Source organism: Dermochelys coriacea, chromosome 3 (assembly GCF_009764565.3).
Source record: "Dermochelys coriacea isolate rDerCor1 chromosome 3, rDerCor1.pri.v4, whole genome shotgun sequence".
In the NCBI taxonomy this organism is placed as follows: Eukaryota; Metazoa; Chordata; order Testudines; family Dermochelyidae; genus Dermochelys; species Dermochelys coriacea.
Genome location: NC_050070.1, coordinates 131,916,103 through 132,037,998, shown reverse-complemented (window position 1 = coordinate 132,037,998; position 121,896 = coordinate 131,916,103). Strand labels below are relative to the sequence as shown.

At 43.9% G+C, this 121,896-nt stretch overlaps 1 protein-coding gene and 1 long non-coding RNA gene across 2 annotated transcripts; one reads left to right on the top strand and one right to left on the bottom strand.

Annotated features, from left to right (window-relative positions):
• The first annotated feature begins 823 nt into the window (after nt 1-823).
• Nucleotides 824-57,796, top strand: LOC119853585. The gene is made up of 5 exons (XR_005292137.2): nt 824-1,355; nt 51,870-52,012; nt 52,697-52,897; nt 54,472-54,559; nt 57,682-57,796. It is a non-coding gene; the product is annotated as an uncharacterized LOC119853585 (long non-coding RNA).
• PGBD5 (piggyBac transposable element derived 5) lies at nt 16,213-105,675 on the bottom strand. Its single transcript, XM_038396811.2, has 7 exons — nt 105,063-105,675; nt 55,314-55,741; nt 49,114-49,248; nt 36,389-36,569; nt 29,200-29,397; nt 20,370-20,475; nt 16,213-16,910 (listed from the first exon to the last, which is right to left on the bottom strand). The coding sequence occupies exons 1-7, from the start codon at nt 105,661-105,663 to the stop codon at nt 16,715-16,717; spliced, it is 1,845 nt and encodes a 614-aa protein (XP_038252739.1). The 5' UTR covers nt 105,664-105,675; the 3' UTR covers nt 16,213-16,714.
• Nucleotides 105,676-121,896: the final 16,221 nt, after the last annotated feature.

Here is a 121,896-nt window from a genome sequence, read left to right as displayed (position 1 = left end):
AATTGGCGGCTCCTTCACGGAGCCGTGAGCACGGGCGTGTACTTGGCACGGTTCACTTCAATCCCAGACACCTGCCCCTTTTGCGGCATGAGGGATACCCTGGCACATGTCTACCTGGAGTGTGCCAGGCTGCAGCCCCTATTCCGGCTCCTCACCAATATTTTATTACGTTTTTGGTTGCACTTCTCCCCTCACCTTCTCATTTATGCACTCCCTATCCGTGGCCCTACAAAGTCATAGGATCTCCTGGTCAACCTCCTCCTGGCCCTAGCTAAAATGGCCATCTACAAAACCAGAGTGAGGAGGTTGGCCGATGGAGTCTCCTGTGACTGTGGGGCCTATTTCCGATCCTCAGTCCGTTCACGTATCCGGGCAGAGTTCCTCTGGGCGGCGTCCTCTGACTCCCTTGATGCCTTTGAGGAGCAGTGGGCGCTGTCCAGGTTTCTCTGCTCAGTGTCCCCGTCCGGTTCCCTTCGTTTGACCCTTTGACCGCACTCCTATCCCTGTTATTTTATTAGTTGTCCCCCGGAATTTTTTGGGCATCTAGGTCCTGTGGATCCCCCTTTTAGGCTGGGGGGGATCCTTTAGCAGTGGACGGGCTTCGCCCGCCCACTTCCCGGATCCCAATAAGACACACACACAGCTACACTTTCACCTTTCCCCTTCGTTCTAGTATGAAACTTTTCACAGTAATGTCTGGCTTTGGTGTGTAGTGCTTGTGAGGGGTGTTCACCCACAGCCCGAGTGAAGGCCAATTAACTGCATAAACTACACCTGGAGGGAAGCCAGGGCTCAATAATGCTTAATTAAGGATGAAGCTCACCTGGGCTGGCATAGGCAGGGCTTCTGTAAGGCTAGGAAGAGAAGGGGGCCATAGGGGGAGAGTGTCTGCAGTCATCCCCTGCCAGGAGGGAGGTTTGTTAGAGATTACAGGGCCTGCTAAGAAGCCAAAGGGAGAAATAGCCACAGGGAGTGGAGAAAGTTCAGATGGGTAGTATACCCAGAGGTTTGAAAGAGGAAGCTGTAGAGAAGTAACAACCAGGAAGTAACAACCAGGCCTGGGTGTAAGTAGCCCATAGTTGTAGCGTATAGGTCCCTGGACTGGATCCTGGTGTAGAGGGTAGAGCTACTGGGGAAGTAGTAGAGCCTTGGACATAAAACACAGGCCTGCCTGGAACAGCAGCTTGTCCAGAAAGACCTTGACAGACCCCTGTAAGGGGATAATTAAAGTGATCTGGCAAGAGGGACCACCCAGAGTTCTGGAGGATGCAATTGAAGACAACAAGTGACTGTAGAAGGGGCGTTGAACCATGGCGAGCTAATTCCCAGATGGGCTGCTTGGAGGTGCGCAAGTAGTGAGTAGTAAACCCCGTTACCTTGCTCAGTTAAGATCTTTTGCAGTTTTTCTGAACTTTTATCTCCTGGTTTCTGAGACTGCAACAAACTCCTTAAGAGGGAGTAAGTTTTACTGGTGCTGGTGAAAACTGCTTTCTGTTTGTCCTTATCTATCATTTAACTTGCAAGGGAATGATGGCCCTATCTTTCAGTGTATTGCTGTTAATCCTCATTTTCTGATTAAATGTCTCAATTGTCCCATAAATTGCCATTGTTATCTGTTTCTTCCTCACCACATTTGTCAGGGGACCACTCTCTGTGTACATGAAACACACTTCATCTCCAGTACTGCAGGCTGGGAACAGGCTACTTTATTCAACCACATAAGGAGCTTAGAGAGGGAAAACGCACACTAGCTAAAGTGGTAGTAAAGGAGGAGTGGAGCATGGCTCTCATCTATAATACTCTGCATAACCCAGTTAACCCCGGGAGGTTCACTTTCGTACGTGGGACTGAAGGCTTAACAGTCAGGTGTGTGCAGATATCAAAAACAAGGAGAGATGATGGCTGGGCCTGAGTCTGTTGTTTGGTGTTGCTCCTAGGCTCTTGCTTGGGTGGAGTATGGCCTTGGGCCTCTCCCTCGCGTTCACAGATTGCAGCTAGAGAGCTGCGCTGGAGCTAGCGTAAGCTTCCCCATTCCAGAAAATAAAGTAATGGCTGCCAAGTGGGCGAACTCCCTTCCATGGGGATTCGGGATCTTGGAGTCAGTAGACATACTGGTTCCAGGCAGTACTGCTCAAGTCCACCTCCTCCCCCACCCCCCGGAGCAAATCTGGCTCTAAGTGTCACAACTGGGCCCTAAATTCAAAGGCTCAAGTCTGTCGGTGTAGACCAGGGCTCTCAAACATACGGCCCGCAGGGTTCTTCCCTGCGGCCCGCCAAGCTCCCCAGCACGCCACGTCCCCGGCCTACCTCCAGGCCAGGGGTGGGCAAACTACGGCCCTGGGCCAGATCTGGGCTGCGGATTTGCCAATCCCGCGGTGCTGAGGGCCCTATGCCGCTCCGGGAAGCAGTGGGCACTGCTTCCCTGCGGCCCTGGGGGGAGGGGGAACAGAGAACTCTGTGAGCTGTTCTTGCCTGTGGTTACCACCCCTGAAGCTCCTATTGTCCAGGAATGGGGACACATGGCCAATGGGAGCTTCGGGGAAGGTACCCGCAGGCAAGAAAAGCTCATGAAGTTCTTTGCTCCCCCTTCCCGCAGGCATGGGGTGCCCGCCGCTGAGCGGAGCGGAGCAGCACGGGGCCAGGGCAGGCAGGGAGCCTACCCTGGCTCCGGTGTGCGCCCCTGCCGCCCAGAGCCGCTTAAGGTAAGCGGCACCGGACTGGAACCTGAACCCCTCCTGCACCCCAATTCCCTGCCCTGAGCCCCCTGCTGCACTCCAAAGGCAGGGGTGGGGTGGGGTGGGGTGGGGGGCGGGGGGGGGGGCTGATGCGGCCCTCAGGCCAACGTATGAGTCCTCATATGGCCCTCCTGGTGATTTGAGTTTGAGACTCCTGGCGTAGACGTCCTTTGCACTGTGCATTCATGTTCCCCAGCCTCACTCTCAGGAGCTGCCGGAGGAGCCGGTTCTGCAGCCAAGGCCTTTGTACTGAGAGAGCCCAGCTGCTGATCCTGGAGGGGTCGCTTCAGGAAGCAACAACAGAAACATTTAGCGCTGGCTGGGGTCTAACAATAGAAGTGGCAGCTTCTCCGCTCCTCATAATTAGATCCCATTGGACCATTCAAGTCTTTGGAGAGACTGCCTCGGCTTGTCTGTCACCCATCTGATCAGAGAAGGCAGAAGCATGCTGTGCAGCATAAATGCTACTTTTAAAATTGGTCTAGTGCACAAAACCTTGAAATTGGCTGTAGTCATCCCAATTAAAAGAGAATCCTCATAAATATTGATGACTTATTAAAGCTGCCTGGCTGCTGTTTACTTTATCAACCTCAGCCAACATTGTGAATATAGATATTCAGCAACTTGTATGACAGCCAACTGAAATATATATTTCAGAAGCATTGTAATAGCTTCTCCAGCACTGCATTGCATTGAGCCTGGTTAAAGCTATGAATGATCTTCTTCTGATTAAACTAACTGGTTATATTTTACTTTGCTGATTTGATTGTTAGACTTGATTTGCAGCATTTAATACTGATCATTTCTCAGTCTCGCTGCAGACCATAGATTGTTACAGGGGCAGATTTAAGGGTCATTGAATGGTTAGCAAACATGCCGTATGGGGTCCAACAGACTGAGGTAGAACATCCAAGCCTTCAAAGACAGGTTGATTTTTTTTTTTTTTTTCTCAATGTATGTCCTTGTTACTCCTGCATTCAGTGACAGTTTCATCTTCTAGGCCGGGGTTCTGACAACATAATTTTTGGTGGCCTCAGAGTGTGGCCACCAACTCTTGCTGGTGAACGCTCTGAGAATTTTTCCTAAAATACTTAATTAACTTTAGGAAAAACAAATAAATACACACGTGTGTCCACATCATTGTAATTTATTTATATAGAGTTTTTTGCAGACTCTAATAATAATAGTAGTAGTAGTAAATAATAATAATAATAAATGTACAGTTGTCTCTCTTCTTTACTGGACCTAAACAGAATAGAAACAAAAATAAGGTCCTTTGCATGTTTTGATTGCTAGTTAGTAAATCTGCTACAGTGAAAAATTATATTCATACATTTGTTTTTAATATCACTTTTCACAGTGGATTTACTCAGCTGTGGCAAGCTGGGGGACAAATTAAGCCCTGGATGAGGAGGTGGGTAAGGAGGCAGAGGCGCCAGGGGCAATGGGACTCTGGAGAAGGCAGCAGAGGTCGAGGTGATGGCAGGGGGTGAGGCCAGGGATGGCAGGGGGTGAGGCCCAAAACCCTGCAGCTGGGGGACAGAGCCTGCCACCGCATGGCCAGAGTCTGCCACCCACCACCCCAGGGCTGAAGTCCGAAGGGAAGGTGGGAAACTCTCGCTGGTTGCCTGTTCCTATGGTGTTTGTGGCTCTGGAAGGGGATAGGAGCTTAAACTGCAGCAAGAAAGATTTAGGCTAGACATGAGGAAAAGCTTCCTCTCTGTGAGGGTAGTTAAGCACTGGAACAAATTGCCTAGGGAGGTCATGCAATCTCCATCACTGCTCAAGTATGTGAGATAATAGCAACCAAGATAGACTGGCCCAGAAGAAAATGGCCATGCTACCACTGCAGCTAATGGCTATTCCCCTTTAGCACATTAAATGGCCCTACAATTTTCTACTCCAAAATGTGAGTTCTGTCTCATTGTGAAAGCCACTGTGTGTGGTGCAGACAGAAGACACTAGGTGTTAAAGGAGGAACAAGGACCCATTTCTGATGGGTGATGGAGTGAACAGACCCACACTCTCTTGTTTGGACCTCAGAGACATGTCCCTTGCCATCACAACAGTGGTTCAGAAGTGTAAATCTAATGACCTGTACGTTGACATGAATCCTGTGACCAAGGGGTGTTTGGCTGATATCAAAGCATAGGCCTCTGACACCTCCATAGCTCAACAATTTAGGGGTGCTGAGCCTGGAACCTCACAGAGGCCTGCAACTTTAGTTTTCCCTCAGCATGTTTAAGGTGTGGTGTAGGGGTGGTTGGAAAAAACTAGGTTTTTTTTGTTTTTGTTTTTATAGAAAATGGGCTTCTGATTTAAATGCACACTTTTATGAAAAGAGTTTAACTTCTGTAGAAAACGTTGACTTTGTTTTCACTATTAAAATACCTAAAAACCAAACACTTTTTTGATGCAGAAATGCTGCCATGGTGTCTCATGGCATCATTCTTCTCTATGGAGCGTTTTCCCCTGCTGGACTACATCCCTCATGAAGTCTCTTTGCCAGGAGCTCCCATAATTCACCATGGTGGCTCAGCAAGAGGAGAAATGCATCATGCGAAAAATAGGAGAGGCTCTCTGGCTAGACTATAGAGGAGAATGGGGGTATAAGGCACCATGATGGCATTTCCTAATTGAAATTTTCAGTTCTCAGCTAGAAGTTTTTGCTGTTCCCCTGACCCCCTCCCCCAACGTCCCGAGAAGTCAAACTTCTGTGGGAAACTTTGATGAAAATTAAACTTTTCCAATGTTTTGAATTTTCCCATGCGGGGAGGTTGGGGGAGTGCAGAATTCTGATCAGCTTTACTGCTAAGCTAGTGACCTCACAGAGAGGCATGAACCTTCACATCAGCCCAACAAGGCAGAGGTGAGGAGCTAGTGACCTTACATAAGTTCTGAGGGATGAATTGCAGCCTGTTACTGTACTTTGTATGGGATACTTCCTTACAGTAGTAAGGCAATCGGGAGTAAGGGGACAAAATAAAATCTTTCTTCATGGATTAGAATTCCATATAGATGTAGGAGGTCAGGATTTGGCCCTTGTCCACAGCCTAATCACCATCTCCATGCATTTTTCTTCCTGAGTTGTCTCCTCCACTGGGGGAGAATCAGGGTTTCCACTCTTTGTGGGATGGCCTGTGGATCTCAGACAGCGGGATACTTGGGCTGTCTGTATGGAAGCTCTGTGCCATTGGTGCTTCCTTACTGCCAACTTTCTGGTACCCGAAGACATGCTGACACAGGGCTCATGCAGTCAGTGGTTGCCCTTGGTGCTCCTCTTAAAGGAAAGTTGTGGTAGCTAGTGTTCAACGATAATACAGATGAGCTAGTATTTTTCAGTGAAAAAAATCTGGGGGGGGGGAATGAGGAGACAATGTGGGTCCCTCTGTTCCCCTTGTTTCCTTCTCAGGTCCTTGGATGTCAGGGAAAGTCCTTAGGACAGCTGGAAAATGAGGCTGTGGAGATGGCCAAGTCCCCTTTACATGGAAGAGGGGTGCGATCTTTGTAGGCCTCTAGGGAATGATTAGGCTGTCTATTACTCATCTCTTTCTCAGGTAAAGATCCCATGGAGTTCAGTGAGTTTTGCCTGAGCAAAGACTGAATAAGGATGTCAGGCTTTGGATCATAATAATTTTAAAGTGAGAGCATGGAGTACAGCTGGTGGGATTCTGTTGATCCCCTTTCAAATAGGAGACAGGAAATGCTACCAATTGTTTCCATCTCTTCCCTCCCCCCCACCATTAAAGAATGAGGCACAAAGAGGCAGCCAGTAATATTTTGACTGTATTTCAAAGTTGCTGATTGTAAACAAACTGTTGAAGAAATAAAATCACATGACAAGATTTCAGAGTGAGACTATAAATCCAATTTGTTGTTGCCACACTTCACATTTTGGACCTCAGAATTTAGCTCATGGTGTACAAAATTCGTAAAAACTTATTGCAAGCGTGCCTTTGTGTAGAACAAAAACCATTGTCACAAAAATAGTTTCCCGCCACACTGAGAAATGCAGCCGTGGGCCTTACCATGCATAGGGGCCACACATGTTGTCTGAAAGATGTCTATTATAAAATTGCTCTGAGAAGTTTCAAACCAAAGAGAACAAACCACGCTGTATGTTTAATCAACGGTCTTTACAGTTTCAATAGAACTCTAGTTTTGGGAGAAAATGGAAGTTTGCAACTAAAATGCAATCGTTTTGTGAGCACAGCCTGACAACAGTGGTGTACCAACTGCACTTACAGAACTATTGACTATCCTTGTGTTCTGTACAGTCACTTCATTTGATGGAATGTAAGTTGCACAGGTTAAAAAAAAAAAATACCAATAAGGAATTATAGCTTGAATGACTTCCTTGAAGAATCTCTATTGTTCCCATTACTACAATGTTGTCATTCTTAATTCTCATCTACAAACTATCCTAAGAGACTCAGTGGTGTTGTGACTCTGAGACCTATAACCACTCTGCCTTTCTAGTCCAAACAGAGGCATAGAGTGCCACCCCCGATGGCTTTGTTGTAGCTGGAGCAGCTGGATGCCTGGCTTTTCTATTTAAATATGGGAGTGATAATGGGGTTGGGAAAGGGCCACAATATAAAACAGAAGGGCAGGTCGTAGAGCTGAATAGCTGGGATCTCTCTGCCCTCCTAGCCTCTAATCCTTTCATCTGATCTCTTCCAAATGAAGCAATGTGCTGCTTGTATTACTTTTCATATAATTCTTTCTGGATTCTATTGATGATTTCCCTATGGGGGAGTCAGACTCATCCCAGGTGTAACTCCATCATTGACATCAGTAGCCCTACAACAGGCAATGAGTTGGGCCTAACACTTTTTTTTTTCCTTTAATAGCCAGCATTTCTTCTCACTCTAATAATGTATTTTTATCTCTGTATTTCCCCCTACCAGATTCAAAGTTAGCTGGTAAATTGGAGAGTATGACCCAAGAATAACTAAACCAAGTTGTAAAATTAATTCCAACTGAATAATCAAGTCACGTGCAACTTGTTTACCATCAAATAAGTAACGTCCCTCAGTGTTGTGGTGAGGTATTAACTGCTCTTTAATCACTTTTTGCACATACTTGGACACAGATTAATTGGAGGACAACACCACAAAGTTAATTTGACAGCAAGTGGGTTGGGATTTGGGATAGATGACCCCATTGTGACTGTCTCGACTCCAAGACAAATCAAGCTCCAACTTGACTGTCTCGAGGCTTTTTGTTCTTTGCCTTTTGAGACCCGTGAACACAAGACAAAATGATCGGCATAAATCTGTTTGTTCAGGAGGAGTCTGAACACTCACATGTGGAGATAGATGCAGGAGAAATGTTGAACCTCTGAGCCCCCTGAGTCTCTTGGAATGCTCTCCATTCATCTGCCCATGGCCTCACGCTGGCCTTGTCTGTCCCTCTGTCCTTGTAGGACTGAGTGTGGCTCCTTCTAAAGCACCTGGCATGGCCAGGACATGACACGCGTTTGAGTGTCACTAGGCACCCTTCCACCACCTGCTAATCCAGGAAGCTTGGAACCCCAACACTGATCTCTCGGTTCCTTGTTCCCTTCACCAGTTACCGTGTCCTCCTTTAGACCAGCAAGTTCCAGGAGTTAATTTCTTACCTCTGCAATCAGGTTGTCCATCCCAATCCTGTACCTTTTAACAAAGGGCCATGTTCGCAGTACCACTAAATGATTACTTCTGCAGAATGATGTTTACATTGTGACATTTTGACACTACACATTGTATGAACCACCTTGACATCTAATACAAGTAGTTATTACTCCATAAGAGTGCTATTGATATATTACCTTTTTGATCTTGTTACGATAGTTTCCTTAGAGCTGCTGAGGACTACATGGGGGTACAACAGACTGTCAAGATTCCATCTGGCAGCAGTCACAGTTATGGGAAATATTGCTGCCTCAAAAAATGCATTGGTGGATGTGATACTTCTGATATCTCTTGTCTTGAGAAGCACTGTTGGGGCTAGGCAGGCAGTACCTTCCCAGTGACTGTGGTAAGTACAGTCTTTGCCAATTTTTTTAAAAAGATCAAAGTAAAACAGGGTATCATTTGCAAAGTAATATAATAAAAACATAGATGGTCAACTCTGTCTGACCTCTCACCTTCCAGAATTAGCTACTGCTCTAGAGAGGCGTATATCAAGAACTGGTAGGATGATTTAATGTGATCCAAGGGCATATAACAGCTGAAATGAAGAAAAGTCTATCTTTATTTTCTTATCAGGAAAAGCTTCCTAATGGGAGCTCATACAGACCAGTTTCCCAAGCAACGAGGAGAAAACCCTAATGACTGGAACATTTTAAAATTAGATCAGCTAAAGTGCACCAATTCTACACTGTTCCCCAAGGAATAGATGATCTAACAGGGCCTTTCCTCTAGGTTTTTAATGATCCCATGAACAAAAACCAGAGGGGGTTAAGGGTAGCCTTACATCCTAACCTGGACAAGGAGAAATGTAGTAAGAAGAACTGTAAATAGGATTACATCTGAGCAGATGATGGATGGATATTTGCAAAGATCCCTATTCAAAGGCAGGCCAAATATACACACATTTTAAGCTACAATAAAGCTGCTTTGCTCTGTAAATGTTGTTGGCTCTTTGGAGCTCAGACTTGGATGAGCTTTTGGCTGCATGGGAATTCCATAGCAGAGAAGGATGGGAGATTTATTTAACCTAGACTTTTTATTTTTTACTAGAGATAATTGTTAGTAACTGTTTCTATTATTGGCTGGGTTGCACTACATTGTAAGTTGTTCACTGGACTACAGACCCTCTTTCTCTCCCTGCTCTGGGCTCCCCCAGTCAAGTCAGTAGGTCTCATCCAAAGTTCATTGAATTCAATGGGAATCTTTCCAGTGACTGCAGTGGGCTTTGGCTGAGATTCACAATGCATTGTGAGAAATGAAATGAAATGAGTAAGGTGACTGAGTCATGTGGTCTTTACTCCAGAGGGGAAGGCCGGTTTTGTTAAGTTCCTTTCATTTATTTTTCTAGTTTAGAAAAATACATCTAGTTTGACCTCTGGGCCTATGAATAAAAACTATAAATCTCTTTAAAAATCACATGCAGTCCTAAGGACTGGGAGTTGGGAGAATCACCTCCACTTCCCAGCTTTACCACAGACTTTCTTTTGTGACTGTGGGTAAATCACTTACCCTGTCTGTGTCTGTTTTCCCCATCTGTAAATGGGGAGTGTTGATACTTCCTGCCCCCTTCACAGGGGTTCAGTGAGGGCTAATTAATGTTCATATTCTAAAGCACTTCAAGATCCTTAAATGGAAGGCATTACAGAAGTGCAAAATATTACAGTGCAATGTATTCCTGAAACCACCACTAAAATCAGCTCCTGACGTGACACATCTAAAGGAAGCATAAAATTGCCCTAAGAGAGGCAACCTGCCAACTCAAGAAAGCACCCATTAGGTAGCTGTTAGAAGAACAAACCTCTGTCCTAAAAGGAGCAAAGTAAGGGTTGCTGGAGGTCAGGAATGAAAAATGCTGGTTTTGAGTCAGTGCCTTTGTGTAACCGTGGAAACAGAGAAATGTCTTTCTGTCCTTTGTGAGATGTATAAGAAACTAAAAAATGATATCGCGGAATCAATTATTTAGTGATACTGAGAAATCTGGGTTCTTAAAATATCTGTTAATGGAAAAAGAGAGAGAGACCAGGATTAAGAGAGATGCTTAGACAGAACGTAGCCAGAACCACTGAGCAAAAAGAAAAACAGGAGAGATGTCTTTAAATCTTTCCCTTTCTTTTCAAGTGCACAAATGGGCTGAGATAAAAAGCAATTGGGTCAGAGTTCCAGTGAGCCCTTAAAATAGTTTTCCATGGTGGCGCAAGCTATAATACGACACTATTTGACACTGGCTTTTAGCTTCAGTGAACGTTATATAAATGTTGCACACTGTAATGAACCTTTAGTCAAATACTTGTCTTGACAGGACATGAAAACTCCTTGGAAGAGGTGCTATGCATAGAATGCTGTCCGCATATCACACTGTCTGCCTTCAATTCTTTGAAGCAGTCTGCATGCTGCAGTGAACAAAGAATTTCGAATGCTAGGAATTGAACACTGAATGAAAACAAATTTAACAGAAGAGGGACAACTTTCCCTCCCCTCATCTGCTCCACTTTCAATGTCCATTTCTGAGAGGTAGAGAGAAGCTGATCTCAAGTAGTTTGCATTTCCCTCAGTTTTTAATTAATGCTGAGCTTTAAGGTCTTTTCCCAGAATGGGTATGGTTAAGTATCCTCAAGCCAATCTCATGGTACAAGCCATCACACAAACCATGTTTACACAATGTCATTGGCATCCCATGCTCGTACAAGGTTGTCATCAACAGTGTTCCTGCACTGACACTTAGCCCTTTGCTTTTATTGATTTCTGAAACTAAGGAACAGCCATGTATTTCTGTGGTCGGGTGCGGGAAATTGCAAAATCTAATATACGGCAACACTATGAGGTCTGAACTGCTGTGGACCCTAAATTGTTTTAACCAAGAAAAGGTTTTTGTAATATTTAAAGAGAAACAGTGAGATGCTTGTTAACAACAACAAAACCAAACCCCACAATATTCCCCATCCTTCCTCCTCACAGATAAATATAATGGGAAAGATGATGTGGATCACAGTCATTTTATTGGCATAGGCTAAGTTTTACTTTGGTGAATTTTGCTTGTAGGCTGTAAAACCTAGCTTTTAGTCATTTTATACAGGGTTGCGTTTTTTTTTTTTTTGCTTTATTCTTTTATTGAATGTCTAGGCATCTTAAGGAAGCCAGTTCAAGGTCATGGGAGATGCTTAGGGGAGGGAGTGGGGGCTGCAACTCATTGCAAAGCAGTACTTTGCTTCTGTCTCAGTTTCCCTCCTTTACGCAGGAGGGGGAAAAAATGTAATTCCCTATAATAATCAGCTAGCCACCGTGTAATCGGCCTGTCAACACCAAATCAAGGGAGAACTACTCAGGAGCCAATCCCTGAGGTAAAACTAGTACCTGGTAAAATTTTAGCTCATGCAATCTGTATGGTGAGCAGAACAAGCCTGTGGAAAACTATTTTCCAACTATTTATTTATTTATTTTTAAAAGGCAGTTTCTGTAGTAGATGGGCCTGATCCACTGAAGTCACTGGAAAGACTGATGGTTTTGCATCAGACCCTGTGTTAGGCCCAAGCACTGAGAGAATAGGTGCAATGCATCTAGTTAGTCTGGGGCTTACTACTATAAAGTGCTGAGGACCTCCTGTGAGGTGCAGAAAGCTCTTAGCTACCACTGATATCAGTGAGAGTTGGCAAGCTCAGATCCTTATGGGAGATACTCGGCAAGTTGCAGATGACACTAAACTAGGAGGAGAGGTAGATACGCTGGAGGGTAGGGATAGGATACAGAGGGACCTAGACAAATTAGAGGATTGGGCCAAAAGAAATCTGATGAGGTTCAACAAGGACGAGTGCAGAGTCCTGCACTTAGGATGGAAGAATCCCATGCACCGCTACAGACTAGGGACCGAATGGCTCGGCAGCAGTTCTGCAGAAAAGGACCTAGGGGTTACAGTGGACGAGAAGCTAGATATGAGTCAACAGTGTGCCATTGTTGCCCAGAAGGCCAATGGCATTTTGGGATGTATAAATAGGGGCATTGCCAGCAGATCGAGGGACATGATCGTTCCCCTCTATTTGACATTGGTGAGGCCTCATCTGGAGTACTGTGTCCAGGTTTGGGCCCCATGCTACAAGAAGGATGTGGAAAAATTGGAAAACGTCCAGCAGAAGGCAACAAAAATGATTAGGGAACTGACTTATGAGGAGAGGCTGAGGGAACTGGGATTGTTTAGTCTGCAGAAGAGAAGAATGAGGGGGGATTTGATAGCTGTTTTCAACTACCTGGAAGGGGGTTCAAGAGAGGATGGATATAGAATGTTTTCAGTGGCAGCAGATGACAGAACAAGGAGTAATGGTCTCAAGTTGCAGTGGGGGAGGTTTAGGTTGGATATTAGGAAAAACTTTTTCACTAGGAGGGTGGTGAAACACTGGAATGCGTTACCTAGGGAGGTGGAGGAATCTTCTTCCTTAGAAGTTTTTAATGTCAGGCTTGACCATCCCAGCCAGGGCTTTATTTAGTTGGGGATTGGTCTTGCTTTGAGCAGGGGGTTGGACTAGATGACCTCCTGAGGTCCCTTCCAACCCAGATATTCTATGTTGGAGGATTGAGCCCACCCTTTCTGAGCAATGTTCTTGCACTGCAGACAAAGGAAGGAAGGTTGCTATGATCAGACGGTTGCTATGGGGAAGCTGTCTGTTTATGAAAGCTCCAACCAGATCTCATCCCCATATTCTTTTTTTTGGTAATTCTAGCTATGTAACTAGCACCAACTCTTCAGAATAAATTTTGAAGTTAGAGGGCACAATGAGCATGTCAACTACTCTTTACATGATAGTTTAGCCAACCACGTTTGAAAAATATTGGCCTAAAGTCAGGCATCATGACGAGGGTCTAGATTTTTAGTGGTTGAGAGTGGTGGGTTCTGAGCACTTCTGAAAATGTATTTCTGTGCCGTGCTTTAGACAGTCTATTTGAATATTTTGGCCTTTGAGATAGGTGGTAGTTACTAGCACTCTATCAATCTATTTCTGCCAACTGCGGTGTAGTATTGGGTAAACCGACTACTTCAATTTCTATTGGGCTGAGCCCAGTTTCCCTGCAAACAAAACAGGTCTTGAAATCTCTTTGGGGGTCTACAACCAACAGTACCACATGATGGTGCTCTGATGTGATAACACTAGAAAGCAAATTCATGCTGTGAAACAGATGTTTTTGCCGCTATGTGATGAAAGTGTTAAAACCAATGCACTTTGAATGGCCATATGTAAAGCCAATGTTGTAATGTAAATGTAGGGTTGTGCTGACAATGAATAGGGAATAAAGTGGCACCACTGGGCATGGCCTGTTATACCAAAAAACTTTTACTACTGTTAGACTGAAATATAGAGGCAGTGCCAGCCTGGATCAAAACCAAGGTCCATTTAGTCCAGTAGCCTGTCCCTAGTAGTAGACGATACCAGATGTCTCAGAGCAAGGTATAAGAACCCCATAGTAAGAAAATATGGGATAATCTAGTTTCCATTAAGATTTGATCCTAATCCTTAATTAGAGATTGGTGTAAAGCCTGAGCATGAGGTTCTATGTCTCTTCCAATACTTTTTTTTTGTTTGCATTAACTCTTCTACCTCTATATCGTTGTCTTATCCCTGAGTGTCCAATTGCTCCTTTGTTCCATTTTATTGCACAGAAAATGCATTATCTTGTTATGATGCCCCTATACAACACATGAACTAATTGGTCCAGTGTGGCTCTAGGCCTAATAATGGAGAGGAATGTTCTGCTAAAAACTTTTGGATGGAGGTGACTCTCCATGCAGATCTTCCTCCTACACAGAACTGGGTATGTTTCTGTCTTCCCAGAGGGCTGAGAGTGGATTTAGAGATCACCGTGAGGAGGGGGAGGATAATGGGGGGACATGCATTTTCCCCTTTGAGCCCCATAGGGCTTCCATGCAAAAAGAGGAATGCCTTTTTGTAAGGTCCCCACACCCGTTAGAAACCCCTTTCATGATGGGGTGGGAGAGGAGCATGTGTGAGAAATATCCTGACAGCATTGATCTACTGGACTTGCATAGCCTGGTAGTTGGAAAGGGGGAAGAATCGATAAGGTCTCAGAGGCTAGGCACACATCTGGTGAGGTCTGGGTGCCAAGCATCCTGCTGTGTTTGAGGGTTGGGTGGGGAAAAAGCAAACTCCACTATGCAGTGGAAGAATTTGGCAGAAACAGTTTTCACCCTCCAGCCCAAGAGAATGATCTTGTCCATATTTGGGCTTCTAAATTGTATCACCCCGCCCCTGCTAGAGCCTTCCTAACCATTTATTGCTTCTTATAACCTTGCTGGCAATTATGGGGCACAAGCAAGATAACAGTTTCAAAATTCTTCTATGTCTCTCAGAATGCCAGGGGGAAATAAGTGTTTTTTCCAATTGACATTTATCTTTTCCCCATTTATGCCCCATGGACAGTGAATTTAGGCTGCTCAAACCCACATTCCCTTTATGGCCAGTTTCACTGAAAGGGTCTCCTATACTAGGAGGAGGCAGTTGTGTTCTGGGACACAAATAGTGGAAAATTTTAAAAACAAACCCTTCTGAACTAATGAAAACCTCTCTGGTCAAGTAAAGTTTGTGTGAAACTCTTCCCTTCCCTCCCCTCCCCTCCCCCCCCCCAAACAAAATCCAAATTTTGGAACTACTACTTGTGCCCCATAAAAAACGAGCAGTGACTAGCACGTAAAACTCCCATCGAAGTCAATGAGAGCTTTTCTATTGCCTTCAGTGGGAGTTGGCCCAAACCATCCACAAAGAAGTTGCATATTATTTGTACCCTGTAAATTAGTGCATTCCCATATGTTCTACCATACTAAAGTTTTAACTGTAGTATGTCTCCTAGTTTACTGGGTTGTGGGTTTAATCGATCAATTATAATGTGATGAAGGAAGAGCAGTATTTTACTCCAGTGCTGGGGTTTTGCCTCCTGCTATCAGACCTCTGTCTCCTTTTGCTTTCCCCACTGAAGCGCCCTGGTGGCAGGGAACCCAGTATTGCTTGGCTGAATGTTTTCAGCACAGTCTTGTCAATACTGGGCATTGGCACCAGATTGCACTAATTCTTAACGGTTCTAACTTCCAGAGAGTCACTCAGAACTAGGAAAGCATTTGGGTTTTGTTCTGCTTCAGTGATGGCAATGTCTGGTTGGTTGCACCTGAACAGGTTTTTTTTGACACTATTTTTCTAAACATATAATTTGCAAAACTACAGCTACTGTGACACATCTCAAATTCTAAGAAGGATTTCTACAGAACACCAATAGCAGTGCATTTTGCGTTTTCACTGTTAGGTGAACTACTTTTTCTTGCCAAATGTGTGTTAATAGGAAATGAAGATCTAAGATGAAAAATGTCTTGATATTTAAAAAAAAAAGGGGGGGGGAATGAAAAATATCCATAGAAATTTAAGTAAAACAGTCCTTAAGGTAGATCTTAAGCAACACTTAGAAGAACCTGAAGCTACAACTGAAATCAAGGAAAATCTAGTTGTTTTAGTTGTTACGCTCTGAGATGTTTCACCCTGCACGCAATATGGAAGCTGTGGTGGCAGGCAGTATGATCATTTATTTGTTAAACTTTATGCATCAATTCAGCTTTCCCTGTGATTTTTAAAATTTCACTCCAACTTTTTTTAAGTTTGCCAGTATGATTAATTTTCCCCTAAACTCTTTATTCCTGTACTGCAATCTGATTGCCTTAACACTTTTTTTTTTTTTTTTAAAAAAAAAAAAGCTCTTAACTGTTACTCAGTCTTGGCTGTCTTTGCTTTTTACAGGTCAATCTGTCAATATATGTGTGAAGAACATATAAATCTATGTTGTTTCTCTTTAACCATGTCATGATTCCTTACGAGGTGTCAGACACTGTCATCCATGACACATTGCTTGTCCCACAGTTAAAGAACTCCAGACAAGGCAGAGTTTTTGTAATGCCCACCTAGGACCACTGAGCTACATCCCTTTGTGGCAAGCTCGTGGTAAGCCTTACAAGATGACCCTGTTCAACAGATATGGGAGACAAATGGCTACTAACATAAATCTTTTTGGATGGACAGGTACTCGCAGAGCATTCACAGATGCAGTTGTGTGTTGACTTTTCCTGTGGCTCTCTCTGTAGGACACTCAACAGCCAGCTTCTACTTTTAACAACGCCTCCACCCCTCTACTGGCATCACTGTCATTTTTCTATAGGGAGCGGCATTGGTGATGTCATGACATTCCCTGCTTTGACATTCCAGAGCTGTGGTCTCCTCTTCTGCTCCCCCTCCACCTCAGTCCTAAGCCACAAGGAATAATGCATCAATGAGAAGGTGAGGTGTCCTCCAAGCCCAGCAGCTCCTTTATAAGTCTCTCACCAAACTGTGCCCGGCTGTACCTTTTCACGTGATAGGCATCTGACATTTTGTACAGGATGTAGGCATTGTTTATGGCAATGCTGATGGTAAACCAGAACACTTGTTGCCAGGTCTTGTTTGGTTTATGAGAAATGAAATACCTATGAAAGGGGGAGAGAGGGAAAAGATAATCAACATTCAAACCCTTCTACATGTGTCCTGCTGGGAGGCAAGAAAAGTGACCTCAGACATTCTACAGGCCCAGGAGCTCTCATTGGGATGGTACACCAGCTGTTCATTGTTACTGTCTTAAGGGACATGTACAACAATATGTTTGATAACTCTTTGTGGTAGTAGAGTTATGAGAGAGTCGACAGTTCTCCCTTTTTGGTGCAATGTTTGGTTGTCTATCTTGCATTTTTCTGCCCCCATCAGAAAATCCTAACTCCAGGGTTGCCAATAGATCACATCATTTGGGCAAAAATGCACAATGGAAAAGGCCTGTTTTGGTCACCTAGCAGTGCAGGATTGGTCACTTCAGTACCTTCAGTCTCCATCCAGTTTTCAGTGTGCCAAGTGGTGGAGCTTCCGCCACTTCCCTTGGCAACCTATGCTATAGCCAAAGTTTCCTGACAGTGAGATATATTTTCCTGAGATTTAGCCTAAATTTTCCCTCAGTTAACTTCATACCATCAATCCTACTTCATCCCCTTGTACCACCCCAAATAAACATATTCTGATGTTCACATCCTTCACATACTTGTAGACTTGTGACTCCCCCCCATTATTCATTGCCTTACCAATTTGTATTAACGAATCCGGTTAATCTCTGTCCCAATGATTATTTCTCTTCTCTAAACTTCCTCCAGTTGCTCAATATCTTTCTGGCAAATGCCCAAAATGGAGTCCACTATTGCAGTAATATACAATATAATAGTTTGCTCCTCTCTCCCAAACAGATTCCCCAAATAGTGCTCAGCAGGCAGCTCTTCCCCTTACAGTACTCCACAATGAGGCATTTGGTCTAGATCCTCAAAGATATTTAGGTGCCGAACTCCCACTGAAATCAGTGGGAGTTAAGCACCTCAGTATCTACTGTACTAACTCCCAGAGAAAGTGGGTAATGCTCTAAGAGCCGTGTTCTGGTTACAGTTTTCAAAACTGCTTCAGGTTCAGCACCAGATCACAACCAGGTCCATCTGCTAAAACAGCAAAAGCCAGAGATCCAGATTTGCTGTATAGCACCAGCTGCTGTGAGCCTGGGGAAAGCTTATGGCTTAGTAAGCATTCTTTTCTTTGTTGAACCAAACCATGATGCAATTTGAATTTATCCAGAACCCATTTCCTTTGTTTTAAAAATGGCACATTTTACTGACTTCCTGTCTATTGAGAATCTTCATGTGTATTTGGAAGCAACAGACCTTAGAGACAGGAGAGGGCCCATTCAGTCACCTTGCACATTGTCGTCTTTCTGCAGAACTGTTTCCTTATCCCTTATATTACTGAGACCTAATGCTAGGCTGGCGGTTGTATACAGGGATTAGGGGTGAGCTCCACAAAGGGACTTGGGTATTGCAACATTGAACACTATGGCATCTAACTTCTGGGCACCTAGAAAATCAGTGGAACAAACTGTGATCCTCAAAACTGAGTTAGGTGCCTAGGCTCCCTATAAAAGGAATGGGGAGAGACCAGTGCCTAAGAATGTGATCCACAAAGCCAGCATGCTAGGTGGGGAATGGCCTAAGCTAGCCTTTGGGAGATGCCAATGGCAGGGATGTGTGCTAAGCCTCAGACAGAGGAGGGAATTGAATGTGGGGGTCTGATCTCCCAGGGGCATACTCTAACTTCTGGACTAAAAGTTACAAGCTCACCGCCTCTTTCTTTGGCCGGATTTTGAATGGGACCCAATCCAGCATACGTGCTCAGAGGCTACCTATCTAATCAGGTCTCTCACATGACTTAGATGGCTGAACGCTTGTCTTTCCCTGGTTTGTGACTTGCCCTAGGGCTTAGGCAGATGCCTAGAGGGAGGTACCGGCCTGCATGCCCAGAGGCAGAAACTTAGGTGCCAATTGAGTTTAGGCATCTACAAGGTTCAGTGGAAGTTTTGTGGATTGCAGTGGACCCAAGACTGGGACTCAACCTGCGACTTAAGCACCTAACGCCTTTCATGGATCCCACCCCATGTATAGATGTAATAAAATATAGCTCATAAAATGGCTGCCATAACTGTGCTTCACTGAATTCTATCTGCCAAAATACACCTGTGATCCAGTGTATGATCAGAAAGGAAATACATAAAAATGTCTATTTAGGGTCATCATCCAAGCTGAGCAAAAAGCACTAAGCAAACCACCTAAATCATGAAAAGTTTATTTTTAAAGAAGTCTCACATAGTCATGCAGCCTTAGCAAAATGGTCATGTAAATTTGCCAAGTGAGGCAGAAAACCTACTCGCGTACTCTTGTCATTAGGATTATCAGAGCAAAAAAGATAATTTTGCTAACCCACAGGAAAATAGCTACTTGTCCATGGCAAGAAAGCTTGTGTACAGCTGATTAAGGTGCTGTTAGTAGCACAGGTAATGAACAGGGTTTTTTAATGACCTTTTAGGCAAATAATATCCCTTAAAAATCAAGGATACCAAAACAACCCCAGACAGGCAAGGAGGAAATTAAGAATCTGTGAAAGGACCTGCCCAGCTCCAGGGAATGTGCAGAGGCTGCTAATTATGGAGAGTCCTGCAGCTGATGCTCACTAAGCGTAGAGATAGAGAAGGCAGCTCTAGCAAAGAAACAGAATCTCTCTTGCTCTTGTAGTTATGACCTGCATCAAAGCTGCTGTAACTAATTCCTGGTGCCTGGGAGCAGCTGGATTATAGCACGGTGAAGCTGGTGACTGACAGGTTACTGAAAGGCAGTAGAAACACCTGGTAGTCTTAGGCTATGTCTACACTACCACTTATATCGCACACGGGTGTGACTATTCCACCCACTGGGCAACACAAGTTACACTGACTTAAGCGCTAGTGTGTGTCCCACCAACATAGCTTCTGCTGCTTGTGGAGGTGGTTTTATTATGCCAACAGGAGAACTCTCTCCCGTGAGCACTGAGTGTTCACTAGACATGCTGGTTTGGCCCTAAACCCAAACTTTAGCCTAAACCTAATGTGGATCCACTACCACCTTGGTTTTTCTTTCTCAAACGGCTCTCTAGCTATGTCATTTAAATACTCCAAGGATGCAATTCTCATGGTGTTTTGCCTGACAAATGGACGGACAGGAGTATTGCGGTGCTGTTTTGGATCTGGTTCAGCTTTGCTGAATTACGCAAGATGTGAAGCGGGGAAGAAAAGATATTCTGAGTTTGATCAGAACTGTTGTTCATATCTAACTCCTACACCAATTCCCAAGATAATGGTCAGCAGTGCAGCTTGCTCCCCTTAGGAAAATCATATGCAAAGATATAGAGCCTGCTTTCACTTGCTTTGAAGTCTGAGAGTTTTGCCATTGAATTTAATGAGAGCAGGATTGTGCTCCTAGTCTTTCCTCAAAATCCAAAAAAGGTTCAAATGTTCCAGTAACGGGATTCACCCACACACCATCCCACCCACTTACTTGCTGTATTTGTCGTCATATTTGCAGATATAGCTAAGATGAGCAGCAAAAGCTTCTACTGCCAACGGGCATGGGATCTCGCCACTTTTTCTCTTAATTATAACTCCTGCATCAATTAAAAAAAACAAAACACAGCCATTGAGTCTTAACTGTTGTGTTAGCATCAGTGTTACCCACTATAATACACTGTCTGAAAAGGGGATTTGAGATCAACTACTTAGTGGTGCCAGCACTAGAAAGACTCCATTAATCATTAGAACTTCTATGCCGAACATAAACCTTGTTGATCCTGAATTTGCTTTCCTTCCCCCACCCTTCTTCAGTCCAACTGGCACCTGGAAGATCGTATCATATACCTTGCTAGTAGTGTGCATGCCAAAGCAGCTGTGTGGAAGATGCAAGAGAGGTTGGTTTAAAAAAAAATGCTCATAACATAAACTTGAACTCTTTCCTGAGCTCCAACTATGGGCCCTTCATGTGGGGAACTTGTTGGTCAGACTTCATGTGATGATGTTTGCTTCTTGATGCACCATTATCTTGCTGACATGCTAAATCCGAACTTGCAAAAGTTCAGCTTTCATTCACTGGGACAGAATGCTGTGCGTTTGGATTCTGGTGTGTACAGTTTGTCTAGCCCTTCTTCATGGACTGTGACACTGGCAGGTACTGAAGAGCAGTGGTTACCATGGGATGTGATGATCACCTCTGTTGCACGTGTAAGCCTTAAGGTAGCAGGGTCTACAGGGAGCAATGCCAGCAAAACAGCTGGTGCCAGACACAGCTGCAAACTGTCTTAGGCTGGTGTTATATGCTGCAGACACCACCTGCCTCACCATGATTCATCCTTAGGGTGAGACACTTCCCCTCTTCCCAGCTGTACTGCCTCCACACTATCTTTGCTACTGTATTTGTATCCAGATCTCTCTCACTCCTGCAAGGAAACTGATGAGACCAGTGGTCTGGAGAAGAGAGAGGTTCATGAAGCATAGTTAGAAGTCCAGTCCAGGCCTGCCTGGTGTGATGGGGTGAAGACTCAGAAGCATTTGTAATTAATTTTCAGATGTCGTGTATGAAATTTCTGCTGGAGGCACTTGTCTATGCTCTGTTACCACCCCGTGCCCAAGGAAATGGAACTTGTGCACATTTTGTAAATAAACCATACTAAGAAAATACTGGACTCCACGTCACTGAGTTCTGCTTCAAACAGGGATGCTGACATACCTGTTGCTGCTCAGCAAAGGGGCAATACAATTTGCCAGGCAGCAGTAGATTTGGGGGCCTCAAAGGTCATTTTCCTGTTTGGAGCAGAAATCTGGCACAGTCTAGTATTTTCTCTATATACATTTAGGGTGGGATCCACGGAGGGACTAGGGTGTTGCAATCCTCAGCATCATGGCACCTAGAAAAAAATCAGAGGAACACCACCATGCTCCACAAAGCTGAGGTAGGCACCTATCTCTCCCCATTCATTACACAGGGAGTCTAGGCACCTAAGAATGTGATCCACAAAAGTCAGCATGCTAGGTGGAGTGCAGCCTAAGCTAGCTAATGGGAGATGCCAATGAGGCATTGGAGATAGGGGCCTCTATATGGACTGCAAGGAGCTACCTAGCTCTGCTTCAGGATCCATGAACGGTAACCAGCCACCTCAAGTCAGGCAGCTTAGGCAGCTAACTAATTTCTTGTGAGAATGAGGTAGGCGCCTGCCTCACTCCACACACAACACCCAGTGGTGGTAGTGCCACCAACTACCCCATAATTTTTAGCCCAATGGTTAGAGCAGAGATGTGAGGAAAACCCAGGTTCAATTCCCCACTCCCTGCCAGAGGAGGAGAGAGGATTTGAACAGGGGTTTCCTGCCTCTCAGGAGCATTTGTTAACTACTGGCCTATTTGAACACGGGGCTCCCCCAATCTCAAGCTGTTCAGGCTGTTTCACTATGACTAAAGAATGATTAGAGCGAGGGGACGGGGCCTGGGGTCTCCTGCCTCCCAGGTGGATTCCTTAACCACTAGACTATACAACTATTCCCCCTCTTATGTTCTCTCTCTGGCCCAATGAGCGTTCTGCTCTGGATAAATACTTAAATAGTCATGGGGCCAGAGAGCGAGAGCCTGGGTGTGAGTGAGAATGACTCTGTAGCCCTTTGGTTAGGGTACCCATCTGGGAGGTGGGGCTTCAAAGCCTGAGCCATAACTTCAAGCACTATCTACACAGCTATTACTACAGTGCTATCATGAGCTTCATTAGCACGGTCACTCTGGGCTGGGAAGCTCACTGCTGTGGGCTGCATAGACATAACCCCAGCGACTCCAGGGACTAATGTCATCAGGCAGCTTTTTGCAGTTTTCACTCTGGCCGGACTAGCTATGTTGACTGGCTGTTTGTTCCATCTCCCTCTCTCCCAGTCATGTCGCCCTCACACCACCTTGCCTCCATGCTCCCCTTCTTCCTGCCTTCTCCCTGTCTTTGTTTAAATGTATCCCCTCCTACCTAAAACCCTCCCAAGGACCCACTTTTAAATCAAGATAGGATGTTTTTCTAAATGCTCTGCTCTAGGAATGATTGTGAGGATGGTCTCTGGCCTGTGCTAGACAGGAAGTCAGACCGGATGATCACAATGCTCCCTTCTGGCCTTGGAATCTATGAATCACTCCTTGGGGGGGAAAACTGTGGCACTAACATGCTGTTTTCAAACCATCATTCTGTTCCCTTTGCAGGTGTTTTCTATTCTTTTCCCTTAGGCTTTGTCTGTCTGGTGTATTTAAACTGTAAAATGTTCAAAGCGGGGACGGTCTCTCTCACTCTGTACAGTGCCTAGCTCTATGGAACCCTGTTCTTCACTGTGTCCTAGGCACTATCCTAATTCCTCCTGGAAGGCAGCTCAGCTTGGCTGAAGTTACTGAGACACCTAGGATTAAGGTGCCTTGCGCTTGGTCCCACTTTTAGTCACTGTCTCAGTTTGGATGAGATGCCAGAATCCTCCTGGCTCTCTGGTCTTTCCGGAATCTTCTAAACCATTAAATTACTTCATAAGAAATCCAGACCAAAATTGTTACTCATGATTTGATTACAGGCTTGAGAATTAAATTCCTTTGGCTAGAAGGCCAGTTCCCTCCATTATCTTTGACAAGTCCCTTATGACACCCTCCTTGGCAGGCCCTGTTTTGAATGCAAGACTCACAGCACGTACTAGGTGTCATATTTGACTGATCCATATGACTATTTATTTAAAGTCTTTGAGTGACAGATTTTAATGAGTCCCAAATGTTGTCAGAGCAGAGTATGAGGCATAATAAGTGTAAATATAACATGGGGGGACAAGGGGCAAAAAATCCTTAAAGCTGATGAAACCAATATTTCTTATTGTCCTCAACGTACCCAGTAAGGGTGTTTTTAATTTTCTTTGATGGAATAGTCCTTAAAGATCTGGCTGACTGTGTGAAGACAAGATTGTCTTTCCCCTAGTAGGTCTGGAAAGTAAAAGATCTGTTTAGTGCAGGTGTTTTTGGTGAAACTTTTTTGGCTTTTAGAATTTCCTTTGATTCACCTTCCTCCATTCACTTTCTCTAAAAATATGTGATTACAGCTACATGGGCACCATGTACTCAGTCTTATTTTCCATTATAGACTGTTTAAGTGTTTCTATTTCTGGAATGTGAATAGGTTTATCTTCTAGCATAGGGGTGGGCAAACTTTTTGGGCTGAGGGCCACATCTGGGTGGGGAAATTGTATGCAGGGCTGGGGCAGAGGGTTGGGATGTGGGAGGGGTGCGGTGTACAGGAATGGGCTCAAGGCAAGGGATTGGGGCAGAGAAGAGGTGTGGGGTGCAGGAGGGGGCTCAGCAGGGGATTGGGGTGCAGAGGGGTGTGGAGTGCAGCAGGGGGCTCAGGGCCAGGAGTTGGGGTGCAGGACGGATCAGGGCAGGGGCACGGGGTACAGGAGGGGTGTGAGGTGCAGCAGAGGGCTCAGGGCAGGGAATTGGAGGGCGGGGTGCAGGAGGGATTCGGGCTCTGGCCCGGCACCGCTTACCTAAAGTGGCTCCGGGGTGGCAGCCTGCCCTAGCCCCATGCAGCGCTGCTCTGGGAAGCAGCTGGTACCACATCCCTGCATAGCCCCTGGGTGGGGGGAGCACAGGGCTCTGTGCGCTGCCCTTGCTGTACTGCCAGGTACCTCCCCCGAAGCTCCTATTGGCTGCGGTTCCCGGCCAATGGGAGCTGCGGGGGGCGGTGCCTGGATGCAAGGACAACGCATGCAGTCCTCTGCCCTGCTGGACCCCAGTGTCGGCCGCTTCTGAGAGCAGCACGGGGCCTGCAGCACCACAGGGGACAATCCCACGGGCTGGATCCAAAGTCCTGAGGGGCTGGATCCGGCCTGCAGGCCGTAATTTGCCCTCCCCTGTTCTAGCACTTCGCAGGCTTGGTTCAAGCCATTGGTAGGAGGGGGCCTAGCAAAGTTCCCCAGAAGGACGCTGGGGTGGCACAAATTGCTCAAAACTTAGGTAATGACTTGGGAATTCCTCTGGTCAACAATGCTCCAGTAGATAGCGCTGGCTGGGAGGTGGCATGGCCAGGATACATGATGATGTGCTCATTCAGCAGACCCCCATAAGGTGTCTTTGCTAACAGGGCTCCTATGTAGCCCTTCCCCTGGTGGAGCTCCCAGGGAAGTACTGTGTTGAAACCCTGCTTGTTCTTTCCTGGGTTGTAGAGAGAGGTGGGCAGTGCTGCTAACTCTTGTGATTTTTTTTTTTTTTTTAAATCGCAACTCTTATGATAGTGCGTGTGGTGGTTTTCCCTTAATGCTCCAGCTCCTGGCATCATGTGATTGTGAGAATCTCAGCTTTTATTGGAAGGGGGGGGGGGGAAAAGTGAGCCACGGTTACAGAGAAGCTTGAAAATGTGACCCAAGCGCATGCTAAAGCTTCAGCCACCAGAAGGCAAATAAAACCACACCAAATGTTGGTTTTTTTTGTTTTTAAATTATGACTTTAAGCCAGTCCCTGACTCGTGATTTTGAACAGTAGGGTTGGTAATACTAGGAGCAGCTTTCATCTTCTGTGGTGTGCAAGGGCTGCTATTGGGGTGTGTGCTGTACAGATATCTTCTAATAAATCCTTAAAGTCCCATGATGTAAGGCAATGTGTAGACCTGAATTTCCATAGTTTTTAAAAGGTCTGAAGTATAATTCTACTGCAATGCCTTCCCTCATCAGACCCATCAGTGAATTCTCGTAAAGGGCATTTGGAAGTTTAGGGCCAAAATCCTCAACTAGTGTAAACTGCTGAAGTCATTCAGTTTGTTTTATAATAAATTATTCTGCTTCCCTCCAGACTTCCAGGTTCTGGCCCTTTTATGAGTTAAACATTTCAGAGAACTAATTCAACGTAACTAGCGAGAGCTGCTCCTCCGCACAGCACCCTCTGGGCCCAGACCTGAGCAGGGAAGAGCCTACTCTGGGGGCACTAGTACCCATGCAGTGACTTATTCCTTCTCTGCCCACTCCTATTTGTGTGGCATTTGGGGAAAAAAGGGAAGACACTGCAAGAGGGAGCCAGCCAAAGACTCATGCCAGCAGGAGAAGCTGTTAGAAGGAGCCTCACAGTGAGTGCTGGATTGATCACGTCACTGGGCTACTTCCACAGTTTTGATGCTGGTCGTTCTCTACCCTGCACTGATTGGCTGTTTGCCCCAACCCCTCCCGCCCCCTCCCATGGTCTGGTCACTTCAGCCTCACTCCATCTGCCTTCCATGTTCCTCAATTTCATCTCCCCTGCCCCTTCCCCCTCTCTTCAATGACTCCTCTCTTTATCTATCTGTTTAGTTAACCCCCAAATACCTAAACACCACCCAAAGTTACACCCATAATCAACACCTCTCCCCCCACACAAATTGTGGCACTAACGTGCCATTTGCACCCCATCACTCTGTTCCCTCTGTTTTGTGTTCTATCCCTTTCCCCTGCCGTTTGTCTGTCTGGTTTATTTAGGTTGTATGCTCTCCAGAGCTGGGACTGTTTAGTACTAGTACATAGGCATGACCATAATACAGACAGTAAATTTTTAAACTTCTCCCCTTAAATTACTTGTTTAAGAAAACAGAATTTTGTTTTGTTTCTTAATGTGGAGACGACACTTAATGTTTGATAGCAGAATACGCAAGTTACTTATTTGTGCAGTACTATAAACAAAGGGCTTTCAGTCTTTAGCATTCATGAGGATGTATTATGACAAATTGGTTCAAAACTTTCATAATTCACATGCTACATCTAAAAATGGGATTCATAGATTGGTTTTGATGAGCACTTTTCTGCAATGCCTCTCCACAGACTTGAGTGGAGTTTGTAGTCAGGACTCGGGTGAGATTCCCTTTCTCTGCTTTTATTTTATGTAAAGTAAGTAACTAGGTCATTACTTGTTGCCTCCACCTTTACTGAAATTCTCATCTATGCCTTAACTCGCTCTTGTCCTCTCTATAGCAACTTCCTTCTCACGTCCCCCTGGGTGTAGTAAGCTGCTTCCCACTTTTACAGGCAAAACGCTGTGACGCCATGGCTCCATTCTCGGACTGTTCCACTGGCCCCCATTCACCTCACGCTTCAGCTCAAAGCTGCCTTCCATTTGATTATTCCAGTCTACGTCGCTGACTTGTCTCTCCCTCCTTCCTTCCCCACTCAATCCACGTGCTCACCAATGGCTTTGCTATAGTCTTGCCACGCTTTGTGTGAAAGACTTCTCTTCTGTGCTCGTGACATTGGGAAGAGACTTCTTGGGCCACATCCTTAGTTGGCATAAACTGGCATTGCTCCGTTCACCTCAACTGAGAGATGCCAATTTACACCACCTGGCAATCTGACCCTCTACCAGTCTCAGTAAGTCTCTCTCCTTTTTCAAATCTCAACTGAAGCCTTTATCTTTTCTCCCTAGCCTATATCTCACATTGTTTTCTCTCAATCTGCTACAATTCGTTTAATGTTCTTTTTATCAAGAACCCCTGTGAAGCATTTTGGTGAATATGTACTTCAAAGATCTTGCATACCATACAGGCTAAACTTTGTAAACCATGATCATGTTCTGTAAATGAAACTACATGAATTTATACCAGCTGAGGTTCTGGCCTCATCTATGTACCAATGTGAGACTTTACACTGAGATGGGTTCTAAACATGTGCAGATTTTCACACCCATGCATAAAATTTGTTGCCTGTGTCTGCTCTGCTTCTGTTAAAGGGACATTCAACCAGTTTATTTGTAAAGGTGGTGGTGACTGTTAAGCTTTATAAATAGATTTTTCTTTTCTGAAACTTGTTTTTTGTAATTGTAGCCAAAGACAGCAACTTTATGCTAGTGCATGAGAACCAGGTGATGCTCATTGACTTCAGTTTAATTACTCCAGTTGCATTGTCCAAATATGCAAGACCATAAATTAGCTTGTTGAACTTAATTCAATTTACATGTAAGGTCTTGTTAGAAAGGCTCTAATTCTGTACTGAGGATGTCTTGGAGTCTGATTCTGTAAATATACAGTAACTTTATTTAATTCTATGGGTTTCAATCAAGCTACTCATGTAACTTCTTTCTCATGTGTGGTTTTAGAATCGGGCCCTAAGACGCCAACCCTTTCAAGTTATCTGCTTCTCTTTTTAGTTAAATAAATGTTCTCTTGTGACATATAATAGCATTCAAAGTAGTTACCAGTTCCCTAGCTCATTGTATAAAGGTTAGGATGTGTGATGAGTTCTGATAAATGAACCCCCAATTCCTGTGAGATTTAGCCATATGGTGTGGTTATGCAACACTTGACTACTGTGACTGGCACCTGAATACCTTAAATTCTGTGCAAGTTTTTGAGAATGCGGATTAAGCACCAAGTTTCCTTTGTAAGCAGTAGCACCTTAAATTTGTAAATATTTAACATTCTTCAATTATAATTTGCTTTTTGTATTTTACTCACTTTGGGCAATAGAACTACAAGAGACTCTAAATGGACGAACCACTTTTTTTTTTTTTTTTTTAAATGTCCTTTCATGTTGGGTTTTGTAAATATTTTTTCAAAACCTACACTATGCCTAAAAATCTTTGAGTCCCTTAAAAAAACCCTCCTATAGTAAGATCAATTTCAGCTGAGTCTTCAAGAAACTACTCACAATCTAAACCATTCCCAAATATATCTTTGGCTGTTCTGGTGGTGTGTTTTTTTTTTTTTTTTTTTTTTAAAGCAGCTGCACCATCAGTTGAGTATGCAATGGGAAGACTCTTGACAAAAAACATTTGTATGTGACGAATGGCTTTTAAATCCATAGGAGAAACTAATTGTAGAATCTGGTCAAAGAGTTTTAATACTTGGTATGGTTCTTATTGGTCCAAAATTTTTTATGCATTTAGGAGTTACTCTTTACAAAGACTTATCATGAAATTATCCCATCAGACACCTTGTTACATATAGTATTTTAACCTCCGTTACAACTCTCTACACCAGCACAGGTCAGCTGGGATATGTATAACACCAAAAAGGAACAGCTCTCTACTGTGCCAGCTAAAGGAGTAACTATTGGCTGGTAGCATTAGTAAGCTTTTTTTAACCTTTATGCAGAGAAGACATCAGTTGACATACAGAAAACTTTTAGCCACTGCTAATTAACTAGATTAACTAGTACTTTATGGACAAGAGCAAACACAATGGAAATAAACTGTAGCATTAATGATCATCTAGGATAATTATCAAGCTTCTTGTCTGGGGTTATCAAACTTACTACGTGTCGTATCTTGCCTTGTCACTTATTTTGCAAAAACTTGGTCACAGTACTGTAGTGATACTGCTGACTGCTCACCTTGTTGAACTGGAGAATAGGCATTAGTGAGAAAACGAAAATGCCCTTTGTTGTACCAGCAGATCAGGGACATGTTTCCCTTCATCTTTATTCTGTACTGCCCTCTGGACTGAGGAGCATCTGGGTTATGCAGCATTGATGGAGGTAGGCCTGTGCAGTCACTTTTCCTGGAACTCAGCAACCCGCAGCAATAAATTTCTGCACATGAAAGAGAATAAATTCTCATCGGCACACAATCCTAGAGGTTTAGACAGAAATGACAGTGGGGCTGTCTGACCTATTTGATTGGAGGAAGAACTGGTCCTAAAACTAAGCCAGTAGATGTATAGGTTGGCCAACGGCCGAGGATTTCCCTGTGATATCCAGGACCATTCTTTCTTTTCAGGCTCCAGGAAGAAATGCATTCAATATACAAGTCCAGAGAGCTAGTTCTCCAGGTGATTAATATGATGCACAGGGGTTTAATTAAAATGAAACTAAAAGGGAGAATATAGGCTGAGTGGCTGAACTTCCCAACAGTGAGATCTATTAGGTTGTGAAATCTCCTCCCAGGGAGGAGGTCACATTGCTTGGGGCATTTAGCATTAGACTGGACAAAGTAGTGGAGGCCGTGCTCTCTTCCATGTTTAACTATGCTGACAAATTGGAAAAAAGGCTTTGGCCTCCTTGAGTTGTCAGAAATGACCCCCATGGTGCTTTTAATCCTAGTGCCTATGGCTGAAAGCTTCTGGTGCTAGCAGATGACAACTCTACCTACAACTTCCTAGCAGTACAATCTTGTCAATTCTACCCTCCTTCAACCATGACAAAGGGACTAATGAGTAAATTCATATGTTGTGAAACCCAGACACGTCTTACTCTAGCAATCAATGCAGCCATGTCAGAATAACCAAATCATTTAACGCACATTAATAACACTGCCTGACTTGTGTTGCATATCTGATGATAAAAATATCAGACTGTTAAATCTTCCTTTCATCTGATTAATTTAAAGAGCATATAGAAATAGAATTTCTTGCTATCAGAAGAGAGAAACTCTGCACAGGAAATCTAGTCAAAGAAATCCCCAAATCAAACAGTTGATCAACTGGATTAAAGGATCAAATCCAGCTTTGGTCAAATCTTTCAGTATTGAGATGCTCTATATTCTGAAGCAATGTCCTCTTCCTGATGTGAGCTTTACAAAATCCAGGAAATCTTAAATCCAAAACTCCTCACTGTCTCTCTAGGCTTTGTTTTGACTATATGGAGGGAATCAGAGTACACACATCTGTGTGCATATTATACTTGGACTGATCCACTTAGGTTTGTGTATTCCACTTAAACTACAGCAGCCCAAAGCTGCTATTTCAGGTAAAACAAAGTTGTTCTGTCAACTGAGAACGCTGACCTAAATTTTAGAGTCTAAAATCTACTTATTGAACTATCATCCTTCAGCAAATAAAGAATATTAAAAATCAAACCACTTGATCAAGGGGAATAGAGGTTGTTACATACTATACATGCATCCGATGAAGTGAGCTGTAGCTCACAAAAGCTTATGCTCAAATAAATTTGTTAGTCTCTAAGGTGCCACAAGTACTCCTTTTCTTTTTGCGGATACAGACTACTCTGAAATCTGTCTTCTGCCTTTGTTGTTCTGGTATTCTGTACATTCTTTGGAGCAGGGGCAGTCTTTCGTGGGGGGGGGGGTGTTCTGTTTGTATAGCACCTAGTGCGGTGTGGTCCTGGACCTTCACTAGGGCTCATAGGTGCTATGGTAATACAAAATAACTAACAGTGCTCATGAATTGACTGAAAGAGCAGCAAACAATTGGCAACTGGTTCTTGAGATTTCCCAAACAGTGCTTTATAAAACCAGAAAAACACAGGCTGGGAGACCACAGAAATATAATTTTTTTAAAAAATTACAGCTGTATTACATTTTTACATAAAAATATAATTGTTCCTGTTGCCCCAATAGTAAGAATGGAGCAGTGGCTCTTCGATTAGAAGACATGAGCTTTTTAAATGTCAGAATGGAAAACCAACACATCAACTTAGCTATTTGATTTTAGGGGAGGAGCCGTCTAACGGATCCTGTGTGGCCAGTTCTGATCTCTCAACCACTGGACTTTCAAATAATAGAAATGGCTAGAAGGGATTTGAAAAGAGAGATCTCTGCACTGAGGTGGGACGAGTATACATAGCATATACATAAAATATGTGCTAAAAATCCTCTTGCTACCCACCAGCTCTGAAACTTTCTTTAACAAATCTGTGACCACCTAGGATTTTAGTTGTCACTATGTGCCATTGAGAATGTCACTGCAGCAGCAGGATTAGAACTCTGATCCTCTTGCTCCAAAAGCACAATCCCTTTACCTAGAGAAGAATTTCCTTTAGCTGTTACAATATAGGGTCTATGACTCACTGAATGGCCATTTTAATGCCCTTCAGCAGAGGGCAGTACTACACAGCAGTTCTAGCTAGTACATTACTGTTCTTAGGATTGCTGAGGTCTGAGGGAGGTAATTAAGTGTAGCCTTTTCTTAAGCTCACATAAGCTTGCAAAAGACTCAAGCAGCTGTTTTGCTCTTTTCACAAGATAATGGGAACCATCTTGCACATCTCTCAGGAAAAAATAATGAAGCACCTCCTTACATAATACAAAGTGGTGACAAATATGGTAGCTGCAGATTTACTATCACCACTTGCAGAGGATGGCGTATGTAATTTGTGAAGGTTTTTAAAAGCTGTAATTAAAACAACCAGTTGCTATGGTAATGGCAGCAATAAAAATTAAGCCCATCTGGCACAACGGTGTGGTCCAAAATTAATTAAATGCTTAACATGTTTTATTAAAGCCCAGAAGAAAATGAAGTTTTACAGAATTCAAAAGAAGTCTGATTGAATGGGCCCTAGTCCTGCTCTCATAAGTTGGGCCCTACCAATTTCACAGCTGTGAAAAAACATGTCACAGATTGTGAAATAAGGCTTTCCCTGTGAAATCTGACCTCCTGCTTGCTGCAAGTCCCCGCCGGGCCGGGTCAGGACAGGACTTGTCCTTCCCCTGCATGGCCGCTCTCGGGGGTAAATCAGACCCACCTCCAAGTGCCTCCCCTTGCTACAGGGCAGCAGCTCTGGAGGCTCCTGCAGCTGGAGGCGGCTTGTGGAGGTAGATCTGATCTTCCCCTGCTGCTGCAAGCGCCCGAGTCAGGAGCCTCCTAACTGCAAGTCTCCGCTGGTCTGGGGAGGGATGGCACTTGTCCTTCCCCTGCAGGGCTGCTGTGGGGAAGAAATGGGGCAGATCAGACCCACCACTAGGTAACTTTTGGGTTTGGACTGCCACGGTTACAACGTTGTGAAATTTCAGATGTAAATAGCTGAAAACTTGAAATTGATCAATTTAAAAACACTCTGTCAAATTGATCAAAATGGACTGTGAATTTGGTAGGGCCCTACTCATAAGTCAATGGTAAGAGGGCTTTATCAGGGATGTTGGAACAATTTTTATAGTGGGGGTGCTGAAAGCCATTGAACCCAACTGTAAACTCCAACTATGATGGAAACCACTTCAAGCCAGGGGTGTGTGGCAACACCCTCAGCACCCCTAGTTCCAGCACTTATGGACTTCATTCATACAGGGCCCATTCCAACTGTCATTTCTATTTCAAACTAAAAAAGCAGCCCACAAAGTCTGTGCTTAGGTGGGGAATCTCAAGCAGCTCAGTGGTTCAGCTCACAAACAGAGGCATCTAAACTTCATGAGTGAGCTTGAATCTCACCAGGACAGGCTCTCGTATAACATTTCTGGTATTTCTACTTCCAGTCACACCTGAAACACCTCGCAGAATTGCATTTCCTGTGCCATTTCAGTGCCTGGTTCCTTTTCTACTTGGAAACCAGAAAATTATATATCTACCTTTATGCCCATGGAGCATAAACTAGACTACATCGAGTTTGGTTAAAGAAACAGTCAGAGAGGATGTTCTTATTTTTCAGAAGATGCCCATGGTCGAAACCTAATGAATTCTTGGGAACTGAGTGTTGCAGACATCCTTTTATATTCCCAGAAACACTTTGTGGTGATTACTAATTTCAGAATAGTAATATTGTAGTTGTGAAACAGAGAGAGGGGAGGTAATTTTATAGTGAAGGCTCCACAAAAGCCTTGACCAAAGATTTCCAAAAGTGAACAGTGTTTTCTTGATTGATTTTGGTGCCTACACTTTGGATTCCAATGGAAGGGACTCTTAAAGGCCCTGACTTTGAGGACAGGAGACTAGCACTTTCAGAAAAATCAGGCCCTTTTAAGGTGTCAATTCAGGCACCCAACTACTAAGGCGCCTAATAACTAGTGTGTTTTTGTTTGTTTTTTTTTGTTTTGGTTTAAAAAGTCTTGGTTCAAATCTTTCCCCACTGCCCATATTAAAGATTCTATCCATCCATCTTTGCAATGCGTTCATAGTTGTTTTCTGTGAAATTCCTTTGACTCAAATTTTTGTGAATTTTTTTTCTCCACCTCTATTCATTCAGCTCTAGCCCAGAACTCTAATTTCCCTAGAACAACAAAAGTTAACCCAATATGTTAGGAATGTGTCTTAATTTTGCAAGGTTGCTCTCATCCTCTATAGCAAAGCAGGTTCCTCAGGTTTTCTCATGAGGCTCTCATCCTCAGTTGCATTATATTCTTGTGTGGCTTTAATTCCCCAACTAAGCATTACTACTGGCTAACAGAGCACTGATCAACCTGATGCCGCTGTTCGGCCTGAATGCATGAAATTGGGACACACCAGGAGAATTGTTTTCTATGGGAGATGCTAGGCCTTCCACTGGCAAATCTCTGCTTTGCTCCAAATTCACAGCTAATGCTGCGGGTAACAGCAAGTGCGGACTATAGTACGTTACCTCTGGCTCTGTGGGTAGGGTCGGAATACACAATCTCCTCCAGGGCTCTTGATTGACTTCACCACTGTTGTGACATATCAAAGCTCTGATTTCCCTGTGTCCCATAAGCCTTCCAATTCAATATGCCATGCCAAGCCAGTGAGCTCGCCTTTATCGCCCAAAACATAAAAGCCAAATAACCCAATGTTCCCTGTTTAACACAAACAGTGTGTTAATATTTCCACTGCAACCTGCTTTGTAGGGAGTACCCAAGCTACTTACCAAAAAGCTAGTAAATCTGCTCAGAGTCTCCCAAAATTAATTTCCCAATTCAATACCCACTATCATTTCTGCTAGTGAAAGGAATGCAGAGGAAGCAGTTGTCATGGAGCCACATAACAAAATATGAACCAGAAACTGAAAACGCTGCATAGGTTTTCATTTTTGATTAGATAATGTACCTAACTTTGAATCTCTAGAAGGCATTTAGTGTGTCCACTACCTGTTAACAGTTTGTAATCTGAGTTCTCTTCAGTGCAATGCCCGTGAGTAGTTAACTATTGTAGGTAATCTGAGTTACCTGTGAGAGAGAGATACTGTGATGGTTCAGGTTTCAGAGTAGCAGCCATGTTAGTCTGTATTCACAAAAAGAAAAGGAGTACTTGTGGCACCTTAGAGACTAACAAATTTATTAGAGCATAAGCTTTGAGCTGTAGCTCATGAAAGCTTATGCTCTAATAAATTTGTTAGTCTCTAAGGTGCCACAAGTACTCCTTTTCTTTTTGTGATGGTTCAGTAGCCAGGATTCTTCTCTACTGTGATTCCAGAGACACAATGGAGAATATTATCCCCTTCTCTCTCTCTCTCACAAATCTGTCAGCACAAAGGATCATTTTCCTAAAGTCTCAGCTTTAGGTCTAAGGATCTAGTAATCCCTTATTTCAACTGAAATGGCTTAAGTGTTTATCTACAAAGGAAATTCTTCTTGATGCTAGAAATTCAAATCTTGTTTACAATGGAAGACCCTGGTGACTGGAGAACTAGTGGAAAAAGTTGCATCACTGGAGAAGAATTTGAGCTGACCAGTTCATGGGGGAGTGGATGTTCGCTAACTGTTTAAAAATCTTTGGGTCTGATTTTTCAGCGTGGGAACATCTACAACTGCAGTCAATGGGAGCTATGAATGCTCAGCACATCTGAAATTCAGATCACTTGTACAACAGCTACTTAACACCACGGATTAATGGGCATTTGGGTCTAACTCTAGTCTATACGTATGTCTGTATTGGTACATGGGCAAACCCTTCTAGTGTAGGTGCAGCTTGTATGGGCAAAGACTGCTTTGCTAGCAACTCTCTACCATAGGGCTTTTACATTTAAAAAAAAATTGCTCCCCAATTGATTATTATACTGGCAAAAGTTTCTGGGGTAGACCTTGCCTTAATTAAAGGCTCAGCATATCCCCCCCTCCCCCACACCCCTTTCACAAGTAAGAACTTCCACACCTATAGAAGACCCCCAAGAAGTCCTCCAGGAAAAAAACCCAAGAATAACCAGGGTCTAAATTGCTAAGAGAAAAGGAGTATGTAAATGATGTAATGACCCATGACTTTGGGAGTGGATGGATCATTACATAAAGTAAAACTATTTCCCCATGTTGTTTCTCCCCCCCACCCCACCCTCACTGTTCCTCAGATGTTCTTGTTAACTGCTGGAAATGGCCCACCTTGATTATCACCACAAAAGGTTTTCCTCCTCTTTTCCCCCCCCCCCCCCTCCTGCTGGTAATAGCTCATCTTAAGTGATCACTCTTCTTATAGTGTGTATGATAAAACCCATTGTTTCATGTTCTCTGTGTGTGTATATAAATCTCCCCACTGTATTTTCCACCGAATGCATCTGATGAAGTGAGCTGTAGCTCACGAAAGCTTATGCTCAAATAAATTTGTTAGGCTCTAAGGTGCCACAAGTACTTCTTTTTTTTTTGCGAATATAGACTAATATGGCTGCTACTCTGAAACCTTAAATTGCTAAGGTAAAAGAGAAAAATCAGAGCGCTCTATTCTCCTCCCCACTTTTTTTTTTTAAAGTAGCCTTCTTTCTACATGATGAAGACTCAAAGGAAAGCTCAAAATCATCTTAAATAACCTCTGCAGGTCCCCTTGTAATGAACAGACTAAGTTACCCTGAGGATTTCTCATGGCTACACGAGGAGATAAAGCCTCAATCAAAAACACTTCTGGGTTATTTGCTGACTTCTGGCAGCAGGATAGTCACGAGCCTTTCAGCATGAGCATTCAGTGGATCAGCTGTCACAAACCTTGCTTCTCAAATTCTTCAAAAAGGTTCAGGCTGGTAATGCTAGGGCCAGTGAAGATGATGTAGTTTTTTCCTGATGCATTCTGACAAAGGCTCTTGGCCACCATACTGTGGAGTTGGGACTTGTTCTTCAAAGCATCCAGTCCGTCAGCACAGCCTCCTTCTTTTAGATGGACATAAATCTTTAATGAGCAAGTAGAAACAAGAAGACAAGGCAATGTGGTTAAAATGAGTCAGGCAGGAGCAATGCAGTTGCCAAACCCCTTGCTTGGCTTTCACTGGAAATGAGTTGAAAAATTAAGGCAGTAGATACCTGTTTAAAAATGTAACCCTTAATAACCTTTTCTGCTGGGGCGGCTATTGGGAAATACAGATCTATGCCTAAGATTAAGGGCTGCTTGAGGTTGCTGTTGCTATTATGTAGCTGGAAAAGCATTTGTCTGGCAGCAATAAACCATGACTCCTAAAGAAAACTCTATGTTGTGTTGAACCTACATAGACTTCATTGTTGTCAGTAAAGGGAGAACTTGGGACCTTCTGCTCCGAAAACACAGGCCTCTACCAGATGACCAGAAGGAATCTGTCTGCTGACTTTACTGTAATGGCGTTCAGCTGTATATTCTCTGGCAGCAGACACTAAAGGGCAACATGACCACGCTGATGCCAGCATGACACTTTCTCCGGTACAAGCCCTTGCATACCAACCCTACATTCTACCTGGAATCTTCAGGGATCACTCTAAGCCCTGGTCTATACTGGGAGGAAGGGAGGGGTGGATCTAAGTTGTGCAACTTCAGCTACATGAATAATGTAGCTGACGTCAACGTATTTAGATCGACTTACCATGGTGTCTTCACCGCAGTGAGTCGACTGCTGCCGCTCCCCCGTTGACTCCACCTGTGCCTCTTGCAGCAGTGGAGTACAGGAGTTGACGGGAGAGTGCTTGGGGATTGATTTGTCGCATCTAGTCTAGACGCGATAAATCGACCCCTGCTGGATCGATTGCTGCCCGCCGATCCAGTGGGTAGTGTAGACATACCCTAACTCTCAGCATTTTTGTCCAGATCATGACTGGGAGACAACCCATCAAAACAGATTGAACAAGGGAAAAAGGGTGCATTAAACTGGCTTTAACAGTCTTAAGCATCTGGCTCCTTTCTAGTTGGCTGCAATCCTTACGGATACTGTATTACTGCCATAGCATCTTAAAGCTAACAGCTACCATTGTCCAGGCAATGTTCCTTCTGTCCTTCATAATACTCGGTCACCATCCACACAAGGCCATTTAAGTGGATATGCAATGGCAGGAATGGTTTGCCTCTGGTTAAATGAGATGCTGATGACCTTAATCCGATTTGCAAGTGGACAAGTATGTATAGCACAACTAGCCTGCTTGTTGAGAGGTGGAGGATTGAAATGGCATAGAGGCCAGACCAGTGCCTCACTCTGCAGATGGACACTCTGGGAATGATTGACACGTTAGTTGGGCACTAGGGGAAAACTAACAATGGATGTAAGCTATCAGGCAGCAGCAGAGACAAAAAAAAAAATTTCAAATACTATACAGTGCCTGTATTGCATCTTTAAAGATAGGCACATCTGGGCTGCAGGTCCCCACCCTCAGCGCCTACTCCCCCATGGCCCGAGGCAGCCACTTACAGATAGGAGGCTCCCTGCCCTGGGCTGGGAGGGGGACAAACTTGCAAGCTCAGAGCTGGGGAAAGAAACTTCCTGAACTGCTACTGAAACCTGGCCTGGAGTGTAAACTGCTGGAGCTGGAGCCCAAGCTCCTGCCTGCGTGTTACACTCTGGAGGAGCAGCTCAGTTTTAAAGGGCCACAGCCTGTAGCACGTGCCCACTGACACTGCAGTACCCCAGGGTGCCTCACTCATCACTCTTGCAGCCAGGGAGCTAGAATCAGCTGCCTGTCCCCACCCTCACTCGCCAGGCAGCCCTGCAGAGCTGTGAGCCCCTGCTCTGAGCAGTTCACCCCAAGGAGCACCCTACAGCGTCTTGTTCAGAGTTATGAACAACCTCCATTCCTGAGGTGTCCGTAACTCTGAGGCCCTACAGTAAACAGGAGCCTTCGGTCTTGAAAGCTGTCACACCAGCACTTCCACAACTGCTAAACTTATATGGGCCATTTAGTTAATTCAAAAAAGCATATCCGGCAGAAATCAGTCCCCAGCAGACTCTGCTCAGCAGTGGAAAGTGCAGGAAAGATAGACGCTTCAAAGGTGGTGGTGGTGAAACCAGGTGTGGCTAAATTCAATGGGCTATTCATTTGTATCTGAGGTTGCAGGAAGCGATAATTTGTAAAAATTCTCAATAGAGTGTGTGGGGAAGAGGCAGCATGGACCCCACAGCCAGCAGGGAAAAGGATCTTTAGCTGGGGATATATTTCAGAAGACTATAACAAGAAAGGGAATGAACCTCTAGGTTACCTTTCACCCAAGGAGCCATGGCAAACCGGTACCTTTGACTCTGTGGGGATTCTGGCTAAGAGGTAATCGGCTATTGCTGGAAAGGAAAGATTGATGAGGAAGCTACTTTTACAAAGTCTGTAGCTTGTTGAGTTAGGTCTCAGTCATTAGAAAGTATATTTTTACTATTGTTTGTTTGTAGCCATTTCTATCTTCTATTTGGTATCACTTAACCTGTCCTTTTGTTAATACACTTGTTTTATTTTAAACCAAGTCAGTGCTATGTTTGAAGGAAGGGGTGTGTATACCCTGGTTAAGTTAATAAACTGTAATGTACTGACTCTTTAAAAGAGCAGCAAACTTAATATCTTCTGCAAATGTACAGTGGCAGGGGCTGTGCATTTAAAGATACATCTCTGAACAGTTCAGAGGCTGGAATTCACGGATTGTTATCTGCTAGTGAGGTTTGGTCAGGAAAGCCTTGGAGTTTTTTGGAGAGAAAGACAGACTAGTGTGGCAGGGAGCTGACACACACAGTCTAATCACCAGCAAAGCTCACTCTTGCTGAGGCAGAGAGGTAACACAGCAGAATGTTACACCCGTGCATTCCCATGGGAAACTACATTATCTTTGTGTGTCAAGCTATTTCCAGAAGCAAGTCTAGCCTAAAGCATAGGCACTCTTACAAAGACCATGGAAGTGATATTTCTCAGGTCTTTGGAAAACTCATTTTACTGGGTGTCATTTTTCAGTAGCTATGGATCAGTTGCCTTGAAATTAATCACTGCAGTTTTTCATAGCACAGTCTGCTGCAGAGACTAGTCCAACAGACATCTCCATCTTGAGGAGCAGCCACCGGCTGTTAAGTGTCTATTTCTGCGGCCATTGTACCTCCAGCTGCTGGAAGGGAGAACGAGCTTTCTCTAGTCTTCCTTCTCCCACCCAGAGTCTCCTGAGATTTGTTTGGGAAGTTGGTAGGCTCCATTTTTTCCTTTCTCCTAGTCTCTGCTATTTTATATCCTCTTCCCTCATGAAAAGCTCTGGTGCCTGCCTTAGTAAGCTGAGTAAACCTGGCATGACTCTTCTCAGTGAAACTGCTGCCCATGTGGTTGTGAATAGCATCAATAAAACTAAGAACCACATTACTTTCACTTTGCTGTTGCTCAGGAAAACCATGAGCAGCAGCAGACACACTGGAACTGGGTGAAGTCTCAGGAAAAAAGCACTGTCTTGATTCATGTTTTTTTGAACGTTATTTTCCCAGTCCTGAGCTAGAAACAATTAAAATTTAAATTCTGCAGAAATTGCCTCGGAAAACTTCCCTCCCACTTGACAGTGGTGAGTGGATTATTTTTTAAACCCTAGCTTAATTAACATTTGGAATACACTTTGAGATCCTCAGCTGAAGATGCTATAGAACTGCAAGCAGTGTTAATGACCAAGGCTAACTGAAACTGAGAGAATCTTTTGGGAGGCTATGGAAAAAAGTTGCTGGAGCATTCTCTGATTGAAACTGCCCAACTTCATGGCTTTTTTTCTGATCTAAGACTGAGCTTGAGAATATATTAATGAGACTTCTTGCATTTGTGCATTCTAACTGCCAGTTATTTAAAAAAAAATGATGCTAACAAGGCACTGCTTTAAAAAAAAATATCTAACAAACCTCTAAACAGAATTTAAATATGATAAACTTTTTTTAGCTGCCTGATCAACAAATGGACAGATAGTTAACTCTCCTGTAACTTGGACCTTTGAAATATAAATTTACCCCATGTTTTTTTCCCCTCCCTCTTTCAAAGTAAAGCTGGTAAATCAATTATAGCTTAATGAGAGAGAAGCTTGTTCTAGGAGATATTTTTGTGTGATAGTGAAGTGATACAAATTCTTCAGTATACCTTCCCAATTTCCCTTAATACAGATTTTTTTTTTAAGAGTACTGGAAATAGTTTGTTTTTTAATATTATGAAGAGTTTGAGCCAATTGTATAGAGCAGAGGTAGAATCGGGACTGGACAGCAGCATTTAACATAACCTTTTATGGTTGTAGAAAAATCCCACATACAACTAATGTGAGATGCTGTAAGAATTGAAGAAATATCAAGGCAGGGGAGGCAACAAGATCTAGTGGGTGAGGCACTGGCCGCAGGAGGGGTGTGTCTCAGTAGACCTGTGTTCTAGTCACAACTCTATTGACCTGCTGCATGATTTTTAGGCAAGTCACTTCACTTCTATGCTTGTTTTTTGTTTTGTCTACTTAGATTGTAAGCTCTTCAGGGCAAGAATTGTCTCTTATCCTAACACGGTGGAGCACTCCAATACAAATAATTAATAGTAATAGGTTAGTAATATAGAAAGGAAACCCATCTGGGTTGGATGACTCTGGGCTAGAGGTAAACAATTTTTTCTCTCTTAATCTTTGACATTTTCTCAGACTCATTTCTCCCATGATAAGCAGTTAAAAATGGGAGCTCAAATACAGAACCAACACAAGGGATTACATGACTTAATATATCCGGAGTCAGTGAAATTTCAGATGGCCATTAATGAAAATGAAACGCACTGTTTTGCTAGTGAATATTCTGCCAGTGAGTGAAATGAAATAGGAAACCAACAAAGTCTGGAAAAAAAACAAAAACAAAACAGATGGCTCATAGCAAACTCAGGGAACAAATTTAATCCCATAGAACTTGAGTGCATATGGACTCAGAATAGACTATTAATCAGCATATTGTGGAATAGCATAGCCCTCGGATGCCAGAGCAATATGCTGATCTAGTACAAAAACCAATATCCCCTTCCCCTGCCACCTCCCAAAAAAAAAAAAAAAAAAAAAAACCCCAAAAAAACAAACCAACCACATTCTGGAAATGCTGGGCTCACCAGATGAGAGGTTTATTGGAAAACACATTACAGTTTGAGAGACATTTCACATGGTGGCAAGAGAATGGGAATTCAGTCACCAGGGGCGTGTCTATATTTGAAATGCTAGAGGAGCACAGCTTCAGATGTCCATATTGAAGCACTACAGTGGCCCACTACCTACACTGATGGGAGGCGTTCTCCCTTTGGCTAGGTAATCTACCCCCGCCCCGAGAGGTGGTAGCTAGGTCGGTGGAAGAATTCCTCTGTGGATTTTTCACACCCCTCAGTGATGTAGCTGAGTCAACAACTTTTTCCATGTAGACCAGGCCTCAGAAATTCCCAAGCAAATATGTTTGACTGAGAAAATAATGCAGACTGTTAAAAGGCTACTGGGGAAAAGAAGACCGTGAGAGATGAGATGAGATGTCACCACCATTGCTTTAGGGTCTTGGAATAGACATTAGCACTATAGGTCAATAATGCTCCCCAGCACTTGTGCTGATGATTTTACCTTGTGGAAAATCATTCATGCAAAGGATACACAGGGTCTCACTAGAAGCTGGGGAGCAAAAATATACAGCCAGGACAAAGAGCTACATTATGACAGATCTGTAAAGTTCCCTAAAAGCTAAATATAAGTGATTCGGTTGATATACAAAGCTCCGAGGGCAAATGTAAAGCTACTGTGAGGCTACAAATTCCACGTTTGTACAAAATTGAAACACCCCAGGGTACAAGTCTCAGATGAAATACATGACACCTGAAAAGAGCAAGGGAAGAAGTAATGAAGAGGAGACAAGATTGACTGTCATGGGCTGCTCACTAGCTCCCAGTATGCACCTCCACACCCCGCCCCCGTGAGAGTACAGAGCAGGACTCTACAGGTACGTATGGAAGCCTGGCTCAGTAATAGTTTCTACAAGAGACACTGCAACTGTCAACAGTAGCTGTTTCCCAAACACACACACACACATCACGGTCCCCCGAACACATGCTGGTTGTATGGAGAGGTTTCAGTGGAGAGAGGAAGGAGTATGGTGACCTGGGGAGGCAGCATGATCCAGTGAATAAAACACAAGCCTGGGAATAGGAAGACCTGGCTTCTGGCCCTCATCCTGCCTCTGCCTCACTGTATGATCTTGAGCAAGCCACTTAACTTCAGTGCCTCAGTTTCCCCATCTGTAAAATGGGGATAATAAAAACATTTCTCTGCATTGAAGCATTGAAACATTTGTCTGCATAAAGTACTTAGAGATCTACAGAAAAAAGTGCTATATGAGAGCTAAATGTTACTTTTTCCCCCTCCCCTCCTTTAAGTAGTTGCTGACCAAGTTCAGCTGGCATTTGTACTTAGTCATCCCCTTTGAGACGTCTAGCAAAAGGAAAGACAGAGCCTGAAGTGTCCTAGCATGATGAAAAACTTCAACAGCTCTGTTTTGAATCCTTTAGTAGCAGGGCTGTAACTAGGGTGGCCTGAGCGGGGCAGCTACCAGGATGCAGAGCACTGGGGGTGTAAAAATAGGGCAGTGCACAGGATCAGCAGCCCAGTGGTCTCAGCCTCCACCCTTGCAGGAACAGGCCCAGTGGTGTCTGGCCAGAACCCAGGGTGCTCAGGGCTTCCCTCCCTGCTGGATCATGGGGCAAGTGACCACAACCGGAGCAGGTTCCCCAGCACTAAGACCCTGGTGGGATGGCAGGCAGGATGCTGAGTGCCAGCTTGGCTCCTACGAGCATGCTCATTGCTCAGTAACATCTACTAAAGCTGCTGCCCTTGCTGGGAATTAAAGTTTAAAGCGAGGCAAACTGGGGGGGAATGAGCAGGTCTGACCAGGAAGTGGAAACTGACTGTGTGGGGGGTGGTTGGGGGGGGTGTCAAACAGCAGGAGGCAGGGACAGGAGAGGGACTGAGGAGCAAAATTTTGGGTAGGAGCTGGGCTTCAGGCCAGGGTTGAGGTGGTGGCAGAGAGGGTAACAGTTAGCCCAGTGGGATGAGTCACCTGGCCTGTTTGCAAAAATGCGGGGCTGGGGGGGGAGACGGAATGGTTTTCGTGCTTAGGAGGAAGTGTTCGGAGAGGAAAAAATAAGAATTCCTGGGTTGCTTGCAATTTACAGCTAGGAGAAGCCACAGTAGAAACACAGAAGTAAACATTGCACAAGTAAAACATGCCTTTTTAGTCAATAGTCAGTAAGGATAAAACATGTCCTGCTCCCTGCTTTAGCTGCATTTTCCTGTTTCTGTGACCTACCCTTACTTGTTGCTGCCCCAGCCTCAGTCAATCCTTGTTAGAGAGAGCAGAATAAGGAGCCTCCCTCTGATCCATCATTATAATGCTCCAATAACTAGCCAGCCAGGTGCACTCACACATTGGGGAACTGACACCTTCATGGCACACTGGCCCTGGACGCTGAACACAATTGGGCTTTTCTTTTAAAAGGTCTCTAATTTTGGGCTAGGAACAATTTTCAGTTGTGTCCAAACAGACAATAATACAGGCCATTTACTGTACAGGTGAAGAGAGCAATAGGGAAATCTGCATTGGCTGCAGATCTGGATTGGGACTGCTGGTGAGATATGCACTGGCGAAGCATGCATCTGATGAAGTGGGTTCTAATCTATGAAAGGTTATGCCCAAATAAATTTGTTAGTCTCTAAGGTGCCACAAGGACGACTCCGTTATTTTAGCATGTCTACTGTGATCTGTGCTTGTCGCATTCTGGGTTGTGACCCAGCTAGTCTGTTCCTGGCACTCTTTACAGATTGGGGCCATCACCTCAGTGATATGTCCATTCAATCACTGTAACCATGGCATTGGCTCTCTCTCTCTCTCTCATGCTGAAGCACAGCATAATCTGATTTCACAATCACCTCAGCAATATATGTTCCTCTCTCTCCACGCTTAGGTGTGAGAGGATACTATAGGGATGTTAAACGATTGTGTGAAAAGTAATGTGGCAACTAAAAGTATCATATTGTAGCTTTTATTGTCTACATACTATATTGATATGCAAAAATAAATGCATTATCATTACTCTAATATTCTAACTCATTATCTAAAAAAAACCCCATAGAGGGTACAAATATGCTTGCGCCACTTGCCCAGGGTGCTAAAATGCCTAGTTACAGCTCTGGTAGTTCCAACAGTCTGCAGTGAGCATATGGGGGTGTAGTTAGCACTATTAAGTGACCTATTAATCACTTACTTAACAGATCTGTGTAAATGTAAAGCATTCCAGAGTGTTGGTGAAGGAGAAATCAAGAGAGAGTGAAATCAAAAGGCACGTCTAGGGTTTTGATTTAAACAGTGTCAGCAAATGCTCTCGGAAAGAAGAAAACCCTTCCACCACAGGACTGTAGCCAGAAAACTGCACTTAAAGTCTTTGGCTTAAAAAGCACCTCAACAGCAATAAATACATAGGGAAATGTATTGGAAAAACAGCCTGCTGGCTCTGCTTGTAGGACAGACAGCAGGCCCAAGTTCAAACCCAACCTCGGTGTTACTTCTGTAAATTTGGCATTCCCTAGAGGAGGCAAATCCAATCTGCAATGCCTGTAATAGTGCTGCTAATAATTCACACTACAAGTGCTTTCCACCTGCGCTCTCCATGCACTTTACAAACATTCATTTATCTGCAGCAACTGTGAGGGAAAAGTCAACAATGTAAGAAACTAACTAGTGTGTGTGCACGCACCAATCTGAACTACTTATCTCTGTCTCATCAGCCGTGTATGGCGATAGATTCTCCTGTAGTTTTAGCTTTTGGTGCAGAAGAACCTGCAATGCAGGGCTTCAGTTATCCTGAAGGAAGTTGCCCTGGAATGCGGTACAGGGCAGCCAGGATATCCTATATGGCCTTAAATATTCCATAATGTAATCCTGGTTTTACAGATGGAGAAACTAGGCATCTCACTTAAACTCTTTGCCTTAAAGTGACAGCGTAACCAAGCATAAACCCAGAGCTCCTTTTCCCACACTTTAACTGAGAGACCCAACTTTCCGAAGTGAGCTGTAGCTCACGAAAGCTTATGCTCTAATAAATCTGTTAGTCTCTAAGCTGCCACTAGTACTCCTTTTCTTTGCAGCTAGCTATCAAATGAGTTAATTTTGTAAAGAACAGAACTGTTCTGCCTCACTTACCTAAATAGGCTATATGTATTGATACTAATGATGGGAGAATGTTAAAAGGATCATCCGATTGGAGGCTGTGAAGTGGTTGCAATTCTGTATGGCCACTGCATGTTTAAAGCAAAGAGTAGCCCTTTTCCCAGTACAGCAACTCTAATGGAAGAAAATACAAGAGCACTAAACATTGCTTTTAGCACTTGATATATAATATTTATAACATGGAATGAAAAATAGGAATAGGGAAGTAGAAAATGAGAGAGAAATTTTAAACCTCCAGAAAGCTTTAATTTGAGTTATTTTGTCCAAACTGGGTTTGCCTATGCTTAGCTCATATTCTTACTTGTTTTAGCTGAATGGCTGAGCTACACAAGGAAGACATTAGTAACTGAGAGGTGGTGTTTTGCTTAGGAAGTTCTGAGGCAGACATGATACAAAATGGAAATTCATCCGAAAGCAAGGACCTGAATTGCCAGCTCTGGAATCAAGTTATTCATAGCACAGGGGAGAGAGCTGGGCCAATACTGTAACATATAAATGAATGTGCTTTGAGTGTCTTTAAGCACCTTTTTATGTTCCATTAAGTTTCTAATGAATTAGTTTGCTGGCAGGAATATTACCCTGACAGCAAACTATGAAAGCATATTGTAGAATATTCATAGAGAATGAATGTTGAACCTGTAAATTTGAATATTTGTTTACATTAAAATCTGATTCAGAGTTCTGCTCATCCAATCAGGGAGCAGACCAAAACCACATGATCATTCTGAACAGCTCAAATTTCAAATACTGAATGCAGCAACAAACTCATCGGTGAGCTACACACCAAGAATTGTTCACAGAAATGATTCAGTGAATAACTTCAAAAAACAAATGTAAGCAAGTTGACCTATTTGTAGCTCGGTCCTCTTCTGCTTACAGTGGCCCAATTAGTTGAATTACATTAAATTTCCTCAAAAAGAAAAGGAGTACTTGTGGCACTTAGTACTTGTGACTAACAGTTAGTCTCTAAGGTGCCACAAGTACTCCTTTTCTTTTTGCGGCTACAGACTAACACGGCTGCTACTCTGAAACCTGTCATTAAATTTCCTGTATACAATATGTATAGTGCCAAATTCTGCCCACAGGCGACCATTGTTCCCACTGAGATCATTGTACATGTATGTGTCAGAGTGGAATTTGGCCCCTTGGTGTTACAGGATTTTTTGCTGTATTTGCCTGCATGTGGGAGCTTCTTTTTTGAGAACACGCAGGAGGAAGCTTGGTCACCCATTATCTATCAACATGCTTTTATGTTGGCAGACTTGCAGGATGGGCATGGTGATGTGGTGGGAGGGAGACATGGAACTTTCCTCTTATCTGGATCTATGATCTCTTTATATGAAACTCAGCTAAAAACCTTTTTTTTTTTTTTTTTTTGGGGTACATTAAGCAAATTACTGTTTTACTCCTTCACAGAACAGCAGGCAGTCGCCAAATAAGTGTTTGGCTTCTGCAAGGCCTCTGTGAATGTGTTGGAGAGCTGGGTGATAGTGCTGACCTTGGTACTTAAAGTCTGTAGTTGATACTGTAATTGACAAAATCCTGTACGTTTTTTGTTTTGGAATGAATGTTCATGCTTCTCAATGTTCACTCTCACCCATTCCTAAGGGCTCTCTCACCCAGCCATTTTAATATGATGATGATGAATGAGTCACATAATGGAAAGGACCTAAAGGCCATTAAGGAGATGCTGGTTGTTATTTGGATGCAAGTCAGGCATGAGTGTCAACTTCATAATTGTAAGAGAGCATCTGGGTCTGATCCTGTGAGGTGCCGAGTGTCCTCTGCTTCCACTGACTCATCCATTTAAAGAGTGCATTAATGGAGAAGATTGCGGGATAAAATCTAATTACAGCTCAGCGTATCAAATCTGTGGCATGGCTGCTGTCTTATCAGGCTTTTTGGATAGATCTGTGAACTTTATTCTTCTGTCTCTGTCCCTATTATCCTTCAATAATACCCAGCATGTACGAGAAGGAGAGTTCTCCTTGGAGACTAAATACACTACTGCTGTACTGCATGTTGCCTTCCAAAAGCCAGTGAGTGGAAACTTCCAAGGTTGCTACACAATGTAAGCAGCCCTGGGCACGGCATCGCGCAGCTGCTGACACAGGGTGCAGGAGCATCGTGGGAGTTGTAGTTCCATGTGTGAAGGGCCATTCCCTCTCTCTTCTATGGGGCCCCTCAGAGCCTGGGAACACAGGCAAGAGGCAACCCCCCCATCCGCTCTCACACATACACACTTCCCCTGCTTGAGTCCTCCCACTCGCAGCTTCTCTGCCACCTAGTCTCTCCCCAGACCTGCCTTCGGAGCTTGGCCACCTTTCAGCCATGCCAATCAGGGCAGCGGTGGTGGGTGGTTGGACGGGACAGGGAGTCCTTGCTGGGGCTGCTGTGACAGAGAGAGCTGCTACTGACAAAGCTGACAGGTGGAAGTATATGATTCTAGTCTTCTCCCCATTCCTTTGCCAGTCTATTGCACCACTGAAAATGCAGACCTTTATTTCCAGCTACCCTGTTTTACAGAATAAAATTCTTTCTTGGAGAGCTATCCAAATAGCCTACACCATTGGTGATGTGGGCCAGAGTTTTCAAAAGTGCTCAGCACTCACAATTGGGGCCATTCTCCCTTCCCCCATCATCTAGGCATCAAAATAAGTGGCTCTTCTGAAAAATCTAGCTCAAAATGTTTTATAAAACATACCCAACCAGAAGACTTAAAGTTTACTTGCACTAAAGCTCTTATATCGTCATCTTCAGGTAACGTCAGATTTTCTTTTTTGGAGGGCTAGGAGGGGGAACCTAATATATTGGTCACAGAATGCAGGCCATCAGGATGCTACACTTCGACTAATTCTATTGCATATATGGTAACAACTTGAGCTGTCTGATATATGCAGTATTATGCTTGGAGGAAAAAATTTGTCTTCTTTTCCACTATTGCTTTGGCTTTTTTTTTTTTTTTTTTTTTAATTTTTATAATGCATTTAAGGCTGGTAGCCAGTTGGATAGCTCCAGAAACAGAAACCCTCTATTTAGCCACAGAATGGGTATAGCATGGGCAGTGGCCCTACAAGCTTCCTTTGATGGTATTAGAAACAGTACTAATCCATCTGGAGGTACCATCTGCAGGGGTCAGAGAGGCCTGGTTCAGTCTCCAGAGCCCATTTAATCCTCAGCCTCTGCTAAGACTGCCAGCAAAGCTGGCAATTCTGATGAGTCTTGTGCACACACCTGTCTACTAGAAATTGCACTGAGACCAACCAATGTAGAACCTACCTGACAGATGAAACCAGTAGATGAGCACTGCCGAACCCACAGGCTGAATTTCCGCTTTTTCCTTTTGCGTAGCTCCCGCTCTGTGCATGTGGCAATGAAAACTGGGTCCTCATCGATCAGCGGTTCATGTAGCACCTATGATCAAAATAAGTACATTAAAGTACTGTTATTTCTAAACAAAGTAAAGTTTCCTGAGGCAACGCTATCTCTCTGTGTCATTATTGCACTTGCCACCCCATAAGAGAGAGAAATGCTACATTTGCTCAGTTCTCTCATCTAGCAGAAGCACCATGGCCTATTGCCACAAGACAAAATGCTCTCTTGAGCATGGAGGACTATGTGAAAGAAGTGAAGTGCTTAGGAGTCTATCCCTGAGTCTATCCACCCTAATTTTAATTGTCCCCAATGCTGACATTGGACTGCATTCATGTCTTCCTCGTCACAATATTATTTGCCTCTCCAGGTGATTTATAATGTGAGACTATCCCATGAGAATTTCAAACACATGCTTATTCATAAAAAAATGTTTGTTTTATTTTGCAGAGTGTTTTTCATGCCAATTATATCCTACAGTATTTTGCAGGTTTACGTGACATAGTTATTGAGCAAGGAATAACAAACAGCAGAGGGGGAGAGAAATTAGAGGTACTCAAGGGAGATAAAGATGCTTTCTGAAGCTACATGAGAAGAGATGGAGATGAAGGGATTTTGTTCTCGATTCCAGGAGCTGCAGAGGAGAAGGCTCTTGCACCAGTAGCGGTGAGATTCTGTGAAAGGACACACAGGAAGCTAGGGCTAGATGAGCTGAGAGAGCAGGAACAGGAATATAAAGAGGTACATTCTATGACGCAGACTGGAGCAAGTTCAGGGAGTGTTTAAAAAATGGGGCAATCTTGTACCAGCAATATAGCGTGAATGGGGAGCCAGTAGAAGTATTTGAGGATGTGGATTATATAGTTTGTGCTGCTTTAAGTGTGCATGAATAGCAGCAGCAGCAGCAGCATTTTGCGCGTGCTGGGATGTGGGAACACCGTAAAAACGAAGGCACAATAGTCATGCTGAGTGGAGAAGACGACATGAAGGTGGGACACTATGCACGTTTTCAAAAAAGATTTGCACTGGTTGCAAATGGCTTCTATTAAACAAGACCATAGAAGTTTCCATTCTGGAACAAGATAACTGATCTATCTGACAGGGGCTAGTCCTGGAGGCCTCAGAGAAAGGTGGAACAAGCCTGACAGTCAACCTTAATTCCAGCACTTCCTACCTCAAATGTTTGACTCGGCAATCTTGATATTTTTTAACATAATATTTTGTGTGGAATTCTTTACAAAGGTGGAGTTCCTTTAATGGTCCAGGAGTTGCTTGTAGAGGAGTGTTCCTATCACTCCTATTGCCTTGTGGGCTGCCACTGTGGGTATGCACAGTTGTGTAGTGTGAGGACATAAACACAAAGCCATGCTATAAGCAGTAACTATAGAAATCCATGACTGGGAAGTCCCTCTTTGATTAAGCACACCCTGGAATACATTCTGGTCCTCTCTGGTACCTGTGGAGGATCAGGAACTCTATAACCACTCCACATCTCCCTTTCCTGATGATAAAAAAATAAATCAAACAAATTATCAACTGTGTGGGTCTTGTATATATTTTGAATTGTGTGTGTGCGCACAAAAGAAACTTAAACTTAACAGGTGTATTCATCTGTATGCATCTAATTATAAAAACAAAACAAAACAGGGCACTTTCTTGCAATTTCACTGCTGCATTAAACCTGGGGTGTGTGTGGAGATGTGGCACACCCCTGGGTAAAGCCACCTCACAGGTAGCCATTTGTCTCTCAAATATGGAAGTTAAGACATCATTCCTTCAATCCAGAAGAGAGAGACATGTTCTCAGTCCCATGGTTGCTGCATGCCTTCATTTAGAGACACTCCAGGTTTTAATGGCTCATAAAACATTCACGGCACCATCTGAAAGCACTCTGGCAAAATGTAGTTTACCTACAGAAATATAGATGAAGATGTGAGGCGGCATGCAAATTCTCCTGGCTGTTGGGGAAGTTGCCAGCCCACCTCGTGCCAGTTATCCCCAAAATGAATGAACTAGTTTCTTCCTTTAGGATCAAGTCAAATAACTTATAATTTAAGTATGCACAACACTTTGCACATTTGTAGCAACTTTTCATTTGAGGATCTCAAAGCACACTGCAAATATTAATTCTCTCAACACTCCCTTGGGGTGGATATTTATACATATTTTGCAAATGGGGAAACTGAGGTACAGAGAGGTTGTGACTTGCCCAACATCATCTCACTTAAACATCTGGTACAAATCTATATTCAATCATGAGCCTTCCTAAAAACGGAAAAAACAACAAAAAGGGGGATTGATCAGTTATTTATTTCCCTTTTTCTAGTTTCTTAAACTGGCTATTGTTTAGTACTTCAGTGTGTGGGTGGGTGGGGTGATGTACAATGTACACACACATCCTCTACTGGTCGGAATCTGCACTGCATAACAGCACCTCAGGTCCTATACTGGTAACAGCTAACACGGATATCCTTGTAGAGAAAGTGGCCAGGTAAGCCTCTGTGCCTGTGGAGCTTTGGAGATATGACCCTGTTGTCACCAGAAAGTTCTGAGGGACCATGGTATGTGACATAGCAACAAACGCTGCAAGCCTAGGCACCCATGGATTTATTATAATGTTATAATATAATATAATAATATTTGTTATAATATAATTCTCTTAGAACTCCTATCAGAACATCCTTCTGCTGTTGAGCTTCCAACCTGATACAATCTTCAGTAAAGCAAATAGTACCCAAGTGGCAACAGATGAAGCATTGTTCCCAGTAGTTGAGCCTCAAAACCCCCTTCCTGCTGGCTTTTCCAGGTAAAGACAGTGATTTCTTTACATGCGTTTGTTGGGGAGGGATGGGATACCAGGGAAATTCTCCTGTCCTCCTAAACAATGTGATCCAGATTCTCAGCTTCTTTAAAATCTGTGTAATTGAAGCTAATGGAGCAACAACAGGATCTGGCTCTCTAATTGGTTCTGTACTTTCAATAACTTCCCAACTTGGGGCAGGGGGTATTATTTCCTCTATGTACATTTCTGTTTGCATTATCATATACTAAATATACCATAATACAGGGTTAATCAACTAGTTTTTGTCAAGGTCCAAATTTCTTGTCAAAGTCCAGACTCCAGAGAGAAGAATACAAAAAACAGTAACAATAATAAGTAAATAAGACTTCAATGTATGTTCAAAAGCATCTGGGGGTCTAGATTTGGCCCACAGTCCACCTGTTGACTACTCCTGCCACAGTACCAAGCTGTTTACCTCATTCTTCAACTTTGAATATTAGATTTCCCATCCCCTTGTACAAAAGGAGTTCACAAAATCCCCAAGTGTGATGTCTTCTGTAGCATATGCACCTCAAAAGAGAGCTTGCAAAAGTTTAGCATTCATTTAAAAATATATGATGTGGATTTTGGGATAGGAGACAGGAATTTGTGTCTCTGAAAAATGGTAAGCTGCCCCAATAACACATGTAATATGATGCCCCTGGATAGGTTATCATCAGCAGGAATTGAAGGCAGGACCTCAAGCATGAGCCTTTACTGCTGGAGCTAAAAAACCCAGGCTTCATAACTCCAAGGCTATACCAGACTCACAAACCTCCTGTGGACTAGCAACAAGAAACTGACAAGCACCACAACCTTAGCATTGATTACACAAACCATCCAATCAAGATAACAGAAAGGAATTGAAAGGTAAGAACATGCATCTGTTGGGGAGGCAGAGGCGGGGGTGGGGGGAGAGGACTGACAGGAGATGGGCCTGTGCCAAAACCCCTGATTTGGGGACCACAGGATTTGAGGATACTAGAAATCCAGATATGGATAAGAAGGCTGCAGCTTGGGTACCAAAACCTTTTTTTTTTTTTTTTTTTTTTAAAGCCAGCCAGTAAAAACATATTGGTGGACACACAATTACCTTGGCTGCCTTAGGAAATGTTAACTCAAACTATCCAGAAACAAGTGACGGAATAGAAACCTCTACACACAAAATAGCACCCCCAAAGTTCTCCAAAAATTCCTGGGTCAGAGAAAAATGGGGGGTTTTCCACAACATAATTGCCATGGCTATAAACAGGACACATCCAACAGCCTATCAGAATGAGCTCTTTCTTGCCATTTCCCCTTGTATCTGTTCAACAGGATTAATATTTGTTTTCGCTTGGCCTTTAATTCTGAATCTGATACTTAACCTTATTTTACCATCTGCACCCTGGGCAATTCCAAGTTAGAGGTTTTTTTCCCCTCTTGCTTCAAGCTGGTGGAGCCCCAGTCCCTTAGGATATTGGGTATACAATTCCTGTTGACTCCACAGAGAGCTAGAGCACTCAGCCCCTTGCAGGATCAGGTCTGGATTGTACTCCAGTATGATACTTATTTCTGTGATTGTCTTATTATTTTGAAGAACAGACTTAAAACCTCTTTCTCATGTCTCATTATTTTTGATGCAATGTTGTGGTGGTTGATGTTCAGCTTGATACGGCTGAAGGGTGCTTTATAAAATCAACACACACGTTGACAAGGGAGCCTAGGGGTGGGGGAAATGGGAGCGAAGAAAGGCTGTCACCTTTAAAAAAGAGAGAGAGAAAGAAAGTCTCCATACAAAACAAAGCACAAATATACAGACTGCGTGCAGAGATTCAGACACTTAGTCATCGCAAATGTGGTACAGGTGATTCTATTGATTAAGTTTTCAGACCTTGTATGGGGGGCAGTATATGTGGGAATCACATTACTCGCTAATGGGATTTGTGCTTTTCAAATCTCGCACAGGAATCCAACGTTTCGAGCATTTACAAACACGGTGATCAAGCTTCTAAGCCCTTGATTTTTGCACCCACTGAAGTCAATGGGTGGGATGCCCCATCCTTGGAATGTTTTCTGTGTTTTGATTTGCTGTTTTGCCTTGGCATCAGAGACAGCACCTTGCCAGCGTGGCCTAACATGAAGAGTTCTGTCTTGTGGCTCCTACCTCAAACTGATTAATGTCTGGACCATGAGTTGCTGCACGGTCCTGAATTTTAAAGCCACAATGGTTGGCTGGTATCTCTCTCTTCTCTACGAAACAGGCAAATTTCTGTTATTTATTACTTAGCTCTATTTATTTTTAGCCACACTTCAATGGCAAAATATTTGAGATAAGACTTGCCATACTGGGTCAGGTCACACATCTACCTAGTCTGGTATCTTGTCTCTGATCATAGCCAATACCCAATGCTCCAGAGGAGGGCAAACACTATTATAACACATCTCTTTTTGCAATACTATAGCACAGGAGACAGACAAGAAAGAATGTCCTTTTGCGGCTCTCCACAATAGATCAGCTTTGCACCCTGAAAGCATGACCTTGATTAAAAGGTATTTCAAGTAGAACATTTTGAATTATATTTGTTTTATTATTTTCCTAAACTCCTGAAGGTGGGAAACAGAATCGTCCACAGAGCTGTTTGCTATATTTAACATTTTGTGCTGTGGATGGAAGAATGAATGATATAGGTTGCGAGTATTTTAAGTTACATTTCCTTGATCTTGGTTTATTTGGTTACTTATCAGTTTGTGTGGCAATAATCAGATAAGTAACTGTAATAATAATAGCACAAGTTTCCATGTTTGGTTTCTCAATGTCTTATATTAAACTTGCTCAGTTTACAAGCCTGAAGTCTCCCCCTAACTGCAACCTGAACCTGGGATCTAACAATCCAGCTGGGTTCTATCTGCCTTCTACACCAGCACCAATAATAAAGAGTCCACAATTAGAACTTGGTTGACATTTTTGTCAGCATGCGGGCAATAAGATCCATCGCTGTAGGGCCAACAGCAGTGAAAACATGTTTTGATCAGTAAGGCAAAAAGACATGGCTCAAAAGACAGAGCCAAACCCTAAGTGGCTGGGCACCTGCAACTTCTACTGTTTTTGAGAATTGCAAGCCTCTCAGATCTAAAAGGTGCCACTGATACTCAGTCATAGTCCCACTGCATTGTGTCTTCATACTGTAATATCTAGCTCTCTCTACAGGCAACTCCTCTGCAGTTTCGGTATTAATGGTCATTGGTAAATAACCTAGAGTATGTAGCAAGCTAGGATTTCAACTGCCAATAAGTTAACTCTTACCTGGGTTTGGGAAGGCCTAAAAGCAGAGTCAAAGCCATACTGCAGAGTGTCCAGAAAAGGCTGAATTTTGTAGAGGCCATGTGTCATCTGGCTGGAACGGAAGGCCACAATGTGGAAGTACTTCAGGATTTTCTCAAACCGCGGCTGTGTCATGATCAGCGCTATGCTCCTGTTGCTGTAGAAGCCACTGCTCCAAATGCTGAGGACGGACTCGCAGTGGTGAATGCTTGTTGAGATCATGTAGCCTAGGAAGGCTTTCATTTCTGTTAGAGTGACATCCATCCAGGCATCATCTTTGCCAAATCTCTCCTGGTACTTCTTGGCATACATGTTGGTTTGTACCACCATGTTCTTTAGTACATTGTCATGGACAAAGAGCTGAAAAAAGTCCATGGCACTGGCAGTTTGGGGCATTTTACGGGTTGGACCTAGAACAAAAGTGGGGAAAAAACAAGCTCATTTCTGATAAACTATTCATCATAGTAGTTAATTAGACTGATAACTACCAACTATTAGATCATCCAGTCCCTTGCAGGAGAGTTTCCTATTGTACATTGTCTAGTCTACACAAAGTCCCAAGTGATGGGATTTGGGCCACTTCCTTTGTTAAATTATCCCACTGAATAACCAATCTGTGTCAGAAATTTTTTCCTAATATTCAATCTTAGTTTCATATAATTTTTTCTGGTTACATCCCATATATCACTCTAAATAATTCTTCTCCCTCTTCAATATTTATGCCCTTCAGCTATTTATAGACTGTCACATTCCCTCCTAGGCCTACTAGTCTACACTTAAAATTTAGGTCAACATAGCTACAGCGCTCAGGGATGTGAAAAATCCACAGCCCTGAGCAATGTCAATCTAACCCCCAGTGTAAATGCGGCGAGATCGATGGAAGAATGCTTCCGTTGACCTAGCTACCATTGCTTGAGAAGGTGGTGCCCCTACAGCGGAAAAACCCCTTCCATCACTGAAAGCTGTGTCTACACTACAGGGTTATGCTGGCATAGCTGTAGTTATGTTGCTATAGTCCCCGTAGTGGACACATGGCCTTAGTCTCTGAGTCAAGCTATACATATTTAGCCGTCTTAATCTTTCCCCATATATCTGTCCTTCCAGCCCCTAATTGTTGTCATTGCTCCTCCCTGAATTCTCTCCAGTTTGTCCATCTTCTAAATAAGATGGTACTATAAATGCAATATTCTAGGATCAGGCACATGACAGCCATATTGAGAGAGATTCTTGCCTCCATGCAAGGTGACATAATTCCCCTGCAGTCAAAACTTGAATGGCTTTTTTTGCTCCTGTACTGCATTTCAAGCTCCTGTCGAATTTGCTGTGCATTATCAGCCCTCTGTCTTTTTCCATGTTCTCTCTTGGATGCTATTACCACCACCTTGCTGGTTACTACATACACACTGGTGCAACATTGCATAAATCACCACAGTATCTAGGCCATGCTATCTGTGAATCTGATTCGGTACCCTCTGAAATCTATGGAATTTTGTCATTGACTGCAATCAGAGCAAGATCAGGCCTTTGTAGAACAAACTAAAACACCATATGGACAAACTTTTCTATCTTGCATTATATATGATTCTTGTTGAGATATGTTCCTTATTTAGCACATCACCCACATAACAAAGGAGAAACCTTGCACTTCCTCCCTTTAGTTTTGTTTTCTGACTGAACTGCAGAGAAAATGGAAAATAGGCCTAATCCCCTGAGATGGATGGGATCTGAGTTACCCAGGAAAGAATTTTCTGTAGTATCTGGCTGGTGAATCTTGCCCATATGCTCAGGGTTTAGCTGATCGCCATATTTGGGGTCGGGAAGGAATTTTCCTCCAGGGCAGATTGGAAGAGACCCTGGAGGTTTTTCGCCTTCCTCTGTAGCATGGGGCACCCGTCACTTGAGGGAGGATTCTCTGCTCCTTGAAGTCTTTAAACCATGATTTAAGGACTTCAATAGCTCAGACATAGGTGAGGTTTTTCGTAGGAGTGGGTGGGTGAGATTCTGTGGCCTGCATTGTGCAGGAGGTCGGACTAGATGATCTGAATGGTCCCTTCTGACCTTAGTATCTATGAATCTATGGAAGTTTTCAAGCCTTTATTTTATTCTAACAGGAAAAAAAAAATGCAATGAACACTGAATTAGTCTCTAAGGTGCCACAAATACTCCTTTTCTTTTTTTTTTTTTTTTTTTTTTTTTTTGAAAGCATACAGATTACTGTTATGAGCCTTAGCTTCTTAACTCAGTACCATGTCTCCTACGCCCTAAGCAGGCTCCTGTCCCTCTAATGACTTTTGAGCAGACATGAGCATTTGAAATTCTGGTTAATAACAGGAAAGTGTTTTCCTTGCAGTACGTGACTACTTGGGTCCTGATTCAGCTTGAATGTCAAAGGCTTGAAGAAGAGAAGTGTGTAATCCTGTGGCTTTGTATCAGAAAGATTCATTAAAACCTCTTTTGGTTTTGGACTGCCTGGTTTGTACTCCCTGGATTTCTCCTTGAGGGCTTCCTCTTAACTTGGTAAAAACAAAGTGATCATGGGCTAACTTGGCATCAAATTGTGTTTGCTTTACATACATTGTTTCGGCTGCAGTCTCTGTTAAGCTCAAGCTATTTAGTTATTGCCTAGTAAACAAGAAGAACCTTTAGGATATTCTAACTCCATCAAAAATGACACACAGAATGTTAAGGTTGCAAAATTAAGCTATCAATAGTCAGGAAATGGCGGGGGGGGGGAGGGGGTAGTGAACTTCTTTTATGAAAAAAGCTAATACAGGTAGAATTTTATATTCTAGTAAGTGATTATATTGTATGCAAAATAGTGCAGATTTAAAAGCAGCTGAACTGTTATACACTTTACCAAAACAGGAGGAAAAAAACCACTGTGCAGAGTGCAAGTGGAAACTTTCATCATAAATAGTGCATGTTTTTTAGATGCAACTGAGAACAAGGTGTTGTAATGGATATGTTTATGTAGCCCAGACTATAACTGTTGCTGCTGTCCTTTTATCATCATAAAGCCTGTTACAGTGGAGTTCTCTTCTTACTATCAAAGTTCTGTATACCTGCCCGCCCAAACCAGTGAAATGATTTCTGAAAGGCAAACTGGACTACAAAGGATCATGTAGTACAAGTCAGAGAGCACAGTGCCATAGGGTGACTGAATGCACCCCTGTATTCAAATCATACATACCATTGTAATAATCTTTGTACAAAACATGCCTTGAAGTATCATTTGAAAATTAACAACTTGATGGTCAATAATATCATGGTGAAACATATGTAAGGTTATTAATATAAACTGAAATTATGACTGAAATGTGTTTAACCAGATAAGTCTGGGGAGGGGCAGGGCGGGGGGGTAAACCTGTTTCTCAAAGACAAAGGGCAAGCTAACACTTCTCCCTAGGTGTCATCAAAGCTGACTGGCAATCACTGGCATTCTTTGGCAGCCAAGGGGGGCGGGGGCAGGCGCAGATCAATCTGCATTTTAGCAAACAACAACATGGAATCTCTTTCACGACAAGACTCCCTGTCTCCATCCTCACAGCTAACAGGAACTTTATCTAGGGCTAACTCTCAGGAAGATGCATTTCAACAGGTGACAGGACTATAACAGTGAGGCCCAAAACCACCCCACAGACACTCTCTCGCTCTTTCACCTAAGACAACAAAGAAACCAGCCCTTTAGACTATGGGGGCAGATCCTGATATGAGAATTTGGTCAGCTATGTTGCTGGGAACATATGGTAAGGGATTTTACCTTAAACTAGGTCTAATTTAAGTTTAATTACTAAAAAGCATTTTATCTTTATTTCTCTTATAATCATTTCTGACTTCAGTACCTCACACTTTTACTCAAAGTCTCTTTGTAATTAAACTTATTTTATTATTTAATCAAATCAGTGTTGTGTTTAAACTGCATTGTTTGGTAACCCCAATTAAAGTAGCAAACTGTTGTATACTGACCCCCTACAGGGGTCATGGACCTATGACACCTGAACTGTCCATGAAAGGGCTGGACAGTGCAGAACACATGTTTTGGAGAGAAAACTGGGACTGGGAGTGTGTTGGGGTCACCCTGCAGATAGTAACCAAGGCTGCAGGATGCCAGCGTGTATCTGGTGCTTACTGACAGGCTGCTGGTGTTTGAGTTGCTGGATTAGGGCTGTGGCTATAAACAGAAACTCAGGGTTTGACCTGCATGATGGTGGGCTGATTGTGAGCAACCCAAGTTGTGAGCTACAGCAACAAAGCATTGTGAGGCACCCAAGGTTGCAGGGCAGGTCATGACAACACCTCACTAGTTTGGATTGCACCCCAGAACGTGATACTCAGGAATTACCTGCAGGTTGATGTTCAGGACAGCTGCAAAGGAAGGGCAGCACCAAGCAGCTGAGAGAGAGAAAAGGGATCGATGCCATGTTATCAAAATGTTTACATTTTCTTTGGATATCACTTGACTAAGCTTCAATGTTGCCCACTAGATATGGCTCTTTGATAACATGACTTGTATAAGTAGTCTTGCCTAGTTATACTCCTGGGAGAATTCTGTGCCACTGTGCAAGTGCCGAATTAATATGCCCTGCAGCATAAGTGATTCTAATGGGGAGGTAAAGGGAAGTTGCATTTACACCTTTTGCCCACTAGGAGGCACGAGAAAAGAGAGCAGCAGGCTCAGGGGCCCAAGCAGCCAGCCTCAGAGAGGGAGGGCAGAGCCTGCTTTACTCACTGTGCCCTGCCAGCAGGGCCAGGAGAGGAGGCACAAGATACGGGGGGATAGACAAAGTGGGGCACATGGTGTTGCTGAGGTGTCACACAGACTAGGGTTCAGAAGGGATAGTGGGGAAGACTGGGGTGGGGGTACAGGAGCCAGTGGGGTAATTGGGAGTGAAGGGCCACATGAGGACAGAAGAGAGCATGGGGGTTCAAGGACACATGGTGACATGCAGGGCCATCCTTAGGCATATGCAGCATGTATGGAGCAAAAATTTGGAGCACCCCTGGGTCTTCGTGTCCACCCTCCCACCTCTTCCTATCCTGTTCTGACCGTTCCTGCAGGCTGCCCCAGCTGGCTGCTGCAGCTTGGTGAGTCTTCCTCTGGAGAGGCTCTGGTAACTTAAAAGTGGGAAAAAAAGGTCTTCCAGCCTGCCAGAGCTATTAGCACAACACTTTTCAGAGTAGCAGCCATGTTAGTCTGTATTCGCAAAAAAGAAAAGGAGTACTTGTGGCACCACAAGTACTCCTTTTCTTTTTTGCAAATACAGACTAACATGGCTGCTATTCTGAAACCTGTTATTATGTAAGGCACTGAATTTAGCCATATGGAGTGGAAATCTATCAACTTCATGAAAAAACTCGTACAGGTGCCACAAGTACTCCCTTTCTTTTTAGCACAACACTGAAACTGTTAAAGAGCCATTCAAGTGGTAATGAAGCCATTTAATAGGCATTTGCCAACCCCCAGGTATATACTGTCAGTTTCTGAATTTACTGACAAAAACAGTTGTGCATTACTGTGATATTTATTCAGAACATGTTAGGCTACAGGATCTTAGTTTAAAATTTGCTTTAAAAATATTTCATTAGTGTGTTGCTGAAGATTATAAAATCACATCTCTTAAAAAATCCTTGCACAGATTTTTAGATGCTCAATATGAGTATTCATCTTTAGCCTTAAATACTTGGATCTTCAGACATACAGTTTTTTAAATAAATCCTTCAAAAGACCACCCTTATCTAAAATACATATTTTAATTTTAATTACTATAGTACAAAAACTTGCTTCCAAAGTATCCCTTCCTTTCTTGCCTTTCTCCCTTCACACCCCTGTTGAAGACAGCCCTTAAAGTAGGGTGACCAGATGTCCCGATTTTGTAGGGACAGTCCTAATTTTTGGGTCTTTTTCTTATATAGGCTCCTATTACTCCCCATCCCCTTTCCTGATTTTTCACATTTGCTGTCTGGTCACCCTACCTTAATGGGACAACACCCCTTTCCTTCCAGATAGCTGGACAAACCAGTTTCCCTTTCTTTACTTCTATTTGATGAACTACACCTCTACCCCGATATCATGCGGTCCTCAGGAACCAAAAAATCTTAACTGTCTTAGAGGTGAGACTGTGTTATATCGGGGTAGGAAGAGGAACCACTCCCCGCCCCAGCTCACCTCTGCTCTGCCTCCGCCTCCTCCCCTGAGCATGCTGCTGCCGCTCTGCTTCTCCCTCCCTCCCTTCCAGGCTTGCTGCGCCAATCAGGTGTTTGGCGCAGGAAGCCTGGAAGGAAGGAAAGAAGGAGGTGGGTGGGGGAGAAGCGGAGCGGCAGTGGCACACTCAGGGGGGAGGCAGAGGTCAGCTGTGACGGGGTGCGGTTCCTCTGCGCCCTCCTCCCAGTTACTTGCTGCGGCCCCCCCCCCGCCCCAGCTCACCTCCGCTCTGCCTCCTCCCCTGAGTGTGCCGCCGCAACTCCGCTTCTCCCCCCTCCCTCCCAGGCTTGCCGCGAATCAGCTGTTTGGCACGGCGCGCTCGTGGGAGGAGGCGGAGTTAAGCTGGGGTGGGGGGGCCGCAGCAAGTAAGGGGGGGGAGCGCAGAGGCACCACTTGTGGTAACATGAATTTGGATATAAAGAGGTAAAGCAGCCCCACTCCCCAGAGCGCTGCTTTACCGCTTTATATCTGAATTTGCGTTATATCGGACCACATTATATCGGGGTAGAGGTGTATTTTTAAGAGACTCCCTCCAGCAAAATGCACACGTTTAGTAAGATATAAAATCCTTTGTTATGCCTAAAATCTTTGGAAACATTTTTTAAAGTTGGTGAAGTTTTGTAAACATGTATATTGTTATGGAGATCACACAAAGTAAATTAGTGGTCCCTTTTTCTAAAAGCAATGAATATTATTATGTACATACTAAACCTCTGTGACTGATTAATTTAAAATGCCTTTGTTTCAGTGAGTTAAATATGTAGTAATCTGGAATGATTACTTTATGAAGGCTTAAGAGTACATTTAAAATACAAAATCAGCTTAGAAATACTGATTAATAAAATATAAAACAGAGAAGAGCTGCATCATGTATTCCATAATATTTAATGTTGTATTCAGCAGGACAGCTGACTTGTCCTTACTACAAAGTTTTTGCAAATAAATCTCTGACAAACTTCAGGGTATATCAAAAAACCTGTGACTGACATTTTTTATTCTCAAATTTAGTGCTTTTAATTAGGTACCTTCTGCATGTCCAGTCTTCCCCTTCTGGCATGCAGTGGAAATTATGCCCAATTTTCTTTAGAAAGAAATTGTAGAAGAATGTGTTTTTCAAAATGTCATTTGCTTCATTTGGGTTCAGGGATTTGGCTGGAAGGGGGTGAGCAGGGAGGGGAGGGAAAAGAGGAGGGAGACAGTGGGGAGAGGAGGGGCCTAGGGCAGAGCAGGGGTGGAGTATGGGCGGGGGGACACAGGCAGAAGAGGTGGGCTGGGGAGCTAGCCTCCAGCAGTGACAGCTTCACCCACTGCCCATGACAGCAGGTAAGAGCGAGTTGGCTCCCGCACACCCAGCGCATGCTGCAGTGTCCTTAGGCGGGGGTCGTATTCACAGAGCCGAGTGCGCTGGCGCCGCGCATTCTGCGTGAGGGAGAGGGTATGGGGTCTCTGCGGGGAACTGGACTCTCTGCTGCTGTGAGGCAAGCCGGGTGGCTCAGTATCCTTTGCTGCCTCGTCCCTCCCTGCACCCACCCCCAGGTGTGAGCCCGGGCTGCCGTCGGGCATAGGGGCACCAGTTTAATAATACTGCGTAGGGCCCCATAAATCCTAAGGATGGACTTGGGGACATGTGCCTGACTTAATGGGAGAGGCTAGAGGTCAGTCTGGGTCTGCATGCGGGAGGCTCCCCAACTCTCAAACAATCACCGTTCTGCAAAAGAAAAAAAACAACCAACCAACAACCCTGTTCCATATTTCTCCCTCCCATATCCAACAACCCTCTAGGTTCATGCCCAGGCTCCTTCCCTCTCCCACAGCTACTCCATTCCCCCAAGCCTTTGCTCTGCTTCTGAGAAGTGGGGGGGAAAATACAGTTCTGCATTGTAGTGTAAATGAATTATTACTCAAAGTTCTATATTAATATGCCTAGTAAGAAACGTCAAAAAACATTTCCTGTATTTTTTTTTTTTTTTTTGCTGTCTGTATTGTTACAGGCATACTTGCTACTAGATATTTTGAAATAAATTACCAAAATAATTGAAGCTGGCATGATATTATGTTATTTTGACAAATAAAATATGCAAAATTTTAAAAAATTGTGTGCAGAATTTTTAGGCATGGAATTCCCCCCTAGAGTACTAATTATTGCATTCAGCATTAGGACCTTGGCATCCTACAGGGGTGACGAGGGAGGCAATTTTGAAACCCTGCCCTTAGGAGAAGCAGGCTGAGAGCAGGGGCAACAGGTATGTTCATAAGGTAGACGGCTTTATGAAGGTGAAATATTCTGTTCCTGAGACATGGGGATATTGACAGTATGTAGATATTGGGCTCCATTTTCAGAAAGCTGGTTATGCAGTCAGGAGCACAAAACAGTCAATTTCGTGTGTAATTACATTTTCAGTAGCTGTCACTTAAAGTGCAGTTCTGCCTTGAAACGTGATTACGTAAAAGAAACACCATTTTACTCAACAGATCTGCTCTCTGTGCCCATACAGAGTCCTATTTGCTTTCTTTGGTGACAAAAAATAAGATTCTACTACTGTTAGCCATGCAGAACCTACGCAGCTATGGAAGAATGAATTAAATTCATCTCTGGCTTGCACGTCAACATAGTTGTTGACTAAATGTCATTTGCAAGGCCATCTGTCCACCTCTATTATCTTTAAAAAAAATAATTTGTCATATTTTACCAATGAAAATATGGAAGCCGACAAGGATCTTTTAGAGGGTGTGTTGTTTTTTTAAGCACAATTGTTAAGCACACTTTAACAACACAAAACCTGTTACATGCTGAAATGACCAGCCTAAGATAAGTGGGCAAGCTTCTTTAGTTAATTGTCACCACATGAAAAATGTAGCACACATGTATTTTCCACAGAGAGAGCAAACTGTGCAATAAGCCTTGATTAGTGGATTTGCACCTTTAAGTAATTACAAGTTATAGTAGAACCTCATTTACTTGAGCTACACTTATCCAAAAGTTATCTGAAATTGGGTCACAATTCCAGATGTGTATCTTTTGCACTGAGGGGTTTTTGGATATTTGTCCAAAATCTTATTTAGCTGAAAAATTATAAATCCTCTATTATCTTTGAATAAATGGGACTTTATTACCCTGAAAAGAGTCCTGGACTAGGTATTCAGAGTGCATATTAGGAAACAATTATGGACAGATACATGTCCATTTGCAAACTCAATCTTAAAATTATTTTCAAATACACTGGTACTGCCATTGCACCAAGGGTTTTTTGGTTTGTTTTTTGAGGCGGGGGGCATTCCTGAGGCCATAAATACACAGGTAAATTTAAGGAACTGGGTTTGAAACAGTTTCAGATTACACCTGAAACCTACGGGGTTAAATTCAGGAGTCTTAAGAAGCGATCTGGATTGAGCAATGTGGTTTATGTAAATGAAATGAGAGATCTGGTAGATAAGTGGGTGAGGGGAAAAGGCATTACAAGCTTGGAAGGAATGTGTGATTTGGTTACTCAGGAACAATTCTTGAATATGGGCAGTGATGATGTAAAACAGTATTTGTGGGACAAAAAGGTGGGTGCCATGGGGGAATTAGCTGGGTTTGCAGACTCTTCCGAGCAGTCACAAGCTGCAATTAAACACAAACCACTGGCAGCAGGGTGCAGGGTGGGAGGAAAGCAGAATCACCGTTTTACCTCTGGGGAAAAAAAGAGGCTGGGCGTTCACCCCCTGTCAAGGTTCCTTCCCCACTCTGAACTCTAGGGTGCAGATGTGGGGACCCACATGAAAGACCCCCCCACCACACTTCTTCTTACCAGCTTAGGTCAAAAACTTCCCCAAGGTACAAACTTTGCCTTGTCCTTGAACCCTATGCTGCCACCACCAAGCGTGTTAAACAAAGAACAGGGAAAGAGACCACTTGGAAATGTCTTCCCCCAAAATATCCCCCCAAGCCCTACATACCCTCTTTCCTGGGGAGGCTTGAGAATAATATCCTAACCAACTGGTTACAAAATCATCAATGATCCAAACCCCTGGATCTTGGAACAATGGAAAAATCAGTCAGGTTCTTAAAAGAAGGATTTTATTAAAAAAAAAGAAAGGTAAAAATCACCTCTGTAAATCAGGATGGAAAATACTTTACAGGGTATTCAAGATTCAAAACACAGAGGATCCCCCTCTGGGCAAAACCTTAAAGTTACAGAAAACAGGAATAAACCTCACTCTTAATACAGGGAAAATTCACATAAAACAAAAGATAAACTAATCCGCCTTGCCTGGTTTACCTATACTGGTTGCAATATTGGAGACTTGGATTAGGATGGGATAGAGAAAATGGATTTCTGTCTGGCCTCTCTCAGTCCCAAGAGAGAACAACCAAGTAAACAAAGAGCACAAACAAACCCCCCCCCCCCAAGATTTGAAAGTATCTTGTCCCCTTATTGGTCCTTTGGGTCAGGTGCCAGCCAGGTTAGCTGAGCTTCTTAACCCTTTACAGGTAACAGGATGTTGCCTCTGGCCAGGAGGGATTTTATAGCGCTGTATACAGAAAGGTGGTTACCCTTCCCTTTATATATATGACACTTCTCCATTCCTGTTTCTCATCCCAAATCTCCTGTACAAGAAGAGGAGACCAAGAAGTGCTATCATTGTAAGTCCACTAAGCACCTGAGGAATAATTGCCCTTGGCTAAGAAGGAACAGGCAGCAGGTAACACATGAAGCTGCTACTTCTCAGAGCCAGGCTGCCGCCTCTTTCCACACAGGATTTGTAAAGGTTGCTTCTACACAACCAAGCAGTGAGCATATGCATGCTGTTAAACTTAATGGGAAAGTACTCGTTGGCTTAAGGGACATGGGAGCAGAGATTTCTGTGGTCAGAAGGGACCTGATCCAGGAGAAGGATTTGTTGCCAGGGAAAACAGCAGAATTAGAACTGGTGGGAGGTAAAGTTCTTGCACCTATAGCTAAGGTGCATATGGAAACTGGTTGTTTGCAGGCTGAGCTAACTGTTGCAACAGTGGCACACATTTCTTCTGGGAAATGATTTCTCTGATGTGGCAGAATCTGTCACAGGGTTGGTTAACAGCGAGAAGGAAACTTGTGCTAAAAGCCCCGGGGTGGGGGTGAAGTCACATGGACTGCTGGGGGAATAGGAGAGTATCTCTTAAATTCCGCAGTAGCAGTGAAAAGTGCAGCTTTGGGGGCAGGAATGGTCCTAACCAGTTCCTGTAGCCCCAGGGCCCAAGGTAAGTCCCAGACGGAGGGGCTGGACGAAATCAGCTCCTGTCCCGTGATCATCTGCCCGGGGGAGGGGAACGTTCCACCTTGTAGCAGGGAGGCCATCCCGGCTGTTGACTGCCAGGAAGTTGCAGGTCAACAGGGGACTGGGCCTGCCTTGAAGTGCACAGAGACGTGTGAACCGAAGGTGGAAGTTGGGGTCCTGGTGACTGCTGTGGTGGGAATGGACCCCAACCCCTTGCTTCTAGCTGGAAGCAAGCCCAACCTGAGTGAAAGGCGAAACATTTTCTGGCCAGTGTAGGGTCTGTCATAGCTGGTAGCTGTGAGCCCACTGCTGAACCAGGGTCACCTTCCCTTTTGGGGGATACAGGAGTGTCTGGTCCAGTGGGGGGGCCCAAAAAGGGAAGTCCAGATGGAAGGTGAGGGGAGACCGGAGGGTCTGCCCACCTTTTGTAGGAAGGCTCTTTCCCAGGAGGAGGGTGAAAAATCTGCATGTAAAATGCCAGACCCCTCTCTTGTGGATTAGGTTTTAAGGGAAGACTGGGGGTCAGATCTCCTGGAGGGGGGGAGTCCATCCAGCTAACCTGTTGGGGGAAAAGAGTGGGTTGGCCGAGGGGGATCTTACCGATCCAAAGCACTCCATTAAAGAATGTTATTCCTTCCACCCTTGTAAAAAATAACAGTCTCTTCAAGGCTGGGGGAAGAAGAACTCTGCTCTTGAGAAGCTCCATAAGGGGGCGGGGTCCGAGCCGAAGAAATTCCAGAGGGAGGGGCTGAGGGTAGGCATGGTTGCTGTACACCATTTCCTTGCCAAACCCTCAAACACATGTCTGAATTAAAAGCCTTCTCCAAAGAGGCAGAAGAATCTGTACCGGAGCACCTACCAGGAATTTGGGTAATTAAAAGAAAGAAATTGGGAAATGCAATAGACACTAAACAAGCTAAGTTGTGTAAACAAAGCCTGTCCGCTGTAGATTTGCTGTTAATCTTGTGTCTTTTGGTCCTTCATCTATGAGTCAAGACAAAGGAGTTAATACTAGTGGTAAACCCTTTAAAAAAGTGGGACATATATGAGTTGTGGAAGAAACTGTTATACATGCTAGGGGTGGTGACAAGACAGCCCCACAAGCATGTTACTTTTCAGCTTATACCTGTAAACAGATTGGAAGCTTGGCACAGCAGTAAAAGCATAATGGGCCCCCACTGCTGTGTGGAAGGGGAAAATAACGTACACTGCCTCATGGCATTGGTGGCTAAATGTCAAGACACCTACACTTTAACAGATATTGCTGTCTGCATTCTGTTAGCAATACTACACCCCAACCTGTTTTTAGGCATCCGGGGACCAGGAACCCCAAACCTTGCTAGAACACCTATAGATACCATCATATGGTTTAAAGGTACTAAAAGGGAGAGTGACCAGAGGATTTTACATGTATTGCCTCCGCCATAGACAGTGTCCATGTCTCTGGCAGTAAGTTCAGGAGGCGGGTGTGACTTGCGCCCCATAATGCTTTATGGGAATATGCTTATAAACTTATATATGACATAACTGGAATATGTTTTATCCTACATATGCCATTTAATGTATCTCTGTAAAGGTTATGATCTACTAAATATATTCATCCTATTTGTATGCAAGTATCATTTTTGTATTCAAAGTTATCAATATTGGCTATGTACTTGTTTAATTTTAAGTAGCCTCAATGAAGCAATTGGTCAGCTTCCCGAGAAAAGACTATTCTCAGTAAGTACCCAATCAAGAACACTTAAGATAACAATGAACTTGGAGATGCCAATCCATATCAGAGCTTTCCCATGAATGTGGCCTGGCTGGTGAGGAACTCAGTCATGCATGGACATGTGACTTGCCCATGTGACTCCAAAACTCCATCTTGGAGCTGAATTCTGGATAGGAGAGGGTCTCCACCCACAAGAGAAAGTCTATTTAAGCCCCTGGGAGACCCTTCGATTTTGTCTTCAGCTGGCTCAAGAGATAGCCTCTCCACCCCCAAAGGATACCTGAAAGAAACTGGAACAAAGGACAGTAACCACAGGGGTGTGAGTGATTGCTGGACCCAGACTAGAAGGAGACTAGTCTGTAAAAGGAGCTTACTGGAACATCTCTGAGGGTGAGATTTCATCTGTATTCAGTTTCTTACTGTATTAGGTTTAGACTTGCATGTTTTATTTTATTTTGCTTGGTAATTCACTTTGTTCTGTCTGTTATTACTTGGAACCACTTAAATCCTACTTTTTGCATTTAATAAAATTACTTTTTACTTATTTATTAACCCAGAGTATGTATTAATACCTGGGGAGGGGGGCAAACAGCTCTGCATATCTCTCTATCAGTGTTATAGATGGCAAACAATTTATGAATTTATCCTGTATAAGCTTTATACAGGGTAAAACGGATTTATTTGGGGTTTGGACACTGTTGGAAGCTGAGCATCTGAGTGCTGGTGACAGGAACACTTCTTAAGCTGTTTTCAGTTAAGCCTGCAGCTTGTGTGGGATGTGGTTCAGACCTGGGTCTGTGTTTGTAGCAGGCTCGGGTGTCTGGCACAACCAGGTAGGGTTCTGAAGTCCCAAGCTTCCAGGAAAAATGGGCTCAGAGGTAGTCCCAGCATATCAGATGGCAGTCCCAAGGGGATTTTCTGTGATCCAACCTGTCACAGGTACCACATGAAATCCGCTGCAGATGGCTGAAACAGCAGCAACTTTCAGAACAAGTTGGCTTAATTTTATACTTTGCATGTGGAAGTAATGTCTATCTCAAAGTCAATCAACAGGGCAATGGCTCCTTAATCATGTGGGGGCAGGGGTGGTGGAAAAATCAGTCATGAAGACAGTGAGGAAGCAAAGGCAGAGAAAACTACACTGGAAACCTGATTCAGGAGTAGATATGAGACCCTAGCCCTTATACTGTGTGCATTAAAAAGAGTGAGCTCTGGCTTTAATAATGCTTACTGCAGCTGCCTGCAGGCAAGAAATAAGTTGTAAAAATGGTAAAGCATCCAAGGAGGCTTAGGAAAACAAAGAAAAAAAAGAAACAATTTAGGTCTTGATCTTACAAATGAGACTAGCAGACATGGTTCCCTGCATCTGCATGGAGCCCCACCCAGTATGTGCAGGTGCTTCACTGGGGCTCAGTACAGGACTGGGCCCTTAACGATCAGTCCCCCAGCACTGCCACAAAAATGACATTCAGCAGATAATTCATTTGAATTTCACATTTTGAATAAATTACTTTTTTCTCTATTTGCTTAGTTAATAAGGCTGGGAAAGCAATGTGCTTCGACTAGCCTAATGAATTTCATACATGCAAAATTAATATTTGATATCATTCTCCCAGTTATCATTACCTTCCCACCATTAATAACTCATCAACAGAGTTTACAGACTGAGAGCAAGAGATTTGATAAAGTACACGTCACAGGGCACTTCTTCAGCTACCCGATGAGCAGCTCTGCTTACAAACACACACAATCTGTTATTTTTTTCCACCACATGCACCCTCAGCCCTTTGTTTCAAACCAGGAGAGGCCATAACATCGGTACATAGCAGAAGAAGCCTTTCACAGAGCTTCTTTCCTTCACCCTCCCCTTTACTTCCTGTTCTTCCCATTAAAAAGCCAATTGCCTCATTAGCTCAACAACTGCCACCAAGTGTCAGTAATCCATCCCCACCAGAGTAACAGGTTGATTGATTCCAAGTAAGCCTGCAGCCGTTTCTGGGCTACAGCAACTTCAGTGACCAGGGTGTTTACAAATAGCACCCTGTCACAGTATATTGCTAGGCACTGATGGGATCCCAAACTCTCTCCACCTTTGAAGCTTAAATAATGGATGAAAAATTATGCTGGTGTTTGACGGAAGAGCGTGTGATTTGTAAAGACAAGAACAAATCCCTATTTTGGCTCTTACATAATAGGTTTCCTGCTCTCATAGCATATGAGCACATAGCATATAGCAAACTTTGAAATGTCCGAATTTCCTGTGGAACAGAAATTCAGTTTTCCAACCAACCCTGCTCCCCGTAGCTTGGGAGGAGTTCACCATGAGTCCATTCATCCATTTGTAACTCTGACATTACCAGGTAATGGGAAATTTAATTTGCAGAACTATAGATTATAAACACTAAAGAGTGTTTATTTCTTCTGCTGCATTTCACTCTACTGTATTTCAGAGGTTTCACCCATTCTCTTGAGACTAAGCAGCAGTATGTCCAAATCTGTTTGATTTTTGGAATATAATGCTAGATATTTTATAAACATGGAGCCAGATCCTCAGCTGGCGAAAATTCATGTAGTTCTATTGAACTGGCAGATCTTTCCTCTGCCAGAATCTATGCTAGATTAACTTCCTTTTGGAAATTCTTATTTTATATTCTTGCAGTTCCAATCCAATCTCTCTTAAAGGGAGAGCACACTGCCACAATGTACTTTTGGTTTAAAATTTGTTTTCAGGTTAGTTTGTTCCAAACTACTTAGTGAAATATGACATGACTGGATATGCTAAAACTCCAAAAGTAAATGGCTCTCTGACACAATGCTTCCATTCCGCATCTGTAATGGCATCATAAAGAACTGTTCAGAGCATATTCCAGTGAATTGCCTCCCTCCCTCGCCCCACAGCATTAAACCTGATTGTTTCCTTTATAGCACTAGCAATAAAGTGATCCACGCATGGCATCCTGAGTATTACCCAGAAAAAGAATTTAGAGCTGGTTGTTGTGGGCTAAAGCTGAATGCAAAACTGCATGTTTAGATTCTCTAGCTCCCCCTGAAAGATAACATTGCACCCAGGTACGGACAGCATTGGTTCAGTTCTAAGGACTGCTACATTTCAGCCTCTTACTGCCACAGCAGAGTGAAACAATCTAGGATGTGTTAGATTAAAAGACTTACTACAATGAATTCTGGTTCTTTGCCAAACATTATGACCTGATTCTCCTTTCACTTATGCCAGTATAAAATAGGACTGATTCTACTGAAGTCTAAACTGTAAACCTGGCGCAGGTAAGAGGAGAATCAGACCCCTACTATGTAGCTCACAAAGAGCGTGGTCTTGATGGCTTATAATTTTTTTCTTTACTGAATGCACTGCATGTGTGTGAGAGCTCTATTTAACCCAACAGGTAATGGTAAAACCAGCTTCCCCAACTCACCAGTGAGTCTCCATGCTGCCCATTCCTTACTCAGCCTCACTAAGAGCTAGACTTAGCACACCAACTCCATTCAGATGGGCCAACAAACATCCAGCTGAGGTCTGCTGCTGCACCCAATGAAGTCAATGGAAACAACACTGGGCTGCTAAGGGTAACAGCTTTTGGCTCTCAGTCAAAAGGTTGCCATCGGTTGTGTGCTATGCTATATGCCACCAAATGGTCTTAGCATGAGGGATGGGGATAAGGGTGCTGTGTGGCAGCCTTTCATATAACTATTTTCTTTTGTGGATTTAAGCCAGAACCTAAACATTTAATTAAATATATTTCCTTGTGTTCATTATTTTAAAAACAAACTAAACCTTCAGGTTGTGACCAGTGAGTTGGAAGGAACAAAAAGCCCACAGCTGATAATGCTGATGTCTTTAATTATATGTATAGCTTATTTCTAGTGGGAGATGTGTCAATCAGTATTATCAGCACCCAAACAGGATCTATCCTCCTGCCACCTGTGCACAAGGATTTATGGATAACATTATACAAACAAAGCTTAAGGCAGCACGGCTGACATTAAAACCAATACTATATGTGTCACCTTACATCTTATACTGTACTTTGTGCATTTATTTATCATTTGGATACAGGACTAGGAAAATATACTCCTTGTCAACTAAACTTCAGCTTTATTTTTTAACTGTTCCACTGCTGATGATCCATTCCACCTTTTTGTATTGCTGCATTTTTTTATGAACACTGCACTCCAACATCAGGACACATATGCTGCATCTGACAGTCCAGCTGACATAATCTGTCTGAATGTACCTAACAGGTTAGGGGCAGCTTTCAAAAGGTTAACTTCATACAGTAGCTCTACTACTGCTTTCAGTAGACTATAAACAAAGCTGTTCCACAGCTGCACCTACTGCCTGATTTGTGTAGGTTTATGTGGTGTATATCTTCAAAGCAGCACAGAGACATTTTATAGCAGCGTCACTCCCATTACGATTAAAGGGACTCACAGCTAAATCCCCAGCATATACATATATCCCTTTATGGGAAGGATCTAATCTGTGAGCACTTACTGAGATAAAGTATCTTCAGGCTTGTTATTCCTGGGTAAAATATGAACCAAGAAGCAATATATTCAATTCTACTGCTCATCCTGCACCAGAATCATTGCAAACTGGTCACTTTCTAATACTCTGTAACTATAAAAAAGGATCCGCCCAATCAGCCATTCCCAGCTCATTATTAGGACCCTGCTTACAAAGGAGAGATTTGTGTGTGAAGATGGGAAATGGCACACTATGTCTTCCATGCCAAGGACCAGGACATTTAATTTGTCATTCATAAATAAGTCAATGAGGGAGTGACCCATGTAATGAGATGCTGAAAGCTTTGAGGTTAATGCCTACATTTACATGCAAAACACACATGCCACAGGACCTATTGCTGTTAATTAATCTGATAAGGCACTTGCATGGGGCTTTGTTCACAAACTGATTTTTAAAAAACTCAATGCAAATCATCTGGAGTAAAAAAGTAAAATCAATTGAAAATCCAGATAGCTCAGCAGTGGTTTAACTAGAGTTGGGGTTTCTACCTTTTTAAGCAACAATACTAGTTAGCCATACTTAGGGCTTGTCTACACTACAAAATTAATTTGACTTAAGTTAGGTTGACCTACAGCCACTGCAGTAATTAAGTTGGCTATTGGTGTCCACACTACCATCCTTCTGCCATGGTGCACGTCCTCATCAGGAGTTCTTGCACCATCTGAAGTGGGGCATTGTGGGGCACTGACAGCCAGAGTGTGGGGGTACTGACAGCTGCATGGGGCTCACAGCTCCCAGGCCCAGGATAACAGCCTGATCTGTGAGCCCAGCGAGTGGCTCAGTTTCACAGTAGGGAGCCTACCAGTAGTGAAACTGACATTCTTGTGTGATTCAAAGAGGCTATTGTCTCTGCTGGGGGCTTACAGCTGGAGCTGTGAAACTGACAAGAATGTCAATTTCACTGCTGGTAGGTTCCTGTGCTGTGAAATTGAGCTCAGCTCACAGCGCAGGTTGTCACCCCAGGCAGGTGGGCTTCAGCGGTGAACCCCAGTGCCAGGCTGACAGCTGCTGGGGGGGGGAAACACTGCTGTGAGCCTGGCACTCAAACTATCAGCACCAGGGCAGGTGGGGAGGGGGACCCAGCTGTGAGCCCAGCACCCAGCTTACAGCTGGGGGAGCTAGAGGGCGGGCTAGCTGTCAGCCCCATTCAGGGCTGACAGCCAACAGCCAATGTAAGTAACGCAGTGTGTACACAGACACCATGTCACCCTAACAACACTGACATAAGTGCTATGCCTCTCATGAAGGTGGAGTTATTATGCCAGTGTAGCGGGCCACTTACTTTGGCAGAAGCAGCATTGTAATGTAGACATTAACATAAGCTGCCTTACATCAACCTAACTGTGTAGTGTAGACCAAGCCTCAGATCTCCATAGTACCTGTCAGCGCTCCCTCTCAATTTTACATGCTCTGATGTGGGTTGGAATGTGACTTTCACAATAGTGAGACACGGATTTGGAGCAGTGCAAGCACCATCACATGTTAGAACTAGATGAGGGCCTGAATCAAAACCTCAGTTCCAAACATCCTTCAAACAAGGGATTTTGCTATTCTGTGTAGTAAAACTGAGGAAATTCCAAACCTGGCACAGAAATCAGAGGATGAGGCTTCTCTTGGAACTCGAATATTGCCTACAGGATGAGGAAGGGGGAGACATTATAGGGCTCTCTCTTTTCCGATGAAGTGAGCTGTAGCTCACGAAAGCTTATGCTCTAATAAATTTGTTAGTCTCTAAGGTGCCACAAGTACTCCTTTTCTTTTTGCAAATACAGACTAACACGGCTGCTACTCTGAAATCTCTTTTCTTGAGAACTCATAAGTATAAAATACATTCACCCAATGCTTGAACCTCTGGCACCCTCAGCTGATGACTGAACAGTCTCTGCTGTAAGCCTCTCTAACTAGTTTAAGGTCATGAGATTTTCTATAGTTCTAAATCCATGATTTTTCCTACAGGGGAATCAAGTCAAAGATATTTGTCTAGCTAAAAAGAAGCTTGTGTGTGTGCTCTCTGTTAGGGAAAGAAAAGTAATCATCTCTGCAATCAGATAAATGAACCCTACACTGGAGATGAAAGGGGTCAAGAGCTGCTCCTTAACCAGGTAACCCCACCCTGTTGCACCTGCAAAGCCTGCTCTATGTACTCTGTGCATACATGTGTGTATTCTCCCTGTCCCTGCTCCTTTTCTCCTCCCCCATCTCTAGATGCATTTTTCATTGGGTACGCTCTCTGCTGTATTTTTGTCCTATTCTTCCCATTGGATTTTCCACCTCTCTCTGTTGCTTTTCCCATTCTCTCTTTGGCAGAACACAAACCCAGCCATGTGGGTTGTTTGAACTTCTGAACTCACAATCTTGGAGTGGCCAAACAGGTTTGCCAATCCCTCCTATATACCATGCATGTAAACATTCTTAATCCTTTTACCACATGGAATGCACTGTGAGTCATGCACAGCTGACTGCTTAGTCTTTCCACTAAGCCTGCTAAATGCTAAATTAATCATTCCTTAATAAGAGGCAACAGGCTTTCTTCAATGGTTTTTTAAATGTACAAGAGGTGCAATTATCAGTGCAGAAGCACTGCTGTGCCCAGTGAGCAGTAGCCTACACTGTGGCACGCACGTGGTAAATCCATGGCGAAGCGTGCATGCAGTCACATTTCCGGGGGAGGCTTTTGGGGAGTTGCAACTGCACCGAGAGTGGAAAAAACAAATCACTGTCAAACAATATGGTGAAGACAAAGCGGTGTCTAGAAATAGCATCCGATTCTCTCAGCAACAGAACACAACCTCTTTCCAGTGCCTGTGTGCAGGAGGCATAACTGATCAGCACCTGTCATGGCGCTTCTGTCAAGAGTCTGCGGCTGCACTGCAAAGCTGTCACAGGGCCATCGGACTGGGGCTGGGCCATGGCGACAAGCTCATGAGGAGTGGAAATCTTATAGTACCCTCAATGACCTCTCTTATGAGGGATGGTTTGTCATTTCAGACCCACAGTCCACTCCCGCCCACCCAATTTCAATGATTCTACATTGCTGAGCTTGGAAAAGGAAATCAAGTCACTCACAAAACATGCAGTTTATGCAACAGCCATGAACATCCCCATGAACGTTTGCTTGAGTACAGTGCTGGTGATGGGCTCAGGCTTGACAAGCCTGGAGTGCCAAGAAGCACAGGATAGGCAGCACCAGGGCAAGTTTCCCCACGCTGCCCTGCCGATATGTTCCAACTCTGAGATCACGTCAATTGAGATTCAAATTCCATGTCCATTCAGTGTTTTCCTGCTCTGCTTAGACTGCCAACACTGTGACCAATTCATGCCCCAAACCCACATTGTTTGAAGCTCCCTACGCTCCTTTTGGATCCGCAATAGCAGGAACTGTAATGTTCTGCAGCTTGTAAAAGAAGGAAGCAATGCACTTTCCTCATTACGAGATCGTAGTAGTTACAGAAATAACATCTATGTACCAGAGCAGTGGCTCTCAACCTTTCCAGACTACTGTACCCCTTTCAGGAGTCTGATTTGTCTTGCATACCCCCAAATTACCCCTCACTTAAAAACTACTTGCTTACAAAATCAGACAAAAATGTCACAGCATGCTGTTACTGAAAAATTGCTTCCTTCCTCATTTTTACCATATATTTATAAAATAAATCAATTGAAATATAATACTTACATTTCAGTGTATAGTATATAGAGCAGTATAAACAAATCATTGTCTGCGAAATGTTAGTTTGTACTGACTTGGCTAGTGCTTTTTATGTAACCTGTTGTAAAACTAGGCAAATATCTAGGTGAGCTGATGTACCCCCAGAAAGACCTCTAAGTACCCCCAGGGGTATGTGTACCCCTGCTTGAGAACCACTGTATTAGAGATTTCCAAGCACTTCATAAAATAGGCACATTAAAATGAGAGATTTGAGGGAACTCCTTGAAATGCTTAATTCAGTGACCGTCTTCCAGTAGGAAGGAGAGAAGGCATTTAAGAGGCTTAAGGAAGTAGAACCAAGAGCATGGCAAGCATCTTTTTGCCCCTATAAACACACTGGAACCCAAAGCTTCATTTCCTTTGGCCTGTGATGGTAAGATGGCATATGTTGTATCAGCAGCTAGAGTAGGGGTGGGCAAACTTTTTGGCCCAAGGGCCACATCTGGGTACGGAAATTGTATGGTGGGCCATGAATTCTCACAAAATTGGGGGTTGGAGTGCGGGAGGGGGTGAGGGCTCGGTGTGGGGCCAGAAATGAGGAGTTCAGGGTGTGGCAGGGGGCTCCAGGCTGGGGCAGGGGCTTGGGGTGCAGGGGGATCGGTGAGGACTCCGTCTGGTGGTACAGGTTCTGGGGTGGGGTTGGGGATGATGGGTTGAGGGTGCAGGAGGGTGCTCCGGGCTGTGATCAAGTGGTTCAGAGGTCGGGAGGGGAATCAGGGCTGGGGCACGGGGTTGGGGTGCAGGAGGGTGTCAGGGGTTCAGGCTCCAGGCAGTGCTTACCTCAAGCAGCTCCTGGAAGCAGTGGCATGTTCCCCCTCCGGCTCCTATGTGGAGGTGCAGTCAGGCGGCTCGGCGCGCTGCCCCATCCACAAGCGCCACCACTTCAGCTCCCACTGGCCATGGCTCCCAGCCAATGGGAGCTGCAGAGGCTGTGCTTGGGGCAGGAGCAGTGTGCAGAGCCTCCTGGCTGCCCTTACACATAGGAGCCAGAGGGAGGACATGCTGCTGCTTCTGGGAGCCGTATGGAGCCACAGCACACAGGGAGCGGGGCAAACCAGGCACTTGTCAAGCCTGAGCCCATCACCAGCACTGTACTCAAGCAAACGTTCATGGGGATGTTCATGGCTGTTGCATAAACTGTATGTTTTGTGAGTGACTTGATTTCCTTTTCCGAGCTCAGCAATGTAGAATCATTGAAATTGGGTGGGAGGGAGTGGACTGTGGGTCTGAAATGACAAACCATCCCTCATAAGAGAGGCCCTGGACCCTGCTCCCCGGCAAGAACTCAAGGGTCAGAGGAGTGAAGTTTTGGAATAGCCTTCCAAGGGAAGCTTGGAAGCAAAAGATCTATCTGGCTTTAAGATTCTACTCGATAAGTTTATGGAGGAGATGGTATGATGGGATAATGTGATTTTGGTAATTAATTGATCTTTAAATATTCCGGGTAAATAGGCCAAATCCCCTGAGGTGGGATATTAGATGGATGGGATCTGAGTTACCCAGGAAAGAATTTTCTGTAGTATCTGGCTGGTGAATCTTGCCCATATGCTCAGGGTTTAGCTGATCTCCATATTTGGGGTCAGGAAGGAATTTTCCTCCAGGGCAGATTGGAGAGGCCCTGGAGGTTTTTCGCCTTCCTCTGTAGCATGGGGCACCTGTCACTTGAGGGAGGCTTCTCTGCTCCTTGAAGTCTTTAAACCATGATTTGAGGACTTCAATAGCTCAGACATAGGGGAGGTTTTTCGTAGGAGTGGGTGGGCCTGCATTGTGCAGGAGGTCGGACTAGATGATCAGAATGGTCCCTTCTGACCTTAGTATCTATGAATCTAAAATGTCTGAAGGGCCGGATGTGGCCCCCGGGCCGTAGTCTGCCCACCCCTGAGCTAGACAAATTTAGATTAGGAAGTCTTTTATTATAAAATATTCAGAGCAGAAATTCCATGTGTCTGGACAGTGCCTTCCACAAAAGGGAACCTTGAGCCTTAGTGAGGCTATTAATAATTAATAGTAATTTCCTTCTCTATATCCACAGGTTTAGGGCATCAGCAGATGGAAACACATGTGACAGAAGGTCAGCATGTACTGGCTGCATCTTTCTCTTACAACTGGTAAGTACCCATTGTGTTTTTCTCCAGTTTTCCCTTTCTTATTGCTCAGGAGAGGACACACTCACACAGATGTAAAGATGAAAATTATTAGGGATGCACCCAAACTGAACCTCCAGATCTGAATTCTGCAGAAATTCACCTCTTGATTCACACCTGAACTTTAACCCTGTCTTTCTAGTGAGTTGAGTTAAACTTTGGAGAAATTTGAATTAAAATTTTGTGACTTGGACTCCATCTCTCAAAATTATATAAGGGTCAAGGCCAACATTAAGAGAATGTTAAGATGATATTTTAATTACACAGAAATATGGAAATTTCAGATTCAAGATTCTGAATCTGGTATTCATGGCAGAAATATTGATTTGAATGTCCTGAACTTTTGAGAAAGTAAAATGTTCGCCTTAATCATGAAAATGCTGTGGTGGCATTTGTTTTCTTAATTGTATTTACAGTTTGGGTGTCTTAAAGAAGAAATCTTAAAATTTTCCCCTTGTTGAGGCTTGTTTACAATCTCAGGCTATACTTTAGAAAAGCATATTTTCTAAAATATGCTCAGCGTGAAGTAATATCCTGGAAGTTTTATGATTAGGAGATATTACACCATGCAATTCTGATCACCACCTAGAAAGCAAGCAATGTCTTTCTCTTGGGCAGTGCATGAAATCAGCTGATGCTTTCTTTGGAACTGCCTGAACATCAATGAATGCAAATATGCAGCTAGAGCAGGGGACTGGGTGTTTGAACTACTTGGTTTTTTACTCTGCCACTGACTTCCTGCATGAGAGGAGGCAAGTCCCATTTTCACTGGGGTTTCAGTTTATCCTTTTCCCAAATAAGTGATAATAGGATCTGCCTCTCATAGATTCATAGATACTAAGGTCAGAAGGGACCATTCTGATCATCTAGTCCAACCTCCTACACAGCGCAGGCCACAGAATCTCACCCACCCACTCCTATGAAAAACCTCACCCATGTCTGAGCTATTGAAGTCCTCAAATCATGGTTTAAAGACTTCAAGGAGCAGAGAAGCCTCCCTCAAGTCAACATGCCCCACACTACAGAGGAAGGTGAAAAACCTCCAGGGCCTCTCCAATCTGCCCTAGAGGATAATTCCTTCCCGACCCCAAATATGGCAGTCAGCTAAACCCTGAGCATATGGGCAAGATTCACCAGCCAGATACTACAGAAAATTCTTTCCTGGGTAACTCAGATCCCATCCATCTAATATCCCATCTCAGGGGATTTGGCCTATTTACCCGGAATATTTAAAGATCAATTACTTACCAAAATCCCATTATCCCATCATACCATCTCCTCCATAAACTTATCAAGTAGAATCTTAAAACCAGATAGATCTTTTGCCCCCACTGCTTCCTTTGGAAGGCTATTCCAAAACTTCACTCCTCTGATGGTTAAAAACCTTCGTCTGATTTCAAGTCTAAACTTCCTGGTGGCCAGTTTATACCCATTTGTTCTTGTGTCCACATTGGTGCCAAGCTGAAATAATTCCTCTCCCTCTCCTGTATTTATCCCTCTGATATATTTATAGAGAGCAAATATACTCCGTTGCCGGAAAAAATCTCTCTTTCTTCCTCTTCCAGCCATCCACCTTCCTCACTTTTCTCTTCTTCTACCATCTGGTTCTTATCCACTCCCTGACTTGTCTTCGCTAGATTTTCGTTTTCCTTGCTTTCTCATCCTCTCTATTCTCTATCCCCTTTCTCCCTTCCCCAACACTGCATTTTGCAAAGGCTGCCACACCTTCTTGGAAGCCTTCATTCTCTAGTAAGCATCATTCCCTTAAGTGTTATTTCAGTGATGGGGGAATAGGCGACTTAGGCTTATACTTGTAAGAGTCAATTAATCTTGAAACTGCTGCTTCCATGATTCTTGCTTTAAATCAAATGTTTATTCTCAGATAAATGGATGGTCAACCCAATTTGTTCCGAGTGACAGTAACATCCAATAACCAGTGGGAGAAACGCTCTCCTGTGAAAACCACAGAGAATATGGACTTAGGCTCTAGTCTTCAAGGGTATTTAGGCACCTAACTCCCATTGAATCAATGGAAGTTTAGGCACCTAAAAACCTTTGAGGAACTGGGCCCTAGATCTCATCTCTGATCTTTATGTTTACAGCTGCTCAACAACAATTCAAGGTACCAACTCCCCCTTATGTCCACAATTAGTATCCTAAGGCTGTAATGTTTACACACTAGTGATTTTGTATGTGTGTGTGTGTTCCTACTTAAATATACCAGTTTTCTGAAGATTGGGGGTTTGTGCCAAACAACCAGTAGAAAGATATATACACACACAAGAAAAAGTCATAAACTGCCTGTGGCTGAGCTAAATAATTGAAAGAGAAATTTTTTTTGAAATATCCCCATTATTTTCTGTTTCAAAGTCTACATTATACTTCATGACAAGATAAAAGGTTTCACCCCTCACTTCTTTTCTGACAACGGAGTATACAGCTGACTGTACCACAAGTAAACAAGCTGCACTCAGCATACAATACTAAAGGCGACATCAATCATGAAATATGTAATGTAATTTTGATGGCTTAAAAAAAAAACATAGTAGAACCTACTTGTGGAAGTGGATGAGGGAGAAAATGTATGTGTTTAAGTAGTTTAGTCCAATAAAACAATATTTATTTAATGGCAGAGATGTGTGATGCCTGATGTTGATAAACTGCAGATTTCAATTCGTTTTTTAGTTTTGTCCAGTCTTTACCAGTGAGGAATGGCCTGAGAGCTCTTATAGAATTTTGGTTTTCAGTGCCACTTAAAAGAATGATTTTTTCATATGCAAGATTATTTCCTCTGCTACATCTTCACTCTGTCGAGGAGCATCAAACTCACTTTAGAATTTTTCCCATTTAAAACAAAGAGCTTAAGGTTACGTAAGCAGGTGAGTTATTACTCCCACAGTGTAAACAATTTCTCTTCCTTGTTGTTACCAGCATATATGAACTATTGTAGATCTTCACCATTGTTTGTTCTAAAATTCTGAGAACTCCCCTTCCACCCCCTCATTGTGATACTTCCTTTGTCAAGTCAGTTTCCATCTATCAGAGAAATCCAAGATCCCAAATGCCTGTCCCCTGGAAGTAACAGCAGAATAGGTTGTTGCTGTTCCAGCAAGGATAATGGAGAGGCGGTGTCCCCTTTGTTCACAGTGATGAAGCCTTGCTTTTTCCCTCTGAGCTGCCTTTCATTTTTTTAAATTGATTTTAAATATCTTTTGATCATAGAACTGAAAGTAGCCAGAGACCCAAGCTTCCCTACCCTTGTTAAACTTCCCCAGCTCAAGTCAATGTGTGCAGGAATAGCCTGGCAGGGAAGTCATGGTAAATCAATATAAAAGAATACAAAGATCCACAGGGACTGTCCTGCTTGTATGCCTTGTGAAACTAACCCACTACCACTCTTTTTATAGGATAGCTGAGATTTGTGTCTTTGTGCCTTCCCCTCCTTTCTTTCAGCTCTTTAGTTGGATGTTCACAAAGAAATTTCCTGGTTAAGCAACAGTTCTCTAACTTCCTGCTAATGATACTTTTTTTTTTTTGGCTGACCATTATCCAATTAAAAAAAAATGCCTCACCTCAATGCCAACAGCTTGTTCATACATCTTTGATGTGGTTCCCTTGCTTCTTGTTAATTGTGCATTTCCCTGAATAGGTAGTATTTCCTGTGTCACACCAACAATGGTTTGCATTTACCCTTTCGGGTCTGAATGCCCCAGCTCCCATGATGTTTAGTGGGAGGTGACAACATTTTGCTCCTAGGCAGGGCCAACCCCATGGTCTTCACAGTCTGGTGTCAGCCAGTCCCAAACTTAAGAAACTAGAGTATTTCCTGGGTGGAGGCAGGGAGGTGCATTTAGTGATTTTTATCACAGCCAGCCATGACTTCCGCACTTGTTAGGGTTTATGGCAGATAGTCCAGAAGTACCATATAGAAGTGGTCACTCCTGTCTGGATTGAGGCACCTTGGTAGGACTGTGTAGGAAAACTTGTGTTACTGCTTCCCATATAGCATCTATTCTGCAATTCAAAACTTTGGTCTCCAAGTCTGTCAATCAAGAACTTTTCATCAGAACTAATTCATTTAAATAAAGCAGGGCTGTCAAGCGATTAAAAAAATTAATCGCGATTAATTGCACTTGTGGCACCTTAGAGACTTTGCGAATACAGACTAACATGGCTGCTACTCTGAAACCCGATTAATTGCACTGTTAAAGAACAGTAGAATACCATTTATTTAAATATTTTTGGATGTTTTCTACATTTTCAAATATATTGATTTCAACTATCATGCAGAATACAAAGTGCACAGTGCTCACTTTATATTATTTTATTACAAATATTTGCACAATAAAAAACAAATAGTATTTTTTAATTCACCTAATACAAATAATGTAGTGCAACCTCTTTAACATGAAAGTTGAACTTACAAATGTAGAATTATGTACAAAAATATAACTGCACTCAAAAATAAAACACTGTAAAACTTTAGAGCCTACAAGTCCACTCAGTCCTACTTGTTGTTCAGCCAATCGCTCAGACACACAAGTTTGTTTACATTTGCAGGAGATAATGCTGCCTCCTTCTTGTTTACAATGTCACCTGAAAGTGACAACAGGTGTTTGCATGGTACTGTTGTAGCCAGAGTCGCAAGATATTTACGTGCCAGATGCTCTAAAGACTCATATGTCCTTTCATGCTTCAACCACCCTTCCAGACGACATGTGACCGTGCCGATGGTGGGTTCTGCTCAATAGCGATCCAAAGCAGTGCGGACCGATGCATATTCATTTTCATCATCTGAAACGGATGCAACCAGCAGAAGGTTGATTTTCTTTTTTAGTGGTTCAGTTCTGTTGTTTCTACATCAGAGTGTTGCTCTTTTAAGACTTCTGAAAGCATGCTCCACACCTCATCCCTCTCAGATTTCAGTCACAAATTTAATTAACGCATTTTTTTTTAAATGAGCATCAGCAACATAGAAGCATGTCCACTGGAATGGTGACCGAAGCATGAAGGGGCATATGAATGTTTAGCATATCTGGCACATAAATACCTTGCAATGGAGACTTAAGGAGCTTGGCTTGTTTAGCCTAACTAAAAGAAGGTTGAGGGGAGATACGATTGCTCTCTATAAATATATCAGAGGGATAAATACAGGAGAGGAATTATTTCAGCTCAGCACCAATGTGGACACAAGAACAAATGGGTATAAACTGGCCACCAGGAAGTTTCGACTTGAAATCAGACGAAGGTTTTTAACCATCAGAGGAGTGAAGTTTTGGAATAGCCTTCCAAGGGAAGCAGTGGGGGCAAAAGATCTATCTGGTTTTAAGATTCTACTTGATAAGTTTATGGAGGAGATGGTATGATGGGATAATGGGATTTTGGTAAGTAATTGATCTTTAAATATTCCGGGTAAATAGACCAAATCCCCTGAGATGGGATATTAGATGGATGGGATCTGAGTTACCCAGGAAAGAATTTTCTGTAGTATCTGGCTGGTGAATCTTGCCCATATGCTCAGGGTTTAGCTGACTGCCATATTTGGGGTCGGGAAGGAATTTTCTTCCAGGGCAGATTGGAGAGGCCCTGGAGGTTTTTCACCTTCCTCTGTAGCGTGGGGCATGTTGACTTGAGGGAGGCTTCTCTGCTCCTTGAAGACTTTAAACCATGATTTAAGGACTTCAATAGCTCAGACATGGGTGAGGTTTTTCATAGGAGTGGGTGGGTGAGATTCTGTGGCCTGCGCTGTGCAGGAGGTTGGACTAGATGATCAGAATGGTCCCTTCTGACCTTAGTATCTATGAATCTATGACAGCTACAAAAGTGCCGTGCGAACAGCTATTCTCACTTTCAGGTGATACTGTAAATAAGAAGCGGGCAACATTTTGTCCCGTAAATGTAAACAAACTTATTTGTCTTAGTGATTAGCTGAACAAGAAGTAGGACTGAGTGAACATGTAGGCTCTGAAGTTTTACACGGCACTCAAAAAACAGTTATGTAACAAAACAAAACAAAAAAAATCTACATTTCTAAATTGCACTTTCATGATAAAGAAAAGCTGTAAATTGCACTTTCATGATACATGCACTACAGTACTTGTATGAGGTGAATTGAAAAATACTATTTATTGTTTTAACAGTGCAAATATTTGTAATAAAAATAATAGTATAAAGTGAGCACTATACACTTTGTATTCTATGTTGTAATTGAAACCAACATATTTGAAAATGTAGAAAAACATCCAAAAATATAATAAATTTCAATTGGTATTCTATTGTTTAACAGTGCGATTAAAAGTGCAATTAAAAGCGCATGAGTTAACTGAGATTAATCGACAGCCCTAAAATAAAGGTGTTGTGGGCTAATGAAAGTGGCATAGCAGATTCAATTCAGCAAAGTATTTAAGCATGTACTTGTGTCTCATTAGCTCCAGTGAGGCTACAGGCATAAGCACTTTTATATCAGTATAACTGCATCCACACTAATGGGGTTACCCTACTTTGACTGTAACAGTATAGTTAAAGTGGTACAATATTTGTATTTAGAAAAGCATGTCTGTAAATGCTTTCCTCATATTCAAATTTTAATCTGTGTCATTAGGAATGAAAATGGGATTTAACAGTTTTCTCTTGGTGCTCTAGTGGAATTCATCCATAACACACAATCACTGTGCAATAGGCTGTCTCATATAACTAAAATAGAATTAGCGATACGTAGACTAGAAAGATAAACTCTGACTTTGCCATTAAACCACCAAACTCCACCTACGACGGTCTTTCCTGCAGTTCCCATTCTTCCCTGGAGTTCTTATGACACTCTTTATCACATCAGTGTATCTTGTTTACTCGTCTCAAGCTTAAGTAATCCAATATCTCTCAGTCATGTTCTTCAGCAAGCATGAATTTTCTCCACAGATTTTCCTTCCGGCTATAGATTGTGAAATATCAATTCCTCCATTTGCACCCAGACCTTCTACTGAAAGCTGTTACTGTAGACCTTTAAAAAAATCTAAGGTGATGCCTATAAAAATGCAAATGTTAGGACTGGGACAATAGCCCAAACAGATGTCCATGAGTATTTCACTTAAATTTGTGTTGGTCAAGCCTATGCCCCTTCCATATTCGGTTTCCATGAACATTTGAGCAGATGAGTTTTACTCACACAAATGCATAAGGAGAGAGACAGTGATGGCTCCTTCATTTCAGGAGTTTGGTGAGTGTGGGCATGTCTACATTGCAGCTGGGAGGTGTAATTTCCAGTTTACGTAGATTTACATGTGCTAGCTTTGATTGAACCAGTGTGCTAAAAAGAGCAGTGTAGCCACAGTGGCTCATGCTAGCCACCTGAGTGCATGCCTAGGATCTTGGGGCAAGTCTACATTATCGCTTAAGTCGATCTAACTTGCGTCACTCAGGGGTGTTAAAAAGACACCTCCCTGAGTGACGCAAGTTACAGCAACCTAAGGACTGTCCACACTGCCTCTTGCGGAGGTGGAGTAATTATGCTGCTGGTAGAGAACTCTACCGTCAGCACTGAGTGTCTTTACCAGACATGCTACACCAGTACAGCTTATCGGTGCAGGTCGCTGATGTACTGCTTCTAGTTTAGACCTCCCTGTGATGGTGCCTCCCATAAAGCTTTATGGAAATATGCTTATGAATGTATATATGACATAACTAGAATATGTTTTATGCTACATATGCCATGTAACATATCTTTGTAAAGGTTATGATCTACTGAATCTATTAATCCTATTTGTATGCATGTATCATTTTTGTATTCGTAGTTATGAATACTGGCTTGATTTCTAAGCAGCCTTAGTAGAGCATTTGATCAGCTTCAGGAGAAAGGAAAGTGTGAATTAGATACCCAATCAAGAAACACTTAAAGGACAATGAATCTTGGAATGCTCCAATCCACATAAGAAGTCTACCTGAGGTCATTCAAGGAAGCATGTGAACCATGGTTGCTACCCTGTAAGTTCTGAGTCATGCATGGACATGTGACTTGCCCATGTGACTCCAAAACTTCATCTTGGAGCTGGACTTTGCATAGGAGAGAGGAGGGGGTCTCCACCCACAAGAGAAAGTCAATTTAAGCCCATGGGAGACCCCTCCATTTTCTCTTCAGCTGGCTAAAGAGAGCCTCTCCACCCCCAAAGATATCTGAAAGAAACTGGAACAAAGGACAGTCTACAGGGGGCATGAGTGATTGCTGGACCCAGACTAGAAGGAGGCTAGTCTGTAAAAGGAAGCTACCTGGGTTAGGATTTTATCTATATTCAATTTTATTATTGTACTAGACTTAGACTTGCTTGTTTTATTTTATTTTGCTTGGTAATTCACTTTGTTCTGACTGCTACTACTTGGAACCACTTAAATCCTACTTTCTGTATTTAATAAAAATCACTTTTTACTTCTTAATTAACCCAAAGTATGTATTAATACCTGGGAAAGGGGGGGGGGGGCAAACAGCTGTGCATCTCTATCAGCGTTATAGAGGGCGAACAATTTATGAGTTTGCCCTGTATAAGCTTTATCCAGGGTAAAACGTATGCATTTGGATCCCACTGGGACTTGGGCATCTGAGCGTTAAAGACAGGAACACTTCTCAAGTTGCTTTCAGTTAAGTCTGCAGCTTTGGGGCACGTGGTTCAGATCCTGGGTCTGTGTTGGAGCAGACTGGCGTGTCTGGTTCAAGACAGGGTGCTGGAGTCTCAAGCTGACAGGGAAAATGATCTCATGACATTTTTTGGTCCGACACATGATTTTTTGAACAAAAGAGGTTGGCAATACTGAGTGAGTCATTTTGCAATTCTATGTTTTGCTTCAGTAAGAAGTTTTCAGCGTGACTGTTCCCAGAAACAGACATGGATTGAGAAAGAACTTCCCCTCCTTGACAAAACTGATCTGTTTTCCTTTGTGATTATTAGTTTGACCTGTCTTTGCAAAGACAATTAAAGTAAACATGTCAAAGATAGTTTTGATCGATTCATGCTGATTAGCAGGAAACTCCAAAATACATGCATGGGAGCCTAAGCTCAATTTCTTCTTCAGTATTTTTTTCCCCTTGTCTCTTGAGTAATGGAGGAATCTTCCTTGATATCACATTTCCAGGCATCGTTAGCAGTAATAACAGCATCACTTACACTCTCATGTATTTCTATTGCATTTGCTTAAAAGGACACCATCAACTGAGAAAAAAATTTCACACATCTGCCTGAATTTTTTTTCCTACTATTATTGCAAATAACCTCTAAGGTTACTGTAGTTGAAGGAGAATAGAGGGGGGAAAATTCTGGTTTTTTGAGAGGAAGGATAGACTCATGGCTAAGATTCTGATGTACTACTCAGAAGATCCAGGTTAAATTGCTGGCAGTGCCACAGACCTCCTTTCTGATCTTGGGCAAGTCACTTAGGCCCTGATCCAGTAAAGCACATGCTTATCTTTAAGCACATGAATGGGACTACTATTACCCTAAAATTAAGCACCTCCTTGAATACTTTGCTGGATTGGGCTTATGTCTCTGTGCCTATAAAGTGGGGATGCTAATCATACTTCCCTACGTCACAGTGTTGAGGATAAACTCTTTAATTTTTGCAAGGCACTCAGACCTAGAGTGATGAGATCATAAGAACCTAAACTGTCTCATTTTGTTCACTATGCGCATTAGACAGCACTTGGTTTATAATCATTTTCGCTGTATCCCTTGTGTAGTTGTCAGTTTCTCTTTCTGTTTGCATGGGTTTTTTTCCCCCCACAGAGAAACAGGGAAGAGAAAAGCATTTTAAATATGAGAATGTGATAGTAAAACCACAAAGCCTGTCAGGGGGATTAATGGCAGCTGATGACTAGATTTACCAGTTCAAGATTCACACCACACAATCCCACTATCAGGGTCAGTTAGACCAGGAGAAGCACAGCTTGAACCATTTCCTGCTGGAGTACAGAGTAAGGCAGGGCCCAATTCACTGTTACTTGGCACCTTGTGTAGTCATTTACACCAGTGCACAGTGAAGGGAAGTGGGTGTAAAACTCTAGTATCTGGTAGCTTTTCACACCTGCTTTTCACCAGTGTAAGTGACTACACAAGACGCAGGGTGACAGAATCAACCAGCTCCACAAATGAAGGAAAGAGAAAGGAAAACAAACACTAGCACTGCTTGGAGAAATATTGGTACCCACTTATTTTTGCTCCCCTCTTCCTTTCTCAGGGACTATAATTTTGTGACTCTGAAGGAGGTTGTGTAGAGCAGGTCAGGGGGCAAAAGCCAGAAAGAAAATTAAAGTGACTAGAAGACCCAGACCAAAGAGAAGAGTACTACTCCGAAATCATGGTCCAAATTCTTGGCTCAGGCATCTTAATTACACGCAACTGGTTTCTCTGTAGGCTGGGTATCTTCTTTCACTTGTTTTCCCTCTCTTCTGCAGCCCCAGGATATACATTTTTATGATCTTTCTACCTCTGCAGAGAGATTTGGGACAGGATTTTTTCCATACAACTCAAATTTAGATGCTGATTAAACACTTCTTTGTATCCCTACATATTTTTTAGAATGCCCAACCCGTTCACGACTCACCTGGCACCAGATCAAAGGTGCATGATAAAGTGCATTTATCACATGGCCATCTCCTCCACATATGTGGCAATTTCTCTTATTTAAGCATCAGTGTGCTTTGTACTGTAAATGAAACAAAAATACACACAGTCTCTATCCCAAAGACCTTACAGTCTAAATAAGACAGACAGAGAGGAGACAGACTGTTACAGGGAAGACCACAGGAATTAAAGACTAGGATAATTTTATATCTAATTTTATATACAAAATGTGTTAAAAGAATATTGCAACCTTAATAAAGTCAGGCACTCAAAAGTTTGGAAAGGCCAGAATTAAGGTCACAATTTGGCCCCACTGAGTATATGCATTATGATACAGTCTTTAATTATATAATTACATACTATTTTTTCCTCCTCTACACTGCCTGGGCCAGCAGAGGGGTCACTGAGAGCACAGGAGAGACAGGCTCCCAACTCTCAGTTCAGGTGCCAGAACCAGGGCCCAGAGCTTCAACTGCAAAGCAAGTCCTGCTCAGCTCCAGGCTGGAACGTGCCCAGTGCAGAATATTCAGGGTATTTAGCTGATAAAATCCAAGCACTCTTTACTGAACAGGTGTGAGCTGCAATTTTTCAGTGGCTTAAAACTTGGCCAAAAATGGGTGGATTTTCACCAGGACAGCAAAAAGCACATCCCTAACACAAAGGCCACTCCCCAGCCAAATTTAAAGCCTTTGCACCAAAGCATGGGGGAGAGGAGCTAGTGCTTTTCAAAGAAAAGGTCACCACTATTTTCACATGAACAAAACAATGTCTTTTTCCCTAGCCTCATTCTCAGAAATGGCAGAATTGTTTTAGCTGAAATATAAAAAACCCAAACAAACAAACGAACAAACAAAAAACCCCAACCCTGAGACAGACATCTGACATGGAAAATTTCAGCCCAAACAGTGAAAGTATAACAAAAGTTATAAGCAAGTGAAAGCAGGGTATTATAGTGGGAAGTGTCAGGCAACTGCTAATAACTGCTATCCCCCCCCCCACCTATACACCCCAATATAAGTTAAATTAGTAAGTATAAGATATAAGCATTCCCTTGGAAGCCAGTCTGGAGCATTCTAAGAAGTGAAGTGTTATTAGACAACAAACTAAATACTGTAACATGGTCAGACAGGTTAGGGAAAAGCCACTGATTAAATAGCACTGATTAAAAGGAGTCAGTGGATACAGATAACTTTGAAGTAAAGGTTAGTACAATTTTGGTGGCATTCTTGCTTCATGCTCCATTCCAGATCAAAAATATTGTGCTTAGGAGTTTTTCTTTCACCAGCCAGTCTCAGCATAAAAGAAATGGATTCCTATCGTTGTCTTTTTTAATCTTAGGGAAAAATGATGTATTAGAGCAATTGGTGATCCACTGCTTGAAGTCAGCCCATTTCAGGTCACTATCCAATGGTCTCCCTTTGTAACAATCTTTCAAAAAGGTAGATGTGGAAAAAAGAGCTATCAATAAGTCAAAAGGCACATTCAGTCTGTATTCCACAAATTTCAACATATACCCACAAAATGCGATCAGATCCTTCCCCTTAATGAGGGGACTATGTTCAGATGTCTAAAAGGAACTTTTTATTGTTAAACTAAGATTTTTTTCATTGATTAAAAAGGTACCTTAAAAAATACTAATGGAGAATTCAGTGCTGGTCCAGTTTAGGCAGCAGCATTAGCAGCTTCAAGGATTTATTTCATATTCATTATGTATATGCCTAAAAACCCCTCATTGCCTGCTACTGGTTTCATGACACAAAAATGCTTTATTGCACACTATTTTGGACTGACAGTCTGTCCCCAAAAGCAAACTCCTCTATCAGGTTAGTGGATACGAAGTTCAAAATCAGTGAAATGGCTTGCATCTTCCACTCCATAGGAGTGTGAGTAGTCAGCTTTCCTTATGCAACTCTGGAGATGCCTATCTTCCCCCATACCCCACCACCATTTTCAAACCACTTCATCACTGGTTCATTTTGGAGCCACCATTCTTTTGGTTAATGTTCATGTGGAAGAGCCTCTCAGCAATTGTCATGAGAGGTGAAATTCACTAGTACAGGACTTATGCATCACTTAAGCCCTATTTTGAAGGCTTAAGTGGGTCTAAAGAGCATGGTTGCCAGTCCCCTAAGCATTCATAAAATACTGAGTCAGGGCTGCCAAAGTCTTGAGATTGGCTTAAAAATCATGAAAGAAAAATTAGATTTGGGTTGCTAAATTTTCACAAGACTTGTGATAAAAATTGCAAGAGTTGACAATAGTAAGGGGCACATAAGCCTTATACTGGCCCTCTACACCGGGGAACTTTGGCCTAATGGAACAGAAAGACTTCTACTTTGAGGTCAGACCAGATGATCAGAGCAATCTCTTCTGGCCTTGTAATCTACAAATCTATTGAGCATGTAAGAGACCCTTTCCAGAGGCTGCGCACACAACTTCCTCGCTGTTCCCAATCCAGGGGAGCAAAAGTTATATAGACTGAATGGCATGGTACTGCAAACACTACAGCTTGGAATCACACTGCTTCCCCAATGCTTGCATTTTACCTTAAAATGCAGAATCTGTGTACTACATTTAGAAAATGCAACACAGTGCAGATACAGCCGCGATCCCAGATCCCTCCCAAAATGGCAGAGTAAAAAATCCAAACTGGGATCTGAATCTCACAAATGAGCCTTTACCAGTTTAATGGACCAAACTAAAACCCCACGTTGGCAGCCATGAACACTGAGGCGTTTCCAATCTGAATGCTGTGGCTTCAGCCCGCCTCTAAATGCAACATAGAGGAAGATTCTGTTAGGGGAGCAGAACAGAGACTACTTTAAATAAATAGAAGGCTTGGCTATGCAACCAGTACTTTTAGAGAGATACCAGGCCAGACCCTCTGATGGTGTAAATCAGGGTAGCTCCATTGATTTCAAAGAGCAATAATGACGCTAAATCCCTTTGGGGCACTCTCACCACAGAATGTATCTATCTGTTATATCAGATGTTCTTGCACTGCTGTCTCTATTACATGGTGGGGGGGGGGGGGGCGGGGTGTTTCTTATGGAGCATTTTGGTCCACAGAGGCACTTTTGTCATAGTTATTTCTTCTACAGTAATGCACTGAGGCCTCATTATGCTAAACTCTGCACACAGAATGAAGAGATTACAGTCTAAACATCTGATGAAAAGCAACATGTGGATACAAACATCAATGGGAAGCACAAGCTACCTAAAATGCAGTAACACTATTTCCTGCTAATTATAGGCCACTACATTACACTTCTAGGGTATCTAGAAGGCTTCTCTCAACCCCTCCCCCGAAAAAAAGCTCCACCAGTACTTTGCACAGCTGCTTCATGCCTTTCTTTGTCAAATATTTCTCTAATGTAAATTCAGCCATGGTCAGCTTTGCGGATGTCCCCCACACTGAAAAGGCAGCAAATGCATGAGAAGACAGGAAGAAACCACAAAGCAAGCTGAAAGGATTCTAGCAATGCAGGCATCAGGAGACGCCTACAGCCAAGGAAAGCAAATAGACAGCACAGATGGCAATCTAACCAAGCAGCAACACCCTGTTATTTTTCATCTTTTCAATGCTGTCCTCTCTGATGCAAGCAAGAACAATTGCTGTTGCACAGGTGGTGTGTAATCAGTGTGGGAAGGATTGGTAGTTCTTTTCAAGCAACTGACAATGCTTAAAAGTGTAAAAGTTAGATTGTTACTAAGGCTATGATTATGTCACGGAGGTCATGGAATCTGTGACTTCCAGAGACCACCATGACATTTTCCACTTCAGCCCCAGGGCAGTGGGGCTGGAGCTCTCAGCTGGCAGCCCTGCAGCTCCTAGTTGCCGGGCAGCTGGGGTACCCCACAGCTCCCAGCCCCGGCTGGGGGTAGGAGTCCCCCAGAGCTCCCAGCCGCTAGATGTGGCGGGGGGGACCCCCAGTGGCTGCCGGCTGTGGGGGGAACCCCCGACCTCCCAGCTGCTGTGGGGGAACCCATGACTTCTCAGCTGCCGTGAGGGAAACCTGCAACTCCCAGCTGCCACAGGTGGCGGGAGGAACCCTGGAACCCCAGCAGCTGAGAGTGCGGGACCCTCCTCCCTCCCCATTTTGTCAGGGATATATTTAATATAAGTCAGGGACAGGTCATGGGCTTCCATGAATTTTTGTTTATTGCCCATGACCTGTCCATGACTTTTACTAAAAATACCTGTAACAAAATCTTAGCCTTAATTGTTACTAAAGATGACACCAGACAGTGAGTCAGTGCCCAGTGATATAGAAATAGGTGCAGCAGATTTTGTCTTGGAAGAGGGTCATTCCTTATTACTCTCGTACATACTGCATACTCACCTACTGTCAGATGGAGAAAGCAGGATGTGGCTCATTTTAGAGCAGTGGTTCCCAAACTTTAACAACCTGTGAACCCCTTTCACTAAAATGTTAAGTCTTGCGAACCCCCTCCTAAAAAATGAATATTTCCAGAGATTTTCTCCTTCACCGAGTATAAATTATAAAAGCAGTGATCTTGGAAATATAAAATTAGTTTTTAGGACATACTTATTACACACTATTTATTATTAATCATCATTACTATTTTTATTACATTATGAAAACAGCAATATGCTTCCAAGATCTCACTTTCATAGCTTGTATCACTTTGAATAAGCCTGTTATAAGACAAGGCTCCTATGTTTCATCAAAGAGTATCTGATGTTGAACAGCATGAAGGTTTTTAAGAAGCTAACTCAAAGAGTTCCTCCTACACAAGCATTCAGGTCTTGAGCAGTCCAGGCAAACAACGCATGTTACAACAAAGTTTAAACTTGTTCTTCATGATAATTTTAAAAACAATATCAGCTTCCTATTTAATTTTAAAAACAGCAAAAAATATCCACCTCCCTTTCCATTTCTTATAAGGAGTCTTGAATTTAAATCTCATCAGTGTGATAGATATGCTTTCTTTGATCTGCTTAGCTCTTAGAAGTTTAGGGGCTCCGAGCTGCTGGCCCCATGCTGTCCGGGATCCCTAGGGACAGCTCTGTCCACCATTAGGGAATTTCCCCCCCCCCCCCCCGAGAACTCCCTGTAACATTTTGTGAAGCCCCAGGAGAAGACATGTGCAAGTTAGCACCATATAAGTTTGCTACTGGTCACTATCTCTTCCTCAATAACCCCAACTCAAGGGAGCAAGCTGCAGGGAATGAGAAGTCAGAACCCAAATGCATACAGCCCCAAGGTATTGCATTTGTTGCTTCCCAAAGGATAAGCTTTGTTATACCTTAAGTTTACAAATAAGGCAAATAGAAGTATTTAATATGACAGGTTTATGTGTAGAAATCAACCATGCTGATGAATTAATGGAGAACTTGAGTTTGTTTGGTTTTCTTTAATAGCCTATCAAGTGACAAACAGTCCAGCAACCCAGAAACAACTGGGATATGTGGCAACAACATTGAAAGTTTGATTTGGGATTTATCCACAACCATACAACATATTCAGCAGTATTGGGTCCAAAACCCCGCTGGTTTTCCAGGCTCAGCTCATCTGAATCTTTTGTTTTGATTCAACGTAAAAATAATTCTATTGATAACGGCCCTGCAGAACTTAATTTCAAGCCTTAAGGAACAGCATCCTTCCTTCTGGAGAAGTTTAGATGTCTTCTCTTTCAACCCTAGTGAACTGTGTGTTATACTGAGGAAACTGAATATGCAAAAAACAAAGAAATGAACAAACAAACAAACACCACACCACACTGTCACTGGGAAAGGATTCCGAGTCTGGGAAAGTAAAGTTAGACACGCCAAATAAGATTATTAATTTATCTAGTCTGGCATCCTGGTTCTAGCAGTGGCCAGTATCTAACACAGCAGAAGGAACTGATCATAGAATATCAGGGTTGGAAGGGACCTCAGGAGGTCATCTAGTCCAACCCCCTGCTCAAAGCAGGACCAATCCCCAACTAAATCATCCCAGCCAGGGCTTTGTCAAGCCTGACCTTAAAAACTTCGAAGGAAGGAGATTCCACCACCTTCCTAGATAATGCATTCCAGTGTTTCACCACCCTCCTAGTGAAAAAGTTTTTCCTAATATCCAACCTAAACCTCCCCCATTGCAACTTGAGACCATTACTCCTTGTTCTGTCATCTGCTACCACTGAGAACAGTCTAGATCCATCCTCTTTGGAACCCCCTATCAAATCCCCCCTCATTCTTCTCTTCCGCAGACTAAACAATCCCAGTTCCCTCAGCCTCTGATCCAGCTTCTGATCTCCCCATTCCCAAATGCATCTAGCCATTTACACAACTGTATACATGGAAAAAGTTGTGCATTGGAATCACCATTACAGAAAGTCAATTTATGCCCTGAAACATAAAAGTTGATTATCTCATCTAGGGCCTAACTCAGCAAGGCCCTTAAGTATGTGGGTAACTATCTGCATCTGAAAAGTTCCATATACATCAGTTGGACTAATCACATTCTTAAAGCTCCCCAGATGCTTTAAGTGTCTTGCTGAACATGGGCCCTAGTTTGCACAGCTACAAGAGTTGTTCGTGGTCAGAAAGTTAGCCAGCACTCTTAAAAAAATACGATAGTAGTATTTGACTTGACTTTCTGCAACAGTGAGTTCCACAGATAAACTCTAAAAAAAGAGCATCATAAATGTCTGAGAGATAATTTTACAGGTTTGCTTCCAGTGACGGGGAGTGTGCTCAGTGACTCAAGAGGCACCTTCTGATCCTACAACTTGTGTTCCTAAAACTAATGCTTCAGCCAATCATGTTTAGGGGTCAGGAAGGATTCCCACGCCTGCTCCCAGTGTACTTTGTTCCAGCCACATTCCTTTCTTTGAAACAGAGATGGCCACGGTTGGAGATGGAACACCAGACAGGGACAGCCAGACCTCTGAGACAGCACATAAGTCTTTTTTTCAAACGCTTGGCTGCTGTGTCTTGCTCACATGCTCAGAGTTATACTGATTGACATTTTCACGGGCAGGAAGGAATTTCTGCCCCAGGTCAGACTAGCAGGAACCTAGCGGGGGGGGGGGGGGCGGTTCCTGTCTTCCTGTGCAGCACAAAGTGCAGGTTGCTTACTAGGATTATCTGAAAAAAAGAAAAGGAGTACTTGTGGCACCTTAGAGACTAAAATTTATTTGAGCCTAAGCTTTCGTGAGCTACAGCTCACTTCATCGAATGCATGCAGTGGAAAATACAGTGGGGAGATTTTATATACACAGAGAACATGAAACAATAGATGTTACCATACACACTGTAACAAGAGTGATCAGGTAAAGTGAGCTCATCTGAGTACACCTCACTAAATCAATTCCCTGCATTTGCAGGGGCCCCAGACATTGGTGCAACATAGTCCCTCCTACTGTCCATCTGTGGCACATAGTAGGTAAAGCCCCATGAGGGCTGTAATACTTCAGCAGGTTATAATGCAGGTTATTGTGCACAGTAAAGGGTGGGGTTTAGCGGCCTGTGATGTGCAGGACATCAGACTAGATGATCAGGTGGTCCCTTTTGGCGCTGAACTCTCACTCGAAAGACAAATCAATACTGTCTTTAATTTAATCTACTTGGTATCCATTTGCCTCTGTGCCCTATGCAATCAGAGATCAATCCCTCTTACAACAGCCAGCTGTTAAGCCTCGTCTGCTTTTGCTTCATAAGAAACATCATAACATAATAATCTTTTATACCAGTTCTTCCTGTTCAATGTACAACTTTTTTTTCCCCCCCAAGCAAGGCCATATACAGTATTCTTTGCTTCAACATCTCTTGTGTACTCCTGTCTGACATGATTTTATGTCCTCACAGAGTGCCTCAGTGAACTACATTTAGGGTTGAAAGGGATAAGTTACACATGATCTACAGAGCTTATACAGTCCCCTTCTGCAGTACAAACGGTCTAACGGGCTGAAAGAATTCGCCTTCCCTATCTGAGATTGCATTTTCTATCCTGTCAGGAACTCTCCTGCTGTGCCTCTACATTAAGAGTATTGCACATTGATTAGGAATTGTGCAAGTCCTCTTCTGCTTGGCCTGAAAACATGAAGCGTGTCTGAGAGGTTCTTTACATGAGTGAAGATCAGCACCATAGTGTACTACTCATCCCTTCAGTTCTAGTCTGGAGTCACCTCCTGCTCCTTCTCTCTAATTGTCAAACCAGAGCATCTTCTCTGCTTGTCTTCAGGGTATAGCCTGTACAAGCAATTCCTAGGTCATAGGGTTGCCCAAAGTATATATGGCTGCTCTCTCACTCCTCACCCTGTAGCTATGAACTGATCAGCTACAGCTTTTTATTCTGGTGAATGCAAGCAATGTCTATTCAACTATCAAATAAGATACAGGAACGAACACCGTTTTGCACATTTTAACAATACAAATCATGTGAAATTCTATGCCACATCTGAGGAAGGAGATGTGGAAGGCCAGGAGTTGGAAGAATGCTTTAATTAACGTGCCTGCAGTTTTCTTGGTCTTCTCCTTAGGAAGCTGCCAGAGACAGCACTACTGTGACAAGATATGCCAAGCAACCATCCTAAGCTTGTCCCCCTCCCACCCACACAGAAGATCCACTGTATAACCTGGCCGGTCATGCTGGCTGAGGGGAGAGAAAGTGGATCTAACACCCTCTCCTTTAAGGGATATGAAATGGGAATGATAGATTTGTCTCGGCAAGGATGCTCTCTCCAAGAAGAATGCCATGCCACAAGAAAGTAAATGACAAATGAATGGGAGGACTATTATTCGACTTGTCCTTGCACCTACCTTTGGAGCACAGCTGTTCTCTATTTTAATGTGTTCTGCTTTGATAGTACTAACAAAGGGATAAGTTAATCACAGAAGAGTACAACGGAATGTCTTCATTAGTTGGCTTTGATGCCCTGTGCCAAGGGTCCCTAACAATATTTCAGCAATCACCACACACTCACTGGTTTCCTGAATGCAGGAAGGACAGATATCATAACAGGTCTTCTCAGGAAATCCGATTATATCTATTGTTAACATTCCTCTGAGGTGTGCTTCATACTTCCCTACTGGGGAATCCATATTTGCGCAGGTTTCATTGTGTTCCTACTGAATTTGGTAGGGATGTTGAGCATGGAAGGAAAAGTTTCAACTGAGTGAAGCCTCCAGCATCTTTCAATTCTGTGCCACCTAGGCAAGTACTTTCTGTGAGCTAAATCTATGCAGACTAACTAAGCTAATTAGCTATTAGTACCCTCAGTCTCAGCAGAAAACTGAATGTACATTTAAAGACTACCCTTCACACCACAAGGTTCACTTCAAGGTCACTACAGTTCAAGTTTGAGGCACATTGACGGGGCATTGCTGTTTATGGTGTTCCTGTATTGTGCAGAGAGAGGACCGTACTTCCCAGAGCTGCTTATCCATTACCTTTAACTGACCATTTCATTCACTTTAAAAGGAGTGGGGGATCATTTGGCCACATGCAAGAGATCAGTCTGGGAGTAAACATGCTTCTCCTATGCAAAAGGCTAGAGATATATTGTGAAGAAGAGCCCTTAATATGCAGTGACTTTTGGGTATTAAATACAAAGTATGAATGCTTGCCATTTTAAGAGCAGAAAATCTGGTTCTTCTACCCAGTTTAAGTAATGAGCATTTTGCTGCTGAACTTGAACATGAATAGTGCAAAGTGGGGGGAAGGGAAACGACTAGATGATCAGAATGGTCCCTTCTGACCTTAGTATCTATGAATCTATGACATTTAAATTGCATTACATTTCAAGATCAGCAAGGTTGTCTTGCACTGAAATCAACACTATTAGCAATGATGGGTGGAGAGAAATCTGCTTTTGGCCCAATAAAACCTTCAGAAGCAGTTGTTTAGATTTCATAAGATCTAGAAAATACTGAACCTTTGCTAAATAAAGATATGGATTACGCTAAACATAAAATCTTTTAGATCATCCTATAGTCATTTCCTCTGACATCTCAACAGATGCATTCACCATCATTCTGCAATTCTGAGTCCTATTACTGTATTATTTATTATACAACAAACACCCAGGAAAATACTGAAGAGAATTTATCCAAAAATGAATGCAAAATTATTTCCTATAAATATTCTACACTTGAAATAATTTTAGAGTTCACAAATCAAATATGCCAATTTCTCTGATGGCATAAATAGGCAAAACACCATTGAAGTCAGGGAAGTTTCACCCACATTCACAAGCAGAGAGCTATTTGGGCCAAATGCTACAGCAGAATCTGACACAGATGAATAAGTGATGCTCAAATATTTTTCCACCTTCTGCAGTGTATCTTTCCTGCTATTCTTGAATAGACCTTTCTTTAGTGATTTTGTATCACTCAGAATTCCAAATTTTTTTCAAGATTCAGACCAAAATTCCCCTCCTTATTACAAGCCTCTACGAATATGCTGCATCCTACCTTGAGAGCTCTCTCTCTACTCCCACCCTGCTCCTCTAACACTGGCTTCTTCTGCCTTTCCATGTGATCTCATTTTCTCTGACTCTCCTCCCTTCTGCACAATCTTTCTGTAGCTCTCTGCTTAGCAGAGATTCTATTCTTTGAAATCTCAACTAAAAAACCCTCTTCTTTTCTCCTTCAGCTATATTCCACCATCCCCCCTTCAGTTACTATTTAACTCCTGTAAAACACATTGGAATACAGGATGTATGAATGACTCCATACTAACTAAATATGTTGTATTATGACGTTCACTAGAGACTAGATGGAGGGAGCTAAATACATTTTCCTTATTCTTATTTGAAAGAAGCCAAATTAATTTTCTTTATTTGTATAACAGCAGTGCCAAGAGGAACCAATGAAGACTGAAGCCCTATTGTATGAGGCACTATGCAAACATAGTAAGAGACAGCTCCCACCTTGAAAAACTTACCATCTTGTAACCTTCATCCATCCAACTGGAAGGTGGTTCATTAACTATCTACACAAATGCATCTCTCCCCCTCCTCAGCTAACCCAACTTCAGTAAACATTCTTCAGTAAAGTTAAGAATGGAAACTAACTTTAATGATCGCATAATTAAGGAGACAGATTGCATGCCTCAGATGTGTTTAGTCAGTGTTTATACTGCTTCTCTGAGTAATTTAATCTGAGAAGTGGACCCGGCCCAATGTAATATATTTATAATGGAGTAAAGATGCTTTAATGCACACCTATAAATAATTCTTTTCATTGTTTTTTTTTTCTGTTGGCCTTTGGTGAACTAGCAGAAAAAGTGAAATGAGAATTCTTTAAAGTAAAATCTCTAATGCTCACCAGTGTGTTTTTTCCAGCAGTGAACTGCAGATGCAACTAATATTTAACTGGCTAGCTCCCAAAAGATGTGGCCAGTTCACTGCATTCATCAAAAGCTATCTTTTGTTTCCTGACATGCATATTTAAAGTGTGCTACGCTGCTGCATGCAGTCCTAATTCTCATCTACCCACCAAAAGTGATTTTTAGGATACAGGGGTCAAGTCACATCTGACAACCCACTTTGCGATAAATGAATGTTTCCTATAATCTGGCTTTTAGAAAATGTTTTTCCCCCATCATAAATATAGGTTAAACTCTGCCCATGGGCTCAGGGTTTCTGCCCCATGGGAAGCACCAGGGCTCGGGGCCCCAGGATTCAGCCCTACTGCTCCCAGCTTCAGTCCCACGTGGGGCGCTGGGGATCAGGGCTTCAGCCCCACACAGGGGCATCGGGAATAGGGGCTTCAGCCCCGCAGCTCCTGGCTTCAGCCCATGGGGGGTACTGGGTTTCAGCTGTGGGGACCTGTGGCCTCCCTGAAAGAACTTGCAGACCCTTGGTTGAGAAGAACTGATTCAGTAGATATAGTGTACTTGGACTTTCAGAAAGCTTTTGACAAGGTCCCTCACCAAAGGTTCCTAAACAAAATAGGCAGTCATGGGCAGTCTCATGGATCAGTCCCTGCTTAAAAGATATGAAACAAAGGGTAGAATAAAGGATCAGTTTTCAGGGTAAAGAGGTAAATAGCAAGGTCCCACAAGGATCTGTACTGAGACCAGTGCTGTCCAACATATACATAAATGATCTGGAAAAAGAGGTAAATAGGGAGTTGGTAAAGTCTGCAGATGATACAAAATTACTCAAGATAGTTAAGTCCAAAGCTGACTGTGATGAGTTGCAAAGGGTTCTCACAAAACTGGGTGACTGGGCAAGAAAGTGGCAGATGAAATTCACTATTGATAAATGCAAAGTAATGCACATTGGAAAACATAATTCCAACTATACATACAAAATGATGGGGTCTAAATTAGCTGTTACCACTCAAGAAAGATCTTGGGGTCATTGTGGATAGTTCTCTGAAAACATCCACTCAATGTGCAGCAGCAGTCAAAAAAAGCTAACAATGCTAGGAACCATTAGGAAAGGGATAGATAATAAGACAATAAATATCATAATGCCACTATATAAATCCATGGTACACCCATTGCATGCAATTCTTGTCACCCCATCTCAAAAAAGATATTTTAGAACTGGAAAAAATACAGAGAAGGGCAACAAAAATGATTAGGAGCATGGAACAGCTTCCGTATGAGGAGAGGTTAAAAAGACCAGGACTGTTCAGCTTGGAAAAGAAGTGACTGGATGGGTGGGGAGAGTTATGACAGAGTTATATAAAACCATGAATGGCATGAAGAAAGTGATAGAGACTTGTTATTTACCCTTTCACATAACATGAGAATCAGGGGCCACCCAATGAAATTAACAGGCAGCAGATTTAAACAAACATAAGGAAAGTATTTCTTCACACTACACAGTCAACCCGCGGAACTCATTACCAGGGGATGTTGTGAAGGTCAAAGTATAACTGGGTTCAAAAAAGAATTAGACAAGTTCACAGAGGATAGGTCCATCAATGGCTATTAGCCAAGATGGTCAGGGATGCAATCCCATGCTCTAGGCACCCCTAAACCTCTGACTGCCAGAAGCTGGGACAGGATGACAGGGGATGGATCACTTTATTATTTGCCCTGTTCTGTTCACTGCCTGAGGTATCTGGCATCAGTCACTGTTGGCAGACAGGATACTGGGCTAGATGGACCATTGGTCTGGCCCAGTATGGCCATTCTTATGTTCTCATTCAACCAAGTTTTTGCCAAAGCTAATCACTATCATAGATACTCAAAAAGAAAAGGAGTACTTGTGGAACCTTAGAGACTAACAAATTATAGATACTATATGCAGTTCATGCCACAAACAGAACAAGCAGCAGAAATCTCTCTCAAATCTACTAGTAGGTGGAAGCAGTCTCAGTATTACCAACTCTCCTTGCTCCGAAGACTTCTGTGGTCACTTCTGTCTCCCACAAATCAAACGCCTTCATTTCTAAGGAACTCTGAACTCATGAGCTAATAGGTCATCAACTTAATTTTCTTTTTTCAAAGAAGCAATGAAAATGTCAATCCCATCTCTATATTAAATGCATATCACTGCTTTAAAGTTACACAAATGTATACACTAGCAAAGGCAAAGAATTTAAATGTTAAGTTATTTCATCCTTATTTAACTCCATGAAAAGTATGGTCCAAATTGTGTCCTCAGATATGCTTGAGAATTAGAGGAATCCAAGATATTCACTGGAGTTCTCTTTAAAGACCCACAAGAGTTTTATATTAGTTCGTGATGTTTAATATTTTACAGTGCCTAGACAGGGGAGCAGCAGCCTTTCTTGCTTTTGTTAGTTAACACGTCAGTCAAAAATAATGTTATTGTAATATAATATTTGGAGCTTAACTTCACTTGGGGGTTCTTTTTACATTAGCTAAAAAAAAAAAAATTACTTCCTCTAGCTCCATTTTAATCCACAGTGTGGTACAGGGAGGTTTGTTGAAGTGCACTTTTTTTTTCCTTGAATCTTCATTTATTTGTTATATATAGACTTTTCTCTGATACTTCTCAACATTAATGAATTAAGCCTGACAATCAAGAATAGAAACCAGTGGGGTTGGGCTAGCAAATATAAAATTGGAGAAGATACCAGTAGCAGAGTATGGTAACATCTCAGAGCTCACATATAAACCTATAATATATAGTATTCTATTTGATTGCTGTGTTTTTTACATTCTGCGAGTTTTCTTTACGTGGCTTTTTTTTTTTGGCTACATACACAACGTATCATTAACGCTGTGGACTGATGTTGGAATGACTCCCTATAAACCACTATGACATCTCACACAGATCATTCTATTAAAATCTCCATACCATGCATTGCCATAATACATCAGATCACTGCAGTGAGCTCTCAACATTTACTTTATCAAAGACCTGTGTAGCAGTGTGTAGGACTAAAGATGGCTTTGTGGTAAGGACAAGGGTTGAGGAGCAGAGTTCTATTTCCAGGGCTGCCACAGACTTCTTGTGCAAGTCACTTAATCATTCTGGTCCACAGCTTCTTCCATCTGTAAAGTGGGTATAATAATACTCCCATATCCCTATATCATAGGCCATGTACATGTTAGGACACACAGGCTGAGCAGGATCTCCAGCGTCTAACTCCAGCAAAGCAGCAGAGATTCCCAAGGGTACATGGTATAACCTGCCACGTTGTTCTGAAGATCACAAAATTATCAGGGGAGAAGAAAAAGGACAAAGTGTTCATGATCGGTCACATCCCGCCTTCCTTGTTAGACACCATTTCATCTAAGTCCAGGCAATTATCCAGTTACTGCATAAACACAAGCCATGCCTTACAAGGACTAAGGTATGAAAAAAGCCAGTGCCCTGAAAGAGGGGAAGCTATCCTTTAGCCTAATTAAAGCAAATAAAGCTTTCAGCCGGTGCACAGGAGCGAGATTTCTCTACGCCGTCCTGAAAGGCAATGACTGACCAGCCAGCCCTACCCTGCTGCTGCTCTTGTGCGGATGAAGCGAGCTCTCACTCTTCCCGAGAAGGGGTTGTTCTCTCCCTCGTGACTAACACGCACCGCACCATCCGCCCGAGGAGCGATCTGTGCACGGAGGCCAAAGCGCAGTCAGGTGGCAGGAGTCGGCAGACCGACCGCACGCTCTCCAGCTAACCCTGCCGGGGGGTTTCGGGCGCCAGGCCAGGGATGAGCAAGTCAGCCCGGCTCTCCCGCATACTGCTGCGCCCGTGACCCCCGCCGGCTCGTTACGGGCGGCGCTGGGGGCACGTGGGGCCGAGGCCCGAGCACGGAGCGCGGCGGGGAGGGAGCTCCGCGCCCTTTGACCTGCCCGGGGCTCGGCGGGGCTGAGCGAGCCGGGCTCTCTGGCAAGCGGCCGCCCGGGAATGAAGCCGCCACCTTCCCGGCCTCTGACCAAACTGCAAAAGTGCCTCCCCGGCTGCACCCGCCCCTCAGCCTCAGGCCCTGGCTGCAGCCCCCACATTAACCTTCCCGCCGCAACAGGGACTTGCCCGGCGCCTCGCCCCTGCCGGCCGGGGCCGCCCCTTGAGCGTTGTCCGCAAAGCCCCGTCCCTGCTCCCTGCCCTCCCCGCGGGCAGCAGCCCCGCCCCCGGCGAGGCGAGGCGAGGCAAGGGGGCTCCCCCCTGCAGGCGCCACCCCGCTCCCCAGCCCGCCTGTTACCGAAGCTATCCTTGAAGTCTGGGGCTGGGGCGTCGCGCAGGGTCGGGGTCCAGCCCCCCTCCTCCTCCTCCTCCTCTTCCGTGGGGCCGGGGCTGCCGCCGGGAACCTGCTGCCGCTCCGCCGCCACCGCCCTGGGGACACGGCGCCCCCTGCCCCGGGGGCCGGGCCCTTCCGCAGCCGCGAGCGGCTCCTCGTCCTCGTCCTGGGAGGAGGCGGAGCGGGAGTCGGCCGAGGTGCTGTAGAAGGGGTTCCCGCTGCTGTCCTGGCCCGACTCCCCGAACACGTCGTCCGAGATCTGCAGGCTCTCGTAGCGCGAGCGGGCCGCCTCCAGCAGGGACAGCGCCTTCCGCCGCGGCCCCCCGCCGCCGCCCTCCGCCATCATCGCCGCCAGCCGCCCCCGCTCCCCGCGGCCCGGCTCCGCCGCCTCGCCCGGCCGCAGGCAGCAGCCCAGCAGCGCGAGCGGCTCGGGCAGCGAGGCAGGGAGGCAGGGAGTGGCAGAGCCGCCGCCGCCGCCGCCGCCCAGCCCTGCCTCCCTCTGCCGCCCGCGCAACCCACCCGTGTGTGTGTGCAGGGACATGGGGGGAAGGAGCCAGCTCAGCATCTCCAAATACCACATCCAGCCAATTATAGCTGCAGTCCTCACCCAGGAGGTGGGGTTATATGGCCGCCCCGGACGGCCTGGGCCCGCCCACGCCCCACCCCGAAGGGGCGGGTCTCGGCGCGTTTAAAATCACAGAGCCTCCGGGAGCGGAGGGGGGCCCCGCTGCGCCTCAGAGACCCCGCGGCCCCAGGCGGGAGTCCTTCCGCTCTTCCCCCGCAGCGAGCCGCGCTGCGGGAGCTGCGCTTCCTCCCCCGCGCCGCGCCGCCCCGCGGAGCACGGAGCTGTCCGCGGTCTGGGGTGCTGAAGCCCACCCGCCCCAGGAGCCCCTCTGCCGCGGGCGCGTCCAACTTGCGGCTGAGACGTTTCAGTGACAAACGGAAGAGACTGAAATCGCTCGAGGTCCCCGGGCTGTGGCGGTGCTTGTTACTTAACGGCTGAGAGCCGGGAGCGGGATTGTGACAAGCAACAGGAACCGGTGGGAGAAGTAGGAAGGACACAGAAAAACCCACAGGCCCTTAAACCGAGCTGAGGCGTAGGAGGGTCATAATGATCACTATCCTATCACACCTTCCTCGTGCAAAATAGGATGTGCAATCGCTTTTGCTTGCATTAAACTATAGCTGAGGTCTGCAAGTCCCTTTCATATTGATGAGAGCCACCTTAATGAAAGATGAGTGCAAACCCTACTGGGCCTGGGGAAAAATGGGAGGAGAGGAAAGGTCACGCTATCTATATCAGCTTTCAGAGTAGCAGCCCTGTTAGTCTGTGTTCGCAAAAAGAACAGGAGGCAAAGCCCGCTGCCAACAATGTCCACATATCTATTCAGGGGACACCATCATAGGGCCTAATGATATCAGCCACACTATCAGAGGCTCATTCATCTGCACATCTACCAAAGTGATATATGCCATCACGTGCCAGCAATGCCCCTCTGCCATGTACATTGGCCAAACCGAACACCTCTATGTAAAAGAATAAATGGACACAAATCAGACGTCAAGAATTACAACATTCAAAAACTATTCGGAGAACTCTTCAATCTCTCTGGTCACTCGATTACAGACCTAAAAGTTCCAATTCTTCAACAAAAAAACTTCAAAAACAGACTCCAAGGAGAGACTGCTGAATTGGAATTAATTTGCAAACTGGACATCATTAAATTAGGCTTGAATTAAGATTGGGAGTGGATGTGTCATTACACCAAGTAAAACTATTTCCCCATGTTTATTCCCGCCCCCTACTGTTCCTCACATGTTCTTGTCAACTGCTGGAAATGGTCCATATTGATTATCTCTACAAAAGGGCTTTTTTCTCTCCTGCTGGTAATAGCTCACCTTACCTGATCACTCTCTTTACAGTGTGTATGGTAACACCCATTGTTTCATGTTCTCTGTGTATATAAAATCTCCTCATTGTATTTTCCACTACATGCATCCGATGAAGTGAGCTGTAGTTCACAAAAGCTTATGCTCAAATGAATTTGTTAGTCTCTAAGGTGCCACAAGTACTCCTTTTTACTATCTATATCAGTGGTTTCTCAAACTTTTGTACTGGTGACCTCTTTCACATAGCAAGCCTCTGAGTGCGACCCCCCTAATAAATTAAAAATATTTTAATATATTTAATACCATTATAAATGATGGAGGCAAAGCGGGGTTTGGAGTGGAGGCTGACAGTTCATGACCCTCCAGGTAATAACTTTGTGACCCCCTGAGGGGTCCCGACCCCCATTTTGAGAACCCCTGATCTATATTTTGCTCATGTGGGTACTTCAGGGATAGTTTTAGGGGTGTTTAAAAGATACCATTCTGTAGCAGAATATTTCCCACTGACTTACTGGATAATTATGACAATAAAATCTATACTGGTTGTGTTACAATTTAATATAGCAAGTAATGCATTCTGAGCTGGGCACTAGTAAAACAAATGCTAAAAAACTAGCTGTAACTAAGGCCTAATACAACAAATGAATGTAAAGGATCACTATGTATAACCAATATTTGAGGCCTGATCCACCTCCCATTGAAGTTAATGGAAGGTTTCCCATTGAATCCAATGAGATTTGGATCCTGGCCATGGTGACTCAAAACCAACTCATCATGATCTCCATCATGTGGATACACACAGTTAACAATTTTGCAACACTCTACATTTATTTTTTCACTGATCCAAAACCAGCTGGGATTAAGATTTAAAGAGTTCACAGGGACTAGCTGTCTTGTACAACAGAATGACCACTGAAGAAGAAGTAAACCTATAAGCAAGGATTTGACTCTGTGGGTATGTCTACACTGCTGCTGGGAGCAAGCCTCCCAGCCTGGGTAGCCAGACTCAAGCTAATGGGGCTACTAGCACACTTAAAATAGCAGTGTGGACATTGAGTCTCTTGCGACTACTTGGGATAGCCACTTGAGATCAAGCCTAGCGGGTTGGGTGGGCTTGAGTTTGGGACACTCTGTCCCCAATCCAGAAAAGCACCTAAGCATATGTCTATTTTGAATCATGAATAGATCCATTGACTTCAGTGAGACTATGCACACACTTAAAGTTAAGCACATGATTGCTTCCAAAATTGCAGGATCAGGGCCAGAATGTTCAGCACCTTGCAGGACTGAGCTTTGAGAATGCTTTTCTTGTGTTTAATGAACAGTATGGTATAAAGTAGCAGTTGTTCCAACAGGCACATACACACCTACAACCAATTTAAAAAACAATATGATGGCATAAGATAAAACAAAGTGAAGGAAAATAAATTAAATATAATTGAGATAATCATTTGAAGACTATGGAGTCACACAGATATATCTGAGGACATAACTGGATCTGCAAAAACTTTATTACTGGTGATGATGACTGAGCAGCTTGATTCACAGAGTCCAGTTTGCTGTGCTGGCAGTTAAGAAATAAAATATGTGTATTTCTCTTTACCAATTGAATCTATCATATATTGAATCCACAAACCACAATAAACATGGTTCCCCTGGATGCTGTTCCTACAGAATCACTTTATATACTAAAAACATACTTTAAAGGTGTTGTACTAAAGGAATTAGGAATATAGTTTTGTTAGTCATCTTCTTCAAGTGACAAGTCTGATAGGGAAGTTGTTGACCACTACCTTCCATCTTTTGCAATTGTGACAGTTTGTGAGGTAGCTGGCTCTTTTTTTTTTTCCTCTTCCTGGTTTGCCTGAAATCCTAACTGATAGTATGAGCTCTGGAATCAAGTCACTGAGTGATCAGAAAGCAATGTGTCTGCAGAAATATGTTATTCTCTTACCTAGGATCTCAAGGAACTGTGCAATTTTCCAGTAGCTGATATTATACAGGATGCCCAGTTACCCACATCACTGCACCCATTAGTTTATTTTACATTGTCCTGCCTGGGTACAAGGCAGTGCTGATTGCCAGTCAGATTACAAGGCTACTTTGCAGATTTAATTATGCAAATTTCCACATCTGGTGGTGAGTTATTAGGGGTAGTGTTTCACACTGACCCCCCAACTATCTTCTGTGAGCAAATGCTGTTGATCCTTTAGGGTTCATATGTCTTTTCAGAATTCCTTCTGTCAGTGGTTAGGATTGGCGGGTGGTTTATTTAATGGTGGCCTATGTTCACCATGTCCAATACCATCTTTGGGCTTTTGTGGTATTCTATAGGGGCAGCAGTTTCATCTGCTGCTCCACCATGCTCTGTTAGTACTGGCATCAGATTGTCCATGATTGCTTATTCAACAGGTCTCCCTGCTAATATCACACCTAGCCTTCATATGTGAATGCTGTTCTCCTATACACAACCCATGGATGTTCTCAGTGGCAAATGCTGCTGCCTCTGGGAAGGTTATCCAGCCTTGAGTTTTGTTAGTAATATGGAATTCTCAGCACATATAGTACGGACTCTCCCCAGTTAAGAGGGTATGCTTAGGGTCTCTGCAGGATTTGGGAGAGACGAGTGTTGAAGGGGCTGCATGGGGGGGTGTCACCACACCTCCTTGTTAGTAGAACTTGTCAGCAGGAAGGTATGCCAGGGCAGGGGAAGGGAAGGTCTACTAGCCATAGTGGACTCCCCCTGCAGCTGGTGCAGGACAGCAGCTCACAGGATGGAGTAATGTCCATAGAAGAGCTGCTCTGCAAGTTTAAGGCTGGAGTTTGCCTCCCAAGCCTTGCCCACTTCACCCGAAGAGCTTACACACAGTGAGAGCTGGATTAAGGTATAGGCACAATAGGCACGTGCGTAGGGCCTCAGATCCTGGAGTGCTGTGATGGTGTCAGATTTTTAGCTCTTTTTAAAAATGTATCTTTTTAGGCCTCATGGTTGTGGAGGGGAATGTGAGCAGAGCATAAACAATGCAGTGAGGTCTGCATGAGTTTGCCAACAGCCTGAACATTAGCTCTGAGAGGGCTGAACTGCTCTATGCTCCTTACTGGTGTTAGGCAAAAAGATTCTTTTCCCCAAGAATCAAGCAAGCACAGACAATACTGAAGGGGGTTTATTCACGGTACTGGGAAGACTGACAAGCAGCTTCAAAGATATGGTGCCATAGTGGCCAGTTATATACATTCTCTTATCAATTCATTTGCATTTATCTGTACATACAGAGACAGACATTATTACAAATCAAGAGAGAACCCTAAATAAAGGTAAAAATAAGAACAGTATGTACATATAGAGGTCTCCTATTGCATCAAGCATCTATGGCTATCTTGCGGGGGAAGGAGTGGGGGTCGGGATGAGTGCTTACAGATATCTGGTGGGCTGTGCAGGGAGAGTTTGTCCTGTTCTAAGAACTGACTTACTGGTTGGGCATTGACCATATACGCTTATCAATTGTTTATAGTTGTCAGTGTCCTTGCTACTGAATACTTATTGAAAGATTCCTACTTGTTCTGCGGTTTTTGTCTTAGCTGTTAACTAAATTTTAACTCTTTCCTGGCAATGGGTTATTAATGCTGAAGCCCTCTGTTCTAGAAGGCCCATGCCTCTGCAGCAGATAATTGAGGTTGGGGAGGCTCTGGCCCTTGCTACTGCCTGTCCATCATGATTCTGCTGGGGTGATGTCAACAGTCTCCACCCACTCCTACTTATATACGGAGCTCTTTGCTGGCCTTCCCTCCTCCAGGACAGATGCCAGCCCACCTAAAACCAGGAAATGGTAGCCCTTGGAGAGGAGATAATCCAGCTTGCCCAAAGAGGAGTGTTTGGGGGCCCTTCCCACCAGCAGAGCAGTCAGCTCTTGTGTGAGTGGCCCCTGCACTTACCACTCGAAGTGACTGACTGGGAGCTGTAAGGGTGGGGCCTCAGCTCTGAGGCTGCCTGAGGGGGTTTCCCTGTTGGGATGCCTAGCCTTCTAGCTTGCCTTAATGGGGCCCTGCACACAGCTTTTCTGCATTCCTGTCACATCACATGTGCAGACCACAAACTAGATTACTGTGACCTGAAATGGGCAAGTTTAAATACTAGACCTGTCTGAACTGAGTTGTCTGAAGTGTTAGTAGTAGTGTGCTCATATATATATTGTGACAAAGCTCTGTCCTTGCCTCCATGGGTCCCATGTTTCCTGGCGGATTTCACTAGCCTCAGAGGCTCACTGTGACCCTCCACGTAACCCTTCTCTCTAGAGACAAGGGTCACAGTCTACTGAGCCATTTTCATCATAAGCCAGCGAGGGAGGTGAGGAGAAGTTATCCTTCCTTGCACAGTCTCTGTTGTCTTCCAGTCTCAATGATTAATCAGGGGGAAAAAGTGCGGGGGCGGGGGGGGAGCCCAGGCCCACCCTCTACTCCAGGCTCCAGCCCAGGGACCCTAATAGTATCAGCTATGGTAGCTGACCTTTTAGGAACATGACATGTACAATTCCCTGGGCTACTTCCCCCACAGCAGCCCTCACTTCCTCAAGCTCCACTTCACCCTTACCTCAGGGCCTCCTTCCTTGTGCCTGATATGGTGTGTACTACTCAGCCTCTCCAACAGCGCAACTTCCTCCCACAGCTCCTGACATGCACACCCACCTGACTGACTGGGAGGCTTTTAACTAGTTTTAGCCAGCCCCTGATTTGCTTCAGATGTCCCAATCAACATAGCCTTCTCCCTGCCTTCTGGAAAATTCTTAATTAGCTCCAGGTGTCTTAATTGACCTGGAGCAGCTTCCATTTCACTTAACCTGGTACCAGGGATTTGTTTAGCCTGGAGCTAATATATCTATCTCCCATTACTTTTCTATAGCCATCTGGCCTTGCCCTGTCACATATCTCCCCCCCCGCCCCGCTCAACACCATAGAGTTGGGCAACTTGGGACGCCAGGCAGTATGCTCGTGACAGACGATCAGCATTGCCATGGTGGCATCCAGCCCTGTGCCGTATGTGGAACTGGAATGGTTGGAGGGATAAGAACCACCTGGTGACCCTTGCATTCTTTTCCTTATTCTGCTGCATCCACTGGAGGGGTGCATGGTCCGTCACAAGAGTAAATCGCCTAAGAGGTAATAACGCAGTGTCTCCATAGCCCATTTGACAGCAAGGCATTCTCTCTTGACTACTGCGTATTTCTGTTCTCTTGGGAGAAGTTCTGCTTAGGTAGAGGTTCGGGTGTTCCTCTTCTCCCACCATTTGCGACAGAACTGCTCCCAACCCCACCTCGGAAGCGTCTGTTTGTAAAATAAATTCCCTGTTAAAGTCTGGGGCTATGAGTACGGGGTCATTACAGAGGGCCGTCCGAAGGTCTGTAAATGCCCCCTCTGCTGTGTCGGTCCATTTTACCATGTCTGGACCTCGGGCCTTCACCAGGTCTGTTAGGGGACTTGCTCTAGTGGCGAAGTGGGGAATAAACTGTTGGTAGTAGCCTACCATGCCTAGGAATGCACGGACCTGATTCTTTCGGGTCGGCCGGGGCCAGTTTTGAATTGCCTCTAGTTTATTCGTTGGGGGCTTCACTATGCCCCTTCCCACAATATATCCCAGATACCTAGCCTCTGCTAGCCCTATGGCACATTTAGCGAGATTAGCAGTGAGGCCAGCCCACCTTAAGGTGCACAGTACTGCTTCAACTTTCTCCAAGTGGGTTCCCCAGTCTGGCGTATGGATGATGACATCATCTAGGTATGCAGCTGCATAACTAGTCTGGGGGCACAGTAGCTTATCCATGAGGCCTTGGAATGTGGCTGGGGCCCCACATAGCCCAAAAGGGAGGACGGTGTACTGGAATAGCCCATCCGGGGTAGAGAATGCTGTCTTTTCTTTAGCTTCTTTGGTCAGAGGAATCTGCCAGTACCCTTTTGTCAGATCCAGTGTAGTCAAGAATCAGGCACCACCCAGTCGGTCAACCAGTTCGTCGATGCGTGGTATGGGGTATGCATCAAACTGGGATATTTCATTCAGTTGGCAAAAGTCATTACAGAATCTCATGGTACCATCAGGTTTAGGCACTAGAACAATTGGACTGGACCACTGGCTGTAAGATTCTTCAATAACCCCTAATTCTAACATTTTCTTAACTTCAGCCTTGATTTCCTCTCTTTTGGTTGCTGGGATTCAGTAGAGTCTCAATGTTACCTTGGCTCCGGGGATTGTGTGGATATGGTGATAGGTCTCAGTTGTCCGCCCTGGTTTTGTAGAGAACACATCTCTGTTGCGACTAATCATGTCGGCTGCCTCGATCTTTTGGATCGGCATCAAGTCGGATAATATCCTCACTTGTTTCTGTAAGTTATCCTCCTGGGGAAGGGTCTCCTGCATGACTAAGCATGCCTCTCAATCATGCCAAGGTTTTAGAAGATTGATGTGGTAAATTTGCTCCGATTTCCAGAGGCCTGGCTGCCGCACCTTATAGTTCACCTCTCCCACGGCTTCGATTATTTCGTAGGGTCCCTGTCACTGGGTCAACAGTTTACTTTCTGCTGTGGGCACCAGTACCATCACCCAGCCCCTGGTTGGAACCGTTGAAGCTTCGCTTGGTGGTTATAATGAGTTCGTTGGGTCTCCTGTGCTCTCTCCAAACGTTCCTGTACAATGGGCGTAACTCGGGCTATCTGATCTCTCATCTGCAGTACATGCTCAACTATGTTCCTTCTGGGATTTGGCTCCTCTTCCCAGGGTTCTCTGGCTATATCCAATATGCCCCGAGGATGGCGCCCATATAGTAGTTCGAATGGAGAGAAACCCGTGGAGGCTTGCGAAACCTCCCGGATGGCGAACATGAGGTAAGGCAATAGGGTATCCCAATCTTTTCCATCCTGGTTCCCCACTTTCCTGATCATGGCCTTGAAGGTCCTATTGAACCTTTCCAAAAGGCCATCTGTTTGCGGGTGGTATACAGAGGACCATAGGACTTGTACATGGAGCAGTGAACAGAGATCTTTCATTAACTTGGACATGAAAGGTGTCCCTTGATCAGTCAATATCTCCTTGGGTAGCCCAACCCGGGCAAAGATCTGTACTAGCTCCTTAGCTATTGTCTTGGAAGCTGTGTTGTGCAGGGGAACAGTTTCTGGGTACCAGGTTGCATAGTCCAGTACAACAAGCACATGTTGGTGGCCCCGAGCTGTCTTCTCTAGGGGCCCTACCAGATCCATGGCTATCCTTTTTAAAGGAATCTCTATTATTGGAAGAGGTATCAAAGGAGCCCACAAGTGTGGGCGAGGGCTATGTAACTGAGACTCCGGACAAGAGGTGCAGTATCGCTGGACATCTTCATGTACTCCTGGCCAGAAGAACCTCTGCAGGATCCGTGCCTGGGTTTTCTCTACCCCTAGGTGTCCACCAAACAGGTGACTGTGGGCGAGACTCAATATGGCTTTTTGATGTTTTCATGGCACCAGAAGTTGTTGTATCTCTTGCTCCTGCATTTGCACCACGTGATACAGGAGATCTTTCTTCACTATAAAGTAAGGTCCGGGACCCCGGACCTTCCCATCCACAGGTATCCCATCGATCTCGGCCACCTCTTTCCTGGCGTTATCATATCTGGGGTCCTCCGCCTGGTCCCGCCCAAAAGTCTCTCTCCTAGGACTAACCTGCCCAAGCTTCCAGGGGCCGGCTTCTGCTTCTTCCAATGGCTCGCTGCCATCATGGCTGGGGGCAGCTTCTGGCTCACCTTCTGTGGTGGAAGTTTCTCTGTTGGCTGCTCGCATCCATCTGCCTACTAGGGAGGTCTTCTGGCCCTGGGTCAGGATCCAGGTTCCCAAGGCCTTCGCGGCCTTCCTCTCTTTTTTGTCTTCTGGGTCTTTTGGGGGGCTGAGAACAGATACTGAGAAATCTCAGCGAACATCAGGAGTTGATATTCCCCCAGTGACAAGTCGCTGTCCTCAAGGTCCCCACCTCCCTCCAGCCTCTCCGGGGGAAGTAAATTATCAAACCCTGGATAGTCCCTCCCAATGACTACAGGATATGGGAGTTTAGGAACTACACCCACGGTCACCTCAATGGGGTTTCACTGAATCTCTGTCTCCACTGGGATGGTGGGGTAATGGCTCACTGCCCCATGCACGCACGTCACTGCTACACGTTTGGCTTGTAGCAGTTGACTATTTTTTACCAGCTTACCCGATATGAGGGTGAGAGCACTCCCAGAGTCCACAAGCGCTGTAGTCTCTGCTCCATTTATCCTCACTGGCCTGATGCAATTATTCAGGGCTAATGCAACCCCCATGAGGTAGATAAGGGAGCATGGGACCTCCCAATCCCCCAAATTACATTGCATAGGCTCCTTGGTGCTGGGACACTGTGCTGCTATGTGTCCCCACTCCCCACATGCATAACATCTATAATTGCTTTTAATCACTCCCCTATCCCGGGGGTTAGGGGGTTTAGACCCGGGGTTCCCCCCACTCAGGCCAATCCCTTCCTTCTAGGGTCCCCGCTGGTTTTCAGCTCCCTCCTTCTTCCACCTAGGACTCCCCATGGTTTGGCTGCCCAATCTTCCAGGGTTGGGGTCGGGTGCTTACTTCGAAAGGGGCCTTCGTCGGGTAGTCAGGTCAGTTTCCTGGCTGTCATCCATCTCTCTACCAGTGTGATCATCTCATCGTACATGGACGGATCGTTCTGGCCTATCCATTTGCGGAGATCTGGCGGCAGTCCCCGCATGTAATGGTCTATGACCAGGGTCTCCAAAATCTCCTCCGGCCTGCACACCTCGGTCTGTAACCACTTCTGTGTGAGGTGTATGAGGTCGAATAGCTGGGACCTCGGGGGTTTGTTCTCCTGGTATTTCCACTCATAGAACCTCTGGGCCCTTACCGCTGCCGTTACCCCTGATCGTGCTAGGATATCTGCCTTCAGACGGGTATAGTCAGTGGCATCCATGGCAAGCAAGTCAAAGTAGACCTTCTGGGCCTCTCCACACAAAAAAGGGGTGAGAATGCTGGCCCACTGCTCCTGGGGCCACACCTCACGCTGAGCAGTCCTTTCAAATGAGAGGAGATATGCCTCTACGTCATCTCCTGACGTCATCTTTGGCAGACAACCAGTGGCCCACAGGGTTCGCATCCCGTCGGACCCCCGGGCCTGGGTGGTGAGGATCTTCAGCTGGTCCACCACCTCTCTCAAGAGGGCAAGATTTTGGGTCGCCTGGCTCATCAATAATTGATTGGTTTCATGCTGTAGCCGCATAGATGCCTGTTGTGCCATTGCCTGAACCCGGGTGGCCTCCTGCTGGGCTGCCAGGCTTGTACCAGAGCTCTTACCACCTCCTCCATTGTGGTATGAAGCAAACAAACAAAAACCAAAACAAAAGAAAATCCAAAATCCCAGTGCACTTTTTTTTAAATCTCTTTTTTCCACCACACTGTGAACGAAATCCCACTTCTGACACCAGTTGTGACAAAGCTCTGTCCTTGCCTCTGTGGGTCCCACGTTTTCTGGTGGATTTCGCTAGCTTCAGAGGCTCACTGTGACCCTCCACGTAACCCTTCTTTCTCTAGAGACAAGGGTCACCGTCTACTGAACCATTTTCATCATAAGCCAGCGAGGGAGGTGAGGAGAAGTTATCCTTCCTTGCACAGTCTCTGATGTCTTCCAGTCTCAGTGATTAATCAGGGGGAAAAGGTGGGGGGTGGGAGCCTGGGCCCACCCTCTACTCCAGGCTCCAGCCCAGGGACCCTAATAGTATCAGCTATGGTAGCTGACCTTTTAGAAACATGACATGTACAATTCCCTGGGCTACTTCCTCCACAGCAGCCCTCACTTCCTCAAGATCCACTTCACCTTTACCTCAGGGCCTCCTTCCTTGTGCCTGATATGGTGTGTACTACTCAGCCTCTCCAACAGCGCAACTTCCTCCCACAGCTCCTGACATGCACACCCACCTGACTGACTGGGAGGCTTTTAACTGGTTTTAGCCAGCCCCTGATTGACTTCAGGTGTCCCAATCAACCTAGCCTTCTCCCTGCCTTCTGGAAAGTTCTTAATTAGCCCCAGGTGTCTTAATTGACCTGGAGTAGCTTCCATTTCACTTAACCTGGTACCAGGGATTTGTTTAGCCTGGAGCTAATATATCTATCACCCACTACTTTTCTATAGCCATCTGGCCTTGCCCCATCACAATATACATATATATATATATTTATATACACGCATACACACAAACCCCGAGAGGGGAAAGAAAAGGAAAGGCAGGTTAGATAGATAAAATAGATCAGGTCAGGCTTTTTAAAAAAAAAAATGAAGAAAAAATCAGGGGTTTCTTTAATTGAACTAACTAAATATAAAAGCCCGATAAAACATTGTGAATAAAGTCCTGCTTTCCTCTGAGTTACTTATACTGGTGTTTAGCTGCTAGGAAAAGACCACTCCAGTAAACTGAACATTGTATCCATGACAACCCACAGTTCAGCTTTTAACTCCCCACACATAAAATGTTAGGGTTTATTTTATATTCTTCTATTTTTATTACAATAGCAATAATGATCTCTAGCTCCATTTCCAAAATTTCCCTCACCTTTTTAAACAAGTCATTAAATGACTAGGAATTTCCCTGTGACCTCCCGAGTCTGGCAAAATACTCCTTAAATTAAATGATAAAATCTTTTGAGACTCTCACTTATTTCATCAGACAATGCAAAGCAGAATACTGCACACGGAGCAGAGTGACAGCATGTTAAATCACTAACAAATTTATTAGAGCATAAGCTTTTGTGAGCTACAGCTCACAATTTGTTAATCTCTAAGGTGCCACAGGTACTCCTTTTCTTTTTACGGATACAGACTAACACAGCTGCGACTCTGAAACATGTTAAATCAGACACTCCATTACATTCAGATATTCAGTTTGCACATTTTAGGACCTAATCCTGCTCCAATTACAGTCAGTGGGAGCCTGATCCTATTCTCTTTGAAGGCAAAACTCCCATGGGAGTGGGATCAGGCCCTTATTTTGTTATTCAGTTTGGCTATGTCTACATTGCGAGCTAGCTGTGTGATGCCCCCACATGTGTACATGTACTCATGCCCTCACCGAGCTGGCTCAAGTATAAATTGCAGTGTCACCACGGAAGCAAGGGTAGCTGCAGTGGAGGCATGGCTGAGTCATGCTGAGTACATTCCCACCAGTTTCAGGTGGGTTTGTACTCAGTATGGCTCAGCCATGCCTCTGGTCCACTACCCATGCTACCATGGCTACCCTAGTATTTATACTCATGGTAGCTCGAGGAGAGCTAGCACAAGTATGTGCACATGAGCAGGGGAATCACACCCCTAGCTTGTAGTGTAGACATGGCTATCATTATGTTAAAGGCACCACTTATAATTATCTGTTTCAGTTTATTCTCTAGCTACTGCAGTGGCTCTCCATCTGACATCCCTAGATTACCAGCAATCTGTAGAATATTAGCTCGTGGTCCACAGAGAACTGGCTGGACACATATTTGTAATTCTCTTTTTATAGACCTGCTAAAAAGCATTAAAGACAGCTAAACATATATCAGGACTTTCCTAATATTATTTTCCCATGTATCCAAATACTGTTGCTGCCACAGGGATGTTATCCAGTCCTGAATGGGGCGGGGGGGAAGATAGAGAGATTATCATGTGGACCTATGAAGATAGGCACAAGATAAGACAAACTTTTAATACTTGATTATGCTTAGAAAAGTGATTCTGTAAAAATGCATAATAAAGCTCTGTATTTAGCATCTCTCAGTGACTTCCATTTCATATTTAGGTTGCAATTTCTTTGGGGCAGCTCTCTTTTTGTTCCGTGTTTCTACAACACCGAACTATGCAGGCTGCTTTAAAGTAATTAATAATATTTCTGAGATTACAAAATATGATTTGTCTAAATTCTCAGATCTGCAAATCCAGCCTAGAATCTGAATTTCAAGCTGAATCCCTGCTGCTTCTCCAATCATCACCAGCAATGCTGGTTGGGAATTTTTTGCTGGAAAATACCGACTTGTTAAAACCAAAACATTTTTCAGGAACATACACAGTGAAACATGCATTTTAATGAAACTTTCACCAGGAAAGATTGCTCAGGTCTAGGATGGAATTTCCAGCCACAGAAAGATACCCCACCCCAGAATAGTCAATAGCCTGGTGGTTAGGGCAGTCATGTGGGATCCAGGAAACCTAGTCTGTATCAGGGACTTGAAGTTGCGTCTTCTTGAAACTGCAGATTCAAGTCTCTGATTCAGATTGGGTCTCCTACATTCCTGGTGCATACCCAAATCACCACGCTATTCTGGGGCCTCTCTTACTCTTTAGTTTTTCATCAAAACACTTGGAAAGAGCTCAGTTTCATCCTGATGTGGAACAGGGCAATTTTTGAAATATCAAAAATTGTCATGGGATGGGAAATCCATTTTCCATCCAGCTCTAATCACTAGTACTAATGATTATGCAATCAGAACTTAACAGACAATGTTGGTGGTGATTTATGGAGCAGAACAGATTACAGTCCACACTTCCTTAGCTGTATTGTCTCTACAGGGACACTTGTAAAACTAACAAAAATATGTTTTATCGGTAAAATGAGTAGCAATGACTCAGAGACACAGGGAATTTACATTGAGTCAGAAGGTACTATTTTTACATATTCACTTTTCTGATCACTTGAGACAGAAATAGAACTACACTGTGGTTAGAGCACAAACTCTGAGATCAAGGACCTTATTGTGACTCAGAGTGTCAAAGCAGGATGCCTGGTTCTCTTGTTGCTTCAGGGGGGAATTCTCTGTTTCAGCCCTATACTTGATGCGGTGACATCCCCATCCATACTGGCTCAGCTATGGTGGCATCCCCTGCCTGCCCACCAGCATGGAATGGGTAATACCAGGCTTGCAGAGGCTGTTCTTCCTCCTTGTGCTGCACTGTGTGCTATAGTTAGCCCATGCAGGAGAATTGGAGGCACCTTACACCTCCCTATTGCCCTGTACAGTTGCATAATGTGGGTCATAAAGTGATGTTGAAAATATTTTTCTTTTAGAAACTCCTCTTGTTAAACTGATCTAGTTGAAGTGCTTTTGGCCATCATAACTAAGGTTGCTGTAGAAGGTGCATAATTACCAACAATACTGCTTCATGGTAAAGCGAGGTTTTGACATGGTGGGTCCCCACTGAAAGCACAGTCTGGTTCTTCTGTGCCCCTACCCCAAGGGTTTCCAGTTATTCCCTTTAGCACAGAGATTTTGTCAAGGCGGTGCCCTTGAACAGTCAAGGCTTTTTCCAGCAGGTCTCTCACCTAGGTGAAGACTCCTGGTGGATTAATGGCCTTTTGGAGTAGGTAGGGAACCCCAGGCCTGTCCTCTCCACTGAGCTCCAATCTAGGGTCCAATGGCTGGCAGCCACACTTGACACCTTGGGGTGCTAAGCCACCACCCTGCTGTGACACTCTGTACCTTGGAGGAACACTTTACACCCTCATGTTCATCTTTATAAAAAGATTGTGTGGAATCCAATGCAAAATTTGTCATGCTGGAAGTCTTCTGAAGGCTCATAATGCACTGAGCATGGTTGTTATAGTGATATTATAGTAATTGTTACAGTAAGGTTATAGTAAGGTTATAATTTCATGTATATAGTTATGAGGCTGAAAATGTATTCTCATGGTTTAAAGCAAGCCCATGCAAAAACTCTCCAAGAACAGAGAGGCAGTTCACACCTTGTCAGGGCATGGATGGGACAAACCCAGCCCAGCCTCACAGGAACAATGGACACTGGCTTAGGCAGCAACAAAAGAATCTGTTAGACCCTCGAGGGGGTCATCCCCTTCCTTTGGGCAGTTTGGGACTGCGATGGGGTAATGCTCACCTGACTCTGATAGGGGGTGGAGTGGGGGAAAGCCAGGAGGAAAGAAAGGACATGATAAAAGGGAGAGACATTTTGCCATGCTCTCTCTCTTCCACCTACATCTACAGACACCACCACCAAGCGACTGAAGCGCTGATCAAAAGGGAGAGTCTGGCTGAAGAGCCAGCCTGTCGTGAGAAGCATCTAAATTTGTAAGGACATTGAAAGTGTTAAGATCAGCTTAGAATGCATTTTGCTTTTATTTCATTTGACCAAATCTGACTTGTGATGCTTTGACGTATAATCACTTAAATCTACCTTTATAGTTAATAAATCTGTTTGTTTATTCTACCTGAAGCACTGCATTTGATTTGAAGTGTGTCAGAAACTCCTCTTGGGAGAAGAAGCCTTGGTGCATATCAATTTCTTTGTTAAATTGATGAACTTACATAAGCTTGCAGCGTCCAATGGGCATAACTGGACACTGCAAGCCGGAGGTTCCTAGGGTTATTTCTGGGACTGGAGATATTGGCTAGTGTCATTCGCTTGCAAGTAGCAGGGTGCAACTTACATGCCAGAGGCTGTGTGTGAACAGACCAGGAGTGGGCGGGGGGGGGGTGTCTTACAGCAGAGCAGGGTAAGGCTGGCTCCCAGAGTCAAGGATTGGAGTGGCCTAGCAGATCACTGGTCCTGACAACACCAGAGGGGAACGTTACACCTCCCTGGACCTCTTCCTACCCTAAGCTCCTTTTGCTTCCTGGAGTAACTCACTCTAATCAAGTCTCTGGCCTGCAATCTCTCATCTGCCTCTCCTTCATGGATTTACACAGGCCTGCACTGCCAAGTCCCAGGCAAGGAGCACCTGGGTAGTGTTTTCCCTTCAGAGCTCAGAACAGCCCTCCGCTCCCTTCTGCTACCTCCTCTGAGCTGCTCTGCTCCTCTTTTTAAAGCCCCACCTCCAGCTTGTGTAGGCTTTGAAGGTTTGCCGGGGCAGGGGTGCCTGGGCCCAGAGCTGTT

Bases quoted from the DNA above. Each gene is read 5' to 3' on its own strand.
- PGBD5 (XM_038396811.2), bottom strand. From the start codon at position 105,663: ATGCTGAGCTGGCTCCTTCCCCCCATGTCCCTGCACACACACACGGGT. The intron at 29,398-36,388 runs GTTTGTGACAGC...TTTCATGTGCAG, and splicing joins TGAAGAATTTGAGAAGCAAG to AAATTTATTGCTGCGGGTTG. The intron at 16,911-20,369 runs GTAAGTGGGTGG...CCCCTTTCATAG, and splicing joins TATGACGACAAATACAGCAA to GTATTTCATTTCTCATAAAC.